The 144179-nt window shown below is 35.8% G+C and overlaps 6 protein-coding genes and 1 long non-coding RNA gene across 11 annotated transcripts; 3 read left to right on the forward strand and 4 right to left on the reverse strand.

The window, feature by feature from the left end:
- Positions 1-8716: 8716 nt before the first annotated feature.
- On the reverse strand, positions 8717-83027 carry LOC116165767 (alkaline phosphatase, tissue-nonspecific isozyme-like). The gene is made up of 4 exons (XM_031480435.1): positions 82745-83027; positions 77625-77765; positions 16878-17072; positions 8717-9591 (listed from the first exon to the last, which is right to left on the reverse strand). Exons 1-4 carry the CDS (start codon positions 83025-83027, stop codon positions 9101-9103), a joined length of 1110 nt encoding a protein of 369 aa, XP_031336295.1. The 3' UTR covers positions 8717-9100.
- On the forward strand, positions 22748-25996 carry LOC116165484. Its single transcript, XM_031479956.1, has 4 exons — positions 22748-22838; positions 23005-23255; positions 23308-23743; positions 23790-25996. Exons 2-4 carry the CDS (start codon positions 23012-23014, stop codon positions 24571-24573), a joined length of 1464 nt encoding a protein of 487 aa, XP_031335816.1. The 5' UTR covers positions 22748-22838; positions 23005-23011; the 3' UTR covers positions 24574-25996.
- Positions 24591-27561, reverse strand: LOC116165483 (G2/M phase-specific E3 ubiquitin-protein ligase-like). The gene is made up of 5 exons (XM_031479955.1): positions 27163-27561; positions 26379-26621; positions 25638-26324; positions 25004-25267; positions 24591-24950 (listed from the first exon to the last, which is right to left on the reverse strand). The coding sequence occupies exons 1-5, from the start codon at positions 27527-27529 to the stop codon at positions 24706-24708; spliced, it is 1806 nt and encodes a 601-aa protein (XP_031335815.1). The 5' UTR covers positions 27530-27561; the 3' UTR covers positions 24591-24705.
- A 15917-nt stretch (positions 83028-98944) lies between the features above and the next one.
- On the reverse strand, positions 98945-108195 carry LOC116166130. The gene is made up of 3 exons (XR_004144269.1): positions 108111-108195; positions 107686-108051; positions 98945-99212 (listed from the first exon to the last, which is right to left on the reverse strand). It is a non-coding gene; the product is annotated as an uncharacterized LOC116166130 (long non-coding RNA).
- An 11381-nt stretch (positions 108196-119576) lies between these two features.
- Positions 119577-134263, forward strand: LOC116165494 (chromatin-remodeling complex ATPase chain Iswi-like). The gene is made up of 8 exons (XM_031479980.1): positions 119577-119696; positions 119812-119948; positions 120002-120347; positions 127536-128309; positions 128957-129198; positions 129252-129486; positions 133358-133561; positions 133722-134263. The coding sequence occupies exons 2-8, from the start codon at positions 119839-119841 to the stop codon at positions 134148-134150; spliced, it is 2340 nt and encodes a 779-aa protein (XP_031335840.1). The 5' UTR covers positions 119577-119696; positions 119812-119838; the 3' UTR covers positions 134151-134263.
- A 2681-nt stretch (positions 134264-136944) lies between these two features.
- LOC116165943 (interleukin enhancer-binding factor 2 homolog) lies at positions 136945-138558 on the reverse strand. Its single transcript, XM_031480714.1, has 2 exons — positions 138134-138558; positions 136945-138013 (listed from the first exon to the last, which is right to left on the reverse strand). Exons 1-2 carry the CDS (start codon positions 138425-138427, stop codon positions 137123-137125), a joined length of 1185 nt encoding a protein of 394 aa, XP_031336574.1. The 5' UTR covers positions 138428-138558; the 3' UTR covers positions 136945-137122.
- A 997-nt stretch (positions 138559-139555) lies between these two features.
- Positions 139556-143918, forward strand: LOC116165645 (uncharacterized protein K02A2.6-like). Of its 5 annotated transcripts, XM_031480257.1 has the most exons (3): positions 139556-140489; positions 140801-140965; positions 143771-143918. In XM_031480257.1, exons 1-2 carry the CDS (start codon positions 139820-139822, stop codon positions 140827-140829), a joined length of 699 nt encoding a protein of 232 aa, XP_031336117.1. In that variant the 5' UTR covers positions 139556-139819; the 3' UTR covers positions 140830-140965; positions 143771-143918. The 5 variants fall into 5 exon arrangements, with proteins under 5 accessions (XP_031336117.1, XP_031336116.1, XP_031336113.1 ...); XM_031480256.1 differs by having other exon boundaries at positions 139556-140965; XM_031480253.1 differs by having other exon boundaries at positions 139556-140749; positions 140801-143918.
- The last annotated feature ends 261 nt before the right edge of the window (positions 143919-144179 follow it).

Genomic DNA, 144179 nt, shown 5'->3' on the forward strand with positions numbered 1-144179 from the left:
TTACATTTACAAACAAATATCTACACTTAAAAGTAAAATTAGTGACTTTTATTATATGTGATATAACCAGCTAGTAGGAATAACCCGGAATATTATCTAAGAAGAGTGAATTTCAATCATCTGACAATTTGAGCGTGACGTAAGGGAATGGGAATGTGACAAATTTGCAAGAAAAAACGTTTCCTTAACATTCTCAGGCGCGTTGGATTTTTTTTTAATAACAGAATAACTACAATACAAAATACAAATCTTCAACAAAGTTTATTGCATTCAGCAGGTGAAGCATGTCAGTTGACTGAAATCGTATAGGTGAGGCGCTAGTGTAATAAAATTATACGTACAACGTGCTCGAATAAATCCAGTTTTCTTCCTTGTTCCACCATGCAAACCGGCAGATTAAGATACCTCCAATATCAGAGACACGTGGGGTATACCCATTATCAATATCTCACGCGCGTGAATATTTTTATGTGACTATTTTTTATACATTACTCAAAACCTGCGGTAGAGGCGCCCCCCACCGGTGCACATCATATAACTAACCATCTAATCTACAAAGTTCAATAGAACTCTGCCATGCTCGAGTAAATCCACGTTTAGCATCCTGGCCTCCCCTACTATTAGTTTTGAACCTGGATATCACGTTATACGTTAACAATTTGACAGATTATATATAGTTGATACATCTATCGGTGTACATTATACCTTAATATTCAACTAGACGATTTTAAAAATTAGTCATACCCAAGTACCTACACGTGGTTTATAGTATACCTACAAAGAACACGGATCGTCCTAAACAAAGCCATATGGGCAGTTTTCAATGCATATATTCCCCAAAACCAGGATAGGGCTCGTTACGTGTTAACAAGGTTGATATCTTACTTTACATTAGGTACATCAGTTAAATAGTACGGAGGTTAGGGGACGAAACGGCAACCTTGCATTTTATTCTGCTGGGTCGAGATTTTGCACACATGAAGTACATGCCCAGAGATAACTTTTAAGAAGTGTTGCCAAGTGTACCCCTGTGACTGGGCTCGTGTACGGGGTTGCGCCCAACTTTAAGGGGCAATTTTCCGGAAATCCCATGTTTCAGGTCGTAGAGTCTCCAAACCTTGCCAATTGAGCTCATTTGATGTGGTACGCATGGACATAATGAAATCCATACCAGCGCGGGCGCCCTAGAACACTCCTTATCCTGCTCCGCTATGAGGTCGAGAAGTGCTTGATCATGTACAAACGACGTCCTTTTGACGTTTTTGGGCTGTCGTGGTTGACATTTCAAAGTTGTGTAATCCGCAATTTCTTTTCAATATAATATATACAGGGTGGCAATTTGAAAACAAGATTTGGAGTCTCTACGCCCTGAAACATGGGATTTCCGGAAAATTGCCCCTTAAAGTTGGGCGCAACCCCGTACACGAGCCCAGTCACATGGGTACACTTGGCAACACTTCTTAAAAGTTATCTCTGGGTATGTACTTAATGTGTGCAAAAGCTCGACCCAGCAGAATAAAATGCAAGGTTGGCTCCCCTAGCCTCCGTACTAAAACAGAAACATTACCGATTACAGTGTAAAAAAATTCACAGATTTCGAAATCCATGCAACCATCGGAGACATTGGAAATGACGCCATATTATGTAAAACACAAACAAAGGGGCAAGTGATGGAAGAGAGTTAGAGCAAGCTCACTCGTGTTGCACATGTCACTCTTCTGAAGAACAAGTGTCGTAACAAGCTCGTAATAAAGGAGATGTGCAAAAATTCTAGAGTGTAATTAACAAAGCAATTGAACACTACAATCGTCACTTGATGCGACACCGTCGTCTTTTGACCTTGAACGAAACACATACACTATTTTTTTTAACGATTCCAAATAAATGACCTGGTGGTATTCATATTATGCGATATCTAAAGAAAATTACATTTTCCCGAAATTTGTCCAACTTTCTTGTTCTTTGTTATAACGGTTGTCAGGAGCATCAATTTGTGGAATTACTGTAGTCATCATTCAAAAATATGTCAGTTGGCGGGTATTCGGTGATATTGTACACCTGATCCAATGCCTTCTAAAATAATGATATCTGCTGCTACTCTCAGTCTCTCTCCTTTGCGATCAGGGGATTTCATCGTACTTCACTAGTTGTTAGTGAGAGTAATTTATACCCGATATTTTTGAAACAGATCGTTTCTTTGAGAGCGTCGACAATAATTTATGTTATCTACAAGAGCTTCCATACGCCAACACTATCATCCTTCTTCACAGCTTCAGCAGGTGCGATACCACATCTGCCATCTACGGCAAGGGCAAATCAGCTCTTTACCAAAAATTCCACCCTTACAGGAGAACTTACTATGACATTCACCAATTCATCAGAGGAGATCTAACAGGATGGCGAGAAAATGTTTCTATAGTCATATTTCAAGCATCTCCAGAAAAAATCCTACACAAACTACGTTACACAATGTTTCTAAAAGCCCTTTAACCCCTCTCCTCCCTAGCTCACACTCCTCCACCCAGTACTTGTAATATGTTATTCAGGATTCAGGCTTCTTCACAATTTTTTTCCGCTATTTTTCCTTCGTCTCCTGGACTATTAGATGTGACCATTTGGTTTATTCGTAATTGAATTTATTTACCTGTTATATATCGTATTGTAATGTAACAAATAACAAACTACAGAATATGATTAATGTGAATTTAACGTCTGCAAGCTTGTGGGTCTACAGTGTAGAAAACAGAGGTTGAATCAATTGGCAGAAGAAAGATGGACTCATCTAGAAGCGCTAAGAGCAAATAAAGCTAATGAAATATAGATGTACCGGATTTTGTATTTCATCACACGTTGAATGATATACAAGACAAATGCTATAGCATTTGTTAACGTCCACTACACGATGATCGATGAGGCCGTCCACACTCCAAAATAAGATAATTTAATTGTATTTAGTTCAACATTTGCCAACATTAATTTTAAAGCTTTATATTACCTTTCGCTTTTTTTCACTTTCAACAGAAGTAAGTTAACCCATAGAAAATTATAAACCATTCATCAATTTATTTATTAATCTTGCAATAGAAGCAGAATGAATTTTCTCCAAATGAAGGGCTACGTTATGAAGTTCGAAAGGGCGATAAAATAACAAATCATCTAGAGAATTATATGGCAGAGTACAATGAGTTCCTTGAATTACACTTAATTAGCTACAACGGTTTATTCATTATCTTTACTTTGACCCTTTCCCCTAATTACGCAAACCTGGAATTTTGGCTTTTACTTATCTGGCAATAATTTCTCCTCTAAATTTGACAATGGAATTCTGTTTATCTTAATTAAGCAATTTATTTTGGAAGGTCCAAATGTAAGTATATATAAGAGCGGTAATAAATGTTTGGAAGTTATGGAGTTGGGTACGGGCGCTCCCAGCTGAAACCCAACCTAACCCGCTAACTAAATAATGATGTGCACGTTTTGTAACATGCAAAACCTCAAGAGCTTGAATACACGTGCGCTTTAGATTAATTAGCAGAATTTTTAGTTGGTTTGCTAATTATTAATATAATGAATTAATAGGTAAATATATACAGCGATATAATGATGACAGGTAGTGTTGTATTAATCTGCATTACAGGAAGATTCCTTTAATAACGAAAGCATAGCGGTTAATTATAGTTTGCACCGAAGAGGCCAGTCGTAAATTAAAATAATAACTTAGAAACTCAGCATTGATCCATCGCGTCGGGTGAATTAGTTCGAACTTAACTTCGCGCTATTATTTTAGAAGGGCGGCAAGCAAAATACTCCCTTTTTGAATTAGGATTTTTCGTCTGGTATAAGTATTTGCATATTTAAATATAAACATTTGAAAACTAGCTCCTTCTGAACTAGCTAGCTCTGCTATTTTCTAAGTTATAAATTTAAAAATCAACCCAAAGATCACTTATTAAATTTCGGTTTCCCAATTGACCTTTGTATTTCGTATTAACACTAGTGATTAATATTCTTTTACAAATGGATTTTAACCGTGTGATTTATTTGCAATCCCTTCACGTAGATTTTCACCTCGACTTGATTACTTGTCTTTTTTAACAGAAACTTTACCACACCGTGGACCGTAATTAATCCTAATTTGTACCCAAAGAGATGAGTTTTTTTACAGCTGTTTTATTTATCAACCACTGCTTGAATCTCCTGATTTTTGTCCCCACCCCCGCAATATGGGGGCGCAAAAACAAGGGAACGCTGAGTTTGACACTAGGAACTCTGTAAAAACTCAAAAAATCACAAAACGCAGCTCTACGATCCATGGAAATTCAAATCAGCGGCTTTCATATTAATAAGCACTGCCATTAAATACACCCGCCTGGTTGGTATCCGCACCCATTAAACGTGACATTTCTCACACATTCAGATTGGAAAAAAAACGCCGATATTTTAAGAAGAGTTGCGGTTCGATTAGGAGATGATGTGAAAAGGATGTAAAATGTTAAATTACAAATGAATGAGTGCAATGTACCCGAAAAGAAGATGGTGGAATTAACTGTTATTTTTCTCTTTAAGAACAAAAGCTTACCTGCTTGCTTATTAGTTTTTAGTAAATACAGCTACCTTTAAGACTGCTCTTTGGAATTTTGCCATGTCTGGACTTTAGACACAAATATTTATTGTTTTAGTTCCCTATACAACTCAATTTTTTGTCATTCTTAAACATTGCTTCCAATTTGCAATTCATGTTTATATTTGTATCGACCTCTTTTCATTTTTAGACCTGCCACTTTCTTTGCTTAATTACGTTTTGTTATATCTGAACACTTTCATTTTCTCCAAACATTTGTAATGATTTTCTGTACTGTTTAAAGACGTTTCCTAAGTTATCACAGTTTTTAATAGTTCGGTTAGTCTCAAATTTTGGCGTATTATATTGTTAAAACTATGCAATTCGGTTAATAACCAATGAAGATGTTAAAAGGGCCTCCTTATTTTTTGGCCAATTCCGATCATCCGATCTACAATTTTGATAAAGAATCTACATTTCATCGTAATCGGTTTATCCCTTCTCTTTTAAATCGACGGACATGAAGCTATCGAGCGAGCAATCGATTGGGGCAAAACAGAAGTGTCTAATAAAAGTCAAAGTGGCGTTTGTATGAAGGAGTTGGGAAAAAATTTATTTGTACAAAAAGCATTCAACGGGTTGCCCGGATTTTGAATGTCGGAGGATAGAATATCCGTAATTTCAAGACATACATTGATTGAAACGCTAGTTAAAGTCCTATTGTAATAACTGCAGAATAGAATAATGAAAGGGATTTAATCATCTAGGTTTCATAGTTCTGGGCGGGACAATCATCTGCATTGTGGCGAAGGGTCTTAAAAGTGGCCTTTAACATGAAATTGTTTCCGTACGCTACACTCTTTTTGTGAGATACGTTTACGAAAGGAGCATTGTACTTTTTAGGTAGGTACAGAGTAAATTCCCACAGTACAGATTATAATTTAGAGGTATTCATTACGGTGGAACCCGACTACAAAATTTTTTTAAAGTACGTATTCATTGTGCACCCGTTTTCTGTTCAGAGATGACGGGATGAGCTTTTTCTACTTTCTTGTTGTTTAGTAATAAATCAAGCAACTTAATGGCTGTTTCTCATATGTATGTATGGCATACAACGTCTTTAGTTACAATACGTGCTCTATATTTTAGCAACACTGCTTTTGCACAAGACAGTGCCGTACACGAAAGCTACTTTTTTCCATCCCCCAATTTGATTACGAAAATACCATTTCTTTGCATTTATCTCGCATCTGAGGATGGTATAAAGATCGGGAGCCAAATGGACTGCCTTTAAAATTACGTCTGTCTTGTTTGCTTTATGCATACAATTTCTTAGACTTTTTCTTTCCGCATTTTGTTTGTGTTTGAAAACTATACATTGTCATCAGTATATCACGGGATGTAACAGAAAATCTTGGATTTTGGTTTTTTGTTTATACATTTGATTTTAAAAACGATCAGTTAACTACACCGCTAAATCTCCTAAATGTTTGCCGTACTCGTTGTGACTCCAATGACTACTTCAAAAGTCAAAACAAAGAAATGGAAGGGTTATTCGTTTCAAACGGTTAAAAAAATAACCAAGATTGTTGAGATATTCAATTGAAGTGCCTACCTACATTGAACACGAAGATAAAATGCTGAACTGCTGAAAGGTGGAAATGTTTTATTTCTTCTCATGGCATGGCATCAATAATTAGTAATTGTCCAAAAAACCTGGAAGGGAACTGAAAATTATTGATTTTCCAGAACTGGACCTGTACAAATCAAACCACAAGAAATACTGATTTATTCCAAATCAAATATAAAAATAAAAATTGTCACCACAACTGGATAGCGTATCACACAAATAGCACATATTCGCCCAAATAGTCAAAATTATGAATTATTTCACCCACCACTCTTAGTAGACTTACTATACAATTGAAATTCCCCCAATTTACCAAACCCCACAAATCAAGAATAATCGGTTAGCAACTAATTACGGAATCTTAAAACTACTTTCCACAAATAAATTGATATTCCGGGCAAAAATGAGCACGTATTAGGCCAAGTACAAGTAAAACATATAATAAGGCAACTCTTACCTTGAATAAAGTTAGCGGTTGACACCAAGAAGTGAGCTCAGTTCTCGCATCCCAAACCTGTAAACGATCAAAAAGAAAGACCTTCCAAGCCGTAGGGCTCGGTATATATAATTAGTTGATTAATGCCAGAGGGGCCTCGTTCTACTCGTAATCTACTTCTATACCCGGTACGGTACTGAATTAGCCAACCACTTCAGAAGGAAGTGGTGGTCTTCCACAGCATTCGCATTTCAAACTCGATCATAACTGAGATGGCAAAGATATTGAGTAGGTGCAGATGTTTACAAATTACTTAAATGTAATCGCATATAGCATTCATTTCAAGACAAAACAAGTTGTAAATCAGCATATGCATGATTAAAGCGCATTTTTGGTAATGCAGGTCAGTATTTTATTAGGGAAGTTTAAAATTATCGATCTCACGAGTAATTTTGGCTGCGTTAAGTAATTAATTTTATTTAATTTCAATTGATGATACGTCTTCATTTTGTAAAACAAATCACAAAGTAAATAATAAGTTTTTATACTAGTAGCGCTGTCTAACGGTAAAATTATAGCACCTCCGAAACCCATATCGAAATTATTTTATTCAATTATCGATCTCACAAGTAATCTAACTCAAAATAGACTAGTGCCTGCACATCTACACTATAGCAGAAAGCTTTTAGTGAAAATTTGAATTCTCTAGCTATTGTAGTTGTGGAGAACTCACGCGGACAGCCGGCCTGCCAGCAATAACGAATATAATAGCGTATTTTTTTCAAAAATGCGCTAAAAAAACTAGGATTTCATGGTACGTATACACATGTGAAAAGTAAGTTTTGGCAATTCGTGTACGATTAACTCTAGGACAAGCTCGCATAGTATTGCTTATATCCACATGATCGGGCTGCAAAAACAATATGTTTCTCGGTAAACATTTTTTCATCTTCAAGTAAGTAATATAGAGATGTTCAACGTCCTAGACCTAATTCTATGCCACTCCAATCTCTTCGTGTACTTGCACCAGTTAAATTTCGGAAATCAACTTAAGGTGAGATACTTACTTAATGTTTACTTTCATCTACTAAGAATGTGAACCTAAAAAAATATTAATAAAGTGGCACCCAACAGATAAAGCAATGCTCACCAACCACTTCCGGGCCTCTCTGTAAAATGAATACATTCTTTAAATAGAATAAGTTCGTACTAGTTCTCTCTGGACCATAGAATCCCGAAACGTCGGAAATACTATTCAATTCTGCCTGACTTTCCCATTGAGTTACAGGATACGCAGATCTTTACATATATAAAGGCATCGTGTAATGTAAAGAATCTACATTTTGATAAAGGCGCTCACTGAGTTTACGAAGTAAACAATAACAACTTGTTTGCTGTTGACGGTTCACCTTCAACCATCCTCGAATCCTATTAAAACCTTTCAGTATTTTTTTTAATCAATTAAAACCTCACCTAAAATTGCTATTATGCCAATTTCCTTCTCTCTCGTTCTCTATTTAGTATTTTTTAGGACAATTTTGGGAATGAATTTTGTATATAATGAACTGAGGAAATCAAGACATGCTACTTATACCAAAAATAAATTTCTTGTTAAAAATTCTTTGTGTTCCGCTATGCAATTTTATATAGCTTAGGGCCACACCGAAACAAAGTTCTTAAACTTTAAATTTCTCTCTCTGAAAGACGTAATTTAATAGCATTGTGATAAACCGGGTTACAAGTATCGTGCAATATGAAGGAGAATTTAGTTGCTTTAACATACCTCGTACGAAATCTTCTTATCCTCCCTTCGTCTACGCACTCGTACAGAATCTCAATAACCTTTCGATTACTTTATATCCGAAAACGCAAGATAATTCCTAAGCGTGGGACGTGGAAAGATGTAGATCAAAATCAAATCAGCATTATGCCGATAACGCCTCTCTTCTTTTAGTCGTAAACGATTTTCCACTTCGATTCTTCTAATAACGTTACAGCATGGCCTAATAAGAGTACAGTACGATTTGATTGATACTGGAACTGGGGGAAGTTGCACGGGTATACAGCAAATTAAATGGTAACAATTTAATAAACAGAGAAAGTAACATATATTTCAACAATGCTTACAGAAATGTAAGTACGTGTGGCTACAAAATCAAATACAAAACAAAATAGTTCTTCGCGTGACAATTTCAACGTATCAGTTGGATTAAAACATCAATAAAATTAATTAGTACTAATATTTACACAATATTTATGTACAATACACAATTTAACGGTTTGGTCACATCACTAAAAACGTTTTGAGTTCACACATACTATTAATTCCACTATAATGCGGTATTCTGAACAGTTCTTAAACTTATACGTAATATCACTTTGAATCGCGCACGAAGTCATTGATGATAAGTTTTATTTATTTAATACCCTGCCATCCGCCACCAGAATAGTATATTGCACGACACAAACTTCATTAAGTAACAGCGAATATTAGTGTAATAATGAGTATGCACGTCACGTTATAAGACTCTTTACTTGCAATAGATTTGGCACGGGCCCCGTCATCTGCCATTACACTACTTGCAATTACCACCGGAGCACCGGCAGCGGAAACGCTGGATACTTCCGGCACGATACAAGCCGTGTAGTTGTCTACTCCCTGACAACGCTGTGCGTGTTCTCCTAAACAGGCGCTATATGCAATTGCGTGTGGAATGTAACTTTGATCGAAAGTTCCAGTAAAAAGTATGGTAGCTAAAGGTCCAAGAGCGTATACCGGAACGTCCTCTCCTCCATGTGTTGCCCATTGTCGTGGCACTGCCGCCCCATGAACTTGATTGCGGTCTTCATTTTGGGTGGTCGTATTAATCGGGACTGTTCTCGGAGTACTATATCCTGGACCATTTCCGTACAAAATCGTGCTATAAGGTTGTCCGTCGATGTCAGATACTTTGCTGTCCGGACCTAGGAAACAAACATATTCTTAAAACTGTTTGATCTAAATCTAAATGTAAATTTGTAATCAATAATTACAACACAAACTGCAAACCATGACTTTTATCCTGAACACCATAATGGCGCTTCATTGACATCTCATGTACACTGTAGTTTAATTTAAAGTATAGCAAGTACAAATCTGCCCTATTCGCTTTGATTAAAGCTCCCAATGAATACTTAAGGACTAATTGCAAGAATTTTCACTTTCACAAGTCAGTCACTTGTGATCTTACTTCTTTTAAATCAATTTACGCCTAAGGAACTAAAATTTAATGCACGAAATGGAACCCAATAAATTGATTAATTGAAGTTATAGACAAGACGGAATAAAAATTCATAACTTTGTAATAAATCTTGGCGCGCTGTGCCTTCGGGGACTTATCGATTTATGTAAATTACGACTGATTTTAAAAATGCCATTAATTGCGTTTGCTCTGCCGGAAAAATTACTGACGAAATACATTTTCGTATCCCCTTTGATCTTGCGTTAATCTTTAAATATTGAAATCAAAGCAAGTAGTCGGGATACGTTTTCTAATCGCCTCGCACGTGAAAGATTAAAGTTAACCATAGGAACAGAAAGAAGCAACCGTGTTGCTTTGCCCTATGAACGCATTTGAAATGCAGCTACATTTAAGACGAGCCCAACTGAAAGCTGTAAAAGAAACCTAAGTAAACGAAGCGGTTCTAAAAGTGCTGCATAGCCACTGGCGTCTGTCTACGTATGAATGAAGTCAAATGCCGCAAAGTTTAATACTTAATTTTTCACAAAAATGCATGCACCAGCACATAAAAATGTCATAAATTTATTGAGGTTGAAATGATTAATATACTGGGGGTCTAAATATCTCGGTGAATTTTTTGCGACAGTCAGGATAAAAAATGTCCTTCCAAATTGAAGGAAGTACTTTCTCTTTCTTGTTTTTCAGAGTAATAGTAAATTTATTAATTTGTTAATAACGCAAATGTGTACTATAAGTCCCTCTTCACACTGATATTAGTCTAACTTGTAATTTCTGTTAGTAATAATAAGTGATATGATAAGATACATGGGTATAGCGACAAACGTGTTGAGACAATTCTTGTGCTAACTATATACAGATTTCAAAAAAGTAATAGCCATCACCGTAGGAGGAATAGAAAAAACAAAGATCCTCTGACTTTGAAAATCGCTGGAAAAACAACTTATTGCTGATCGACGTGAAAAATTCAATCCCTGGGAGATACAAAAAAAGTTTAAGCCATCACGAGCCAGCGAGACGTTATGCTATACCCTTGGCTATACCTAACAAGAATTCTCCCTTTCACACAAAAGTTGTAATTTTATATGCTCAAATGTGCAGATGTCCCAAAATTCCATATTAAATACCACCCGTGCGCCATGCACAACCGTTGCCTACCTTACATAGGTTTTAAATCAAACAATTGGCTAAAAAATCACCTCTAAGATTATTTCTCTGAATGAAAATGATTATTTACAGTCCATATTCGTCTTCCTTTAATTATTCGAATTGGTTTTTTTGCGAATGCGAATTAAATTATAATCGCGTGCGTATTTAAGGAACGCTTAATTACCAATTTAAATTTGTTTGTTATACGGTTTGTTCAAATAGGTTTTCATTATTGATTTGAAGGAATATTTTCTTTCAGTTAGAAGTAGTTTTGGATGCTTCTTTTACAGAGGTGGTAAGGATGTGTTCTTTTATTTCATTGTTTAAGCGTATGTAATTCAATTTTAGTGACCTTTTCAAAATTAGCACAGTGTTGTAATTTATACAGGAGGAGTTCAAAAGATTATTAACAATTAATGGCAAGTAAAAGTACGTAAAGGTAGGTTACTACAACACAAGAAGGCGAAGAAAATTGCGAAGAATTTTACCAATAAAACCACGAACCCAAAGTTTATTTCGTACAATTACATATAACTATACCGTTACAATGTAGGTACCTTCAGTCGCAAGTAACGGAAATAAGAAGTAATGTCATATACGACTAATAGTCGTTTGCACCGATAAATTTAAGCTGGACGTAGCTTCAGCTTAGCTTAAAATCTATGGTAACCATTGTCTCAATAATCGTTGCCATGGATTTTAAGCTACGCTTAAGTTCTTTGCTTAAATTTGTCGGTGCAAACGGCCATAAGAGAATAAAATGAGTATTCACGAATTCAGCTTCTTTTTCCACCGTGACCTTTTAATTTTTGTAAATTTGTAGAAATACGGCACTCATATGGAGTGATCAAAAACGTCGGAGTTTCAAAATAATTTCTTTAGTTTCTAATTAAAATTTAAATAACGACGAGGCAATTAGTAGGTAACTGACCAGGTATTCGTGACTTTCTTTGAGAATAATCGCAAGTCTTCCACATCGTGAACGTTTTGAAAATGGCGGGATTGTTGGTAATCACGGGCGCTTTTGTAATTGTGACGGACGGACAACAATATAAAACTATAAAGGCTCTCAGGATCGTTAATACATTGTACCAATGTTATTATTCAACCAGCTAATATGTACCTATGCAGAAATGGTAGTAGACTGCCAAGTGACCTTGAAGATCGTAGCGGTTCTTTATTTGTGCATAGTCCCGTTGGGAACGCCTGGTTCAATCACGGTCCTCCGTTCCCATCAATAGATACACTCGTATCGATCAGCAGTGCGACTGCGAGTGCCCCCCATATAAACTGCCACACTGCCCGAGAAGAAGAGCGAACCGAATCACAGGGACTGTTACTTTCTCATGGAAAAAGTCCTCTTCTTCACATCACCCATCAAGGTCCACAAGCAGAGAGTCGATTCACCATTTTCCAGCGCATGTGCATCATGAAGCGATCAGGCCCACTTCACTTACGAGTTCACTCAATTTTAATGGCCCTATTTTGCAACGAAGTGTTGCGTAGAGCCACAAAATATCCCATTTACGCTGCCATCAATAATGGCATATTCTGAAGCATCAGCGGAAATTGTATTTATCGGATCGTTGATCATCACAGGCCCCCAAAAGAAGATGATCTCGAATGACAAAAACAAGGTGCATCTCATTGAGCATCTCTGTTCTGCTTTTTTTGTCGAGGGGATTGAAACAAAAACAGCAAAAGAAGAAGCAGACCGCGATATTGTCGAGACTGCTCTGCAAAAGAGTACCTCCAATTACCGCATCATCATCGTTGAGGAGGGTATTGATTTATTCCTGCTCTAGGATCTACTAAAACCGCTACTTTCAGAAGAGTGGAAGGTGAGGCAGGTTCTGGCAGGGGAAAGTGAAAACGTGGGGGGCTACTTCAGACAGAATCAAGCCCAAGTGAACCAAGCAAGAGTTTTCCTCTACATAAATGCCACCCAGCAACAAGTCGCAGCAGCCGGCGAAAGTGCTTAGTCGTTGTAGGTATATACAGGAGACGAGACGCCCTCACAGATGTGCGCTTCCGCCTTTTTGTTAAGACAGCTGGCAGCCAACGCCAGGTTTTCCCCTAACCAAAGAGGTGCGTTTTTTTCATTACTACACCAAAAAACCAAATATAGGAAGGTTTTGGAACATTTCAGAAAAATGCGGCTTTACCTTATTTTTTTTTGAGATTTTGAGAAAACTGCAAAGCCTACCGACCTCACTTTGCGCTTTGAAGCTAATTAAATTGCCTGCAACTTATATTATATTATGAGTTCTACTTGTAGGATCAATGGTTTAGCCACAATAATAAAGAAGGTCTAGAACGAAAATTGTCAAAGTGACGTAATTCTGTAACTACTTGACCTACAGAGCTCCGTCATAAATTGTCACATACTGGCTTTTATAGAAAAACTCATATAGACGGAGAGCTAGCTACGGAAAAAAGTGACTTATCGCTACATGGCTGATACACAGTGAAGTAGAAAAAGTCATGTCTGCCAGCGAGTTCCCGTGGCTTAAGTTTGGGAGGTGTGGTGAAATATGTCAAATTTTAATAAAACAATTTTCCTACTATATTTACATCTGGATGGCGCCTGTATTTTGAATCGACGCAAAAAATAAATAGAACTGTTTTTACAGCTTATCAGGGTACATTTTTTTTGTATTTCACATTTTTCGCTATGGTGCTTACTTTTAGAGAAAAGTGCAAATTAAAAAAAATTATAAAATAAATAGTTTAACTTTTCCATTTAGAATTTCTGAAAAACTGAGAAACACAAAAAAAACTGTAATGGACTGTTTTGTGGAGTTTTGTATGCCACATTTGCCAGTGTGTGCGAAAGTGATTACAAATTTTTTTTTTCTTATGGCCGTTTAAAACTGTATCCATACGGTTCCTTTCTTGTGAACACGATCACTCAAAAACGCATGAAACGATTTTTATGAAATTTGGAATGTTTATAGGATTGCATAGGGAATCGCAAACGATCTATTTTGGTTTCGGTCCGTTACCATCTTCAGGGCTTTTAAGGATGTTAGAAGTTTAAAAAGGCCATAACGGCTGAAAAAAATGTTTGTAATTTTTTTCGCATACACTGGCTAATGTGGCACAAGAAACTCTACAAAAAAATCCATAACATTTTTTTGTGAGTTTCTTAGTTTTAAAGAAATTTTAAATTGAACAGTACTCTTCATTTTATAATTTTGTTAAATATAAAAAAATAAGTGCTTTGATCAGCTGTACAAAAAAATCTCATCCATTTATTGCGTCAGATTCAAAATAAAGACGCCAGAGGTAAATATAGTCGGAAGATCGGCAGTTTTATTAAAATTTGACATATTTGACCCAGCCTTAATCCACGGGATCTCGCTGGCAGACATCACTTTTTAGAGAGAAAAAACAGAAAACAGCCCGAAAATTTCTCAGTTTTTCGTGTGCTACACTTTTTTCAGAACTTTTAGAGAGTTCTTGGTGTTCACTGCCCTAATGGGTACAAATAAGGTACCAAAAAATGAGAAACGCATTATGTTTTGTTGATTTCTTGTCGATATTAATTAGCCTATACTATGTACAAAATTTAAATTTAAGTTGATCGACAAATATAGCACAGCACAGTACACTCTCATAACGCAAGGTCAAATCAGATCAGAATTCCACGTAGGCGCCACTCTGTATAACTATCAAAATACACAGAAACATCTACCCTACGATCTTTAAAGTCTTGTTGACCATATTAAAACGTATAGGTACATGAAATTTTCATTACCTAATATGAGTGAGTGCTGTATATTTATTTAGTTAATGTATAGAAGTTATATTTGTGTTACTGTTTAAGACATGATGCTACCTTTTTTTAAGACGAATGTGTATAATTTCTTATAATTACTTTCTAATAATAAACATTATTATTACTATTAGTAATGTTCAGGGTGTCCAAACAACTAAAAAATTTTTTCTTCAAGAACGCTTGTTTAAAATATTGAGTCGCATTGCATACGTTCCCTTCTTAAAATTATAACACACTTCCTGATGTAGTCTCACCAATCTACGTCTAATAAAGTGCAGTAATGCTCTACATTCGCATACAGTACAGGCGTACAGCACATTAGCTGTAATTCAAATCGTTCGTCGTATGCTTGATAACTATCGGAAAAAAGCATGAATCACAATTACCTACTTTAGCCATCTCTAATTTCTATCTCGATTAAGACTATGCTAGAACAATTTAGTTCTTGTTCGCATAACATTGGAACCGCAAATGCTAAGTTAACGTTCCAGCTCTAGATCTAGATTAGTGACAAATCGTGGTTTAACGATACCGAGAAATACAAAACGGGCAAAAAAGGAAATGGAAATCAAGAACCCGTTAAGAGCACGAGACGGTTATGGGAAATTGCTAAATATCTCTTTAAATGAGGTCACTCAAAATACAAAATAAGTCAAGCAGAAGTACACTCTGCGCTAACTGAAGAAATCACGATATGTATCAAATCCGAAATTACATTTCTCTTGAATGCGTCCGTCAGTGGATCGCTAGATGAAATGGGACGATGTTTTCTGGAGGATAAGGGTAAGATAGGTAAGTCAACATGAATTTGGCGTAGATTGATTAATTATTAACGAGACGCAACTTGGAATCCCAAATCCTACGTGTACGTTTATGCACAGAACGTGTATTGATTATGTGTCTGTAATGAAACTTTGAACGAAGTATTACTGGGATTAGTCGGTAATGCTCCTGGGCCAGGAGTAAGGATGAGATTAAAAAAATTTATAACTTTTTCATTAGGTAGGTCATTTCAGTATACCCGAATGAGATCTTATGAAAGATGTTAATATTAAATATAACAGTTAATGATAATCCTGATTAAACCGTTGCGTGAATATGATTTCGTTATTCAATGATTAAACCGAGGATTAAACTTAATGGTGAATAATGACTAAAATAATGTCTCATTGAATTATGGTCTTGATTAAAAGGGACAGAATTCAATTTACTGTTGACCTTTGTTACGTAACCTGTAAAATAATATAAAAATGTGAAGGAGGTAAACAATATACTCCAGTCAATCCACCACGTTCCCTCATAGAAATTAAATTTCTGGCGATGAACAATTGACTGAGTTAACATCTCGAGTTCATTGCCTACTTCTACACTACTATTCCTTACATTCTAATCTTACCTATTACCACCACTAAATGGCAACTCAGAGAGTCGATTTTGCTATAATGTACTGCCCAATAGACAACCCCTTAATTGAAAGAATTCAAAAATATAAACAATCCTAATATTTTGCTCCATCCTTAGGTACAAGTCATCATACCACAAAACGCAGTGGTTCTCGAATACAAGTGACTTTCGTTTAATTCAACCAGAAAAATAAGGCAATTCAGAACTGAGCCTTTGAAAACTTGCTACGGATTTAAAATGCTCTGCGTCCGGGGCAAAACAAAGTTAACGCGTACGTTATATAGCGCTCATTTTCCCCAATTTTTTATATCATTCTCCAACGTAACACCTAATGGATGCGATATTCGTCACCACATTCAACTTTTTGTATCGCAGAATGGTAAACTTGCGAGATTTGCTACAGAGATAAGCCGGGTGTGAAAACTGACTTCTCATTGTGAACAACCAGCCATTTTCATTCAACCATAATGCTGTTGCTTAAATATTCCTTGACATGATAAGTTTGAGGAGGAATGTGAACAATACCTACTTTACAAAGTAATTATTATGTAAACGCACCCTTAAATAATTGAAGTATTAAAATACATTGCATTCACGATCAAGCAAAAATACGTTTAATTAAAAGCGACTTAATTATTGCTTAGAAACAACTACGAATTTACATAAAGCAATTTTACCAAGAATAGGATGTCCTCTCGGTGTTGCTTGACCTCCCATTGTTAAAACATGCGAATGGTCGGAAGTTACGACGATGAGAGTTTCGGTTGGATTAACCATAGATAAAGCCGCTAAAAGCGCAGTTTCCATAGCTAAAGTTTCGTCCAAAGCCCTATAGGCGTTGTTATAGTGATGTGCGTGATCAATCCGTCCACCTGAAAGCAAAAGAAACGTTACTGACCTGAATCTTTTATCCCTCTATGAAGGCGCGGAGGAGCTTAAAATCATTTCGTCGAAATTTCCCCTCGTCATATCGTTGGTATAAAGTAACTCAATTAATTTGTCCTTTATTTCGCAATATCTTATTTCATTTGCCTTATCTAATTTTTCCTTAATAGTTCTCACTGGGCTATAAACTTTTAATTTTGAACGATATGATTTGATTACAGATTTTGATAACGATTCATAACTTTGGTCGAAATAATACGTAAATGTTACACTCTGAGATTATTTGATACATAATAGGTATATTAATACTTAATGAGAGTTATAAATTTATAATGGATAAAGTTTCGCAAACCTTCCTGAATTATTAGATTATGTTATTCGCTTATTACGATTATTTCCTAGACGAAAAGGCGTAATATCCTTCAGATCCCAGGCTCCAGACGAACCTTAAACCTTGAAAAATTATTATCGCGGATTGCGGAAACAGTTTGGCCGATTTTAATAAACTCAGCCAAATTTTGGCGTGCCTGATGGTAGCCAGTACACGATATATCCAGTACGCGCCAGTACATCAGTACTCTGTAGTACCGTTTGAGTACTATCTTAAAACGACAGCAAACATTTACTACATATGAAGGACGCCGATATTTTTATGTACTGGCTGGCGAGATTTGGAAGCTAGCCAGTACACTGGATAACGATAACCCGCACATTAATATACAACGGTACTATTTAGTACTTCTTGGGTACTGAATACATACACATTACACAATCAGTTTCTTGGTTGCCTTGTACTGGCTACTGTCCAAATTCCGCTAGCCAGTACTCGAGAAATTGATAACCAGGAGAGAAACATAAACAAACAGCAGTACCATTTAGTACTGCTTAAGGATTGATTAAATGTAACATCAGTTTTCTAATATTGATAGGATTATACTAGTACATACTGGTTACCTTCCGAATCTCGATAGCCAGTACAGTGGATTGATGTACGGCTGATAAATAAGCGATAGTACGATTTCGTACTTCCTAGGTAGCAAATATATATCCAATCAACTGAGTGGTACTTTTAAGGATTACCTTGTACTGGACACCGTCCATATGCCGATGAAACAATCAAATTAAATTATACATCAACAGAACAACAGATTCCAGACATTGTGGCAAGAGGTGTATAAATTTAAATATTTTTAAGATTGTTTATAGCTTTAGGAGTTTATGAATTATTGTGGAGTTGAACGATTGTAGTAGCTGTCCCATAACACTTTCGGTCCAGAGATCGCGTGGCGTGCGTAAAAGTGCCTGGAAGTTCCGGGAAGAGCGGGATCTTCTAGTGTCCATCGAGACGGAAGCGGTGAATGTTTCAGCTCTGTGGGTGTAGAAATGCTATTCGGCGAATGTGCGGAAACAGAAGGAGGTAGTACTCGTGAGGCGACAGCAGCAGGATAGATAGTGCAAATCATTGTTGGTGTCCCGGATACACGATTCCCATATAGGATAAGTACAGCTAAAGGCTAGACTGAAAGCGATTTGGGATGCTTTGATCCGTGTCTTCGAACGCAGTAGTATTTCCAGCCGAATGTATTTGCATATACAGATGTTGTCTCTGAGATTCGAGTCCAACAACCTGCCAGGAGCATTTTCTCAAACTTTATCGTTAATTCGTAGTGATGTTAAATTACACGTTTTTTTTTAAGTGCGTAATATTACGTGTAAAATTACCAATTGTTTATGTCTTTTATGTATTTTATGTAATTTATGTAACTTACCATTTTTTAAAAAAAACCGTAATTTTACAGTAAAATTACCAGTAATTTATGTTTTTTAGGTAATTTACAAATATTTTTGTAAAATTACCTGTTATTTATGTTTTTTTTAATATTCTATAAACCTTTTTGAATTTTGTGAGTGTTTGAAAATAAAAACACTTGTTAAATTATATATTTTGGTGTATTAAATAAAATACCCAAGCAGTAGGTATTTCGCCATCACGCGTCGTTTGGAGGGAGAAGTTCAAAATCGCGAATTAGATGCTGTATCATCTTCATTAAACCAAACTAGATTAAATGGTGAATCGTTTACGTTGGTAGTACCGTTGATGGTCTGTGGTAGTACCGATCAAAATGTATCAAATAGGTATTACATTTTATGTAACTTACAAAAATTACGGATTTTTAAATAAAAAACGTAAGTTACATAAATTTCATAAAAGACATAAATTACATTAAAAAAACCGACCTCTTGTAAGTTACGCGTAATATAACCGTTTTTTATGTAACTTACAAATCGTTATTTTACAATCCACATCACTATTAATTCGTAAAATCTGAATTTGGAATTTGTCAAGTGCCGCTTGCTCACCGAGGAAATTAAACACAACCAAAAAGGTGTTGAGTCGGACTTCTCGAAATTGACTGGAGCAGCTTTTTCAGGAACGAAGAAATCACCGAAAAAGAAAAAGGCGCTACGGATGCCCAAAGTATACGCAGCAGACCGGGACCACCAAGCAGGAGAAGCCCAAATAAAAGGCGAATTTGGCAAACGATAACGAACAATGGTTCGTGGTTTCAGGATATTCGGACCACCAAATAAAGGACCAACACCTCTTCGAAGAGTTGAAACCCCTAAAGATCAGTGAAAATTGCGGTGACCAAGGAACAATCGGCTGAGGCTCAGTACAGCGAGACAGTAGATTATTTTCCATTGTAAATTATGTGTGCATTCTTATTTATACAAAAAAGTCAAACGAAACGCATTATCTAAACCCCTTAGAATACAATTTGATGGCTATTCGTATATACGTATAGTTATCTTACTCACACTCAAGCGCACGTATAACTTCCACTCTTAATCATGGCGGCAGCTTAAATACGCTTAGGGGATGGTTGACCTCTACAATTGGTCCGGCAGCTTACAAAGTATATTAAAATAGCCCCCTTACTATCATAGAAAAAAATCAAGTCTCAGACTGTAAGTAAAATGAGTACAATTTTCACGTAGGTATCTGTAGCACCTGGTATCTGAGAATTGGGCCCAAGATGGTGGAGATCTCGAAACTGTAGGTAGATATAAATTTGAAAGTTACGTATCTTGATGCTTAAAAAATGCTGTTTTGAAACTTAAAAAATCCCTTCACTTTCGGAGATATTCGTGGAATTAACGAAATTTTGCAAAACGGTTTTTATTTTTTACCGAAGTTATTTAAAAAAAGATAGTCTGACGTTTCGTCTCAGGTTAACCATCAACTTTGTTTTTTCTTATGGAAGTTATTTTATTTTTTTTTTTCAATTTCAAGACGAAATTTTGTTTAAGCATCAAAATAAGCAAATTTTCCGAATTTAAACTACCTACTTATCTACGGTATCTGAGATTCCCATGGTGACCCTGTATATTTAATTATCAAAACGTAAATTTTCATCAAAATATATCAAAATCACATTTATTCTGAAGTTTTATTGATACTACATCCAAACGAGTGCACTAGAATTGAACGTTATACATTTTTAAGGACCACAACATCTCAAATTTGCAAGTGCGCACGAACTTAATTGGGAAAACAAGCTCGATGCAGAAGATTTACCCAAGCTTATAATTTTCAAAAACAAACAAAATGTAATATCCTAGTAGCTTTCACCTTTTCATTACTGCATTTGCTTTTTTGATTTATATTTGGATAAAAGGTATCATCCACTTCATCTCGGGTACTTTTTGGTAGAATCAAGCGAAATAATGTCGATATTCTACAATTTTCTTTGTGCTTAATGCATTATTCTGAACAACCAACAACTCAAGTTTTAGGTTGACATATAATTATGATGGTCGTTCCACATTCAGACTGATTTATGTGTCCAGTTTTAAATTTGTAATGCACCATTTTCACTCGTGAACGTAATCCTCAACGAGAATTCATAATGCTTAAAAGATAAATATTTAGGGAACATAAAATTCAAATAAATTAAACCAAATGGAAAAACATGACAATATTTAATGGATGAAATACAAGCATCCACGCGTAAAAAGTATCCGAGATCACTTTTGAAAAGTAAATTTCTACATCGCACCAATCACTTATAAAATATGAATCACATACTCTAAATAGTCCAAATAATCCAAATAAATAAAAATGCCGTGCTAAATCCCAGGTGAACAACAACACCGTTATAAATATTTAGTATTGCAGGTCCATGTGCTAACATGACCGACATGTAAATGCATCTTCTAATTCAAGTGTGAAATGGTTGCTTGGCACGACTCGGTCATAAGAAATTAAGCTATCTCCATATTATATGAGATTAATCATCCCGTGATTAAATACGCATTTTTCAATGGGACAAACGCGTTGTCTCTTTGGTGTCATCATTGCAACAAAGGAGCGTGTCCGTAGATCGTGAGATAATAACGGTTTGTCACTACCTTTTTTTCTCGAAATTCGACAGAGATTATATTACGCTTCCTAACTACTAACTGTTCTGTGGTAATATTAATTAAATTGAAATTGCTAACTCAGTTGCAATTAGGAAGAAAAACAATGCATATTTTGCATTATCACACATCACGATTCTACGTTCACGTTTTTTCATTAATTAGCTTTCAGAACTTATTTATTTACACTTTTAAATATTGTTTTAAATAGTTAAAACTAACCCAATAATTTTTTCCAACTTCCCCAAGGCGTCGTACCTACATCGATTTCGTAAAATATCAAATTTCTTCTTAAGCAGGGATTTTTTGGGGTCCATATAGTGGCGCGTACCAAATTAAAGACGAAATGCAGATTCTGGGACCATATACCTATTTGGAAAAAAATTTGGTTTTGATGCCACCTACCAACCCAATTTGTTTTGAAATACTGCATTATTTTCCATTAGGCTTAAAGACCATATTACAACAATATGATGTAATACGAAAAAAACAGTACCGCACGTTACAACACGTTAATACACTGACTTTGTGCTCGAAGCAAAAAATCTACTTGAAATCCATATCATTTAATATATTATATTCAACTAGGCAAGTAGGTCAATAGTTTTTAATTAATTACGGTGTCCATATAATGATCGTACTTCCAAAAAAAGGTCTTCTTTTACAAGGACAATGCCCTATTCTAAAACCTTAAGAAATTCTGAATTGCTTTTCAGCGCCGCCATCCAGTTATTGGGCAGACCGCGATTGCCTTGAGAAACAAACACGCTTTTAAGAAATAAAAGACTAATTTTATCTTTAATATAGGGCGACAACTGTTCACATTTCCTCTGAGGATAGAGTCTAGACATAACACCCCAAAATTCATGAAAAAGAAAATTGCAGGGATTTGAATTCTCCTTACGATTCCACTTGCATCATAGTATGAGGCGCCGTTTGTGCCATAAATATATTTATAAAAATAATGGGGATATACAGAAATGAAAGCAATATATAATATAAATCTCATTAAACTATTAAAATATATCACACATTTCATATTATATATCAATGCCGAAAAGAAATAATTCACATCGCATTTTTATCCCTATCCGCTTTTATTTCCATCACCGCAGTTTAAAAATATCCATCAAATAGCGTGTGCCAAAATGTAATGTTGGTTGCGGTCGGTAGCCGCAGTTTCTATATTCAGCGGCGCGATGTGATTCGCGCAATCAGCTGTTGGTTGTCTTGATGATTTTTGCGTTTGTTTTCGTCAACTGGCAGTAACAGGTGAAAAAAGTGCAACATTTAATTAGAATAATTTTAATTCGCAATCCTTAGACATTCAGGTAAGTTTTTCTAGCTAGTTTACCCGTCGACATGTAGCTGTAGCCTGTAACCTTTATTTATTGGGCACCTTATCATCATTTATTTATTTTGTTCTCTGCATGTTCCTATTTACGTCATTGCAATAGACCTTTTCGAAAATTTTGTTGAAAATTGTCAATGTTTCAGTCCGACTATGGAAATTCAACATTATTTTGAAGAAATAATTGTGGATGTTGATCAACTGGACTACTTATTAATGCACAACAATCATGATGTCAGGCTATTAGAAGAAGGTGGTCTCAAAATGGAAAACCATTGCCATGCTTTTAGTGTCCTGGTCAGTGCTTGTGAAAATGTTCCTGAACTACATGCCAAGCTCTGCAGAGTATATACATTAATTTGGACTTTACTTCAGATAGTGGAAAATAAACTGGAAGGTGGAGTAACAAGTAATGATGGGTTCCATTCTAATGGGGAGTAAATTTTTAGGCTGTGGTTTACCTGACTGGCCATCATTCCAACTAAGTCTCCTACCTACACAATCTGTAGGCAGACCAAGCTATGATATTCAATATGACCAGGTAGCGTTCTTGAGAAATTTGGGCATGTCTTGGTCTGGGATATCAAAAGCTCTTAAAATATCAAGGCGGACCTTGTATAGGAAGAAGGCAGAATGGTCCTTTGAAAATATTGAAGCTAACATTTCTAACGAAGACTTAGCAGTATTAATTCAGGAAATTTTAACTCAAACGCCAAATGCAGGCGAGGTATATGTGTTGGGAAGTTTGAGAGCTCGAAAAGTTAGCGTTGCAAGATGGCGAGTCCGAGAACAATTACATGCCCTTGATCACTTGGGTCGTGCATTGCGTCGACGTACCACAATTCAGCGGCGTATATATCAAGTTAAAGGAGCTAATTATTTATGGTAATTTTGTAAGTTGTTTATAGAAAAAATTAATTTACACTTTTAGGCATATTGATTCAAATCATAAACTTATTTCATATAGATTAGTTTACCATGGATGTATAGATGGATACAGTCGCCTTTTGATATACCTCAGATGCCTTACTAATAATAAGGCGGCAAGTGTGTTAGAATTGTTCAAACATGGTACAAATTTATTTGGGATTCCAAGTCGTGTGAGAGGTGATAGAGGGGTTGAAAATATACATGTAGCCCAATTTATGTTGAACGAAAGAGGTATTGATAGGGGTAGTTTTATTGTTGGGCGTTCGGTGCATAACCAGCGGATAGAAAGACTATGGGCTGAAGTAAATCGAATAGTGACGCGGCATTTCAAAGATTTGTTTCTTTTCATGTCATACAACGATTATCTGGATGAGCATTCTGATATAGATTTATTTTGCCTACATTACGTTTTCCTTCCACGGATTGAAAAATGTTTGGAGGAATTTGTCAACCAATGGAACCATCATAGTTTAAGTTCAGCAAGAGCGAAGTCTCCATTTCAACTATGGTCTCTAGCACATTTGGAAGGACAACATTATGAAAATATTGTTGGAATGGAAGATGACGCATACTTCGAAAACCCAAATTTATACGGACTTGATGAAATGGGACCTCCTCCAGAAATTGAAACCAGCAATAGTGTGGTCGTACCCGAATTCGAATTACATTTATCAGATCAACAGATGCACAGAATAAATGTGAGCATCCCCGATGTTATGTCTGATGATGGCCAATGTGGCATAAGTCATTATCTGAAAATTCGTGAAATATTGTTGGAACATTAATACCTTTATGTTCAAAATAAAAAACAAATTCTGTATATTTTAAATCAATATTGCAAATCAAAACTACACGATATTCCAAAATATTGCACCATGCGTTAAGAATAAAATCCAACTTCTATATGCTTAAAATAATTACTGTAAACCAAACACTGCGCCATTTCCAATACCAAATATCATATTATCTTTAAATGCATCGTAATTTGTATGTATAACAGGCAATTTCAAAACTAAGGCACAGGTGCTTGCTTCAGGGTATATTTTGGTGGTGTTATGGAGAAATTCAATTGTGGGAGTTTGTTTAAATCCTAACGGAGGTATGGTCCTGCATCCGGTCGTAAAGATAAGTATGTCTTGAAGGGAGACTTCTAAATCGTCCGCTGAAACATAAATTTCCAAATAATTTATTTGTGCAATCCTAATTAAAACAAACCTTCACAATCTGCTACAAAATTGTAATAATTCCCTAGAACTCTGTTTTCTATCGAACGTAAATTACTTCCTTGTGGATTTAACACAGGGGAAAATAGTTCCTTCATCTTGCTAAATGTTAATTTGGTTGCGGTAAAACAAAAAAGAGATTTCATATCAGAGGGATATTTATTTATCAAATGGTGAATTTCACAGGACTTCAAGCCACTTTCAAATTGTTCCAGTGCAGGTCGTACTCTGAGAGCCACATGAAATTTACAGACATCTGAAACATAACAAATACATTGTTTTCATTTGAATTTTGACACGAGTGGTTTGAATGTCGTTCATTCGGATATGGGATTACCTTGTTCTGTCTGTCATATTAAGTAAATAGGCGGATTCATGGGTGGAAATTGTGTCATTAAGGCCCAGTCTTCTCACCTCCTAATAACTATTCTCCCAATAAATTCCATAGATACCATTGTTGATACAATAGTTGTCTAATAGTTATCTGACAAATAGATTTATTAGGAGATGAAAAGACCGGCCCTAAGTAGAATACACGTAAATGTCACTAAATTTGACGAAAATTTTATTCCTCATCTTATAAATAATCTGTAAAGGATTTCTGAAAACTAATATCTAATAACTACCTGCAATAAGCTTTTCCTTTTCTGTTATGTCGCTTATGAATGACCATCCGGATATGGAAATCATATCCTCATCCAAAATAATATTTTGCAGATCAACAACATCATTACAGTCGTGCATTGTATGTAAAATTGTTTTCAATGTCCCTTCAGGCACATCATCTATATTAGGGGCCATTCCATCAATTCCATACAATAAAAAATCAAACAATGCTTGAGATATAAAGTTGGGTCCACCAAAACCATGTAGTATTGACATGCCTATTATTTGCCCACAGTAGTAATAATTATTTGCCTGTAGCTGTTCTATGCAATATGTCAAATTTTTTGACTCATTATTGCCGTCAAACAAGCAACTTGTGAGGAAATATGACATACATAATCTAAACATTTCAGCGCTAGGACCCCCACCATCAATTGCGCCTTCTGTGTTCTCGTCAGAATCGACAAAATTGACAGACAGTCGGTTGAAAGGATTAAAGCTTTTTCTTTGTAGGGCAAGCTTGCATGTTAAGAAGATGTCCTCTCTGTTCACATTAAAATATGTGACACTCTCTGTGATTTTATTATGTAATGCCTGTAATTCTAGTGTGAAACTATTCACATTCTGTGTATGGTCATCTAATGATCTTATGTCTGGAAACTCCTCAAGGTCATTCATTGTATAATCCGTTTCTTCAAATGTCCCTTCTGGAACATATTAACAAAAAATAAAAACATATGCAAGAAATTTTCCTTTCTTACCATCATTGTCGTCTTGTACAAGATCAACGTGAGGTCGCAAATACAGCGGTTTTTGACGAAGTAGAGCTTTTAATCGAGCCCCATTTAAATCTTCCATGTCTATTTTTGACAAATAGCCACTAACTGGCATGAGGAAATCAAAGTCAGTGTTGGTGAGAACACTTTGAAAAACTTCTCTCAGATGTTGTTTGATTTCACCAACCTTCCACTGAGTGTACAGTTTGACAGCTGGTTTAGCATAACCTAAAAAATAATATAGCAAAGTAAATTAGTAGGTTTGTTTGATTGTCTTCCAAGCAAATAAAGCAAATCGGCTTTTGTTTTGTGCTCAAAACAAACGGTGATTACCTACTCTACTTGCTTGGAGCAACTTTGATCAGACAAACGAACTAGGCTATTGAGTATAAGTTGTAAATTGAGAACAGTAGGAAACAATACCTCTGAGGATTGGTTTAAAAAATATCCGCCTATAAACATTTTTAGACCAATTTTCATGTTATAGTATTCTTCTAATTTTACACAATATATTGTGTCGTGATGTTAACAAAAACAATATGAACAATTTAATTTAATAATTAAATACATATAGAGCAATTCTATTTATAAATAACTGTCTGATTAGTAAGTAATGCATGTCTTAAAGCAATACAATATGTCCCATTAATTTATTTAATAATAATATTTAAAAAAATGAGCAGGTTTTTGTAAAGAAAAAGTAAATTTAACTAAATTGTGTTGCACGGATAAGTCCTTTGAGACTATTAATACCTCGATTAATACCTACCGTCTTTGAAAGCATCAAATTTTTCATTTCGTTTGAGTGTTTCTTCACAAGATTTTCTCTTTATAAGGAAGACTTCTTTTTCAAAAGGAGTCAACCCACGAGATGAATTTCGACTTTGGCTTCTACTATGTCGTGCCCTCGGAATACTGGGGAACATTTCGTGAATTCTCGAGGATATCATGGACATTCTTGACGATGGTGGTGTTTCGGAAGTATTTCGTCCAGGCAGTGTCGGCACTTGAACAGTAGGACTAATTGCAGGAGTGGTGGTCAAACGACTTGAAAGAGCATTATTGATCACATTACAGAATTCTGAGCTTGTTAGTATCTCCGTCAACAAATCTTTTATTTCAGCTCCACTACCCATTGTCAATAGGAACCTGTCGTTGACTTGCGAATGATCTGTTTCCAGTCTGTTGCAGACAATAATTTAAAAATTATTACAGTATACAGTAAAAAATTGTTAATAAAATAGTTTGCCCATTGGGAATTTATCAAGTAGCTTTAAGAAAGAGAGGAAGCCGTTTAGCAACAACACAAATGCATTTAGAAAATATCAATCAACAAACTTATAAAAACACTTATTAATTGCGTTAAGGTGTGTATAATACCCCCTTCAAACATTTAACCGGATTAAAGGTTTGTTGGTTGATGGAATTTGAGTTGTTTTAAATCCTCATAGAACTGCTGAGAGAAATACCTAATAACAATGCATTTGTTGTTACGCCCATGAACACGTAATCGTGCCAACCAACGAACAAACCTTACTCAGCATTGTTTTGCAATCCTTACCTTACGGCCGATTCTCACTACAGTGCAAGGCATGGGCAAGGCAACGGCTCTGCATGTGCCGTGCCAAATTCGTTATTGTTTTAAATGCATTTAAAGTAAAGTATTAACATTAAGTAGTCTTCGTCTCGGCAACTCAAATGCATTTATTTAAAACAACGATAACGAATTTGGTACGTCACATGCAGAGCCGTTGCCTTGCACTGTAGTGTGAGAATCGGCATTAACTCTAAGAGTAAACGAAAACGTTTTCTTGACAAGATGTAAATGGTTAATCCTAATTGCAGTTTTAATAATGTTGAGGCCATCTGTGCGACGGATCAAAGTACAGTGGATTGAACTTTCGAAAAGGTCTATTGCAATGAAGGTAAATAGGAACATGCAGAGAACAAAATAAATAAACGATGATAAGGTGCCCAATAAATAAAGGTTACAGCTACATGTCGACGGGTAAACTAGCTAGAAAAACTTACCTGAATGTCTAAGGATTGCGAATTAATTAAATGTTGCACTTTTTTCACCTGTTACTGCCTTACTATGGTTGACGAAAACAAAACGCAAAAATCATCAAGACAACCAACAGCTGATTGCGCGAACCACATCGCGCCGCTGAATATAGAAACTGCGGCTACCGACCGCAACCAACATTACATTTTGGCACACGCTATTTGATGGATATTTTTAAACTGCGGTGATGGAAATAAAAGCGGATAGGGATAAAAATGCGATGTGAATTATTTCTTTTCGGCATTGATATATAATATGAAATGTGTGATATATTTTAATAGTTTAATGAGATTTATATTATATATTGCTTTCATTTCTGTATATCCCCATTATTTTTATAAATATATTTATGGCACAAACGGCGCCTCATATCATAGAGCCAAATGTGTGCTCACAACCGGGTTAATTTAACAAAATTTGCATGCAACCAGATCAAGACTAGCAAAACATTTAAAAGAGATACTGTATTTCTACACAATGTAATTGGTACAAAACTCCGTTTTTATTTAGACGTCAGCGTTCCAACTTTTCCCACGTATTCCCACGTGGTCACAACAAATCGTACATTTTAACAACGCTCAATACACGATTTTACCTCACCCTTTTATGTGTTTTTGAAGGGGTTTACATGCGCGGTATTAGAAATCAAGCGGGAAATGGGTATCCTTGCATGATGATAATATTGGGTTATATTTATTAGTATTTTATAATTTATTGCTTTAACTATGAGTATTTAAATGATAATTTTTTTCATTTCTTCCCTCGATATCTTTACGAATTGGCAGGAAGTGCACGCTACATTTAGTTTTTTGTGTCTGTTTTTAGGATCATGTCGCTATAGATATGAGATGTTACGCGTGTAATCTCCAATATGTATAGACAAGCAACATATTGCTCTCTCTGATGGAAAAGGATAACTGAATATAATTTAATGAACACAACAAACGATAATATAAACCAATTTAGAAAACACGTCTGCATTAGATACGCATAGGTCCGACCCGGCAGACACACAGACGGTTGGGAAGCACAATACTCATGACATAATAAATTTCGGTATACAAAGGGTTACGCAACCCTACCTCAAAAAAAGAATGTAGACAAAGAGAAATGAAACGCAAAAAGGGGGTCCATTTAAAATATCAACAGATCTGAAAAATTTCATCGAAAATAACATAACCTTAATCCGAGCTTGTCTTCCAGGCAATAGAAGTAATTGTGTGGGATCTAATCCCTGTTAAAACTATCCCCAGTATATTCCCCGAAAAAAATTGCCCCTGGAATATTCACTACCGAAAAATTCGTCCCGGAAAATTTTTTGACGCCATCATAAATTCGCCTCCGGAAGATTCGCACCCAAAAAAATCGCCCCGCGAAAGATCGATCCTAGAGTATTCCCCCATGAAAAGCCGCCTCCAGAATATCAGTATATAGGTGAAAATCAATTTTTATTGGCGTATTTGTTTAAGAAGTACCTATACATACATACATAAACACCTCAAACATTTTTTATTTCACATTTTTTCCCAGATAAAATTAGCAAATAAAATTTTGAATTTGCCAAATTTTTGTATTGAAATTATGGATTAAAATTCCACAAGGCAAAAGTTACTTCTAAATCCAAACCACTAGGTTCTTAATTGTCAAATTAATATTAATATCACACATTTAAAATGGTTTGAACTCTTTAAGGCTAATCAATCAAAGCTTTGCGTTAGATTTTATACAATTTTTTTTTTACAATATTACTTCGAATATTTAAACAGCAATAAATAGAACTAGCCTTAGACTACAGCGCTTGTTCTAGGTGCAGCTGGATGGCTATATAATACAGATGTGGTTTTCTCCGAGAAAAATGCATTGGGAAACCCGTCGATATTGAATTCTTCTAGTAATGGGTAGTACTTCAAGTGAGAATTTTTTCTTGATTACAATGCGCTCAATTCTGGTATTTTGTTGATACTAGTCAGCGGCAATTTGACATTCAAGAACGTGATTTGTATATACCACTCAGTTTACTGAACTCTGTTACTCTTTAGTATAATCAGAAAAAATCCTCAGTAAGCAGTTGCAACAAAAATACGATTATAATAACATCTGAAATGCAATGGGATCAATTTAACTAAGTTTATTGTTGACAGTTTAAGTTATAATTTCGCCACTTTATACGATTTAATTTAAATCTCACGCGATTTTTTGTACTACGTTACGAAATGCAACGCAAAGTTTTTTCTTTAGTACGTAATGGTGAATTGGTACGACTTAAAGGAAGTCTTTATTTAGGTTTTCAACTCTACACTTAAAGCATTTGAAATTTCCCCTTCGGTTTACCACATAATGATAATAGTAAAACCTTGTATATATTAAAACGCAACTTCTTCAGTTAATAACGCCACCGAAATTTTACACAACAACATATCTTTTCCCGAACTGCCCTTGCTCGAAAATAATTATTTTCCTAACAAGTGTGCGAAGTTGGTGATTCCGAAACGAAAGCAGGATGTTACCTGCTTGAGGACATTAAAGGACAAAGAGTCATGACAGGTATGACAAAAAGCAAACCATCTCTCATCCATTAATATATCCATTTCCATATCTTGCAACAGAGATTAATACCGTAATGAATTTCCGTCACTTTTCATTTCTGTAAATCTCATTGCTTCAATCTTTTATCCTGTTCAGCGGCACCGACATAATCCTTTCTCAGTTGTGAGAATATAGCGAATTTTATATCAAACTGACCTTTTATATAATGAAACACACGTACTATTCAGTTTTCCCTTTCAATTCCAGGCGGTTCGTTTCGATTGCTTGTGTGAATTCACTTAGAACTAATCTACTTATGCATATTTAATCAAGGCATGAAATACGCGGTTTGTGTGAGTTTGCTCCATATTCCTGTCAACACGAAAGTGTAATAAGTTGGAGTTGGAAATTGCAAATGTATTTTAAAGCAATAATTTTTAATATTATTTAGTGGAATATCCTCGATACATAGATAAAATTACATGTTCAGTGTATTTTTGCCACGTATGCGATTTTAATGCTGAATAATTTGTTAAAAATAATTAAAAAATTCCTCATACTTCGTTTTTATGTTTATTGAAAAGACAGTAAGTGTTACACATCATTAGTTTTGGGAAATGAAAAGCTATTCGAAAACAAGAAAAAAAATGCAGGCTCGTACTAGAAAAAGATGGTATCTAAAAACCGGAGTGTCGCATCGGAAAAGTTAAATCATTTCTTACAGAGCATTGAAAAATGCCTAAAAAGAAAGCGCTCCTGGTTTTTCCAAATAACCTACAATAAAGCTGTAACAAACTGAGAAATGCTTTTTGGTCTTTTTTGGGATATCTCCGGAAGTAAGAAAATATTTTCAAATTTCTATTTAACAAATTATTCAGCATTAAAATGTGCAACTTTATCTCCATTTAACCAACGTTCTATCTCTTATAGTTATCCAGATTGCAACGCTAATACATAGAATTTGTAACACCCTTTGTATTCAACAACAAACGATTACATTTTTACCTTCAGGGCATACGCGGTAAAAACATATTATCGTCCTCCGTCATATATTCACTACCGTCTGTTAGTTTTGTAGGGAAATAACGACACACGAAAGAAGGTAAGATTATTCACAAATCTTTGACTCTGATCGTGAAAGTTGCAGAACTTTTAATTGAAGGGTATACTCCAGACAAGAAGAATTTAAGACACAATTTAAATTTAGTTAGCATTCACAATCGAGCTTGCTGCAAGCATGAAAAGGACGTTATTAGCGATGACGATTATCGAGCTTTGAGCTTCGCTTTCTATATATGTAAAATATGTGCAAACTTAAAAACCCAACGATAAATCAAAAGGTGTCTAAACTACAAACGATCGCGTAATTTAAATACATAAAAGTCAAAAACTTCGGAGCCACATCGTCTGGAATTTTTTGTATAAAAGCTGCGTTAAATTTGTATTCTAGTTGAAAGATTTTCAAAGAGACTATAAAAACTTTGGTGAGGACTTTGCATTTTTTGTGTCAATAAACATCTATACACCAAATTTAAAAATATTTTACTGAAAAATACGAAATCCCTGCATTTATAAATTCGAATTGATTAGAGAGGGTTTCTGTATAAAAATTTACTGTGAGACGGTAAAGTTCCTTTAATAAGATTTGTTCTTTTTTTCTTGTTGAGCAATAACTATATAAATGCGGAAAGTGTTGTTGGTATTATTGGCGGTCTTTCTAAATCGGGATGGCAGATGTTTTATACATTTACTCTGCGGAGTAAAAATATATTTGCAAACATAAACCATTTCTCAAACTGAGAAGACAAGAAGGAAAATTTATAGCCGTTTGAGTTAAGGTAAATGAACTACTTTAGACTTCTGGTGAAATTATCTTTTCGGTGATAGATACGTAAAGGAATCATAATTTGTAATCTGCAGAAATGTATAAATTGAAGTCGTTAAATCCACATACAATTTTCCCGATTGGTGTAAGTCCTTTAGCCCTGTCTAGTCTAGTGTCTAATGCTTCGGTTTGTTGCCTCAATTACTGCTTCTGTAGAAATCAGTTAATGAATCTCTTCAGTAAAAGTTTTCGACCAAGACTCAAAATATCTGGGTTGTAATATGGAAATCTTGATTGAAAAAGTAATCTGTAATTATGAGAAAAAATAGAATTTTTTGCATTTGTATTTTCAAATGATGTTAAATTTCTATTGTTAAGACCATATTCAATTTTTTGGTCCAATGAGAAATACAAATTTTATCGTTTCCATTCCATTTCCATTGAAATTTCCATTTTTTTTTATTGCGAATCGATTATTCGCGAAAAGTAGACGTTATTTATTTTTTACGATCCAGCTTTTGATTTCCTGATCCAACCATCCAATGCAATTCAATTTTTCGATTGATGCTTTAAATTTTTTTGTTCCTTCAATATGGGATTGAAGTTTGTAGTTTAAAATTGACAAATTCACTTTCATAATTACTCATTGGTAAAGGTGAATTCAGGAAAAGTGAACCCTGCGCCCCTATACTTTGTGAATCAATTTCACTTCTTTATGTTAATATATGGACGAGTAAGGCTCACCTTTTGTGAATTCAATTGTACGATCTTACGAAAATTCGATACATTAATCATTTTCAAAAGACCTTAAGCCTCAAGTATCGAAAGCTGCGAGTACAGATTTAGTGCTTGCAAATTGATTAATTGAGAAATATGCAGTACACATGTGCACATACACATACAATTAAATCTTCGCCACTAAGAGCAGAGGTGAGGAGTAATAAATTGTAATACATCGTTTTTATATATCATTCTGTCACCGTGTTCTTTTATGATATTAATCAAATCGAATATTCTGTTTTCAATTTGTTGTTGACCGAACTCAACGGCTATGACCACACATCGATACAAACGCCTACTTGACAGAGAACAGATTGAAAATTCTTATAAATAGCTGCTCTACTTCATACATTATGCCTCCTGAAATATCACATTCAAATTTGGTGAAATTGGAAAGCAGCTATTTTTAGAATCTACTTTTACAAACTTATTTTTCCATTCAGAGTTGTAATTTATGATCTGAATATTTTAGGTAATTCAAATCACTGAAACAGAAAGGCATCAGATTTAATATCTTGTATACAGAGGATGTTTTTTGAAAGCTTTAGTACGTTTTTAATTGACTATGACATGCGATATAACATAATATATGCCATAATATGATACGTGATATAATATCGTTGGAAAGAGAATTTTGTACAGTTTCAGAATATGTAATAAAGTTTGGTAAATTTCATTTAAAAATTTTTCATTATTTGCTAGAACTAATACATTTGATTTTCAGTTTTTTTTGTTTGCTAAACAGATACCACAAAGTTTCATGTAGAACAACTTTTCTTCGCTAGCGTTTTGTCATATCTCTAACAGTAACCGAGATATTCGCTGTTACACCTAAAATCAAACAGACTGTGTACAAGTAGGAATACAAGTCATCTGATTTGACAAAAAATGTTTCATTTGTTTTCTCACCGGTCACGTGACCGTGTTATTATTATTAACACTAGGCAATTTATCACTGATGCATGACCCATGAGTTCAAAAGTTTCCATGTAATGAATGCCTTTATAACAAACAGTATGGTTGATCATACTTTGTCATGAAAGTACCGGGAATTGGTCAATGAAACGTAAAAAATGTATTATTCATCCAAATTTATTATATCGTTTTTAATGTAGGCCCCTTATGAAATAATACAGTTACACAAACGAACTAAGCCAATCATCAAAACAGTTTTTAAACGCATTTTTCGTAATCGACTTCAGTACTCGCGGCGAATTATCTGTTATGTGATTTACCGACTCAAAACGAATGCCTCGAAATGGTCATTTCTCATTATCAAATACAATGCGTTTTATGCACGGTGACGCGTTCTAACATGTCAACATTTGAGGTTACTTAACAAATCGAAAACTACAAAGTATCAAATGACGCTCAAACTCCGCTTGAGTATACAGGACAGTTGTGGCAACTTTATCTACAAAAATAATTTCAACAATCTCTTTACACGGGCTTTTTCAGTTATCTATTCCCGGTAGTTTCTTGGCGGAATGAAAAAATGGAAGATCATTTCTTGAAACTGATGTTCAAAGCAGTTTATGGTCTTTTTCTGCAAATCTATACAGTGTATCCACGGATGGAGTGCATATAAGGTGTATATGACAAAGAGTTGGATTTTCATGTCCTGATGATCGTATAACGAAAACGTTTTTTTTATAAATTAGAACAAAAATTGGAAAAGTTTTCCGACAAAGATCAGGTTGGGGCCCTATATGAGGTTTTGTATTTAAAAGTAAATACTTCATGCTCAACCGTTTTTCAACCGATCTTCTCCTTCAGAAACACGCCACCTACTGTAATGAAATAAACGAGTGCGCTGTAAGGCTGCCTACTGAAGCAGAAAAGTATTTGGTTCAAAAAATGTGTTTTTCAGGAAAAAGTACCATTTGTTAACTTATGCCAATTCAGAAAGCATGTTAGAAAAGTGCACAAGTGTAACTTGTTCCGAAAAGAACAGCACTATATTTCATTATAAATAATACCGTTCAGCAATGCTTATTATTCGAAGTATTTGTATGATTCTTTAGAACGATATGTTTTATAGGAGCAATTCAATGGTTTGTTAAAGAATTTCATAGCATTGCACAGTTGGCTAATGAAATCATCAATAACATAATTCTTATGGAAAATTTAAGTGATAGCCAGTTTCAACATTTTCTGAATGCGAAAACGTCCCATCACTCTGAAACAATTTGCAGTATTTGATCATAACCACTTTACAGGTCAATATCGTGGATCATCACATTCGCAATATAATTGAAACTACACCGATTCTCATAATTCTGATACCTGATGTCTTGATCTAAAATTATACAGGAGTGATATGCACATTAAACGAAAATCATAATAGTAATTAATACGCACTTTATTTACCCCCGACGTAATTTGGCGCTAACAATGCAAAAATCTTATTAATGCGTAATACGGCGACACTCACGTCCTAATTAGATTTCCTACAAGCTTACTAAAGTTCCACAATGAAAAGCTAATTTGGGAATAAAGTTACAATGAGCATAAACAATTAGAAAGTTCCTTTAATAGAGGTAGTTACTTTTTACATCCCTCACGTTTCTACTAAAACCTAAAGATAATCTTTCATTTCTAAACGAGGTATAAGATTAAGGGTGAAATAATTGCCTTTTTATTGCCGCTTTTCAATAAAAACGATTTACGAGCTACAATTCCATATCGTATATTTTAAGATAAAATTTTGAGTAGTGGTAGTATTTTAAATTGGTGTATCATTATTATTCCAACTTTGTTTCTAAGCTTAGGTTTTTCTCGTATCTAGACCATAATGTACTACTGCACCAAACAACCATCTGATATTGGGGCCTTGAAAATGTATGCATTGAATTTTAATTTATAGCTGTTATTCGCACAGGTAAGTAACTTGAATGGGACACAAAAAGCCTTTTCTGAAGAAAGGAAGGATTTAAGATGACAGAATGGCACATAAATTAAAAAATCCTTCGAGTTTTGACGTGAAAGCAGTAATTAATCATCCACTTCAAATAGTTTTTGTGGAGTGATTACTTCGGACAAGTAACTGTCAAATTTTAAATCTCTGCATTCCTTTATTCTCGCTATGATTGATATACGTATAAGTCGAAAACTTATAACATTCATTCTCTGTTCTACTCAATTTGCTCTAAGTAAATTGAGCAATTAAGTATATAATTTTTCATTGCCACTGGAACGTTGAACACGATATCTGATGATTTCGCACATTTCCATCAAGTAAGATGTTTGTGCAACGATAAAATGATTATGAGAAATCGTCGTAATGGCAATATTTTGATTTCTTTCACAACGAAATTGGTGCTTAAATAACTGTTAATAAGCAAGCACAAACCAAATAAAGCAAGTGGCTCTTAGCGCTGTGGAGACAGATTTCTGAATAAAACTCGCATTAGAAATTACACCCCTATGTCCTTGTTTCTTTCGAGTGCGTATTGTGTTAACAACATTGTACATTTCCGCCATTATCCCGTCGCCATCACTGCAAAAATATCGATTTTGATACTGTTTCTACCTTTATTAATAGTGTATACTGTTATACAGTGTCAGTTAAAAATAGTTTACTGTATTTTCTCATCATATGTTAAATGGACATTTTAAAAGGTTTGAATGAGTAGGTTAAAGTGTCTTTTTAACAGTAAGAGTAGACAAAGTGATCAATTTAACGGCGAGGGTAGATAAAGTGAAACAAAGCATTGTGCATTCCAATGCCATCTGTTATTCTTGTTAAAAATGGAACCCGGAGCACGATATAAAATGAAGTTCAGAACAGAATTACAATATTGATATGGAAACGACGGGAGAACTTAAGCGTGTTATTTTAGACGTCTAAATTATATACCTACAGAATTTGTATAATCATTTCTATGACTTCTGCTATGAAGTAAAATGTATTATACACGACGATAAATTTCATTCGATGTTTTTTTTAAATAAAAAGGTTACACAAATTTCCTGATTGTTTCCCAGACCTGGGTTATATCTGTGTCTTTACTTGGCCGTTACGGAATCCTATCCAGCTTTATTTCGAGAACAGATATGAAATGCGACAGCCACAGTTCGTGAAGCTGAATTACTAATGTAGTGGTTTGTGCAATCGGTAGTGGTAAGTTATAGAGAATGTTGCGGATACGTCGGTATTTTTTAAAATTTATAATTTTTTAATTTCATATATGGGCACGCATTGAAATCGCAAATATTTATGACGGTGCAGTCGCGGCCGATTAAATTGAGATTGCTGATAATGCGTTGATTGATGACAAACAAACAGGTATCTGAATTTTTTGAACGACCAAGTTAGAAAAAATCCGTCAGTCCATTGGGGCTTTTTTTAAGCCATACATCCGAAAGTTAGGCCTATAGATGAATGGAATTGAGCATGGGAATTCACAAAGAACAATAACAGATATCGACGAGACATTTCCACCAGAAGGGCCAACACAATGGGAAAATCGTAGGTCTTATCGAGACGCATCCAACGGTACTTCTCTCAATTTCCATTGAACCATCTGTCACTGAGATCTATTAAAATAACTCGAAAACGGTGCGAAAGAAGGTATTCACAAAGATACAATAGATATCGACGAGACGTTTCCACCGGAAGGGCCAAGACTTTAAAGGTGAATGTCTTCCTAACGAAGGTTGATCTAGATGCCACGTCATGCAGTGTCATAAGGGGTTCCCTATATCATTTATAATTCTGAGTACCTGTAATGAAACTTTTTTTCTTAGAACGGAACCATTTTATTTCGTATGATATATAAAACTGGGTTTATGTACGCTTACAAATTATAATCATGAATATAGTTTGTAATTATTCTGGTATTAAGTAGTAATTTGTATTTCACTTTCAGAAATATAAAATATAAAATATAAAATATAAAATATAAAATATAAAATATAAAATACAAAATACAAAATACAAAATACAAAATACAAAATACAAAATACAAAATACAAAATACAAAATACAAAATACAAAATACGAAATACAAAATACAAAATACAAAATACAAAATACAAAATACAAAATACAAAATACAAAATACAAAATACAAAATACAAAATACAAAATACAAAATATAAAATATAAAATATAAAATGCACAATGCATAATACAGAATTCAAAATGCAAAATACAAAATATAAAATACAATTATAAAGGCGGCTGTACATAAAACTGTCTGCCAAGCTATTAGGGAAACCGCCCCTTCCTCTTCGTAAATTGGACATTCAGGTTCAGAGGCTTTTTTGACCATTGCAAGACTGTTTTGTATTGTTTTGTAATTTGTCAATTATTTTTTTTGTGGTTTCTGGTGTGTTTATGAACAGGAACTCAAACGTACAGCGGCCATGTGGGCTCTTAAATCCAATGACCTAGGTGCTCTGTCGCTTTTTTAGATGCCCTTTAAGGGTTTATTCTTCCTTTAACAGGATCTGAATTTGTTAGACAAGACAATTCTTGTGATACGATGCACCCTGAGCCACCAAATGATTTATTGCCATTTTCACTAATAAATCCTGTCGTTTGAGACTGGTTGTTTCATCTCAAATACGCTTTTCGATCTCTTGAGGTACAACAACATGCAGAGTTTTGTTTAGCCGCAGGCTTATTGCAGTAAAAACGAACTTTTTTATTATACCTGAACCACAATCTCCGTTTTAAACACTCAAATGCGTGCGAAAAAAGGCCTTTAAAACACACGTGCTTTAAAGTTGCTAAGTAACGATACTTCAAGTATGACTTTTGAAACTGTCATCTGGGTGAAATAAAAAATCCTCTTAGGTCGCTTTCTGTAAATGCAGAACATTTCTTTGGCTTGTACCGATCCTTTGGTTGAAGCTTTCACAAACGCGCGTAATTTAGAGTATGCTTCCAAATCTGTTCCACTTTTTAATCGCAGCATTGTTTGAAGTTTTGAATGAATGCACCAAAAGATAGAAGATTTAAATTCCTTTGACATTTCCTTCATATATGCCAGCATTATCGATGCATTTAAGATTTTATTCGTAAGTAACTTCCAATTCATCCATGGAAACAACTTTTCATATTCTTTATAATAAGCTTTACTGGATTTGGATTTTACACCTACCAACGTTTGGTTAGATTTTACAACAAGCGATTTACTGGACGGTGTATTATTTTTTTCAACGGAAATCGTTTCCTTCATAAAGACGATGATTTTTATAAGCAAACGTCAAGTGATATTGCCATGGCAATCGTGAAATTACGAACACCCAGCCTACTTAATTAGACATGTATTCGAGTATAACGTCAATATGATTTCATTGTATTTCCTATTTTTAAATTATACTGCAGGTATAATAAAAAATACTATAAGATACACGTGTATAAATTAGTCTTTAAAGCACTTGCAAGGTTAAAGGCACTCCGCTTTGCGTCGTGCCATTAAACTCGTTGCGCGTGCTTTAAAGACTTGATTATACACTTGTATCTTAATATACTATTTTAGAGCATGTAGCCCTTGGTAGGCGGCATGCGATACGGGATTTGCAACGTTACGTGGAGTAAAGACGGATTGCGACACGAGACAATGTAGCAAAACGAGAATACAGAGGACAGGCCTGAGTGTGTGTGGACGGGGAGGTATGAAGTCGCCCCTACTGCCGCCATAGCTACGCAAAAGGCAAGAGTATCGCGAGGCTGTTATATTAGGCATAGTATACAGCAGTGTTTCTCAACCTTTTTTACTGGTGGCCTAACTTGTGAATGTTATTTGTCTCTGCGGCCCCCCTCCGTGTTAAACCCGTGGGTATGAAATCCCCCCTGGAAAGAGGTGGGAGGGGGGTCATGCCCCGAGAAATTTTTGAATTTTAGTAGCTTTATACGTGTTATTAGACTCATTTACGTCTTTCTCAGACTGCACAAAAATGTATAGAATGTAGGCCCTTAAATGTGGCATTTCAATATTTTAAACATTTTAGATTAGATCAAAATTAATTTGAGTTATTTTTTAGTTATCAAGAAACACAAAAATTCGTCTTTGAAAGTTGTAGAAAAACTAATCTCTACAGAAAAATAATACTGGTAGGCGGTAGAGGGGCGTTAGTCGTGTTAGAAAAAATAATAAACATTTTCCGGTATCGTTTCTATCAATTGCATTGTGTGTTTGCCATTTATAAAGAATTAAAGTTGTGATTAGGATTTATTGCTTTCTAGGAAAGGTGCACTAAGATAACAAAAACAAGGATAAGGGGATATTGTGGTATAATTTTTGTACTGACCATTTTTGGTAAATTTATTTCACTTTACTTTTGTAGAGAAGATATTGTAGAAGTGAATTTTCGTGGCCAACTGCAAAGTTTCCGTGGCCTACCAATATTCTGTCTTTCGTTTGTGGCCCCCAATAAATTCGTCATGGCCCCCTAGGGAGCCATATGTCCCCCGTTGAGAAACAGTGGTATACAGTACCATTGAAGTAACATGCGCATGCGCATATTTGGTTAACTGTGAGTCATAGCGTTTAAGGTACATTTTTGCACTTGCCGAATACCAGAAAGTGATTGGAGTAATTCGTTATACGCGAATTTCAAAGGCCTCATGGATACTTTGCGAAACAATACATTGCCGTTTCCCTACGGTGCGCTCTATTTGGGCCACACTGTATATGAAAGCTACATGCATGCAAAGTTTCATCCGTCCTTCCGGATGGGGCCCATAAAATATATTTTTGATAGGACAAGGAGCCGTGCTAATACGCTGTGCACTTTTCTTGTTGCTTCCAATTAAAAGAAATGTTAATGGTACTATTATTCGAGTCAAAGTTATTGTCTCAATAACCCCTTGCTACAACAATGGCATGAAACTCCCCTCGTTTTTTACATCGACGTACTTCTGCAATTATTTTATAGATATCAAAGAAAACTAATGCAAAAATTTGATAAATTGAATTGTAGAAGAAAGTAATTTAAATAGGTACACTATTGCAATATGATCATTAACGATGAGCTAGTTTTGGATCCAATCTTCTCATATTTGAATGTCGACAGAAACGTAAAAAGAAGGGCACTTTGGAGATTTGTGATATAAATTTATAAGATCGATTTAATGAGAAGACAAATTTGCTGTCAACGTGTTAAAAATATTTCTCGCGGAATGCAGTATTGAAAAGACCGCGGGGTGAATTGCCACTGTCAAACTTAGATATTTTATTCATCGAAGTCTGGGGGTTCAATAGTATGCCAAGAGAAGTTTTGCCTAATTTTTATCGGTCTGGTTATTCTGTGATCTGGGATTCATTTGCTGATTGCCAATTGATGGCAATTCTTAAAGTACATTAATAGTACCATTGAATAATAAATCTTTTATTATTCAATGATAGTACACAATTATTATAACATGTATGATTAATTTACTCTAATAATTACATGTTAGTAGTCTGTAAATTAATCTACCATTGACAAAAGACATTATTTTTTTCATTAAACGTTAACGCCCTTTCAAGTATTCCACATTATCGATTAGTTCCTAGGTCCTTAACACGAAATTCTGTCAATAAAATCGTAAGGTCGTCGGTTTCCCTTTCAGCGAAAAGATGAAATTAAACCTTTTGATTTTTAGCACATTTCCACAAAAATAAAAAAAAATGCGCTATTGTGGCCACTTTGTCCGTCCGTCCGTCCGTCCGCTCGTTTTGCGACGCTACTAGTTCTTTATCTTAAGAGCTATTGTTCTACTTTTTTCGCTATTTGGTTCGTTATGGTGTCGAGTCTTGTACCAAGGAAGGAATTTTTTCTGTACCGCTTACAAAAAAAGTTATTGTAAAAAAAACAAAAAACCGTTTTTTACATGTTCCATAATTTTACACTTTTGCCGTTTATTAACGATCCTAGAGATCGTTTATAATTTTGCATTGCTATCTGTCGTCTGCATGCTGGTCTGTCCGTCTGTTCCTTTGTCTGTCTGTCCATCTATCTGTCCGTGTGAACGATAACTTTGTTTAGAAATGTTCGATCGCTTTTAAATCTCCGTTAGTTACGAACTGAATTGCATGAAATTCAATATGGGCAATGGGCATAGCTTTAGCCATATAATACGCAATGCCAAAAGTTGAATCGAATCGATTCAACATTCACAGTGGCCTTTTCGCATCTCGACCATTTATAAACCGAATTGCAAACTTTTTTACTTATAAAAGTATTTGAATGAAATTTGATACATAGGCACTTGTAATAAAGAAAAATCAAACGCCAATTTCAAAATGTGGTTTTGCGCATGCGCAGTGCCAACTTTTTTATTTGCGGAAGAATTTAAACGAAATTTGATACATAGGCACTTGGGATAAAGGAAAATCAAACGCCAATTTCAAAATTTGGTTTTGCGCATGCGCAGTGACAACTTTTTTATTTATGGAAGAATTTAAACGAAATTTGATACATAGGCACTTGGGATAAAGGAAAATCAAACGCCAGTTTCAAAATTTGGCTTTGCGCATGCGCAGTGCCACCTTTTTTTATTTATGGATAAATTTAAATGAAATGTGATACACAGGCACTTGATCATCGAGCGCCAGTCTCAAAATTTTCTTTTGCGCATGCGCAGTGCCAACTTTTTTATCTATAGCACCATTTAAGTGACATTTGATACTTAGGCGCTTGGAACAAAGGAAAATCCTCGGGAAAATCTAACATTAGTTTTAAAATTTAGGTTTGCGCATGCGCAGTTCCAACTTTCTTATTTAGAAAAGCATTGAAATGAAATTCTCATAAACTGAAATTGAAGTAACACGTCAAAAATGGATTGCCCATGTGCAACGCTATCTTGCATATTTGTGGCCGAATTTTTTCGATTTTAACAGAAGTTGCATCTTATAAATGGGAAATGAATGCAAGTGGAAATGCGCTTTATGTAAATCGTTTACGATTACTTTTTAACTTGTTATAATTAATATTCAATTAGGGTAGGGAAACTTATAACGTATAGGCAATGAGATAAGCCGTGTAATTATATAAAGTTTGACTTAAATGTGCATTTATTGCAGCAAATACTGCTTCGAAAGTATAATTACACCGAACATGGGCTGCGTTCTTATAGGCAGAGTCGCTTCAAATCATGTCAAACCTATTTCATACATTTGTAGCCTAAATTACTTACTAGAAGACGTGATGTGGTTGGTATGAACATTTCAAACCCCTAAAAACCCGCACATGTGAATATTGGAAACGTATACATATATGCTTACAGTGCCATATTTCAATGCTCACAATTGGTTAAACTAGAAAAGTTCTTCAGAATTCTGAACTGATTTCCAATACCACTGCAAATTTAATCTAAATTATTTCGCGTAAAAAAACAGAAGCTAACGCTAAGGATTTGAAAACAAACGATAATTGCAGTTGGTTGTTGACACTTTTAAGATCTATCTTGTAAAAGGGCGTTAATAACGTGCGAGTTTAAGCAGCGACAACTGCCTGATGGTACTAAAAACGTTTTCATTCACATTTAGAATAACAAAAGGTTAGCCAAATAAAATTGCTGCCATTTTTCAGAATATATTTTTCTACATAGAAATGGGAATTCAGATGTTCTGCGACAAAATCCTCCAATTTTAAAGCATTAAAATGTATTGAAATTTTATTAAAAACAGATCTCTTTTCCTCGAGATTTCACTTAACAATTGGTAATGTTTAACAGTCGTGGTCCATTTTTGAAGAATTATTTCTGGTGATTGACCCAATTTGGTGTGAACTCAAATTGGTTTGGATCGGGATACACTTTTCTCTCATGTTTCAGATTATAATTTGAATTCATAATGGAAATTGCACAGGTAATTCAAAGCCAAAACAAACCACGAATAACATAGAAGTACAACTGGGAGCAAAAAGAAGGCTAAAAAAGGAAAGCTTTGCAGGACGTAACGCTCTTTTAGGAGCTTAGGGTTTTTTTAAATTAATGAGAGGGAAAAGAAGCGTGTGATATGCAATTAGGTACTCGTGGAGTGAGAATTGAAATTAAGCGTTCGTGTGCATTTTCAGGGGCGCATATCACAATTAAGCATTTGTTTTCTCGACGTCTTTCAGCATAAACTGTCACTGAAAAATACATGTTTGACACAGAAAAAATATTTGAATTAAGCAGGTGTATCTCAAAAGGGGCGCATATTATGGCTTTTTTTAAAAAAATTGAGCACATCATAAAGTGCAAGGTACTTAATTCGACGAGAGTGTTCGATGTACACAGTACACGATAAATCTGGGTGCTCCTTCTTTGCGTCGCGGACATTTTGCTAAAGTTTAATTTAAACTATTACCCGAGCTATTACCTTGATGTGTAAAAAACAAAAAGAACTGACTGTGTGTTTAAAGTGGAAAGTTATTTTGCCCGGAAAGAAAAAAACTATCCAGGGTTACTCTTGCTAGGTGTTAAAAGACGTGTTTTGGTAGAATGTAAACGAGATCTACTTATGCACTTGCATTAATGGATATTCCACAAATAAAGTAGTTGATTAAAAAGAGAAGCGGAACGCAATTTTTCTAGTTAAAAGTGGAGGCCCAGATTCAAAAGTGTAGGTAGAATTTAATAGACGGTATGTTACTAGTGGAAAAATGTGCTGAAACGAAAACCAAAAAAGTATGGGGCTTGGCCATGAAAGGAAGGCATGAAGACTCTAAGGAAAGAGTCTAAAGATAGCAGTAGATGAACTTGAAGAGAATGCAGGTTACAGAAGGCATGAATCACTCGTGACGACACCAAAACGATAATCTTAAAGAAAAATTAGAAGTGAACAAGAATTTGGGCAGAAGAGCAGCCTGATCTCGATTTATAATTCCGACCCTTCCTATCACAGACCAAAGAAATTTGACCGGATTATCCCCAATAACCCTCAGATAATATTAAGAACTTTCACGATTATTGTGAAATTAGCCCTGTAGGAGTTTTCGAAAGGAATTTAAAGAAAGTTTTTTTAAGAAAGAGAAAATAGAATCAGAATAGTGCCATTCCGTACTCATACTCATACTCCAAATTAGGTTTTGATCCACACATCTATGATTACTAAGAAGGACCTTTTGGAATGTATTTGGACACCTTCCAAGATTATTCTCAAAAAAGTCCCACGACCTCCCTTTTGGGATAGCCGGGATATTTTGGAATAAGTAGAATTTAAAGTAAATCGTAACGCAATTTTTTCATTCGGTCACACTTTCTACATACAAGGCATCTGAGATTTTAGATTTATTCTCCAGTGCCAAAAAAAAAGCTGGAAAAACTAGAATTTTCCTAGGAAAAAGCTAAAATTGGTTTAGAGCGATGGATAGACGCCATTTTGAAATACTAAACGACTTTCTATTGTTCTTAATATGTTGAAGTTAAATATTTTCGGTTTCAACATTGGAAGATACCTGGAATTTACCTGCAATGAGCTAAAATCGTTAGCTACTTTGATAACTTTCTTTTCCATCTTTATGCATTTTTCGCGCTCTACGCATGCCCATTGCTTCTACTCAGATTCAAACCCATGCGTATTACAGTATAGGATCCCAGGAAATGCTTGTTTGTTATATTGATTCACTTTTCATTAAGGGTCCACCTAATCCTAAATAAACATATTTGAAATAATTGAAGAGGTTCGGGGAGTAAGTCCTGTCTTTTGACATGTCTGGCGCATATGGATAACAAGAAGTCTCATATGAATTAAAGAGTATGTCCTGAGGAAAAAGGTGAGGCGCTGTCAGGATGATCCTCAGCCTCTCACTTTAAGTGTCCTCATTTATGTTACTGTACCAGTTGTCACTTAAAATCTTATGGCCAACGGCCGTGAAACATACAATATAACTACGTCCCTGTATTTCAAAAAACATAACTCCCTCCCCGAACTCGTCTTTTAATTTTCTCTTAAGGTGCTTGTCACTATAAGTATCGTGGGTTGGATCACACTGTGCAAGCAAAAGTATACTGGTAGTCATCCTAATCATCTTCAAACTCTTGGCATAATTTATCGAAACGAAAGTTTTTACTGTATCGTCTTTTCTGCCCTGTGCACTAGATGAGCTTGGTGTTTTTTGATACCGATCTTGTTTCCGATCACTTTTGCTACTCCGATACCAATATTAGTACATTTGCTTGTTTTGAGTCAATATTAATTAATAATTTTGAATAGCTGACATTATTTTTGTATTTGTGGGAATACGTTTTCAGTTTTGGAGCTCATTTTTCTTGTCATTAATTAGAATGAACCAGTAATGCTTTGGCTAATTTGATTATAGTATTATTTCCCTTTGTATCTTCCCAGTTTTATACAGGGAAAGTAAAGTATTCAAAGAAGCTGGGTGGCGCTCAACCCTATGGTAAGTTGTGAAGTATACACCATAAACGAAACAATCGCTGTGAGCTGTTGTTGGTGGTGCAGGTATTTTACTTGGATTGACATCGCGATCAGTCGACGGAAAAAATAAGTGTCTGAATTGCAATTAGGAATTAATGGCGTGAGAATTGCAATTTAGCGTTTGTGTGCATTTTCCAGAGGGGTAGATTGCAATTAAGCATTTGTTTTTAACACAGGTTAATAAAGATGGAACCAAAGCGCTGTTGCCTAAACGATTTGGGGTATCGTTGTGAAAATTTCAGGACAAATAGAATGTGATTGCTTATTTCAGCATTTAAATCTTTGGATTTATAGTTTTTTTCGACACGCCCGCCATTTTCTATACGGCATTGAATATCGAAGCACTCATCGCCTTCGGCATGCTAGTGCACTGCACGTAATAGGTTCAGATCCAAAAGTTATGTCAAGTTTCTTAGTCAACTCAATGGACGTAGAACTATGATGGCACAACCGGTCCTTTGAACTTTTGTGTATTGTACCGCAAAAATCTAGGACCTTAAAGTTAAAATTGAAAATGAGGTAGGGTTCCTAATTTATAATGCCACCTGAAAGAAGGACTATACCGAAGTGAATAAATTTTGACCTAATTTGGCGCATTTTCCCTTGCTTAAGGTTTTTAATGTATTTTGATTTCATCAGTTGCGAAACATTTCAAACACTAAAGCATTATTAGCTTCCTAGCATGCGCTAGGTAGCTATTGCGATAGCCGTTTTTTGAACATTTCAAAGATTTTTCAAGATTTTGTTGAAATTTTGTATATATGTTTAGGCATACCGAACAGAAAAATAACGGGCCGGATTTTTGAAAAAAAATTTTGGAGCGCCGTAACGGCATCGAACTTTTTTTTTCAAATAGCAACCTAAAATTTTTATTCTATTATTTGGAAGACCTTATTTTCCTGTGTACAACCTACAAAAAATTGGGCCGGGTTATATTATCAAAAAACGGAGAAAAAAATTGTCAAAGTCAAAAAATTGTGTTGCATATGTGCAAAACGCAACGATCTTGTTTCTGAAGCAATTTAAACGAAATTTCTATGGTAAGTCCCTTTAATAAAAGCAAACAAAATTCATGCGCAAAAATCGTGTTGCGCATGCGCAGAAATGCAATTTTCTTATTTATGGAACAATTAAAACGAAATTTGGATGGTAGGTCCTCCTAATAAAAGAAAACAAAATGCATGCGCAAAAAATCGAGTTGCGCATGTGCAACATCCAACTTTCTTATTTATGGAGCAATTTTAACGAAAATTGGATGGTAGGTCCCTCTAATAAAAGCAAACAAAATGCATGCGCAAAATGCGCATGCGCAAAATCGTGTTGCGCATGCGCAGAAATGCAACTTTCTTATTTATGGAACAATTTTAACGAAATTTAGATGGTAGGTCCTTTTAATAAAAGGTAACAAAATGCATGCGCAAAAAATAGTGTTGCGCATGTGCAACATCCAACTTTCTTATTCATGGAGCAATTTTAACGAAATTTGGATGGTAGGTCCCTCTAATAAAAGCAAACAAAATGCATGCGTGCATACAATTCCACGAATTGACGGTTTTCTCTTCATAGCATGAGCTAGGTACAATGCGAAATTTCATCAAATGTTGACGTTTTAGATCATTTTAAGCAACTTTTAAAGAATAAATTTTTCCCGTCTGTAAGTGCGTACATATGTTGGCAATTTTTGGTTTCAGCTAGGAAGCTATTCTGTCAAGAATTTGACACCTGGTTTTTTTATTTATTTGCCGAAGAAGGTAAAGATCGTTCCAGGACTAAAAGATGCTGAGATGCGCGTCGGTAAATACGAAATTTCAGGCTTGCGCGAAATAAATTATAAATAAAAACGTCCCCCTTAAACATGATGTGAGGAACAGTTATGAATACTTAAAAAAAAAATAGGTAACATATGCACATTTTAAATTAGGTAGTATACTTGCATTCGTTTCAAACCTGGTTTCTGTGCCCATAATCTTTTAGTTTTGGAACGAAGAACCTCAATGTCATTGTAACGTGATCCATTACAATTTGAAACGCAATTTACCCTGTTTTTCTGATAGTGTGAGCGAAGGCGGCCATAATTAAATTTAATAAATTTCTTTTGATACTTTAGAAAGGCAGACATATATTCGTAAGTAGACATTCGAAATCTTTCCTATCAGAAAGGAGTTTAAAAGTTGTCTTTTTTTATGTGACGCTACTACGCTAGGCTGCAAACTTCCAAACGTTTTCTAATAAAAAGATGAATCTTTATCAATTACTGTTTGCGTTTGACAGTTACAAATTGCTCTTCTTGGATAGTTTTACTAGTTCGAGAAAAATAAGCAGATGGTAAAAATTAATTGGGAACAATCTGCCACAGCTCTCATTTCTCGATTCTTAAAAAGTACTGTTAGCAAGTTCTAAAACTTTCAAGGCAGATTCTACCATCCGCTAATTAAAATTTCTTTGAGAACATTTTTTAGGTAATAGCTATTTTTGATGATAACTGTAAAATATTGTTTCAGTTTCGTAGCGAGTAACCTTTCAAAGTATACAAAGAAGGCAATTTTATTTACAATCGGTTTGTAGTAAGCTCTTTCGCACCTGGATGGCAACCTGGATGGCACAATGGCTCGGAGCGCAATGAAATACTTTCCACTTTGGGACGTAATCTGCTAATTGTTCGCTTATACTTTGCTGTCGCTTTTAGCGTAACTCATTACTACATTTTAGTCCTCAATTTTGTGTCTATGCGTTTGTGGACGAGAAACCTTACCGCAGATACGATAGCGTTTTTTTTTCTCGTTTTTTTCATAAGATGTGTATGTGAACAAATATTTTTTTCAGGTAACTCAGGTGGAGTCAGAGGAAATTAGGAATCAGACATTTTTTAACTTTACAACATTTAAAACTACTAAGGAATCATTAAATTTGCAGTTTTTAATCAAATCACAAAACTGAATTGACAGATATTTGACAAGTCTTAAAGGTTTCCTTAGCAACGCAGTTCGAATTGTCGCTAGAAATTCAACAGCCTACCCGTTTAAAGTTATGTACAGAAACCAATTTATTGTAAGGTACCGAAATGAACCACTTTGTAGATACTTAATTAATTATTAAGCATTATAATATTAATTTATGAATTACATATATTCAATACGAATCCACTATAGAAATAGTGCACTGCAAGGTAAATTCTTTTCAATTAATATTAATTAATTGAATTAGAGATATAACATTTGCAAGTAGCTATAATAATCCTATATGCGCGTGGTCTGCGATGAATAAATGCAACAGATGGGGCGTGGGTCAGGAACGGACTTCATAAATTACAGTTAGGAGTTGCATATTTGTGTATGTGTTTCAGCAATAATTGAAATTAAGCCGCGCGAAACTATGCGTTCGGCTGTCAACTATTTGTAATGGGAAATGGAATTAAGATTAATATTAATTTTTCCTCTTATAATTGACCAACAAAATTTTAATTTTATCACTTCACGAATATGCATTAAAGTGTTTCAAAGATAGTTTCACTGGTTTTAGCTGGGTTTTAAATTGGTTACTACGACTGACAGTAAGGTTAAATTGTGTCTTAAATGTTTCTTCTGTGAGAAACAGACCTAAGCTGAACTACGCCTATTATAATAAACATGTTATTCTGTGACTGTTATTTCACAATAGACATTTCCACTTGGTTCTGTGAACCGCTGTCCATTTCAACCGTTATACCAGTCCGCGTTCTCGTAGTTCATGTGTCCTGAGTACCATCATTGATGCTTATCTTGTGGTACGTGCCACAGAATTTTGCACAAACATCTCGCAGTGCTTCCCTATGAAGTTTCGATTGTCCATCAAGTACATGCTTACGAAAGTAGATGAAACTATTGTCGCTGATTTAATAATCATTTAAATAACAACGAAGTTTTAAGTTCAACTCTGTGACAAGTGACAAAGCGTGGATCCATTCATCAGGATATGAGTAGTCAAAACTATCGGGCGTGGGCACCCTGAAACTTCCATAATTTTGAAGAAACCACCTTGAATCCTTTGAAAATCGGTATTTGGGTTGTCATGTCTAGGAGACGTATCATAGGACCAACTTTATTTAACGATATCCTTACTGCAGAAAGGTACTGTAGTGAAACACTAGATATGTTCTTGAATCAACTTCATGATGACGAACTCAGACAAAAGTCACTCTTCAGTACCATTGTGTAAGTAATTACTTATTTAATGTGAGTACCTACAACAATTTTACGATTATTGTTTAATTAGCAGAGGTTTATGGCCTTCCTGTTCTCCAGATTTAACCCCACTAGCTTTTTCTGTTTCCCACATTAAAGAATAATATTTTTCGAAATCGTTTGCACACTCTTGAAGAACGTAAGTGTAAACTTGTGCTTGATAAATTAATGTTTTTTAATTAATTAATTGTGATTATTTTTAGTTGCTCATTAAATTGATCTGCCACTGCTTTTAAATAAATGACATATGGCGTGTTACCACTACTTTTGGATCACCCGGTATATGAAACAAACAGCAAAAATCAGGGTTGCCTGTAAAAAGCCAGATTGGTTTGAGATCGGAAGAGGAGTTAGGCAGGGATGTTGTTCATCACCAACTTTAGTTTAATTTATATGTAGAAAATAGAAGACATGGTGGAAATATGTTGGAAACAGGGAAAATATGGTATAAACATAGGAGAGAATACATTGCATTTCATGAGAGTGAAAAAGAACTAGAGATACTATAACAACAAAACAAAAGTGGAAGTGCAGGAGGATAGAACAATAATGTAAGACGGGTGTGATAGAGCAAGTGGAAAGATATATATGTATTTGGGTAACACAAGGTTGGAAAAGCGAAAGAGAAATTAAGACCAGGATGACAGTTGCAAAACTTTTAATGCTTCCTACCGGACACCACAGAGACAACTCTTAAACAGCACTGAAGACAGAAAACCAATAAAAGTAGTGGATATCCTTTGATAACAAACAAGACCGTAGTAGCAAAAATTCCTAAGTCATATGTATAGTTTCGTAAAGGCAACAAACCGATAAATGAAACACGACTATATAGTCAGTACGAAGAGTGGATGAATTGCAATGCGATATCATTGGCTTCATACTTTTATATTGGTAGTTGTATTAAGCGCACGACGTAAAAACTTTTTAATCTTTGAAGTTAGCAAACTTTTAAAAATAGATCAATTCAATGCAATCCCGATCTATTTCAGATATATCTGTAGATATGAAAGACTCCTGAAAACTAATATCCATCGTCATTAAAACGGTATGTACATATTATCGTACATGTTATCAATTTTATTTTGGACTATAGCAACACAATAATTAAGAACCATCATCGTAAGACGTGTTACATACGTAAAGTGAAACGAAATTAAGATTCCCCTTCTATCAAGGTAATACGAACGTTTCCGCATCGTAAAACCTTTCTAAAATAATTTAGCTTGGAAATTTATTGGGCTAAAAGATTTAAGAGCTTTCTGAAGAACCATCCGGTTTTACTTCTTTACTTCTGTGTTCTGAGGGAGATTTATGAACTAATAAACGTTTGTAATACGACAATTAACTTGTACCAGAAAACCACAATGGGAACCCGTGTTTTTTAGTGCTTGTATGTTTTACATTGTCCAAAGTATACCTACTGATGGTCATTTGTTAAATATTTAGTTAGAAAGACCTTTGCGACATTAATGTTAATTAGTGTTAATAAGAACACTTGCCTACCTTAATTAGGGGCGAGTTTCCTTTCAATCGTATTTTTTACCTCTTGAATTATCTAGTAAATAGATGGGAAAGGTTTCAAGACGAATCGAGAAACTTTGACTACTTCCACAACAACCTACATAAGTTTAGAAATTTATGTGAAATCAATACCTATATAATTGAATTCTACAAATAGGAGCAATTTAATTAGGTAGTTAACAATATTAATTTTTATTATTTCCTTTGTGATTGCTACTATTCATTCTATTTGTTGGAACATTTTGGGTTTTCGTCAGAAAGCGATGGTTACAAATAAACAAATAAATTGAGTTCAGTAGCTGTCTCAATTTACAAATTTATACAAACCCTTCTCTTTTCGATTGAAATATGGACCTCTACGCATACTCGCTGGACTTTATTTAAACTAGAAGTGTTTTCGTGAGTTTCACCTTCAGTTTATAGCCAAAGTTGTAAATCTACACTACTGACAATGTCAACTAAAAGTGGCACTTCCGTAGGCTTGCCTCTCAAATTTATACACTTTATCCACGCGATTTAATCAATCATACTGGCCCATTACATTTTAGTTAAATTCCCAAAATTTACGATAATGGTAGCTCAAACTGAAAAAAAGGTGAAATAGGGTTAATCGCTAGGCAAACAATGGATTAATCCTATCGCCTAAAATTCACGCCTTATAATAGGGAAATAAATATTTACATTGGGTTTCATAACATTTTACGTACACGTATTTCACTCTAGACCGCAACATGAGTCTACACTTCGAGACAAGAATTAGCTAGGAAGCGCTCTTGCTAATTAGGAATGGGCCTTGAAGTTTTCTATAATCGAATGAAGAACTTTAACGTTAATTAGCCATGTAATTACTACCCGTATAAGTTTATTCAGTTTTAGTTAATTAATTGCAAAGGGGCATCCTTAAACATGCTAATTAAATCCTGAACTTATTTGTAATTTGTTTGTTTAAAGTAGTAGCAGTGTATGTTAATTTTTTACTGACATAAACGGTTATGCGGCTATTCTGCCGCGATAAAACACATTTCGTTTGATGTCTCCGCTACTATAGTAAAGCTATACTTTTCATACTACACGTCTGCTAAATGGTAAACAGACTGTAGCGAATATTCCAGAAATCTCAATAAACATCGAGGCGCCATGAAAGATTAATCATCGATAAAGAACGAGGGCAGATGTGACGCAATCTTTCCGGAAAATATGACGTTTGTTAGAGAACATTCTAGAATATTCGGAAGCATTCAGGCGCCCTCGAGTTTGCTATGCACATAAGCAAATCAAATTGCGTTTCAGGATATTTCAACGCCGAAGTAATAAATAGTTCGCACTGTTATAAATTGTTTTTTTTTTTTTTTTTTTTTTTAAATTAAGGCTTCAACTGCAGAGGTTATTTCGCCTAATTTTTTTTTTACTCATGGTATGTAACAGAGTATGTACAAGCTACTAACACTCACGTATGACGTTACAATTTGTCATATAGATTTATCGCCTTTAAGAAATTTATAGTGTTTTTAATATCTGTTTTTTAAGTTTCCCTCTATATTATCGCTTAGATTAAAAAGCCTCCGTTGTACATTATATACAGGACAGTCACAGATAATGTGTTTGACAGTGGTATGAACATTACATGTTACGCACATTGGTGCGTTTTGACCCAAAAATATATGCCCATGGGTTAGAGAGGTGTGCCCGATTCGTAAGCGATGTGCCTTTGTAGTACTTTTTCGATCTGCTATGAAGGGTAGGTATTTCATTTTTACAGAATTCTTAACATAATATAGTTTATGTTTTAAATCCTTCCATTTTCTCTGCCATTTATTGAAAATATGGTCTTTCAGATAGTTTGCATAGTCGATACATTTCACAAAAGACACATCCTGTGTATGTTCAAGAGTGGCGCTCCGTGCAGCTGCATCCGCCTTGTCGTTTCCCGCGACACCAACATGACTTGGTATCCACAAAAAGAGAACCCGGCAACGACGAATGGCTAAAATGTGTATACCAGATATTGAAGTCTTTGAACAAATGGGTCAGGAGAGAACAGGTCTAGCAAACCCTCCAGGGCACTGCGAGAGTCACATGCTATTAGGCAAGTTGTATGTGTGTGCTTGGTGAAAGTAAGATACAAGAGAGCTTGCCACAGAGCATATTGCTCTGCGAAGTAGATTAACGCAATCTTGTTGAGAGACCAGGAATTCACCTCATCATCTACCACAAAAGCAGAGCCTACGCCGTCGTTTGTTTTGGATCCATCAGTGTAAATTATTTTGTCGTAGTTCCTTTCATTTAATGTCTGTAAGACTTTTTGTCGCCATAAGTGGCTGCTTGTTTGGTTTTTTTGATTTTCGGTCAGACTAAAATCTATTTCAATTTGGTTAAGTTTCCAGGGTGGTAATTCTGACAGGCATACATTAATTAACTCTGGTGGTATGAGTTGTTCCGAGATCAAGAGAGTCCTAAACCTCCCGAATGCTGATTTCTGTGGGGAAGTTTCTATGAAGGTAAGTTGGTTATGAGGATGATTTTTGTTGCTCATTATTTTAATCATATATTTTGTTAGTAATAATGTACGCCTGTTTTCCAATGAACAGATGCCCGATTCACAATATAAACTTTCGGCGGGGCTAGTTGGAAATGCACCCAAACAGTACCTTATACCCATATTGTGTATGGGATTGAGCGACATAAGTGTACTTCTACATGCCGAGCCATATGCTATGCAGCCGTAATCAATGCGGGATAGGACTAGGGATCTATATAAATTGATCATCGTTTTGGGCTCAGCGCCCCAGTTGGTATGTGCCAATACTTTAAGTATGTCCAGAGTTTTCATACATCTCTGCCTGAGGTCCATGATATGGCTCTTCCAAGTTAACTTGGAATCGATAATCAAACCCAAGAACCGTACTGTATCATAACATGGTATTGGTACATCATTTAGATAGAGCAATGGGTCGTAGTGTGGCTTCCGTAGTCTGCAGAAGTGCACACATTTTGTTTTTTTCAGGTGAAAAAACAAAACCCACCGACTGCGCCTGCTTGTACACTGAGTCAATCGATGATTGCAATTTGCGCTGGATTTCTCCAACGGTTCTACCACGGCAGAATAGAGTCAGATCATCTACATATAATAGGCTTTCGACATCACTGTGCAGCTGTGTGGTAATTTCATTTATCGCCAGAGCAAACAACGTGCAACTCAGCGTTGTGCCTTGGGGAACTCCATTTTCTAAAATTTTGGACGACGACAGGACATTACCTACACGAACATAGAATAAACTTACCTGTGAGTGATAAATAATATATTAACTGATAAATCAATTCATTTCAAGACTGTTATAAATTTATTGTTAATTAATTGTAAATAACGTAAATCAGGTGATTAAATTTACGTTACAAGATTATTAGCCTACTACAGCGATTATTAAAAAACCAAACATCTAACAATTCCAATACAAAACAACATTGACTTCAAATTCAAATAATATGATCGAAATGTTCCCAATTTAAATTAGCAGCCACATTTACATTATACAGGATGATTCATCGTTACTATAGGTGCTGATGCCAATTAGAACGTCTGCATGACGTAGTTTACATTACAATATGGAAAGTAAAGACTAATTTATTGTCCATATGAAAATATGACCTTTCAGATATTCAATTCAATGTGGGTGTAAATTCCCCCATTGTGTAGGTGAACACACAACAGATATATTCTATAAAACGCAGTCATACAATAAACCACCAAATCTATTAGTCATTTTTCGTAATTTGTCTGTTACAATAACAATCTTATGTTTTCGGCTCAATCGCATGGCACTACCACCTCCCTCTCAAAATCAAATATATGAAAGGGACAGTAATTGTTACATAAGCTCTTGTGCCTAACTAACTAATCGTTTTTATTCACCAATTTCTTTGGAAAATGGAAAATGGTACTAGCAATGCGATCAAATACAGGGTGTTGTTACATATAAGTATGTAAAAAAATGGGTGGTAGGGGGATTCAAAACAAGCACTTTTTCCAAATAAACCGAGGGTGAAACGTGTTTCGTTTGGGAGCCACCCCCAAAAAAGTGATGAAATTTGGATTGCTTTTAATTTTTTCTCAGCAACCATAAGGGTATGCCCTTTCCGATTTTTCAAAAATGTTTCCTAACTTCCTACCACAAAAGGCAGCACCTCTAAATGGCCGGGGGGGGGGCGAAAAAAATTCTGATTTCGACGAAAATTGGTATCTGGGGGTTTATGAAAATCACGAATCTCAAATTATGATGAGTTAGGGAACAAAATTTCCGAACAGTTTCTTTAATTCACTTTTCAAACAGTCAACAGAGTTATATTCGTTTGAAAATTGGGTCTTCGAGTCACGCAGTACTAGTGAATGATCTAATTTCGCATGCAGTTCGTTGAAAATGTCGCAAATAATAAAAAATTAACGATTTCGGTCGCTGAACCCTCGGTTTATTTGGAAATAGTGCTTGTTTTGATCTCCTCTACCTCCCAATTTTTTTTCGCATACTTAGGTATATGTAACACTCTGTATATTGCCACGTGCCACGTCAATTTTACCTACTGTTTTAGTATTATGTTGGGTTTCAGAAAATCGAAAAACTCTTACTAGTAAGCGTTTCTTCTGCTATGGATTAATACCGTTTATTTGTGCCAAGCGTTGTATCTTCTCAATTTTCTTTAATTTACCAAATTACATTCATTTATACCGTCTTATGAAGAGGTCGACATATAACGAGCGAACTGCCGCAAGCTACATCCTCATCTTCGTTGACAATGTAATGTATAATTACGACCAGGTAATAAAAGAAGGAAAAGAACACCTCGACTGTTCATTTCCATAAATGATAACGTTCCTCAAATACTTTAAACGCTTCCCCGAAATTGAAGCTTTTATTTACCAATTTAAATTTAAATAAATAAGTTTCGTAAGGAAAGCAATTCATTCAAGTGCTAGGCTGCCTATCGGAATAAGAAATGAGGTCACCATTGTCGCTTTATGATGGGAATGGATTTCCACACCCAAAAATCAATCTTTACCGTACGCAACATTTTTTCAAAGATAATTATTTCCTCGCTGAGGCTGTTCTAATTTTGCCACTCGTGTTGATGAAAATTCCTCGAATGCGGATTTCATGAATGTTAATTAGAATTCCTAAGGTAATGCTTGTGTTTTATAAATGTTAAGTCGATAAGTAACAAATAAGGTAATAACCATGCAAGTTTGCTAATTGTATGAACACGATAAACATGGTTTGCCCATAGCATGGGATAAATGAGTAAATAAATAGAACACTGAGTCAAATAAACATCTAATTGTTTGCCCTCCAAGTGAAATTGTTTATACTTTCACGGTTACCAACATTTCTAAAGCTACCGAAGAACTCGAACTTCAACATGCAAAACACGGAGAAAAGGCAGCAACCTGTTTGAAAAGTTCGGTAAGATACATTCGTATTTACCTAATATTTACATTTGCTCACATTTAGCGCAAATTAAAATGCAGTTCTATTAAAACAACGTTTTTTGTTGTTGTTCCGAGCTTCCACTACAAGGCTGTTAATTGTGTTAATAAATTCACAAGTTTATTTTCGTTTACATTCAAGGTAGGTACCTATTGTTGAAATTAAAGATGAAAGCAAACAACCCCTTTGGCGATCTGTCTGCGAACAATGGGAAAAAATAATGGCCTGAGTATCCTTTTGTTCAACATCGCATTCAGCCCAAAGAAACACTTTCCTTTGATCATACGCGAAACTAAAATGTAAACAAACACAATTGCACAAGAAACCATACATTCCTGCAGAAGTACCAATTTAGTAATAGATTTACAATACAGTACGATTTTTAACAAACTCATTACTTTATATACATTTAGATATTGCTGTGTGCACTGGTCCGTATGCCAGAAAGACCGTACACAAAACACCAAAACAAAAACCTAGTTAGCTCTTTACCTTCACTTATTATCCCAGCACAAAACTTCTCTCCAACACAGAGGAGAGATTCGACTCTGCTTCACTTCTAACAGATAGTGGGTCAAACTAAATACCTTAAACTCCAAACTGAACTGCAAAATTTTGAATAATTAAAATGGACCTTGGGCAAGCATCCAACAAAAACACAGTTGAATTAAAAATGAAGTCGTTAGAATGAAACACACGGAAATTAAGTGAAAATTACAAAATTGCGATTTAATTCGAACACACACACAAGGAAAATGATACAACACAAACAATTATTACAAATAGACTAAAATTAAAACTTAATTACTTACATTACATGCTCGGGAAATGTAATCCAAATAAACGGTATCCTTACACAAAACACAAAAACACATTTCAAGTAAACACTCGATTAAACAATTACACTATAGCGACCGGGTAATCACAGCATTTTCTTTTGCGGGGAAGACAAAGACTAAACTTCCAACTGAGTCACGTTGACAACTTATGGGGGCGCCGAACAAAAACCTCTCCTAGCAGCATCTTATTAGATGACCAAAACTTCAAACTTTACAACGTAGACAAAATAATTAGCCGCGAATTCGGCTTCCGGATTTACAAGCGAAACTTCTTCAATCTTCAAACTCACGTTACACGAAACTTTTAGTACTGGCCGTCGCTTCAACACAAATAATCCACGATGGAACTAGCAGAAAACGAAATAAATTCTTCTATAGTAACGTAACTCGGTGCTGAACGTAGCAAAAAGCTCATTTTAAATTTCAATGAAACATAGTTCCGCGCTGAACTTGGCAAAAAGCGACGCTCTCCTGCTTCCGAATCTTATTTAAAGTGAAGCCCTTCTTCCGAAAATCAAAATTATAACAACCAATCATACACAGTTGACCACAGAAAATAGCCCACCAAAATAATAGAGGTCGAATAATTTTACTAAACAAATTCTTATCAGACATTAATTAACTAAAATACTAGGAAAAATAAAAAAATCAACTCTTAACTACACCGAAAAGGCGAGAAATTACATCCGCCTGTCAATTAAATTAAACATTTACAATTGATAGCAGATAAAAGTAACCAAAATTCCCGGAAATTTCTACGTTAAATAAAATAAAAAGGTAAACAAAAACAACCTTGACCGCTTTCTCGTATGACAATAATTTCCGTGCCGGCACATAGACCAACGACAAATTAATAATTTAATTATGAATGTTAATTACACAAAAAGGAGACCGCCTTTGTCCATCTTAATTAAGATGTCCGAAAATTTCATCCTGCCAGACGAAATAAACACAGCCATATATATCTATAAACATATTAAGTATTGTTATAAATCAAGGCATATGGGAGTGAGTACTAGGTATCCTATCTTAGGATATAAATTCATCCACTTTAGTTTGTGAAACGAAATGAATGGAGAAATTTAAATCTTTGAGTGCATTTTAACATTATAGCTAAATTGATGTTTACGAAAAGTATATCTAAGTGGATTTATTTAGTACATAAAAACAAACTTTTCAGATGATTTTGAAAATGCTCAAGTCGAGTCGAGGGAAGAATAGAGTTTAAAGAAAAAATCACTTTGCAAACACAGTAAGCATTTGCTATGTTTCTATTGAAACTAATAATGTATACGCAGAGAAACTAAAAAACTATTAATTAAGAGGGACGCTCCAACCGATAGGTGGCCACAGAGTAGAATACCATTTACATTTTAAGCATAGAAATTATAGTTATTTATAAAACAAGAGCGCGAAGTTCTATTTCTGGCATTGAGACTGAAGGTACTCGTATTTTGACGAGGCGAAGCAAAGTTAAAATATCAGTCAAATGCACGAAATAACTTCGAACTAGTGTTATATACAATAGTATATTGTTTACCAAGGACGAGAAGTGAGTTTTCGCGCCTCATACGAAAATTCGGACGTGGCAGCGGATCGCACTCGTCCGTGGTAAACAATAAATTTTTTTTTATTGGTATGCTGGAAATTCTTGTATATAAACGGCTAGTCAACACAGGCATATAGATCAAAAGAGGCAGAGAAAACAGTATTTTTTTATACGTACGTCAAATGTGACATTTCGCTGATCATATTCAAACAGCGAAGTATCGTTTCGTTGCTAGGGGTAGAGAAGAGGAAAACAGGCAGAGAAATTTTACTTCTCTGCCCCCTTTCCACTTCTCTGCCTCTTTTGATTTCTATACCTGTGTTGACTAGCCGTTTATATACAAGAATTTCCAGCGTACTAATAAAAAAATTTAGTGTATACCACGGACAAGTGGAATCCGCTGACACGTCGGAATTTCCGTACTTGGCGCCTAAAGGCCTCGTACGTAAAACTTGTCGGTGACAACTCACCTCTCGTCCAATAAACAATAAACTATTGCCCAAAATCGTCAAGAAACCTTCATTTTCATGACTACTTTGTCAGAAAAATTTGGTTTCCATGACAGAGGCAGAATTGACTACTTTTCCTGCCGCCTGTCACTTTATCGGCCGCACCTGTCACATTGGTAATGTCTGTAATGACTTCTGTCATCACTGACAGATTGACATTAATCAAAAGGTCTATATGAAAATTGAAGTTTTATGTTAGAATACGATTTCGGGTAACATTTAATACAAAACTCGTTAGTAAAATGGCACTACATGACTCGGAAAATAAAGTATTCGGCCCCATGGATGCATGCCGACCTTTTGTACATTATTAATTCATATCTTATGCCAGTGCGCACCCCCTTTCGGCAATTGCATAAAGCGGCGTTACACTACCACTTGCGGCGCGCTCCTGAACTTTTCCGCACGAAAGCATTTTGTTGCGATCCACCACCTTCCCTTGTTGTATTTACTTCTCATTTTGTTGCTCCTGCGCATGCGCACACGAAGAGTTTCATATATTTAATGTAATCGATCGATATGCTTTTATCAAAAGGCACTACCGTTAAAATTTCAGCAAGATCGGTCCATAAACAAGAAAGTTACTTCTGCAGATGCGCAGATGTTTACATGTTCAACATAATTGATCGATTTGTCTTTATTAAACGGTGCTACTGTAAAAATTTCAGCAAGATCGGTTCATAAATACGAAAGTTACAACTGCGCATGCGCAGAAGGATATGCCCCACCGGTCTGAAAATTAATAGGTGTCTTCTCCAACCAGCAAGCAATACGCCTGCAATTGAGTTATCGTGGTAACACTAACAATTTTTTTTCCGAGATGAAAACACAATTTGTTCGAAATTTACCAAATATGTTGAGACTCCGCAGTTTTTAAGAATCTTTGTAGACATAAGTGGAACTAATTCCTGTAATCAAGTTTTTCCTTTTTTGCCGCTTTGAATTTCTCCGGAACACTATCCAGGGAACATTTTCTTTGTAAAAAATGATGTTCTTTTAGCTCATCGTCCAAATTAAATTTAAATTGAAGAGTTCCTTTAGTGGCACATGCCTTCTTTCAATAAAAAGCCACTCATTTCATATTAGATGGTCCTTTACTAGAATTTTTACCTTGCCTAGCATAAAATTTTTATAATTGAATTACATTTAGGTTTTTCTATATGTCTCGATGAAGTCGCATAACTCTTGAAAATCGTAAAAAATTGTCTTTCTCTATTTTATTGAGCTCTCTGCTATTATATGCGTGGTCAGAATAGAACCTAATGATGCGAATGTTACGTTTAATAGTACCAAGTAGTCCGCTTAAAAAGTTATTGTAATATAATATTATTATAGTATAACTTTCGGAAAGTACAATATGGAGCAATAAGGTCTATTACATAACCCTGTTTTGGAATCCGTTCTATAGGTATCTGTTGTTTGCTTTCTCCTCCGTAGGAATAAATAAAAAAAAATTGAATTGTTCTTTGGAAACCCCTATTCCTTATACCTTGTCGGTTGAAAACAGTTTTCTAAAGTGTGTTAGTAGGTAGTACCGCTGAGGGTGCCGCTCCTTGTCCTAAAAAAATCAATTGTATGGTCCCATTAGTTAAATCCTGTCAAAGGAAGAATAAAGAAGCAGAAAGTGAACCTGATTTTGTAAATCTTGCATTTGCTGAGCTTGTGGTGTATATGCAGTCAACCTCAGAATCAATTTTCAAATTGTCGGAATTAAAAAAGATAGACTACAGCAACTGCAAGCCCAACATGTGAAAACGATTGTTTCCACCAAAGGGCAAGTCGTTTTGAGGAACAATGTAGCCGCAGGCATGTGTTCCGTTAAGTCAAAACAAGAAGAAGACTCTTCCTCCGCGTTTTTCACGCCGTGCAGCATGGACACAGAAACATTATATACTCAGTGACATGGAAATTGCAACACCAAGGAGTGGGAATTTTTTGACCAAACATGGTTTAACGTTTATCGGCGCTCTGTAACGGAATTAACTTATACACTGAAACGTAGTTTTGAAAGTGGTAACTAACAAAGTGACAGCCTTCGCTTTAACTACGGGGTGCCGTGTGACACCAGATTCATTTTCGGAGATTCATCGATACTGAAAAGTATGTTTTAGACCATAAAACCGATTATTTTAGTATATTGCTGCAGTCTAAAATTTTAATGCATGGAAGAGGTTTCCCCGGGTAGTTCGAAATTCATTTATGAAATGGATCAGGTATTCATTGAATTGATCTACTTTTAAGAACTCGCCAACTTCAAAAGTTTTTATGTCGTACGCGCTTAATAAAAATACAGATAAAAAAGTACGAAGCCATTGCTGTCGTATTACATCTCATTCACTCTTTGCAACTACTAAGGGCCGATGTATCCACCTAATAAATGAATTTGTAAAGCCAGTAAATACGATTGTTAGTACAATCGTAACTAAAGAATTTATTTTAGAAGACGGACATCTCGGCCCTTGATTTAATTTATTGGTTGTTTAATCTTGCCAAGAAAAATTTATTTCGTGAACTATTGTGGCCTTCTTGCGAATTATTTGGCGCCCCTGTAATAAGCTCTAACAGGAGGTCGCTTATCCGTTTTTAAAAATTTGGTTTTGAATGTATTTTGGTCAATATCGGGAAATTTCCATATGTACCGCTTCATAGCGAACGTGAACAAAGGTATGTCTGGCGATAATAAGCGATAACGTATTGCGGAAAGCGAGCGCGATTGCCACGATCACTGGTGCACTAAAAGTTTCGTTTCTATTGGTTGTTAGGGCACGCCAATCGACTTCATTTGCGTTCAGAAATAAATCCCGTTTAGGGATTTTCGTGAGCGATATTCAAAAGCGAAAAAAGGGGGAGAGTTGAAAATTGATTCTAAGTTGACTTTCTCAAACAATCGCATACAATTTTAAGTGCGCTGTAAACTGTAATTAGTTTTCTTTGAGTGAAAGAAACCAGATAGTTGTTTTAATTGAAGAATCGTGCAAGTAAAATGAGATTGGTGACAAAGTGCGAGTATAAGCTTAATTTTGCATTGGCACGGTAGTTCTAGCCCAATTTGTAACAAGGCCGTTCATCTACGCGTGATATTTACGCGAAGGAACATTTTCTTCACGAAATTATTTTGAGATGCGTTACATCCGCTTCAAGCAACTATCTTTACAAATCCAAGATTGTCCTTAAGTAAGGCTCCTTGAAATTCGTTTATTATTACAGTGGTCATATTTATTGTAAAAGCAAGGGCTACTTGAGTTCTTCTTTATGAAACCAACAATTCCTTCGTATAATTACAACTTTGTAAAACGTTTTACGTTTATTTATCCATAATAATTTATGATATGTACGATGGTGATGCTTCGTTGATACTTCGTTCTTTAATGGGGTGAGGTATCAAAAGACATAGTAGAGAAATGGAATGCTTACCTAGAACTGTAAAACTAAAACCTATAGCCGCTCAAGCTGAAAATATATAAATGTGCTTCTTATGCTACCTGCAAAATTTGCGACCTAAAGACAGACAGGACAATTGTAACGGGCGTCGTTACATTTACAAGTGTCGAGACAGACCCCACTTGCATAAAATAAAATTGAACCTTTGCGGCACTGGCATAAACTCCAACGACAATTAATTTTTAATGTACCCATGGGTAGCTCAGTAATGAAATTGGTTTTTATAGCACTCACCTTATGGAAGTTGGGTCTTTATCTCCTCTTAAAACCTGAAGTTCAAATTCTAACGCTCTGAGTTGATTGAATTCAATTAATAAACATGCGAAGTTGATTGAGTATAGTAAAGGTGATCAATTTCCATTTTTCTTCACATGTACCTGGATACAAAAGATGTGTTGATTCATAAAACGAAATATAACAAGATACGAAGAATCGCATTCTGAAACCATTTAATCCGGCTCATATTCAATAGCACTCAACCTTGAACTCGGAGGTTTGACATCGCTGTCTCTTTTTATTCTTGAGTTAGACAAGGAACTGATGGACAGACGGACAAAGCATCATATAATTTCTTGCGAAAAATTCACCTAATCCCAAGCTAATTTTACTTACACACTTTTTAACTACCTGATTGGAATTTTGAAACAATCACATCACTGTTTCTGTATTCTCACTCAAAGGAGAACTGGTTATACTTTACAGCAACCATGCGAATTTGCTCGAAGAAACCGTGCACGGGGGCTCCTGGTTCTTTTTTCCGCAAATCTTCATAAATACGCCCAATAGAACTTTTCGTTTCCGAAATAGTACACGGCTGCTTTTTAACTTCACTAAAAATTCAGCGTACTTAAACGCGATAGTTCGCACAAATTAAGTCAGAACGAATCTTCATTGGTAGAAAGTGTTTCACACACAAGCAGTATACGTGAACTCTCGCAAATTTTTCTTCGAATCTAATTGTTTGGAGCCAAGCAAGAATCTCCCGCTCTCCCAACTCTTTCGCTATTTGAATCTCACCCGGTAGAAAATACGAAACTGGACCCAAAACAATCTCGACTTGCGTACCTTTTTCAACGAACGGGAAATCCGCATTTTCGTCGCGTGCTTGGCTTTTCGCAACGGAACGCAACTCGCTTCCCGCAATACGTTTCTCGCCTTATCACAAAAAATAAAACCCATACACCGTTTTGAACTACGTAGGTTTTCGGTAGACCTACTTATGTTTATGTTTCATACAAAGCGGTATATGTGTAAATTTTCCTATGTTGGCCAAAATACGAATTCTAAAAAAATACTTTTCAATTGTGTTTTCTAATGCTTCAATATCAGTATACACTAAACCGGTAGTAATGCTGTATTTCAAAAGCATTTTGCTGTTCCCACACCTGGTGTTAGTCTCGTCGTCGTTTTCGCCTTTCGTGATGCTTTTAGCCACAATAAAACTAAATAATTGTTAAGTATCGAAAAAACTAAGAAAACAACACAAACGGAGGTAACCGAGATTAATAATAACTGCAGACGATACCAAAAACTATATTATCAGAAACGCCATCAGCTACTACTACAGAGTATAACCAAAGAGTACCCGGTATAACTAACACCAATACCTAATCCTTTTTGGTGATCTGACTTGGCGGACTAAATTATTGCTACTTTTCTATCTAACGGTCTAGTAATTCATCTTAAAATCGCATCTCTTAATTCCGAGTGTCACTAATTCCGAGTAAATTCAAACGAGCTTGATCTTATGTCAAGTACAAAAAGGAAATTCACAATATTATAGTGGAAGGTTATGTTACGTAAGTTACTATATAACTTATTTTACACGCCGGATGAGTTGTCTACTAATTTAATAAACGAACGGCTTGTAAAAAAACAATCAAAGTTTGTTTCAGTGCTCCCCTCATAAAACGCTGTACGGTGTGTACAGCGCAAATAAACACAAAGCCTGAGTAAATGAAGTCCGCAATTTATTTAACTTCTTTTATTTTCTTTCGCAATTTACTTAGAATTTCAAACCAACTTTTCAAAGACAACATTGAAACAACAGGGAATCTTCAGTTCTGGCCAAATAAATTTTTCTTTAGTATCGTACCCCAAATACTGCGTAATTATCATCAGAATTCAGGTGTTTGTTTTGTTACTTATAAAAACTTTGGTTGTTTTTTCGTGGTTTTAGATAGGTAAATTAAATGTTCGTACGGTTACCACATATTTAAAAGTTTATTTAGCTGGGGTAAAATCCATCCAGATCAATAACCCCTTTTTAAGATGAATGTCATAAAAAATTATGAAACATTTAAACTGTGAAACAGAATAATTTCTCTGGAATGTGGGTTGTATTTATGAAGACTTTGGAAATCTTTAATACATAGCTCACAAATTCCCCTACTTTAGGTGCCGGATGACATGTAATTTCGCTGTTGAGAAAGGCACAGACTCCATGGCCACATTAATTGGAAACAGAATTTCATGAGGTAGTTCGAGAAGAGCGAGAGTAGTATGTATCAATCACTTCATCTAGTCGGAGAGGAAAACTATGTAGTTCCTATCACCACTTTTCGCAGTTTGTTGCTCCCCAAATTAACTTAGTGGGTTCATAATGGCACCACTGGAAAGAAGATTTTTTTTCATCTAACTAAATGCGAATTAGATGTTTTATTTGTATATTCTCATTATTTTAAAATTCGCACACAATAAAATGAACTCAGAAAATCATGTAGCCATGACCCGTATAGATTTAAGCATCCGGAATTGTCAAATTGAAAAACTATCTGTCGTATTGTCGATATTGACGGAATAGAGGTTTGATTAAATTCTACGGAAAATAAATCTCGCACTCTGCGGTAACTATTACCGCCGTAAACGTTTTTTTACAATAATAGTATATTACGTAACGAGTGTTGAAAGCGATACTTTTCACACGAGATGTGAAGTTTGCCATACGAGGCGAAGCCGAGTGTGGCAATCACACGAGTGTGAAAAGTGGCTTTCAAACGAGTCATGTACACTATTTTTCCTACGACTCTCCATACAACCAAAAATCTACTTACATAATGAAACAAAAGTTATTTTATTTCGAACCAACTACTAAAACTATCTAAAAATACGAAATAGATTCAATTTCTCTTTAACGAACTATTGTTATAATTACTTTAGCAAAGACTAAAGAGGTAGGTACTTGTCGTTTGGAGCTTCTGCAAGAAATTTACTAATATTATTAGACGTACGCTACTTTTCATATCGGCCGCAATTTAGTTGGTAGTAATTCGAGTGTAGTGGATTTTGCCTCTTCCCTGATGTTGGGTAGAGTACACTCTACATCCATGGAAGAATCACTTTTCGCCATTAAAAATAAGTAAGGAATTAAATGTGTAGCACAAGGGAATAAACTCAAGATTAAACTAATCGCAATTTTAGAGTTTGACGTACGCCTACTACGTTGATGTTACAAGAAGATTAGACTACTACGAAAGCAAAACGTAACATGCGATTTGCTTTCTACTACATGGTAAATCTTATGAGAAAGCAAATCACACGGGTGCGTTTTGTTTTCCGTTACATTTTGCCATAAGTGAGCGAAATTGTCAATTTTCAAGTAAACATAATTGTACGACATATGTCATTTTCAATGAAAGTCGTAGGAAAACACTTTTTCCTCAATGGAATAGATCGTAAGTTTTGTAGTAGGTAAGTACAAATTAAAATTATTGACAGTTATCGTACCTTGTTTTCATGACTACCGTGATTTTTTAAACCAAGTAGACATTTTGACTACCTAATTTCGCAAAATAATAATTAAACGTGCAACTAGACGTTAACAATTTGCATAACATAAAACGCGGAAAAAAATCTTCTTTTTCTCCAACCACCTGAATAAGACGCTATTCTGTTATACTTTTTGGTCCAAAAAATGGGCGCTTTGGGGAGTCGTCAGTATCACCATGGTAACTGTCCAAAAAGTAGGTACTTTTCGGACTAGTCCGCAAAAGTAATTTGACCAATCAAAAAATTACAAATAGTTGTCATTGACCTGTCGATTCAGAACATGACTCGAGATGTCACTTTAACAAAAACCGTAAACATGTCTATTTTTATATTAATCAGCACTTGCACATCAACTTTCAACAAGATCGAAATAAATGTCAACTTTCTATAGGAAGCGCTGTCAAGACTTGTTTAGACGTGCAAGACTGCAAGATTTTATTGCAGGAATGACTTGCCGGGCTGAGCTCTTCTATCACCGTTTACATTATGAGAGTTATTGGGAAGTGCTCTCCGACACAAATTTGTGATAGTTTTACTATCCCGTGTAAATTACGCTTTAGTGCGTGAAAGAAATAACTACCTACAAAATGTTGTTTTACATTAAAACATTTACGGATTTACAAATGGAATTGAAAATTACAGCTTCGGTAACATATGTTCGCAGTTAACATGTAGGAGTAGCAGTTCAAATTAAACTTTTTGAATCAAAGTGAACATTCCTTCAAACATAGGAAAAACTAAGACTTCACAGTACATACGAAAAGTAACTTCGCAATTCAATTCATGTACGATTAATTAATATGGGCAACTTCGCACAGTGCTTATATCCGCATGCTTTGGTTGTGAAGAAAATATGTTTCTCGGTAAACAGTTTCGCACCTTCAAGTAAGCGTAAGGAGATGTTCAGCATCCTAGACCTAATTCTATGCACTCCAATGCTTCCTGTACTTGTACCAGTAAATTTCGAAATTAAACTTTTCATCGACCACTTAAAGAGAATCTTAGGTTAATAAAATGTACCCGTTTAAGCTACTTACTTGATTGTACATCTTGTCGTATTTGATTAAGCAAAAATAAGATGTTTCGTGTTCATATTGAATTGTTCTAAGATATTTACTTCATGTTTACTTTCATAAGGAGGCTACTTAACCTAAAAAAATATTAATAGAGTGGCACCCAAAAGATGAAGCAGTGGTCGACAAACGACAACTACAAGAGCGCGCGCAAACACTGGGTAAGTAAAAAAGTGTTTGGAGAAAAAATTTTATGTTTCATTCGTACGAAAAATGCGTTTCCGTGACTCGGAATGTTGGTGGACGACGCTGACGCGTCGTCCACCACCACCCTTCCTCATCCCGGAAACGTGCATTTTTCGTACTTATGAAACAAATAACTATTCCAATGGTAGCATTATGAACTCTCTAAGTTAATTTGGGGAGCAACAATCTGCGAAAATCTGTTTTCCCATGTTATTTCCCTATGTTTGGCTTGAAAGTATTCACCCGGTATATGCAGTGCCGGTTTACCGGTTAGGCACGGTAGGCACGTGCCTAGGGGCGCCGACCATTTTAGGGGCGCCAGCCGCCAGTGCCACCAACAAGTATCGTACGCCATGAGCAGTACGCACACGGCACACTGGATGGAAATTCCCATAACGATGTGCTTACGACTTTAAAAATTTAATTCCTTAGTGTTGATCATTTTTTACGACAAAGATTAACAGTAATTACACATTCATTTTGAAATGTGTACATTTACCTACTATACATATAACAGGATATGAAAACTGAGAAGCTGCAATTTTTGTATCAAATTGATATACGTAATCGCAGTGCGAGACTACTATGAACTTTTTAAGAAATTCTCTCGTCAGAATGAGACAATGAATTGGCACTTCTACACATGAATAGTGATATATTAAGCCCGTTTGTAACGATCACTTATTTAGTCAAATTTTTAGTCCTTTTTTTCTTCAATAAAGATAATGCTATCCTAAAAATGTTATAAATGATGAAACTGTATGTAACATTCCATAATATTGTCAATTTTTTAGTACCAGTAAAATGTAAACATTTGTACATAACCTATGCTATATTAAATCTTGAGACTAAATATTTATCTTCTGTAAACTAAGGTCTCTATCTACTGTCAACGTATTATAGTGAGCTTTAAAAATGTATATAAATTTAATTTTAATTTTACAAATTCCCTATAATCTGTAAAAAGTTACTAAAAAATTGAGGGAAAATAGGACAAGTTCTAAACATTACAAAAATAGGAGAACTTAACTACCAAAAAATTGATCAAAGTTGATGTATGAAATGTTCAATTTTTTGTTCCTAAAAAAATTATTCAAAAATTGACTAAATAAGTGATCGTTACAAACGGGCTTTAGACCGCATAAATGTTGAGGAAATTTTGGATAAATTTGCTTCACAAAAGGCTAGAAAAAAAATGTTTTAGAGAACTATGACTTTTTTATTATTTAAAAATACCTTTTTCTATTCAGTTTTAAATTATTATTTTTTGTTATCTAAAAACGTAAATAATTTATTTTTCGTGCAATTATACTATTCCATTTATTTTGTATTAAAGACTAATTTTTTAATAAAGGATTTTTTTAGGTGTCGGGTGGGCGCTTAAAGGGCTGTGCCTAGGGGAGAAAATGTTCCTAAACCGGCACTGGGTATATGCCAATTATATTATATCTGATTATTTATATAAAGCAGTCTATGACGCCCGATGGCATAATAAGAGGGCATAATGGATTGTCATCTCATTATGTCCTCGAACGGCCTGTCAAATATATTGATGGAGTTATATTATGTAATAAAAAAGATGCAACTTGATTCGTATGAAGTACTTTAATGTTGGGCAAACAATAATCATGACATTTGTATATTGGAAATGCATTATTTGGAAAGATGAAAAACAAAATTTTGTATACACCTCAGGCATTACTCGATATTTAACCGTCGGGCTCTGCGACCGTCAGCATAAAATATATCGCCTGAATGCCCTTGATGCATAAATAACTATAATCTAAACATTAGTAACCATCAGAGGAGGGTAGACGAATGTTTAATCCGTGTCCCTATAGCATATCTGGCGCCCCTGTTGTGTTTTCCCTTGAGTGTATAATATCAAGTAGGGGTTTTCCATTCTGGGCGTCGCGTCGTTTAAAAATGATTCGGATCCTTTTGCGGATATTTTATAGATACCTAATTAGATCCATTTCCATTTATACGGAAACCCAAGTAGGACCTACCGACACTCAGCCGTGAATAGAAGTAACTTGCTAAAAGCTGAAACTCTGGCATAGGTATATGTTTACCACACAGGTGCAAGTATCTAAATTTTGATGGAGTTTTTAAGTTCATATCGCTTGAAGTGTCTCATCATTAGTAGGTAAATGAAAACCCGGAACCTCTAATCTGTAGTAATTAAAATTTGTGATGTGTGATTGGAAAAAATAATCCGTTGGGAAAAAACATCGAAAGCATGATTTTAAATTCGTAAATTTATAAATTTGAGTATTTTTCTTGTATCACATTTTTAGATCTCTTTTACGTCCACCGCAGTTTAATTATGTTTAAGTGTACTTTTTGATAATTAAATACATCAGTAGATTCGTATCGCCACTGATATGTCATTTCTTATATTACTCAGAGGAGAAAGCATTTAACCATTACATGAACGCGAAACAATACTTCAATATTAAAGTTGACGGTAAACGTTGTGAGCATTATCGAGTTCCTTTATGTATTTTTTATACAATCATGAGCTCGTATCCTGCGTGCTCAATAAAATTGTTGGTTTAAGGCAACGGTGTTTGTGAAAACGTTTTGTTTAGTTTGTCTAAAAAAATAAAACTCTTTTCTTGATGATTTCACTAAAGCTCACCTCTGCTTTCATAACATATAGTGGAACGAATTTTACATGCTTTATTTTACACCGTCCGTATGCACAGTTTTGCCAGAAACAATGGTGATTAAACAGCTTCCTATCAACAAATTTAAAACCAATGTTTTCAATTAGACAAACAAACGATTTATTTCGCTACAATAAAATGAAAACGCAAAAACATTAACTTGCTGTATATTTAATTAAAAAAACGAACACTTCGTATGGTACGACATAAAAGCCGATTACACTTCATTGGTAATCCTAAAAGCTTGTGACAACGATCAAGACCAATATTTAATGAGGTGTTGGGGAATTTAATTTGTTTTCTGGAAAAGCATGTGGCCCTTTCTGTAGTGGGTAATTCCACTGCCCAGACATAGGGACTTAAATGCGCGTCCTCCTAATGCATTTGGATTGGTACATATTCTAATTTTTTTAATCTGGAGTAATTGTCTTAAAAGCTGTCTCACACTAACCATAGTAAAATTATCGCAATTTTTGCGTGGCTTACAGGCGACTTATTCATACTCGTATTCGAACGGCTTCAGTTGCAAAACCACGCTTGTAGATTTCTCGTAGAAATGTTACTGTTCAAAGTTGAAATTGAAGCAATTTATCTGTACGAAAAAGGAAACACTTTTTACAAAAAGAAAATCTGATCTGATAAAATCCTGCATTTGCATGGACAAAGCAGAATTCTATACGGCTAACGAACGATCCCAATCTTAACTTCAGGACTGCACAGTTTTATTTTATTTTCGAAAGATGCTTCATTATTCAAAACCGCCGCTCCTGAACGATCTTCCTTGTATATTGTGCTAAAAAATGCAGCGGTCAAGTAAATCCTACTAAGTTGCAATAAATTTTGAAGTACCATGCGAATTTCGTGCCTAGCATGCATATCTTGTAAAAAGCTACATTTACGAAAGCTCCAGAAAATATAGGATTCGGTGATTCATCAGCGAGGGGATATAACTGATGGAATGAATGATGGGATTTAGAAAAGATAAAGCAGAATGTAGCCGAATATCTTACGTTTTACTACTTTAGAGTGAACTGCGTAGTATAAATACGAAATCTTTCCCATACGTTTTCACCGCTCGGGCCGCATGCGTAGGTATCTGTTACATCCATTGTATGTATAACCCATTAACATTCGATTATGTTTTAATTATTGTTTTATATTACTGTCCCATGTGAACAAGTAATTCTTGAGTTCCTCTATTTGTATACGCTGGCCGAATCTTCCTTGAATTGAAGCCCTATTAAATTGGGGCTCTGGAGGAGTGAATGCGTATCCAAGGATTATATAAACCAATTCGTCTACAGATTATCCGTTTCAAATTTGACTCGGTTAAGTTCGATTTCGAACCCATCCCCACAAATGCCAATACAAATTTATCCATGTAAACAAAAAAATGTAACGGTAGCTGTAATTTTGCATTTAAATTGTGTAGTTAGAGATTAAAGATTTTGAGTTTTTGTGGACTTGAGTAATTTTTAAGCATTGTGATCATCGAAATTTTCAGCTTGTAAAGTGCTTCATTTTGCAGTAATTGTTTCGTTTTTAATTGTTTTCGTAGATATTTTAATTATTCTTGCAGCCCCTGAAAGCTCTCGTCCTTTGGAAGACGTGAGACGTAGACATTTTTGGGTAGGTATTTGAGGCACGCTGAAAAAATGTTCTTGAGGCATTTCAAAAATTTTTTACCTTTAAATTTGATAGTTAAAGGCTGAAAAAATCAATCACTTTACCAGGCGCCTTCAAAGTTCCTAACGAGTTCATAATTTTGCGATGTCTGTCCGTCTGTCCGTTAGGACGAAAACGAGTGGATCGATTACGATGAAATTTTGCAGGTGGATCCTTTATCAAAGTTGTATATCGGAGTTCATAAATTGGCAATGTGGGCAAAAAATAAGGAACGCCCTTTTGACATCTTCGTTAGTTGTGAACCAAATTGCATGAAATTCAGCATAGGTTTAGCCGTATAATACGAATATGCCAAGCTATAGCCACGCCTAGGAGCTCGTTTGCTGTTTACACATTTAATTGTAAGTAAGAAACGATAAAAATTTAAAGAAATTAAAGTAACACTAATAAGTTAATTGAACACGAGTGGGTTATGATAGGTTGATGGCTAAAAGATTTACTTGGAAGCAATTCAGATGATCTTCAAAGGCGTTTTTTATAATCTTCGGCAGTATATCACAAGCTAGCATCGATTCTTTAATTTCAAGTATGACCCGTCGAGTATCTGAATGCGTAAGAAATAGTGAGCAGAATCAACACAATATTAGTGTCGTTTGAATTTGTTGTAATTGGGTCATGTTGCAATTTTCAGCGTTTCTTATTTCGACATAAAGACAATTGTCATGAAACTTTCATGAAAAGTGATCAAAGTACAGGTGTATGACGGCCAGTATACATTCATTCAAACTTTGAAGGCGCATGGAAAAGTGTAAGGCCCCTCTAAATGATCTGGCTTATACAGGGTGACACTTTTAAAACTTTCAATGGGCGATATCGTTTTTTATATTAGAGGTATCACAAAATGGCCAAAACCGTTTCGGTAGAATCGAGGGGGAAGCAAAATGGTCGTATAAAGAAGGAACGAACTTCAACCTCGTACCCCCCGCCACCCCCATGCCTAAATTTTGAATTGTGACGTATCACTTGTGATACATCATTGGAAAGCTCTTAAAAAATGCTTTTCAGAAATACCAACACTGGTGAATTTAAACTGCCCATTCACAATTTATGTAATAAAAATGAGTAATTTGAGTATTTGATGAATTTGTCAGTGTTTGAAATAAAAAAAAATTTCTTAGATCTAGTAATGCTTTGGAAAAACAATGACAGCAATTTTTAGTAAATAATAATTTTCTATTGCTTTATTTGTTGATCGGTTATTATTATTTTAGTCTCGTTTTTAGTATTTCTTGGCAAGAAAATTACAAATTTTGAATTTAACTAAAGATTTCATAATGGTGTACACGTTAGCCGAAAGAGTTGAAATTATTTTCATCTATGGTTCTGAAGCGCGATCTGCATTTAGAACAGCAGCTGTTTTTAATGCCCGACACCCAGAACGACGTGTCAGTCACACTTATGTTGCAATGTTAGTGACTAAATTTGAAGAAACTGGGTCAGTGGAAAATAAGAAAAGAGACGGACCAAGAATAATGGATGAAGCTACTCAGATTGAAGTTTTAAGTCATTTTGGTGCAAACCCAACATCATCTATTCGAATAGCAGCGACTATGACCGGACTTTCGCGAGAAACTGTACGACGAACTCTTAAGGTGCACAAATTCTACCCTTATAAGATGCAGATTGTACAGCAACTAACCGAAGACGACTCCGATCGAAGAATCCAATTTTGTGAAATAATGACCGAGAATATTCAAAATAATCCGGAACTGGTGAAAAACATTTGTTTTAGTGAGGAATGTACATTCTTTTTAAATGGAAATGTGAACAAACATAACTGCCGGTATTGGGACGATAAAAATCCTCATCTTTTTCGCGAGGGGCAACGGCCCCAAAAAATTAACGTCTGGGCAGGTATCTTAGGTGATAGCATTATTGGTCCTCTGTTTGTCGAAGGAAATTTAACTGGAGTTACTTACCTAAACATGCTACAAAATACCGTCGAGCCTCTCATCACTCATGAAATAGAGAATCAAATAAATCCAATTGACGGAAACATGAATTTGATTGAAGATTTCATACATTTTCAACAAGATGGGGCTCCTCCTCATTACTCTATGGCTGTTCGTGAATTTTTAGATGAGAAATTTCCGGGACAGTGGATAGGACGAAGAGGTCCTATAGAATGGCCAGCACGATCTCCAGATCTGACACCAATGGATTTCTTTCTTTGGGGTCATTTAAAATCGGTTGTGTACAAAACTGAACCAGCTTCCATAAAAGATCTTCGCTACCGGATAGTCAGGGAGTGCCGCTCACTTTCCAGGGAAGTGTTTAAAAATGTTAGAAATTAATTTGAAAACCGTTTGTGGTATTGTTTAGAACAAAACGGTGAACATTTTATTAAATAAAAGTTGTTTATTTGCGGAGTTCAAATTTTAGTGTAATAAATTGTGAATGGGCAGTTTAAATGTACCAGTGTATGCTATTTCTGAAAAGCATTTTTTAAGAGCTTTCCAATGATGTATCACAAGTGATACGTCACAATTCAAAATTTAGACATGGGGGTGACGGGGGGGTACGAGGTTGAAGTTGGTTCCTTCTTTATACGACCATTTTTCCTCCCCCTCGATTCTACCGAAACGGTTTTGGCCATTTTGTGATACCTCTAATATAAAAAACGATATCGTCCATTGAAAGTTTTAAAAGTGTCACCCTGTATATAGATTTGCTCCTTTTTTAAATACCAAATGTAAAGGTAATAAAAATTTCGGAATGCCTCAAGAACATTTTTTGAAAAAAAATTCGTATCTTTAAAAATATAAGTGTTGATTTAGCCCCGCTATTCCTCATCCAGGTCTACAATTCGGTATTTGGGTATTATTGGAGAAGTATTGGACAAGTTTTCAGCGTGCCTCAAATACCTACCCAAAAATGTCTACCAGCTCTCGGACTATTATTTTGGGCTTAAAACACTCCAGGAAAATACGATTAAAATACACGATTCTTGATACCTACAACAATCGATAAAATGGATATTGCAATTGAGTTTTTTTTGTTAACATGTTTTTTTTTTCTTTTCTGGAGACTTTATAGAAGTACTAAAAGCCGGTCTGGTTGGGGTGTGTTTACGGTAATCATCTCGGTAATCATATCCGGTCCATATGGACTATAGGTATAGGTACTTATTAAGATCACCTATTAAGAGTATTTTGTTGTTGTTCGAATGTTTTACTCCAACAGTCACAAGTGTCTTAATAGCTCCAGTTTCAGAGCCTTGTTACAAATATGTTCAAGAACGGAGGGTCGTTTTAATAAAAATCCTTTTAAGTGGATGTTTCTTCTTATGAATCTGAAAAATCCTTCCTAATATAACAATATAAACTACTAGGAATCTTATCAATCTTATTTTCTCTACTCTCAAACAAATCCTCACATATTTTTATTATGTGTATTAGACCAGCACAAATATAAAACGTGTAAATTTGTATAGAGATTGATATTCGTAGGAAAATACCTGTAATACATTTCGGAAAGAGGAGTATAAACACGTATTACATGAGCGCGGAATTGAAAACTGAAACCAATCCGCATTCAATTTATCGTCACGAGCAGATATATTGATTTCTGTACAGATGCGATAACATGTTTCTGTATGCAAAATCTGTGGACATATTTAAGCAATGCCGAATCATATGTACACATTTACATATTAAATTATTACCTCCAGAAAAATGTATATTATATTTTCGGAAATTTGGTAGGTATTGAATAAAAACATTTAACTTACCTTCTACAAATAAGAAGAACCCTTTTGGGTTTTTAAGCAAGATCGAGAGTGCCGAACGTGTCATATCCGCTAGGGACGGGTCTCCCGTTGGCGTAGGGTCACGATCAACTTCGAAATCCATGTGGGAATAGGAGAAGAGTCCTGGGAACAAACCGAACGTATTGATTACCTTTGAGTTTACCTTCATTTTGTTTAAAATTTACTCAAAACTTGGAATAATTCACGCAATTTACGTGAAATGTAAACGAAACCTTATTTAACATTTTACGCAAAGTTGAAGTCTTTGTTAATACTCCAAACTTCATTAAAGTTCAGTTTATAGTGTTCTTGATACGAAACCGCTTACGAACTTCGAAACCTTAAACTTCATTACGTGGAAGAATGTTGCATGTAAATGAAACGCCGCACTGACTTTCTTGGAAATTTTTAATTTCAGCTGCCATAGGGTACAACTTTCTCTTATATGTCTTATACAAAACAAAACAATACTTCCGAATTTTGATCGGTAATGAATTTGTGTGATACTTATGGGGTGAATGACGTGCAGTATTACACACCTTAGATGCAGTAGTTCCGTGTAGAAATGAAATTCGTGTTGGATTGACAATCACCTTTTTTACCGCACAAATCTACTACTATTTCCTATACGTGAGCTTGTTAGCATTGGTCACGTAAAATAAAAAGTTCCGTTTTGCAGAAATATCCCCAATGTTTCAGCCCATCTTTCATTGCCGCTTGACCTGTAGGTAATGTTTTTTTTATCCTATACAAGGAGAAACTTACATTTTCTCGCCTGTGTGAGGACGGGAAAGAAGACAATTGCACGCATGGAGCGAGAAAATTCAATTTTGTCGGCTAGGCGAGAAAAAAAATACGCCTTATGTACGCTAGATGGCGCGATTGTAATAAAATGTCAAAGAAGTTATTTCTTTTTATTAAATAAGAAATAAGAAACATAAAATCGTCAACACTGATTTAATAATTAAATTTACCCTATGTTCACTTTATTTTACTGAATTCAAGAATTTATTTAATTACCGCGAACCTCTATAATTATACCTATCAATGTTTCGTGAATTTGAATACTTTCACATCACATGACCAATTCAGACGTTTCAAACTTAAGTCATAATCTTCCATGTACTTTCAATAACGAGCATCTGTGTCAATACATTTAACACCAAGATGTACTTTGCACTGTAAGTAGAACACCGCTTATCCGCAATAAGTAGCATTTTAACATACGAGACTATCCCGAAGTTAAAATGTGTCCAGTGTGACTGTAAGGAATGAATAAATCTATTTATAAAACACATTTTTTTAAAATACAAGATCATCAAGGATTTAAAGTGTGCCCATTGCGCTTTCGTCGCCAAGCATAAATCCAGTCTTAAAATTGACAAGACATGGATACTGCGAAGGATTTAAAATGTAACCGGTGTGATTTTGTCCCTGAAAACACACATTCAATTTTAAAACACATTTGTTAATACAGAAGACCAGTAATAATTACATATGCGCCTGGTATTAATTACAACCCCTTAAATCCCGTTATTTTCTAAGGAAATAATCACGCGCCAGTGAAATGCCGGAAATGTCAACTCAGTTCGCACATGATCGGTATTCTCTACTTGCACTTCTGCTCTGTTGCACCGTGACTCCCTTCGGTGACTCCGCACTGTGCAATCGCAAGCGCGCTAGAATTTGAATTTGCGTTGAACTGTATTATAAGGGAAAGGGGTAAATCTACTAGTAAAAAATATACTCGTGGGCCCACTTAGATTGCACCGTTTCGTAAAATTTTTTTCGCGTAGTCAGCAGGAAACGTGGAAATAAACAAAACAAACGCGTGCACGTTGACGCGTTAAAGCAAATCCAAATTCAAGCGCTTGCGGTCGGACGTTGTTGAGGGATTAATTTTAAATGTAAGTGTATAGGATAAAAAATATTGTGTGCACCACGGCACGAAAGTTGTTTTCCGGGCCTCAGGAAGTGGCCAGCCTCGGCTGCGCCTCGCCTGGCCATATCTTCCTTCGCCCCGGAAAACAACCACTTTCCCGCCTTGGTACACAAAGTACTATTCCTCGGTAGCGTTAAAATACACGCTGAAAACTACTTAAGCAATACGATACGCGTGTGGTCATCTTCGACTTCTAAAAGGAAGCCTTTAATCAATGCTTTAATCTTATTGTAGAATAGTATCTGCATTCTCTGATGGAGACACATGTTAAACATTAATTGTGGAAGCAATATTCGTTTATTTTATCGAAATATTTACATAACGCTCGTCCACGTAATGAAAGTAAAACGGCGCGGCGCTCCGTTGTAACCAACAAAAAAAATGAATAGCAACCTGAACACTGATCAGTAGAATGGTAGCCCTCCTAGTAATGAAACTTGAACGTTTTTATTCTCCGTACTTGACTTTTCAATCGACAGCACTTTTGTGGTTTGAAATCTCTTTTATTACCTACTGTAGGTTATTGTTTTCAAATACATTCGATTGTTTGTAAGTCCTCACACATAAAACCGAATGGACGTAAAATGTTGAGCGAATTCGAAGCTCTCGTATTAAATTACCTTAATTTACGCTACGATTTACGTACGTAGGTTATGTTTAGCACCCTTAAATCGGGTACCCCATTTTGCCACAATATTCCTTCGTCCTTCAATATTCCTTGACCAAATAGAACCATTCCGTTCCTTGGAAGACGTTATTAAGCTAAAGATAATCTTGAAAAGACTCACTACCAATGACTGAGTTATTGATAATAATTGGATGCAGTGATGTTATTGGTATGAAGTAAATCTAAAGAATAGAATGCGTCTTCACGTTTTATTTACAAAAACAATACTCATTAGTTTTGTGATGCATATCATTTTCCTTATCTCAGGATTTGATTTGACGAACGTCGCATGAATAACGAAGGAGAAATGAAATGGTTCAAAGTAACAAGTAACAGGTGGGTTAGCTTTTCTACAGGTTTAATAAAGGACTATTGTTATGTCACGTGGTTTATATATGCCTTTTCATTTATCACAATGGAAAGAAACCTTTATAGGGGACATTGAGTAACGCTAAAATATTAGTGAACATAACTTACTACATACGATATAAAATTTATCGTTTAATATGTGAAAACCTATTATATTTAAAGATGAAAAACAAGTTGAATAGTAGCCTAATAAGGCACTCAAAGTAGTTGTAACTAATCTAAACGCAAAACCTGCAAAATCCTGACTTGAACACTCTTCTAGTTGCATTTGGCGACAATGGCTTTCTAATGATCAGGTTCTCTGCGTTATTATGACGCCTCTTATTTGGACAGACAGCTAACAACTTTTAACACTGCGTCGGTCGGTGGCGTTCGCTTTCCACTCACGAGTGGTGGCGTGGGGTACTGTATACTCCATCATTGAAAATATGTATTTCTCGGGTATAAACACAATAAAACGTAGTTAGGGGATATGTTCATTATTAACGTAGTTATATTCGAACAAAAAAAGTAGTAGGTAATTATATAAAGCATTATACTATTAATAGTAATAATAATAATCGTAATAATAGAAATATCCTTTATTCAAATAAAGATACTAGCACAAACAGGAATACGAAGCATACGTTCTTGTAACATTAGTAGATTAACTAATACTGTACTATGTAAACTGGAGACAAAACTAATCTATTCTATCTAAAAAAAAAAGAACAAGACTCGTCTATTTCATTCATCCCCTTGCTCGCTACTCTCGCCACTGTCGTTTTTATAACATCTAGCGCATATAGCATGTTGATGATTTTTGCAGACAAAATTTCGACATTCGCCACATCTCACTGTGGCCTTTTTGTCGTCTTTTCGGGGACATATAATGCAGCGACCTGTTTTTCTCGAACGTTTTCGTCTTGATTATTAGGAGCTTCTTGTATTCCTAGCATATTCCGTGCCTTCTGGCGAATAGGTCTTGGTACATTCTTATTGTAAATTCTGCGAATTATGCAAGGCCTAACAAGTTCTAATGATAGGCATTTCAAAAAATTTCGTCTAGCCAGCTTTTGAAGTTTACCATTAGTCACATATAAATTCAAAGCATTTATTCCTCCTATGTTGAGTATGTCGAAAAAGACTGTCAAAGGCCATCTTCTAGTAGTTCTAGTCACATTGTACATAACACACATTTTATCCACCACATCGACACCATACTTTGTGTGATTATAATCTACAATCATGGCTGGCTTATTGGTATCTTTGTCGATTTTATCTGAATGATGCATCGTTGAAAGCATCAGAACATTTTTGTTTTTTTTTGGTACAAAAGACACAAGCGTGTCCGGAAAGCAAACATCGAACTTTCTAATGCTCTTCCTTTTGTAGGTATTAGGCATGGTGGAATTTCCCGTTTATTAGCTTTTATGGTTCCAAGTACAGTTGGTTTAAATTCTGTGAGGAGGTCCATGGCCAAAGGAAAGCTGGTAAACCATCTGTCCATTGTGATATTTCTGTTAGTGTTTTTTAGCGGTTGAACAAGCCTTTTGACAACGTCACTAGGCGAATTCGATACCATGTAGGGACCAGCTGGCTGTTTACCACAATAACGTCGAGATTGATAGTCGTCATCGTTTTCGGATCCACAAGCAAAAAAAGCTTTATGCCGTATTTGGCTGGTTTGGACGGTAAGTATTGCCTAAATGGGCATTTCCCTCTAAATGCGATGAGTTGTTCGTCAACAGTGAGAAAACTGCTTGGCATATATGACGAAGAGCAATTGTTCAAAAAGAATTCAAACAGCTCTCGTATAGTTCTACCCCAGTCCCATCATTACTCCAAATATCTTCAGTATTTAGCCTACCTTCTTTTAGATGTATAACATTCCAAGAAATGCGTCCATTTCGCATTCATCTGTAGGTTTAGCATTTCTTGCACGTGTATACTTTTCTTGGAGTGTCCGAATCTTTATATTGGTATAGTTTGTGATGAAACTTATCATAGGATTGCTGACGTAAACATGAAAACATTCCAATACTGTTTTGGCGTTTCTGGCAGCTCCGAGAGGACCGGGTACTTTCACGACTATATTGTGAAGTCTAGTGCGTGACGTAGCAGGCACCATACTATCCCACCTACTTTTACCGTCTTTACCTATGTAATAAGGTCCAGAACGTGTTGCCTCATGCAGTCGTTCATTCTGTATTTCGCTTCTTTCAGATTCTTGTTCGATGTTATGCTCTTCTGGAATATCATCCGTTTCTTGTTCTGTGTCAGACTCATGAATTTCTTGTTCCACCTCATCTATTTCTTCGTCTTCTGAGCTAGATTCTGACCATTCATTAGCAACTTCCTCCTGTTCGATTTCCTCCAACCACTTCGCCCACTGGTTTGGATCTCTACTAGTTTTTTCATATGCCATTGTCTAGCCCAGTAAATACAACAATTATAATCTCTAGGATACGTAAAATGAATTGAAGAAAACTCACCAGAGAAATAAAATCGAGAAACACAAGTATCGCGCAAGTGGTGGCACGAGGTACTGCGTAACCCCACTGTGACTTTTCTCGTGAATTACAATCACTCTATCGCAAACAAAAATACCTCCACTATACTAGCACGTTATACACACTACTGTCAAAGATTATCTGAATGTGGGTAGACATAACCATCCCCACTCCAGAGCTATGAGCAATGAACCTATAGTGGAGAACTGTATGCCCCGCGCCACCGATGCAGTGTTGTAGGGGCATTGGAGGGGAGGGGGGGAGTGCTTCAGCGGCAATTGAAATGAAGGTATCCCTTTTTTTATAAAGTGTAGAAATAATGAATTTTACTAGGGTTACGCTGTTTTATGTATTCGGTATTACAAAGTATACAAGATATGAGGGTTGAATAGTCAAAAATTTTTAGTAAATTTAGCATTTTAAATGTCCGTACGTTTTGAAACACCAGGAATCCTAACAAAATCTCAAAGATTTCGGTCTTGCGGTGTGTCTGCTTGTACTCTCATTTATAGCTAAACGGCTGAACCGATTGCAACCAAATTTGGTACACATCTATTCTTAGACATAAAAGGAAGAGCTGCAAAGGGGTGAATCACGTGTATGCGCAAATCCTGAATATGGAAGGGGGGGGGGGTTATTCCTCCTACCGGTTTAAAGTCATGACCTTTAGATTTCCCCAGTTACACCAGCGCATGTTATTGGAATCTATGAAATAAGTGCGAACAAAGCAAAAGTAAAAGCCTTCATAAATGAAAAAAGATAAGAGAAAGATGCATTGCATTTGTATGTATTTCAAAACCTAAGTTACTCTTAAAAATGACCATTTATCATACATAAGGCCACGACCTTGGAATAAAATTAAAGGCCACACTTGTATATGTGAATTAGTGTTGATCCACATTTGGATCTGTCAATTATATACTAATTTACACTTCTCTCTCTCAGTTAACGCTATCCGACAATTAGTATTATCCGTCAGTTAGTGTTAATCAATTAATTTTAAAGCATTTTTAGAAACTCCAACAGATTCTTATTAAACAATTTTAAATGGGTAGTATAATTACATGCTTTGCCGTTTCTAAAATTTGGTTTTGAATTTATATTTTTGTATAAATATACCGCTTCATAGCGAACATGAGCAAAGTATGTCTAGCGATAACAAGAAACGTATTGGTGAAAGTGAGCGCGATTGCCACGATCTCTTCGAAACTAAAAACCGATTCAAGGTTCCGTAACAGTAAGCGGTAAGAGGTAACAGTAAGAAATAAGAAAAATTAACATTTAAATTATAATGGCGACATTCAGAGTGCGGGTTCATCAGCGCTTTAGGACGTGTTTTGTATAAAATATTGAACAGCCCATATTTTTTATTACGATTAAAAGGCATTCGACCGTTAAAAGTGTGTCTTGCAGGTGTATTACGGGTTTCCGGTTTCTAGTCTGGTTTATTTTATTAGTATGTTTATGAAAAGGAAAATAACCTTTGGTAGTACAATCTTGAAAGTAAACAACCGCAAGCACAATTATAGCGAGTAAAGTGGGAGAACGGGCATTCTAAGTTGATTTTGGCGAACGGTCGCGTACTACGTGAGCTACGCTGAAGCTGTTCAAGTTTACAATCGATCCCATTCAATCCAGTCTACGATATATTAGTGAAGTTACGAGCGTGGACCCATATGAAATTAGGCTTATTATTCTTACGTTTGGTTTATTTAGCGTAAATATAAATTGGAATTCGGGAACCGTAACGTGTAATCTATCCGAATAGTAGTATAGAATTAGCAATTTCACTTCGAATAAAAACATATTAAATAGCGAGAACTCCTAAACTTCGAGTGCGTTGTGAAGAAACATTTAAACAAATTCGGATTTGTGGCAAATTGCGGGTTACCTACAATTGTATGTGTGTAAATAGATGAATTACAGTAAATTACAGAACGCGCCTGCAGCCTGAATCGTATCAAAGCCTTTTCATTTACGAGTGGTAAATTATACACAAAGGAACATTTTCGAGTAGGAGCGATTGCGATAGGAAAGAAGTTTTTTTTCGGATCGCTAACCGTAACAGCTGGTTAACGGCAAGATCCTAAATTTTGAGCCCTTGTTCGAAGGTATATTAAAAGTTCCCGATCACCAAAACTGTACACGTAGCACGTCCAGATTTTCAAATTCGACTGCCACGTGAACGTACAACTGCGACAATAGTCATCATCTGTGTATAATCCAAGGATGTTGTAACATTCCTGGTATAATCACTGTTTATACAAGGTGTTCCAACGAAATTTTGTTTTATTTATATACTTAATTCCTTATATTTAACAGTGTGCGAGGGGTTGCAACTTCCACATATTTTTAAATGGGGGGTTCTCATTATACTTACACATTTTTAGCGTATTTTCCTCAAAGTGAAAAATCGCTATTGGCTGCACTTTGACGTCAGTAGTTCTAAAAATTTTCATTGGGGCACCTTATTTAAGGTCTAATTTTTAGTTAAAGCAAACTAACTGTCAGTTAAAATAAGTTATTACCAAAGAAGTGAATTTGTGGCTCTTCTACGTCTTCTACGGTACATAAAATTGATAGAAATTTGAGGCGAAGTTCAGCTTCTAGTCTTTAAGTACTTTACTGCATCAAAAGTCTACCACTCAGTCTACGAACTTTGGGAAGATTGTCAAATAAGATATCACATAAAGTTTTGTACGGTCGGGTTAACAAAGTGTGTCACATGACCCTCGTTCAGCCCCATAACGGGGTGGTTTCCGTCAGATACTAAAAATTGGTTCATTTCACTATTTGCAAAGCCATGTAATTTAAAATAACAATTGACACCATAAAGTTTAAATTATATCAGTCTGCATTGGACCTCATACCGGCTATGAATGCTCTTCTCATAGAAAAACTTATGGTCAATTTATTGAAGTAATTATAGAACGTAGTCCCAAACTTATATAGGGGACGAATACTATTAAAAGAGCAGTAATTTTAGACTCGACATTAGCATAACTCTAAACAGGAAAATGCGGTAGCCTCTCACAAATTCCATTGTGGGACAACGCAACGCAAATTTCATCATTCGCAAGTTTTGAAATTTGAATTAAATGCTTTTGTTTTCCGAAGGCATACACTTCTTGCACCTTCCAATATGATTCAATTTATGGTAGCTATTCTGTATTTTTCTTGCTTTTTAATATACTCGCTACAGTATACTTGTTTTCTCAATCTCTCAATATACCTATACACTTATACAGTAACTAGATAGGGACCTATGTAACAAAAAATGCTGCTCAGTGTTTTTCTGTAGGTTACTCAGTAAACACATAATTTTTTGTTTAATATAGTGTCCCTTACAACAACATTGTTATTGTCAGCTAAATGAAATATTATTTTTAGTAAAAATGCATTTCGGATGCGAACAAATGGACATAAATGGAATATTTTTACATGAATTCTATTCGTTCATATTTCACGATAACTAAAATGAAAAAAAATCCGAAATTTTTTCGTAAAAATACGTAAAGAAGTAACTGAAATTATTTAACAAATTATTGTTCGTGATGCAACGTAAAAAAATAATCATTTTGATGATTGCAGGTCAATGAGCTGTGCGTCATTTTACGCAGATAGTTTTATTATTATAACCATCTGTATTACAATCAAGCGGCTGTAACTAGAAGTTAAGGGCTTGAACCCACTCCATGAACGACAAAACGACAAAGCTCGTTCATGATTTTGGACTTTCCGTCCCTTCGTTTGTCCGTCTGCGTACATGATAACTCGCCAACGGTTCCGAATTTTCGAACATTGTTTTCAGTAATAGGTCAAGGGACTAACTATAGATTCAATTTATTTCTGTTTAAGATATTTCAATTATCTTTGTTGCGTCTGAAAGCTTTTGCCATTTAGAAGACGTAATATTTTTGGTTTCCTATGGTAAATTAAAACGAGCATTAAAACTTCAAGATTATGCAGATTTACGCCGGTATCAGTTTGATAAGACCTTTTCCCGACCAGAGGAATTCAAGAGACAATGGATTAGAATTATGAATTTAGAAATTTCATTTTGCACATTTAACCGAGTATAATTAACAGTAGCCTAATTAATAAGGTTCAGTAAGCAACACCCGACTGAGTTATGAGAGGTCTAAAAAGCACCCATTTTAATTAATTAGAATTTTGACACCAATTACAGATTTTTAAGACCTCAGCATGCCGCACAATTAATTAAAGAAGTTTTAATTTTTGGATTTAGATAACAGAAACCGCCCGCCATGCCAGCTTGAAAGTAAGGTAAGCTTTTTGCTACTTTACGTAACGATTTATTTTCTCTAATATGAAGGGTCGTTACTGTTTATTACTTGTCGAAAGACCCCCGTTACTTTTGAATCGATTTGATAGATGGCTCCATCTATTAATTGAATTTAACCACGTACGTTTGTCCGCGCCAATTTCCAGCGCTTGATTTGTCGGTGTCGATTCTCATCTTCCTCTTCCTTTCGTAAGTCGTATCGAAGTACATTTTTATTTTTATTTTATTTTATTATCCCTCTCTTGTTTTGGGCCCTCAACAGGCATACGCCCAATTACAGAGTGACCCGCATAATGCTATTTAGAGGTGCCTCTGCAGAAGGTCTTAAGATGGTCTATACTACTCCGGTATTTACCTTACGAATTAGGAAAACTGCAGGAAAACCTAATTCGGAGTAGCCGGTAGAATGCTCGGAACTGGTCTAAGGTAATTTCCATCTCCGCCACAGATGAAAAATTCACCTCAACCCAGGTTCGAACACCCGACCTTCGGATTTATAACCCAATGCTCTTACGAATGAATTTAACAATCAGTTCAAAACGTAAGGTAGAACGCATGGAATTCTAATTGCCATCTTCCGAATATATTGATCTCTGGCGAATGCAGTCATATTTTGGAACCTCCGAAGTAATTAGTGGAGAGGATTCGCCTGTGCTCCTAGTAGGATATACATTTGCGTTATTTCCTTTTTATCGTAAGTACCACAATTTGCATTCCGTTTATTTAGAGTGTACATTCTTTAGGTTTCGACTGTAATTTGTCGTACTGAAATTGTGATTTCATCTACGATTAGCCCTCCTAAGAGGTATGTAAATTGTATGTAATCAAAGAAGAGGGGTTCAAGTTTCGGATACGATTTACGTTACCTACTAACTCTTGTTCGACGTACAAGTTTTGAAATCTTGGGTTAAATTTACCGATACCTGCAAGTGCCGACGCTCTTGACTTACTGCCACATCTACTGATAACAAGCGACCATTTTTCTGAGAAATAGGTCATTAAGTCATGAAGGACCGTAACTTTCTGAGTTGATAACTATTTTGCTCTCTTCAGGGTTATATATTGTGCGATTACATTTGAGTAATTTGTGCACATCAGTAGGTACCTACTCAGTATCTATCGGGGTTTTTCTTTTGTTTGTTTTCAGGGGCGCATGCGAGAACTGAGCTCACAATTTGGTGTCAACATCTAGCTTTATTCAAGGTACGAATTTCCTTGTATGATTTACCTGTACGTGGGAATTTTTGTCCGGAATATCAATTTATTTTATTTTTTTTCCTCTATTTTTGAGTGGGCGGGGTTTCAGCCAAAGCTACTCTACCAACCCAATCCACTGTACATATACAAATGTCCGAACCCGGATTCGAACCCGGGACCCTTAGTTCCGCAATCTAGCTTCAACTGAACTGCGCCACGGGGGCCGGTTAATTTATGGAAAGTTGTTTTAAGATTCAGTAATTAGTTTGCTAATCGATCATTTTTGATTGGAGGTTTGGTAAATTGGGGGAATTTCAATTGCCCAGTGAATTTACTAATAGTTGTGAGTAATGTAAGTTATAATTTCGAATAGTTCGGAGAATATTTTGTATATGTGTGTCGTGTGATGATACTTTTACTTTACGTTGATATTTGAGAATAAACCGGTACCTAAATTGATTTGTGCACTTATTACTAACATCGTATCTTCTCAATTTCATACGGGGAGTTAAGATAGAAATTGAGTGGCCCTCAACGAGGTAAGTGGCAACGAACGAAGAACGAAGATCAATTTGCCGTAATTTTGTGTTAGTCATTCGAAAGTGACCGCCGTCATTTGCTGAACTCGTCCGATTCCTTTATGTTTTTTTAATTAAATTGTAATCTTTATTCCGACAGCTCTATTATTTAATTTTCCTTGACATTTGTGTACGGACTACTGGAGTTCCTCGCAGGTGTAGATTCCAGACTCGTTTAATTCCATAATTTCAATAATGAATCAGCCAAATTCAAGGGTTCATATTTTATTGAGGTACTTCTTCCTTCTATATGAAAATGTAAATAAAAATGTTGTTTAGCTGATATGAATTAAATGTATCATTAAATCTGGTCCACGAAAGTACAATGCATGGATAAAGAGGGGGAAAATATTTTTCAGAAAAGATGAGACTTCACATATTCGCGATGTACTAACGGAAAGCACTTGATGAAGTGTAAATGATCAATTGATCCCAATGGCAGCAAAGAGTAATGAATTCAGAATTTATTACCAGAATATGAGAATGGCTTAAGGACTACGTTCTTTACTTGTGAATGTATTCATGTGCAACTGTGATATTATATATTTGAGTGAAACGTGGCTTAATGACGGTATTTTTAGTAATGAACTGTTTGATACTAGATTGTTATATTGTGTATATGAGGGATATAGTGTTAATGATTTGTGGGGTGGTGGAGTATTAATAACTGTTAAAGCGGTATTTTTGTTAGAAAGTTTAAATTGTTTTATGAATGGAGTTGAATGGTTGTGGTTTAAAGTTGTGTATGATGGAGAAAAGTAATTTATATGTAATGTGTATACACCTCCTGGTTTTTTGATGATACAGAAAAACCTATTGATATACTTAATAGAAATACTAGTATAAATAGTTGGTGATTTTAATATACCTGTTTAATTATCTGGAAACCATACAAATCTAAAAAGTGTCAACTTATTGAAAGTGTAGAGTTTAAATTCTTGAATATTACCAAGCATTATGGCACGTATCCTTTTTTGGTATTGTAACGTGTTTTATAAATTCGGGTTCGATTTATATCAATATTTATTAAACAAAACTAAAACACTATAAAATCCGTACAATTTATATCGATTATTTATATCACACACTTCGAAATTTATATCAGCTTTTCGCGCTCGATGTTTCCGTACTCGTTCGATAGTAGACTGCCGCGATGTTCGGTCCGCAACCATTTATACACGCAAGCAATGTAAGTCTAGTACATTCTCGAATAATCGCGCGCGTAGAAAATTCCAGAGCGCCAAAGGCGACGTCATGTCTGGAGCATTTCCGTTACACTGCCCCCTTCTTAATTCTGGACGTCTGCGAAACTGCGTTAGTATTACTTTTTAATGCCTCGTGTCGGAATCTGCAGTCAGAGCCTGCTCGACAAACACCTTTCTTGAAAAAGTAACAGTCCACAGTTTTGCGGAGGGTCGTCCCCTGTGGGTTGAAGCAGCATACTGTAATTCGAACGCTAGTGTTTCTAAAAATCACTTCGATTATGGTTCGCACTATTTTCCAGTCCAACCCATCTAAACCACATCCAATCTTCGGGATCGCCAAGCTATTTATGTCATAGTATGCCATGAGTTTCTTTAAGCTTTTTAAAGCAGACCAGAGGTTTTCATAGGTGGGTTTGCCTTCTGACGTTTTCTTTGAAACCAAGTAGAACAAAGAGCGTCGACTATCTTCCAAGCGCAGTACTTTACCCACTCGTGGTCTTTGCTTTAACAGCTCGTCCATTCTTCCAAATCTTTTCCGGAATACGGAAGCTATACCTCTACCCATGCGAAGGTCTTCGGCGACACAATGGGCGATGGAAACGTTAACCGGAAGCTCAAAAATAGTTTGACAAATTTCCTGAGTAACGCCAAATCGAGCTTTCTTCCGCTGGGCGTAATTTGACATAAAATCGTTAAAGTTTGGCTCGATCCCAAAGCTGCGTTCCTCTTCTCGAATACCTCTAACTTCTTCGTTGTTGTTGGATCCGGCATATCGTGCGAGTCGATTAATGTGGACAACTTTCGGTTTCCGGTGGTTCATTCTGATACGATATATCACGTCATTTATTTTCTTGATCACCTCATACGGACCTTCCCATTGTCTTTGTAGCTTGGGAGAAAGACCCCTTCGTCTCTGTGGATTGTGCAGCCATACCAGATCTCCAGCTTCAAAAGTTTCATTGGCCGAGCGGAGGTTGTATTGATTTTTCATGCGATCGCTGGCAATCTGAATATGACTTCTAGCCAAGTCGTGAATGTCGTTCATCTTCGCCTTTAGTTGGTCAACATAATTTTCACCTGCGACATATTCTTCATGGGGTTTACGCCCAAACTCGAGGTCACATGGAAGGCGTAGTTCACGACCCAACATAAGGCAGGCAGGAGTCTGACCCGTGGTCTCGTTGACGGCTGATCGATATGCCATAAGGAACAGGTGGAGGTACTGGTCCCAATTTTTCTGATGTTCTGCCACGACTTTTGAAAGATATTTACCCATCGTTCGATTCATTCTCTCCACCATTCCATCTGACTGAGGATGCAAAGGTGTTGTTCTGGTTTTATTGGCTCCTACCAATCGACAAACATCTTGGAACAAAGCCGATTCAAAGTTCCTTCCTTGGTCTGAATGGATTTCTATAGGAACACCAAAACGTGTAAAGAACTCCTTTACCAACACTTCTGCAACTGTTGCTGCCTCTTGGTTTGGAATGGCGTAAGCTTCAGTCCACTTTGTGAAATAATCCATAGCGACTAGGATATATTTATTTCCGCCATCTGTCTCGGGAAACGGTCCTGCGATATCGATAGCAACTCGTTCCATCGGACTACCAACGTTATACTGCCTCATGGGTGCCTTCTTCTTGGAAACTGGTCCGTTTCCAGTAGCACATAACTCACATTTTTGACACCATCGCCGGACATCTTCTTTACGGTTGACCCAATAGAATCGCTCACGTACCCTTTGCAACGTTTTCGTAATACCAAAGTGTCCTCCGGAAGCGCCGTCATGCAATTTTCGCAATACTTCCGACACTTTGCTTCTAGGTACTACTAATTGCAGCGTCGATTCGGTGCCATCTTCACTTTCAAGGGTCCTATACAACAGGTTGTCTTTCAGAGTCAGGCTATTCCATTGGCCCCAATAACTCTTTACTTCAGGACTTGTGGCACTAATGTCTTGCCAGTCTGGTTTTTGTCCGTGGCGCATCCAATTCAGAACAGATTTTATACTTGGGTCGTTTTCTTGGGCCGTTTTGATTTCGCTGGGCTTCCACTCCTCACTCTCTACAGTTGTTCGTCGCAGATGGCCAATCTTGTCTTCTATTTTAGAACAATGTGTGCAGTTGTCCTTGCACGGTCTTCTTGACAAAGCGTCTGCATTATTGTGAACTTTTCCAGCTCTGTGTTCAATGTCGTAGTCATATTCCTGAAGACGTTCTAACCATCTTGCCACCTGTCCTTCTGGGTTTCGGAACTGCAAGAGCCACTTTAGCGCTGCATGATCTGTCCTTATCAGGAACTTGCGGCCGTAAAGATATTTATGGAAATGTTCGCATGCCTTTACCACACCCAGGAGCTCTCGCCTAGTCACACAATAATTCCTCTCGGGTTTCGACAGTACTTTGCTGAAATAGGCAATGAGTCTTTCCTGTCCGTCTTGCAATTGAGAGAGAACAGCTCCAATGGCGGTTTTACTGGCATCGGTATCTAGCACAAACTTTCCTTCATTTCTGGGGTAGCCAAGGATAGGTGCGCTAGTAAGAGCTTGCCGGAGATGTTCGAAAGCTCTTTGACAGTCTTCACTCCATTCGTACTCATTGCCCTCTTCTGTCAACTTTATTAATGGTTTGGCAATGTTGGCAAATCCTTTCACGAATCGTCTATAATAGGTGCACAAACCGAGAAAACTTCGAATCTCGTGCTTGTTCTCAGGAATCGGCCACTCTTGAATCGCTATAATCTTCTCTGGGTCAGCTGTAACACCATCACGAGATACGATGTGCCCCAAATATTTAACTTCTTTTTGGAGCATAAAGCATTTCTTGGGACTTAGTTTTAAATTGGCCTCTCGTAATCGTCCAAACACCTCTCTCAGGTTCTTTAGGTGTTCTTCAAAAGTTTTTCCTACGACAATACATCATCCAAATATACCAGACATGTCTGCCACGTTAGTCCCCTTAGAACTGCCTCCATAAGTCTCTCAAACGTTGCGGGGGCATTACACAATCCGAAAGGCATTACTGTGAATTGCCAAAGTCCAGAGCCTATAGAAAACGCGGTCTTCTCTCGGTCTGTCGATTCCATCCCCACTTGCCAATAACCACTCTTTAGGTCGAGTGTGGAAAACCATTGGGCTCCAGATAGAGTGTCCAAGGTGTCGTCTATTCTCGGCAGTGGATAACTATCTTTCTTGGTGACCGAATTTAACAGACGGTAGTCAACGCAAAATCTTGTGGAGCCATCCTTCTTCTTTACAAGCACTATCGGTGATGACCAAGGACTATTCGATGGCTCGATGACTCCTTGTTTTCTCATGTCTCTAATAATCTCCTCAGCTTCGTCTCGTTTAGCCAAGGGGAGTCGCCTTGGCTGTTGTCTAATCGGTTGGGAATTGCCAGTATTTATTTTATGGGTGACTATGCTTGTCTTTCCCTTGTCCTGGTCGTTTACCGCGAACACATCCCGGAATTCCACAAGCATATTTTTCACCTTTTGTCGTTGTCTATTGTCCAAATCTGGAGTGTTTTTAATGACCATATCTATCAGCTCTCTTGGATACTTTCCTTTAGATAGATTTTCCGATCTCACAGAGCGAATAGCCGAGATGGGCACACACTGTCCAACTGCAGTTCGTTTGCTTAGCTTAACAGGACTATCTTTCAAATTCATAATTCGAATCGGAACGCCATTTTGAACTTTTACCAGAGCCCTAGCCACTAGAAATTCCTTTTGGTTTAGTGCTTCGACTATCCGTAGGCTTCCCTGGCGACAATATCCATCTAAAGTGGTCATTATAATTTTTTCACTAAGTCCGGGTATAATGACGTCATGAGTGGTTAACAGGCGGATAACATCTTCTTTGTCTTCATGGAAAGGGAGTTCTTCATCGCCGACCTTTAACACGCCCTTTTTCACGTCTAACACAGCTCCGAGTTTCTTAAGAAGATCCATCCCCAAGATGAATTGATCAGAAATATCAGCAATTAGCACCTGGTGATTGATGGTGGTCTTTCCGATGGTGACAGACATTTGTATTTCTCCGTGCGTTTTTATTCTTTCACCAGTTGCTGTTTTTAACTGCACGGTCGAAGATGAGATCCGAGAATGATTCTTCAATAACTCTGGTCTTGCAATAGTTCTTGTTGCACCTGTGTCTACTAGCAAGGATCTGTCTTCTCCATTAACTCGGCCATCGATGTACAGACTCAGAACTTTTCCAGACGACGTAATGTTTACAGTGAAGATCGGGGCTTTGTTTCTGCAGGTCGACGATAGCCCCTTCCTGTCGACCTTTCTTAGTTTTCCGACTGCTGTAATGGTTTTTTGGCAGTTGCGGCGAACGTGTCCAATCTCGCCGCAATTCCAACATCGTGGTTCACGTTTCTTTGCCAGTGACTGTATTGCTTTATTGATCTTTTCTTCCACTACTTTACTGACCTTTTCTTCCACTACTTTACTGACCTTTTCTTCAAAACTTTCAGAGCCACCTTCCTCTTCGATGGTTCTTACCCGGCTCTCACTGCGAGGTTCCACCATACGTACTCGCGCACTTCCATGACTAGCTTTCTTGGCGGCTTCGAATTCTAACGCATGGGCCAAAGCTTTCTCAATTTTGTCGTGCCTAGCCAGTCTCAAAGCCTGCTGGGCATCTCCATCACGAACGGCATCGATAAATGTTTGTACAGCCAGTTGATCAAGAAAGCTCTCCGGTGCCGTAGGGTATGCCAATCGAATCAGTCTAGCGATGTCCGCTTCAAGTTCCTGCAAACTTTCTCCAGGTTTCTGCATTCGGTTCTTGACTTGGGCATAGTAAACTTGCTGAAGGTGTTTATCGCCATATCGCATTTCGAGTCGCGCTACTATTTGTTGGAAGTTCTGTTGATCCTCGGGGATGGTCCGCAACACATCCAGAGCATCTCCTCTCAGAGCAAGAATCAGGGCTGTAGTTTTGTCTTGAAGAGTCCATTTATTTGCCGCAGCCGCTGCTTCAAACTGTCGAACGTACGTGGTCCAAGGAATCTTACCATCAAAAGTAGGTGGCTTTATTCGGGCTTGCTGAACGTCGCCTTCTACTCTTGTATTTGTTTCTGGGTCGACCTTCTTGTAATGAGTAGACTGTGGCACCTCAAGAAGACGGTCCATCAGTAATTCATCTGGGGCACTACTAGTACGCTCTTTCCGTAGTCAGTCGCAAGAATTGCTCGCGCAGCTCTTCATACTTGTGCTCAATCTCGACGAATGTTGCTTTAAATGTTTTGGAAACTTCCGTAATTCTATCTTCAACTTTTTCTTCAATTGATGTAGAGACTTCTTCGATAATCTTTCTAGAATTTTCTTCCAACTTCTCGAACTTCTCTTGAATATTTCTAGAATTTTCTTCCATTTTCTCGAACTTCTCTTCAAAATTTCTAGAATTTTCTTCCAACTTCTCCTTGGTTGCTTTTTATTTCTTGTTGCAACACCTGTTGGCCATTTTGGATTTGCTGGAGCAAATTGAGCATCGTTTCTTCCATTTTAGCGGCAGCAGATCTTGTTACAGGCATACACAAGCACAAGCACTTAATTTAATTTTATTTACTTTTAATTAATTTAATTAATCCCACTTCTGACACCAATGTAACGTGATTTATAAATTCGGGTTCGATTTATATCAATATTTATTAAACAGAACTAAAACACTATATAATCCGTACAATTTATATCGGTTATTTATATCACTCACAAATTTATATCGATTATTTATATCGCAATTTATCTTTCCGTGCTCGATGTTTACGTACTCGTTCGGTAGTAGACTAGCGCGATGTTCGGTCCGCAACCATTTATACACGCAAGCAATGTAAGTCCCGAACATCCGCGTACATTCTCGAATATTCCTACAAATTCCACTATCGCGCGCGTAGAAAATTCCAGAGCGCCAAAGGCGACGTCATGTCTGGAGCATTTCCGTTACAGTCAATTGTAATAGTGACATTCCCGACGTTCGTGTTTTATTGGGAAAACGCGATTTAGAACGAAGGAGTGCAAAAAACTATTTTTTGATATCTGTGAAAATAAACGGACGCCAGCGCATTTTCGAAAATGACATTTTCGGTTTTTTGGTCACAACTTCGTTAATTTGTAGAGCTACAAGAAACGTTGAATGGGAAGATTAATCAGCATAAAATTCTGCAATTCTTCATCCATTTAAACGACTTTGTATTTCCTTTGTATTTACTCTATGGTATTTCTTACAGTTTAAGAGATCCCCATAGTGAAAATGAAAAAAAAACTCACCCTGTATAAACGCAATGATGTAGGTATTCTTGCTTCGGGTGATATGGTCTTTTCACCTATACAGGGTGGTGACTTGCGTAACGCATCATAGGGATTTCAATGTAAAATTCATAACATGTGATTATTGGCCCCCCAAATTATTTCACCACCCTGTATATACGTAGGTGATTATCATTATTATATTTCCATACGTGTCCAAAATCATGAAATGGAAGCTTATTTAACAGTATAGTCAAAAATCTAGCTGCATAAAAACGCTAGTCAAAATGGACCCCTTGCTCCTGGACTATTAAGTAACCTAGTTTGCTGGACTGCGCGACACCTGACACTGAGTACCACTACCAATACATAAAATAAAGTATCTTCGAGTATACATTGAAAGACTTTATAGATGTGTATCTTATACAAAGCTAGAAATTATATAAGAAAAGCGAATGTTAAAATGCAGCCAGTGTCGCAAATCAATTGAAACGAGTTTTCTACATTACTGATTGTTGTTTTTGTAAACAATTACGCGTTAATTACTTAACCATTTGTTTGTTTTGCCACATAAGAATGATGACATATCCGGAATTGGTGTCTGTATTTCTTTTGTTATGCAGAATATTTGAAGTATAGTATATGTAAATTATGTCCATACAATACAAAAAGTTAAGTAAAAGAACCTTATAAACGAAAACTGACTTTCGAAATGTTGTCAAATGGGATCTAACCCCCGACGCACGCATTAGATTTCAACACTAAACAAAAGTAGAACGAAGTTTAGTAAGTTTTTTTTATTATACCTGAATCACAATCTCCGTTTTAAACACTCAAATGCGTGCGAAAAAGGGCCTTTAAAACACACGTGCTTTAAAGTTGCTAAGTAACGATACTTCAAGTATGACTTTTGAAACTGTCATCTGGATGAAATAAAAAATCCTCTTAGGTCGCTTAGTGTAAATGCAGAACATTTCTTTGGCTTTTGTACCTATCCTTTGGTTGAAGCTTTTACAAACGCGCGTAATTTAGGGTATGCTTCCAAATCTGTTCCACTTTTTAATCGCAGCATTGCTTTAAAGTTTTGAATGAGTGCACCAAAATATAGAAGATTTAAATACCTTTGACATTTCCTTCATATATGCCAGCATTATGGATGCATTTAAGACTGTATTCGTAAGTAACTTCCTATTCATCCATGGAAACAACGTTTCATATTCTTTATAATAGGCTTTACTGGAGTTGGATTTTACACCTACCAACGTTTGTTTAGATTTTACAACAATCAATTTAATGGACGGTGTATTATCTTTTTCAACGGAAATCGTTTAATTCACAAAGACGATGATTTTTTAAGCAAACGTCAAGTGACATTTCCATGGCACTCGTGAAATTACGAACACCCAGCCCACTTAATTAGACATGCATTCGAGTATAACGTCAATATGACTTCATTGTATTTCCTATTTTTAAATTATACTGCAGGTATAATAAAAAATACTATAAGATACACGTGTATAATTGGTCTTTAAAGCACTTGCAACGTTAAAGGCCCTCCGCTTTGCGTCGTGCCCTTAAACTCGTTGCGCGTGCTTTAAAGACTTGATTATACACTTGTATCTTAATATACTATTCTAACATTCTTGATTGTTTTTAAGGTCTAGTTTTAGCGTTGAATAAAAACTGAGTAGGTAATAAGTTTGATAGGCATTTACATAGAAATGGGTTCCTTTAAGACTCTCGTGCGCGGAGGTTATTTCATTTGATATTTGGAAAGTCTCGATTATCAATATTCAAATGATAACTTCCGGATTAAATTTGGTCTCTCACTTTTTGCCTATAGTGTGATCCTGTAGAGTGTAGAGTAATAATATGAGGTTAACAAACTTTATGAATGTGTAAAAGTCAGGATATCCGCCGATATGTAATGAAATTGGCTATTACAGTAATGTAGACAAGTAAGTAGCAAGGTTGACAAACTCGCAAACATTAACTTGACAGGTCATCGGGTTTGACGACGATTGCTTTGCTAATCAGAAGAGTGTAAAACTTGCATCGAACCAGTTCAGTTGGAAATAAACTCTCTTCCCCAAATGCCTACATTTTATACCAAATAATCCCAACCCCACAATCCTAGAAAAAATCAAATTAAGGGGCAACGACAATAGCAAAATTAAAGACAGATGTACCTCGTCCCTGAAGTCAACATAACATAAAATTTCGTAATAGTAAGACCTCGAGTAAGACAGTAGAACTAGAATATACCATAGCTGATAGTATATTAATATTCAAATATAAATGTCAAAAAAGGGAAAGTAAACTGGAACTTACTTTCAGCACTCCTCGACTGGAGTTGTGGTGCGGCTGTGGTTGTGGGACGAGTAGTTGGTTTAGGTCTCACCACATCCTGGACAGGACAGCATACTATCGGTTGAATGCCCAAAAAACCACACAGCTGGGGGTAGATGTTGCGACGTAGTTGTTGTATAGCGTATGCGCAATCCCCTATGACCATACAGCGGCCGATGCCTCTGGATGATTGCACTCGACAGCGCTCATCTGTAAAGGTTTTGGTTAAATATTTGTTCTGTATCCGCCTTCATCTTTAAAAACAAAATTGTGTTAGCAAACTATTACTTTTTATGTGAATGAAAATACCCCTCTTGTAGCACACGGTACCATTTTTATACATAAAATCCGCAGCATAAATTTGTTCCCCGAAGTAGGTAGGTACATCAATGGATAAAATAAATTCCTATGCTCATTTCGTAAAATCTAACTTTAATTATACCATACGTTTTTAACTTTAAGCAAACGTTAAACGAATTTATTTTCTATTTTTTGAAGGAAGGCACTCGGGATAGTGATGGAAAACAGCAACCTCACAAGAAGCAGATAAGGGAATTAGCAGTGGAGGAATAATCAGACAAGCAAAAGTAGCCAAGAGGAGGGGACAGAAAGTAACTCAGAGAGAGGACAACAATAAAAAGGACTGGAACACGGGGGGAAATTGGGAGAGGAACGAGACCAAAGGATAGGAACATCGGAAACTAATGAACGCCCGGAGAAGAAGCTACCACCAGAAAGCAGAGTTCTCTCTAAGGCAGATATTCCAGTGGCAGTGGCGAAGCTATGGCCGTGCCCGTTCGGGTCGTGCCTAATAAATTTGACAATTATAGCTTAAAAATGAAATCATTTTAAAAGCGATGAATTTTTGAAATGTTCTGCTTTTAGTTTTGTAAAGAAGCTTCAACGACAGATAAATTACAAAATGCCAAAATGCCATAGAGGAAGTGAAGATGCTTATGATGTGGTTTATATTTTTGAAAATGAGTTATTTTGTTAACACTTTACATGCACGATATCCTTCACGTCAAAAAGAGTCAAACAGTGTATCAAAGAAATTGTCCGCCTTCATTTTGTGGCGGTTAATTCGAATTTGTGCGAAGTATTTGAATTTTTTACTGTGATTGGCTGTCATTTTAAATATACAGGGTGTATTAATAATTATATACACGATACTTGTGACCGACGTTCTTGTGCGAGTGCCAATAGGACATTAACTGGTCGGCCATTTTGTTCTGATAAGACCAAATTGAATCGCGTGTGTCGGTAGGTTCATTTGAAATTCAATATACAGGGTGTAATGGTAATGGCACTCATCATTCCAGCCATTCAGTTCTGCTGCGAGCATTTTAACGCCGGTAAAATTTTAAATGTCACGTGGACGGTGAATTTTACTCGGAATGCTTCTGTTTGTAACATTATATCCCATCGACTGTAGGAGGAGGAGCGTAATCTGTTTTACAATACAACGATACCGTTAAATAATGCAGGAAGCAATATTCAGCAAATTGGACTACGATATGTGTTGTTGTCCGAGAATTTTGAAAATGTGATGATCAAAGTGTGTATTTCAATTACCTATGACTTATGAGACGTGCTTAAGAAACTAATGAAAGCATTAAGACAATATGAGCCCGTTGTAGTCGATATAAATCAAACCATAATTCGAAAACGATACGTGTGGATTTGAATCGAAAAATTCAAAACGTGGTGTTAAATTGTGTCTACGTTTGGATTCCCTAAATATCATTTTTCGTCGACCTCTCGATAACAATATAAATTACTCCTTAGTGACGAGTACAATGATGAAGCTTATTAATCGTTAGCAACCATTAATGGTTAGCAACCAACCATTATACGTTAGCAACCATTAATCGTTAGCAACCACTTATACATAACCATTTTATTAAAGGGAAATGACAATTATATAACAATTCACTTTCGGCAACAGCTGAGAACTTCCATCCACCTAACCATTTTAATCTCGGTTTTAATGTAGTGAGATCAGCAGCCAGTATGGTCGCCAAACGATCTCAACAAAGCATATCCTGATGTATGTATGTGTAGCTCCTTGGATAAGGTATTGTTAAGGTATTCAGTTACTTTACCTTCAACATTGAGTACGTCGACCACAGGGATGAACATTTCCATATCTTTCACTGTTAATACACGTACTTTAGTACAGTTGCAAAAGAATTAATTACATTCTAATTTCACATACCTTTTCAAGGTAAAATGTCAACGTGACATTTTCGGAAATATCTCTTTTCAAATTCATTGTATTCCATCAATTGCCGAACTGATCGAAACCGTTCCAATAAGTTTCTTTTGATTTGAGTGGATATAATGTTAAAATCGTCTCCGCAGCAGAGCAAGCAACATAATCTTCCACTGCGATTACGAGGACTGACGGTACAGCATAAAACAACACATTACTATAGCAACGACAATAGCTGTAATTTATTGAAAAATCGTCGGAGCTCATAATTTCGTTTGTAATTTCTTGCAGTTGAATTTAAAATTACCTACCCCAGTGAAGTCGACGAAAAAACGTTGTATGCAATTCATGTATAAATCGGCGATTATTGGTTCGTTCGAATTTAGTCTAAATCTACTAAACATCTCACTCACCAATAAAACGCCTCATTTATACACTCATTGCATAAATAACTATTTTCAGCTGCCTGGTTAGTTAAAGCTTAAAATGTAAATGAAAAATTAAAAATTCAAACCTCCCGCACGCATTCAAATTTTCCGCGACAAAGTGGCAGACATCCAGAAATTCCAAAGTTCAAATCTCCCGCAGATATTAAGGGTAAGAATTCGTTGAGAAAAAGAAAATAATTAAATTCTGGTGATTCTTAATATTTACACCACCCCATGTGGATTACAGATATAATTATTTTGAATAATCTATTAATTAAATTCTGTTGAACGCATTGAACATAAAATTATATTCAAAAGTTTAGGGTAAATGTTGCACCAGAAAAAAATATGAACTTGTACAAATAGATCAAAAATACGTACAATTCCAAGTAAGCAATTTCCTGTGACTCTTTACCTAAAATCCTCTTTAATTTTGATTTAAAGGCACATCTTCTGTATGCCTACTTTTTAATAGATCGTAATCTATCACAACTTGGTTTTAGTTATGCGTGGTTAAAAGTTGCATGTAATAGTATTGTAACGGAAACGCTCCAGACATGACGTCGCCTTTGGCGCTCTGGAATTTTCTACGCGCGCGATAGTGGGATATGTATAGGACTATTCCAGACTTATCCGGAAAATTACGCGAATGTTCTTGACTTACATTGCTTGCGTGTATAAATGGTTGCGGACCGAACATCGCAAGCAGTCTACTACCTAACGAGATCGAGTACGTAAGAAACATAGAGCGCGGAAATATTGCGAAGTGTGTGATATAAATAATCGATATAAATTGTACGGTTTTTTGTAGTGTTTAGTTTTGTTTAATAAATATTGATATAAATCGAACCCGAATTTATAAATCACGTTACAGTATAATATCACAAGATACTCATTACGAATTGATTGCATATTCAATTAATCAACTTCCGTCTTCATTAGAATTTTCCACATAACTGCTATCATCACTGCAGTTGAGTCAAATGGTCATTTGCTCCATTATTTCATCTAATTTACGTATCTTCTCTTATTTTTTGAAAAAGTGCGAAGTAGGTACCTACACTTTTGCCAGTGATCGCAGGGACGTTTTCTAGAGCAACAGAAGACGTTGCCCCATATCTTCTTTTATTTTATGTTTTATCTTTAGATGCCACCGCATAATACAATAATGTGGCATCTAAAAATAAAACATTTCAAATAAAAGATATGGAGCAACGTCTTCTGTTACTCTAGAAGTGCATTAAAAACAGAATAAAAGACAATGAAAGGAATTCATTTATGCCAACTACCTCCAGATAAAAACAAGCAATTAGAGTGGAGTAGTTCACTCATACCTACATAATGCTTGAAGAGTCAGACGGTCGACAATTGAAGGTTGCACTTACGTGGAATACGTTGAATTGAAGAGCTTTAAATAATAAAATTAGAGAAAATATGGAAAGTGGGTCCCAAAAAAAATCCGTCGATGGAGAGACAAAGTTGCAATTGCGAATATTGTCGAGAACCGGATATGGAAAGAAGGTACAACAGAAATGCGATGTGTATCCATTGAAAGGAAAGTAATGGATCTAGAATATATCCTTGAGTGGCCAAAAGGTCGGAAAATGACACAACAAAGCAATAGATGCACAAACGCTGAGCGGGTAATTCTTGTCATTTGGTTCCATATGAAAAAATAAGTTGAACATCGAGTTAATAATGGGAATTAGGTACGAGTTAAATCTTTGAATTGTGACTTGGATTATATTATTTTGAAAAACGTATAAAAAGTTCGCAAATTCCTTTGACATGTAGGCTCGCATGTAGGTATACCTCCAAAAGGATATATGAGGACGTCACTACTATCAAAGAGTATATAAGGTTGCTACTATATATACCTATGCGAGTTAATATAACCTTGCAGAAATTGTAAGAAACAATAAACAAAGTAATACATTATTATTTTGCAAAAGTTATAAAACATGCCTATCGTATGTACGGATAAACGCCTCTGTTCTGGAAATGTATATCGAAGATACAGTCATACATGGTTTTGTCGAGTGCATTCTCAACCGCTCAAATGTAGTTATTAAATTTATTCAATTATGTAGCCTATTGCTGATGAATTACACTATTTATATCTGGACTCGAGCACAAACTTTTTATTTTTTGACATGAAAGTGAGCAATAGGTCCAAAAGTGGAAGAATATCTTAACAAGCTGCAATTTACTGAAAGCTGAAAACCATCACATATTAAGACAGTGGCGACCTCTTATCATAATCCGCCGTATTGAGGATAAAAAATTGTTTGATTATGCCAAATTGTGACCGTTTAATAGTAAATGTCAGTTTCATTTAAAGATTCCCCTTCAAAACTACGGCGCAGAAGTGATCGTTCAAAACTGTACAAAACAAGCTACGAAGAAACTACTGCCTCCCAAATTAATAAAAGATATGAGGAAACGGTATAATAAGGACAAAATAATATGGCGCAAGAACCAAAATGTACTTATAAAGGTACCTAACCACCATTGTGTTTGACATTTCAGTGTGTACTATCACATTTTGTCCGGCGTCGTGTTCGGAAGAAAAAGTGACACTTTAATCCCTTAACTGGAAGACAAAACACATTGATTTAGTCCAAGGAGTAGAAAAAAGCAATATTCCTTGTGATTCAGCAATAAATGTTAAAATTTATACCAATTCAATTGTATTTATGATCACAATTGAGCAGCATAATCATCTTTTCATAATTAATTTTTATTGACTTTAAAACACACCCAACTATATACAGGGTGAGTTTTTTTTCATTTTAAGCATTAGGATCTCGGAAACCGTAAGACATAGAGATTCGGTTAAAGGAGGAAAGAGTTGGAGTGTTAAGAACTTATTCAAGATATGCTTTTGTTTTTTTTTAAAAATCCACAGTTTGCTAGATATGAGCGAAAAACAGATTTAGTGATTTTCATTTAACTGTTGTAGAATCGTTAGTATTAGAAATACAGAAATATGCAAAGAACAAAAATTGTAGATTTTTTTCCGCTTAATAAGATACAATTATTAATATTTATTCTTCTTTTATAATTTTCGAGTTATAACGCAAACTTACATTTTTTTAAATGGTAATCATAGTTGGCTGTGACAAGGTTCATTGTACTTACTTTGACAAATAAACATGATATATAGACCGGGAGATGATGACACTTTTTGTGGTGTGATTTGCTACAAGTATGGCGACCATTCAAAGGTTTAATTAAGTACTCCTCGAAACGAAAATGGTGCTAACTCTCTGGGAGTGGGGCCGTTATTGCGTGACGATTGTTTAAACATGTCGGAAAATTGAATGATTTTGGACAATTTGCTACACAAAATTCTTTGGATTTTCTGGTAGTCGGTGACAAAACAAATGACGGACACGAAATGCCATACTTTTCCGGTGGTATTTACTTTTATTACACCTCAAACTGTCACGAAACATTGGTGCCATACTGTAGCAAATCGCCCAAATTTTCGGAAAATTCTTACATTTTTGAAAAAATATCATACCTAATTGGTCCATGCCACAGGTATGGCGTATCGAAATTTCTATTTCTGACTATAAAAATAACTGGTGGAAAAATTTATAGGGTGTAGAAAATCGTCCAAAATTATTAACAAAAATGACATCTTTGTGCCGGTATGGCGGCTATGCGGGACCGTCGCTGCGGTATGGCAGGTTGATTTTCGTGTATGACTGATTGAGGACTTGATGCTCATAAAAAAATGAGCTTGTAGCAAATCACTCAAAAAAAAACAAAAACAATCGACACGTTGAAATGAGTATGGCGGGCTAAAAGGCCCACCGGAAAAGTATGGCATTTCGTTTCCGTCATTTGTTTTGTCACCGACTACCAGAAAATCCAAAGAATTTTGTGTAGCAAATTGTCCAAAATCATTCAATTTTCCGACATGTTTAAACAATCGTCACGCATTTTCGTTTCGAGGAGTACTTAATTAAACCTTTGAATGGTCGCAATACTTGTAGCAAATCACACCACAAAAAGTGTCATCATCTCCCGGTCTAATAGAACTGTTTGTATCTCGGTTTGTATTATTAAGAGTAGTAAAAACAGATTTATCCATGGGAAACATTTTTGTTCTCTTAATTACAGTCTATTATAATATTTAACTTGCAGTTAGTTGTGCGGCGGTGCACCTAAGTATGTGTTGAAACCAGCGTAAATTACGTCGTGTTTCCAAATCTAACCCATCCTACATATCTTGAAATTCATTTGGTAGAAAATGAAGATAACATTGGCCTGTCCAATTTTCGTCGTAAAGGAAAGGTACCTGTCTCACTACATATTGTTTTCCATGGCCAACTCTATTTACTTACCTCTCAATAATACGAAAATTACTGCATGGCGTTTATTTATTACAGTACATTTAGCAAGCCTTATATCGTTATAAAGAGAAAAATTTGTCCTTTTTAAAAATGTCAAAGCCAACTATGACTACCATTTAAAAAAATTAAAGTTTGTATTATAACTGAAAAATTGTAAAATCTAAAAATAAATTAGTATGTTCATCATGTTAAGCATTAAAATGTCTAAAACTTTTATTCGTGTCGTTTTGTTGTAGGTATTTCTAATAATAACGATTCTACACCAGTTAAATGAAAAATCACTAAATCTGTTTTTCGCTCATATCTAGTGAACTGTGGATTTTTTTCAAAAAACAAAAGCATATCTTAAATAAGCTCTTAAAACGACAACTCTTTCCTCATTTAACCGAATCCGTATGTCTTATGGTTTCCGAGATCCCAATGCTTAAAATGAAAAAAAACTCACCCTGTATATCGCAATATGATGTATAGAACCGAATGTCCACAATATACAGCAGCACCTTTATTCACAGCATTTCGAAAGAACACAAAGAAAAGTGCGAGGAAAAGTGTAAACTCCTATACCAAAGTACGTCATTTTAGCCCCAATGTGGTGGCCGAGGTGGTGGCCGAAACCAACGACCAATCAACAACGAGATACCCGGTTGTCGCCACTGTTCTACATTGGGTCACTGTGTCAGGGTGATATTGTGATTGTCATTCTGTAAATCTACCACACATGGGAACATATTTGGTAATTATTTTATATGTTACCTTAAATTTGAGTACACCCTAAAGGTAAAGCTTAAATTAAAAACCTAAAACATCTAAAACAATCAAATATAAGCTCTCGCTTGAGAAAAATTATTTTGTAAGTAGGTTCTTAATGCGCACTTCAGGAGTTGAAGGTGCAGGATAGAAAAACCAAAAGACATACAGAAAGCCGAATTATTTTCAATAGTTGCACAAAAATCGGTTGTTCCAAATACCTCCACAACATTTGGGACCATAATAAATGTAATCATATTCATATATAATTCACATTTATTGCATGGCGATTTCGGGAAATAAATAATTTTCATTTCTACAAACCAAATTTTACTTCTTACAGAGTGCTACTAGCGTTGAGTGAAGGATTACTGAATGCTACTAGGAAATGATTAGGTGAAATTAATTTAAGGTTTCCTAACCATTTCATGACGCACATTTGATAGACCAAGTAGGTAATAATTTACATCTCAAATAAAAGGGGCTATTAACATCTCCCACAATGATTAACACGATTTTTTAAAAATAACTACCTAGACTAGACTATTATATATATAATATATACCAAAACGCTGCAAGGGCACAAAAGACTTTTTTTTCTTGCGCGCCAATGATGACCTTAACCTTAATGCATAATTAGTTACTCACCTTGTACTAACCCTTATGTTTAGGTACCTATTTGAGTACCTATAACTATGTCGTCACACAATAATACGTGAATTAATGTTTTAAACTAAACAACAGTTAATTATAAAAATATTTTAGCGCAACTCTCGTATTTTTTCTGTAACTCCTTTATACAAAGCTAACATGTAAATTAAAGATAATTTATATGCCGTGGAATATTTAGAAGTTCGCTAATTTATGTTATATCAAATAATCAAACTACCTATTTGTTTTTAAAAAATACTGCAAATTCATACACATACCTCTGTAGTACTGTCCACGAACCGCATGGGTCAGCAACAATAAGGTCGAAAGATATCCTGTTAAAGATATGATCATGGCGAAAAAGTAGAGTTTACTTAACGTCTTTAAGTAGCACTGCCGCAAAATTATTATTTACACACAGGAGAGCGCAACTGAGCATGAATGGTTTAGTCTTTCCATTATAAATTTATTTTACCATCGACGTGAATTATAAAATTATGTAATGGCAAGGTTACCTCCGAACTAGTAGGTATAAGTAAGCATTTAATACAAATGATTAAAAATGTACGTCTTAAATCACTCAACCTCTTCTTAATCATGGTAACGATTTTTTTTTAGTGTTAGTCACTATTAGCGTCAGTTCGCTAAAAGTTTAAGAAGGTGATGTATTATTTATGTAAACATATAAAGATGTAATTTATACTTAAGGTTAAGGATATGTCATTCCGTTAGCAGCTGAATGACCAACAAATTAAATATTATGGCCATCTCGACTGCATTCTACGAAAATTCATCTAGAAACGAGGACGTGAAATCACTTACATGTAGGTACCTATTAAAAATTTTTCTTTGACGTATGAAGTAGTTATCCCTGAAAACAAGACCCACTCCGCGCTTACTAAGCTCCCAATAATTCGAAGAGGAAAACCCCTTTTTCCATTACAGACGACGTCTAAACCGGATCATACTCGAGAATGATTAGAAGCTGAGGTGACCCATATCCTCAATCGCTATGTAAGGCGAAGTACTCATTTTTGTAGGTTAACTATAAAGTTCTCTATTCTCCGAATTCATCCTCTCCTGTATCGAACTTGGTAAGAAAATTGACCCAAAAATAATGATTTTGAGATCCAAGTTAAATTCCACCTCAACTTTTAAAATCAAGAAAATCAGAATCTCAAAATTTGCAGGATACCTTTATTAGAGCAGGGGTCCGCAACCAGAGACTCGCGAGCCGCATGCGGCTCTTTTGATACAAAGTTGCGGTTCTCCTGTTCCATTGGTAAAATTAATAATTTAAGCCCTAACATGAGCGTAATGAGATAAATTTGAACTTTTGTTTTGTTCTTACTTTCTTAGAAATGCGAGTTCATAACCATGTTTATCTCGCAGCCAAGTGCTGATTCCATTTCGGTCTTAGGTGTTACCCACCGTCTCTAGACGTGGTATGGATGCAGATGGAGCCAGAAGTATGACAGGAATACATGGAGGGGTGACATCAATTCTTCAGAGCAAAATAAACCACGAAATTCTAACGTTCCACTACATAATTCATCAAGGAGCGCTTTGTGCCCAAACATTTCCGGTCGAAATAGTTGAGGTTATGAACTTGGTAATTAAGATTATTAACAGCATCTTGGGAAAAGCACTCTACCACCGCCAGTTTAAAGATTTCCTTGAAGAAATAGATAGCCAGTTGTCTGACCTACTTCTGCACAATAAGGGGCGATGGTTTTCCAGAGGTAAAAGTATTGCAACGGTTTGCTTTGTGTTTCAGTGAACTAAAAATTTTCCTCAACTAAAAGTATTAACCATCCCGAATTAGAAGAAAACAAATGGCTGCAAAAATTCAACTTCATGGTAGATACCACAATAAAACTAAATGAACTAAATCTAAAACTGCAAGGAAAGGACAACCCGGCCAACGCCTTGCTTGAAGGAGTAGGTAGTTTGTTTCGAAAAAATTACTTCTTTTTATTGAAGACATGGAGAGCGGTAGGTAAATTACTTCATTTTAAACATCTGAAGCAATATCGCGACGATACCAATGCGATTGACACGAATTATTTCAGCATAGCTTTAAAAACATGAAGGATGGATTCGCTGAGAGATTTGAGCAATTCAAAATAAACAAAAGCACCCTCACCTTCATAGTAAATCCTCTCAACACAAATACAAATGAGATCAACATTGAGCCATTTGGAATTGATTCAGCATCACTTCAAATGCAATTGGTGGATTTGAAGACCAAAGACTTGCGGAGTGGCAAGTTCACAGAACTCAAAAGTAAGTTGGAAGATTTGGAGATCCAGAAATGCATGCACATTGCGTAACACAAGAAGACAACTCTAAAAGAAATTCCGCGAGTTGAGGTCCTTATATTCAACGCATGGAATAGTCTTCCAGAATGCTACAAGTGAGCTAAAGAAGTTGGCATATGGAGTACCGACGATCTTCGGGGACATATTCGTGCGAGCAAGCGTTCTCTTGCATGAATATAATAAAAAGTAAAGTTAGAAGTCAATTAACCAATAATAATTTAGAGTCGTGCTTGAAACTTAAAACAACAAGTTATACACTTAATCAAACTTTCAAAAGGCATGCAAAGCCAATGATCCCGTTGATAAGATATTTATGTGTTTATATGAATAAATTTTAAATCCGATTATTTTAAATTTATAGAAATATAATAATATATCCATTCAAACAATATTGAATCGAAAATGTTTAGTGGCTCTTTAAAAACTGGGAAATTTTGTAAATTGTAACTTTTGGCTCTTCCGTTTCATTATACGTTGCCGACCCCTGTGTTAGAGCATATAACATTCACAATTTTTTGGTATTACGGAAGATAAACTCTCTTCGTGTGGAATTCTGCAGCCACAGATTTAAACACTAAAACAAGATATGTGAAAATTACGAATCGTAACTCATTTATAGCACGTAGATTCTAAACTGAAGAGCTTTGATTAGAGTAATCCCGCTCCTGCAAGATAGGTAACCCGCCCCTGGTTTCGGGTTTTCGAGCCTACAGTTGAATGTCGATGGCAATCACGGAATTAGGTATCGTAACTCAATTTGATTACAGTTTTGACCACCCCCGTGACTGCTTCATTCACGGAAAAAATTGTTAGTTGCAAACAACAAGTCAGTACATACATCAAACGAATCGGTAATTTCCACATATTAAAATAAAATGATCCAAACTTATGAATTATTATTATATGAATGTTACTTCAGGGACAAGACCAAGTAATCAACATCAATAAACATAAATTAAGCAAACATTACACCAAAAACGTAAACGATTACAATCAAAAGGATAACGGTATTAAATATGTCATTTTACATTGCGGTTACACCAAGTAAATTTCAAAAACAAAGATTGAAACACACAAAAAATATAAAATGCGGCATACAATACACAAATACGATATAAAGAAATGCAAAAATTACTATCTGCATTAAATACGAAGATTGTTCAATAGAAACACGTTTAATCTATGCAGCCAGGACCTGGTCGTCATGGCAACAGAATTCATTTGTTTAGATTGTTTGCTTAAGTACTATTAAATAAAGCGTTTGTCAAAACTATTTGCAGTTTGCTATTTTCTATCCAACCAAAGATAACTTGCGTGCAGTTATTCAGTTTTTGGTCGCTGAAGGACGTCAGCCAATGGAAATATATAAGAGAATGAAAGCTGTATATGATGACTATAGTTATTCTCATACGACACCAGTGGCTGAGTGGTGCAATAAATTTCAACATTTCAACAATATCTGCTGCATGATAATGTCCGACCTCATGTAGCCCAGTGACTCAAGAACTGCTTAGTCGTATGAAGTGAGAAGTCTTACAACATCCGCCTTACAGTCCCTGTGATAGATTAAGTAAGTGACAAGGGGAGAACCGGCAACAAGGCAGAGAGAGTCGGACGGAGACGCAAGTACATGCGTTCAGTTAATAAAGTTATGTTAAACAAACATGTCGTTTCCTTTTGTTTTAACATATAACACATGGCGCAGTCGGAAGTAAATTTGGTGGTTTTATTATTCGTATTGTCAGGGCACTCTGGTTAAACATTTTGGGGCTTATTAAGCTACCTACTCTACTGTTATCTCGCTTGATGAGAAAATGGCGGTCTCGTGCAACGTACCAGCAAAACTAGTTTTGGAAGGAAATCTAAGTGAAAATTGGAGAAGATTTGCCCAGTCATTCGACATATACCTCTTGGCTAGTGGACTTGATACACAACCTGATAAGCGCAAAATTGCAGTCTTACTAAACTTAATTGGTGACGAAGCTTTGGAAGTTTACAACACGATCAAAGGTAATACTACAAATAATGAACTTAAAGATGTTTTAGCCAAACTAGAGGAATATTGCAACCCTAAGAAAAATGTCTTGCATTCACGCTTTATATTCAATCAACGTAATCAAAAGGAAGGCGAGCAATTTAATTCGTTCTATACTGATGTCAAGTTACTAATTGGAGCCTGCGAATATAGTGATGCCGACGAAATACTTCGGGACAAACTTGTTTTCGGGTCAACCAATCAAGATGCAAAAACTAAATTAATCAAAGAAGGGAACCCCAAGCTAGATGAGGTGGTAAAATCTCTAAGATTGGCAGACATCACGGATATACAAGTTCAAAATATCTTATCAACACAACCTAATGTCCACTCTACCGTTACGAAACAAACAAGACCGAAAGCAAGGCCAAGTTTTATCAAAAAGACTGACATTTGTGATAAGTGTGGTCTCACTCATTTTAGTGTAGGAAATTGTCCCGCGACCAATAAGACATGTGCAAAATGCCAAAAAAGGAACCATTTTGCAAAAATGTGCCGATCAACGCGAGGATCAACGCAAACCCCTACGTACTCTCGCAAGCAAGTTCATGAGAACATCCTAGAGGACGACGAGGAGAATTACTTTTGTGGCTCCATTATTCAAGCCAACGTAGATTCTGTGGCGTGGATGGAAACTGTCAACATTGAAAATAAAATGGACGTCATGTTCAAGCTGGATCCAGGTGCGGATGTTAACATCATACCAGTTCCCATATATAAGAAGTTGAAGAAAATGTCGCCATCAATAAGACTACAGGGTTGTACAGCACGTCTAGAAAGTTGGAACGGTTTCAAAACTAATGTTGAAGGAATCGTATCTTTAAAAATACAAATAGGTAAAAATTCAAGTTATGAACGTTTTTATGTCGCAGGTCAGGAACAGTCCATTCCAATTCTCAGCAGAGACACTTGTGTGAAGTTTAAGTTAGTTAAGCGGCACCATGTGAATGAAGCCAAGGTGCATATGTTAAAGGACGATTTTGTTAGTGAGTATAAAGACTTGTTTGAAGGTATAGGTAAAATAAATAAACCATATACTATTAAGCTTAAGGAAGGTAGTATTCCTACTTCAAAGCCACCACATCGTGTGCCGATCAAAATTCAACCACAGTTAGAAGCTGAATTACAAAAATTAGTAAGTCTAGATATAATAAGTAAAGTTGATAATCCAACCGCATGGGTAAATAGGTTAGTAGTAGTAGAAAAACCGACTGGTGATATACGCATTTGTTTAGATCCCCGTGAGCTAAATGAAGCAATTGTTAAAGACTATTATGGAATACCAACCCTAGGGGAATTATCATGTAAAATTAAGGATGCCAATTTATTTTGTGTATTAGATCTAAAAGATTCCTTTTGGCATATACCATTAGATGATTGTAGTTCCAATTATTGTACATTTTCCACTATGTATGGCATGTATAAATTTAAAAGGTTACCCTTTGGCTTAAATATTGCCTCAGAAGTGTTTCAAAAGTATTTAACTGAAATATTTGGTGACATTAGTGGTGTGTTCATATATATTGATGACATTTTAATATTTGGGCAATCCAAAACAGACGTTTGTGCTACACTAAATACAGTTTTTGAAAGAGCTAGTAAATTTAATATAAAATTTAACCTAAATAAATTTAAGTATATGTTGCATGAAGTCAAATACTTAGGTCACATATTCAGCAAGGGCACTGTGCGACCTGATGTCGAAGTAATCAAAGGTATTTGTGATTATGATATGCCGACTAATAAGATTGAGCTTCAGCGATTTCTGGGTGTAGTTAACTACTTAAGAGCTTTTATTCCTGACCTAGCAGAAATAACAGCTCCTTTAAGAGAGTTGTTAAAGAAAAACATAATATTTACGTGGCTAGATTTACATACTGAAACTGTCAACAAATTAAAAATGATAATTACCAAACAGCCTGTATTACAAAACTTTGATCACAACAAACCTGTAGTTATACAAACAGACGCTAGTAAAAATGGTATAGGATGTGTACTCCTACAGGAAAACAAACCCGTTTACTACGCATCAAAAGCTTTATCTCAAATAGAAATAAATTATGGGCAAATTGAGAAGGAATTTCTTGCCATATTGTTCGCTTGCAAAAAATTCCATAACTTCATATATGGAAGAAAAACCACTGTTTACACAGATCACTTGCCACTTATTTCTTTAATGAGAAAAGAGATAATCAAAATTCCCTCCACAAGACTTCAGAGGATTAGATTAAAACTCACAATTTATGACATTGATGTCAAATTCTTGCCCGGATGCAAAATGCATGTAGCTGATGCTCTTAGCAGAGCTTGCTCAAAGTCGGAGCGATGTGAAACTGATTCGTCGTTAGCCGATGTTGTCCATTCTGTTAATATTTCAAACGATTTGAAGTCTAAATTTCAGGAGCAAACAAGAAATGATTCAATTCTGGCACACTTGGCAAATTATTTCCAAAATGGTTGGCCTAATTGTAAAAGCAAAGTACACGATAGTGCAAAATTTTGGTACAACTTTAAGCAGGATATTTCTGTCCAAGATTCAATTGTATATAAAGATAATAAACTAGTTGTTCCGCTAGCATTAAAGCCGGAAATACTGGCAAAGCTTCATGAAAGTCACTTAGGCATGACAAAGACCAAGGGTCGGGCCAAAAACTTGTTTTATTGGCGCAACATGAACTCAGACATTGAAGAGTATATAACCAATTGTAAGACTTGTCAAAAGTTCTCCAAAAACAATGTTAAAGAACCAATGTTGCTAAAAAGTCAACCAGATCTTCCGTTCCAGATAGTAGCTTGTGACATTTTGAATTATGGCAACAAGGATTATTTAGTATTGATAGACACATTTTCTAAATGGATAGAACTTGTACGACTATCATCAAAAACTGCCGATTCAATAATTAAAGTACTGAAAAGCATATTTTCTACGCATGGTATACCTTCCAAGTTGTATGCTGATAATATGCCTTTCAACTCGAGACAGTTCAGACAATTTAGTCAAGACTGGTCATTTGAATTGACATTCTCCAGCCCATACTATCATCAAAGTAATGGGCTCGCAGAAAGAGGTGTGGGCATTTGTAGGGCAATGTTAAACAAATGTGACGATATCCAGGGTGATATATTTAATATAATGCTGGAATATCGTAACACTCCAGTCTTAGGGACACCATACTCACCAGCGCAATTACTGTTTAGTAGATTATGTAGGACTAAATTGCCAATTACCAATGAGTCATTGGCTCCCAAAGTAGTTTCTCAATTTCGTGACGAATTGCTTAAGAACTCTCTTACGAAGAAAGCTTACTATGACCGAACCGCTAGGACTCAAACTCACAATTTCGTGCCAGGTCAAAAGGTGTTGTATAAAGAGAATGATAAAAGTAAGACGTGGTGTCGTGGAGAAATTGTGAACTTAGGTGACAATCCTAGATCGTTTAAAATTAAAGACCAAAATGGTCGAATTAAACTTCGAAATACATGGTTCCTCAAACCATTACATTCTAGTAATAATTTGAGAACTCAGCAACAGATTATACCAATTACATTTTCTGATAAACCAAAGTTCTGGTCTAACACATCGAAGTTGATAGAGATAGGAGAAGGTGAACAATTAATTGCAGAAAGTAGGGATGAGGTAAATGAGCAGAGCACAATAAGACCAATTAGACAAGTAAGACCACCGATGTACTTACGCAATTATGTTTGTAAATGACTGTAAACAATTGTTTGTAATATTTTATTTATGTAATCTGTAATTGTTATGTAATTATTATGATAAGGGAGATGTGATAGATTAAGTAAGTGACAAGGGGAGAACCGGCAACAAGGCAGAGAGAGTCGGACGGAGACGCAAGTACATGCGTTCAGTTAATAAAGTTATGTTAAACAAACATGTCGTTTCCTTTTGTTTTAACATATAACACAGTCCCGACCTGCCCCTTGCAATTATTATGTTTTTGGCCCATTACAGCAATCAATAAAAGGACGACGGTTCAAAACGGACGCTGAGGTTGAGTTTGCCGTTAAGGAATGGTTCCGCAAACAGCCGCAAGAATTTTACCAGCACGGAATTTACAGATTAGTAGGTACATACTCTTTGGTACAACCAAGATATATGTTTGGGTGGGATTCGTGCCTTAATAAGTATTCGTGCCTTAATGTTAATGCAGACTTCTTTTAAAACGTTGAATAAAAAATGTTGTATATCCTCTAAACGTGTTTCTATTGAACAATCCTCGTAACAAAATAACAACAAACATTTATGGAGCGACGCGTTCACTACCGCCATTGAAGACAAGTTGCCGAACGTAACCAGCGTTCGTGTTCTCCAGATGGCGCAAATCCTTAGACCATATAGTACATCTTAGACCAGTACATGGACTGCTGCTTTCAATACAAAATGGGTGGTCACGGATAGAGGGCACTGTAGTCGTGGGTATGTCCGTAGCCTACCGATAGATCTAGCCGTGACATTGCTTTAGTGACGTCACAACTGGAGATGGGCCACTGCAACGTGATACTCATACTATGTGTTTAAATGCAATTTGATTTGCGCGCGTACTCATTTAATGCCAAAACATTTAGTAATTACTTGTTTTGAGCCGCAGAATTATCTTCTTTTTTATCATAAAACAGGCTATGTTTCCCCCAAATTTCAAACCCTTACGACATTTTTTCGCAAAAATAAGAATAAAAAACAAAAAAAACAGTTTTTTCGGTTTTCCTAGGAAAAATGGAGGTTACGTGAAAATAGTGCAGATACAAAAGTTGCTCATTTTTTTAATCTCTATAACTTTTACATTTAACATTTTCGTCTAAAATTAATAGTTTTGCCAGAATTTGCAAAACACCACTTCCCACCCCTTTCAACCCCCGTGATTTCACCCGCGGAAAAATTCAGCTGTTTTAATTATTTTTTCCCAATTTCTATTCATTTCACCTGCCTGAAAAAACCCGTTTCGCCCGGTAACTAATTTTTTTTGTCAAAAAATATTATACAGGGTGGTGCCTAGCGCAATGCAGCAAAGGGATTTCAATGGTAATTTCTTTATGGTCAATTATTAGCTCCCCTAATTATTTTAGAGCAAAAGTTTTTTTGAGAGAAAAAAATACTGCATCTGTTCATACTTTTAGTTATAATTTTCCATTTTTCAAAACCGTAGAAATCGACAAAATAAAAAATTACATTTTTATAAATCAGTGATGCTTTGGCAAACTACAAGCGCATCGCATCTATAAAAAAATAAGTTATCGTTGTTTGACGTCGAACGATTTTCATATTTAATTCTGTTTCAACTAACCGACGCAATAAAAGGCATCTTAGGGTAATGTTTTTTTAGAGAATGTATCTGCAACAGATACTATTTGTTTATCATTTTCCGGAATCAGAGTACCTACATAATCGAAGAAAAAAAACTGATTTGAAGATTTGTTCCAAAACTTCTATTCGGATTTTCCGCTACTGCAGCCAAAACGTTGAATGTGTTGTCGTTTTCCTGATTGTTTTGACGGACATTTTGAACGTTACTGTACCTGCAGTTCTTTAACTAATTTATAAACAAGTATAAAGTTAATAAACGTCAAAGGCAAATAATGAAACGTGATCGCTGTTTCTTTAGGTAATTCCAAGGCATATCTGATTTATTGTAAAATGAACCTTTTTATTTTGTCGATTTCTACGGTTTTGAAAAACGGAAAATTATAAGTAATAGTATGAACAGATGCAGTATTTTTTTCTCTAAAAAAAAACGTATTTAGACTTTTGCTCTAAAATAATTAGGGGAGCTAGTAATTGACTATAAAGAAATTGCCATTGAAATCCCTATGCTGCGTCGCGCTAGGCACCACCCGGTATAGCTTGGACCATTGAAGAAGTATAACGCCCGTGTTAACTGATGAAATAAGAAAATCTGCCCAGGATTCTGTCGTCCCTCTGTTGTGGGGGAAAGTGAACCACAAATTTAAAGCTAGTTACCGACTTTGCAGATTTCTTTACTTCTTTAAAATTCCAACGTTGCCAGATTTTTGCCAAGCGCTTTGAGTTTGAATTATAGATTAAAATATTGAATAAGCTTTTATTCAATGCAATAACGATATTATGTAAGAGAGGATCAATCTGAAATGTAAGATCATAAGCAACAATAAATACAGTAAAAAATGTAACTTAAATTAATCAGAAAACAACAAGAACTGTTCTAAGGACCGTTATCTTTACATAATAAACAATCAAACTTTACCTAGCTCCATTAAAGGATCTGGTAAATATGACACCACAGTTCAACTCTGATAAACAAGGAAAACAAAGGGCCCCTAAGTATAACTGGTTTTCCTGTTTAAAATAGTTATTATTTACCGCCCGAGGCCAAATATCCTTCAATATTTGTGGTACTTAACCACTTTGCAGTGTATGCAACACACCTTACACCAATTTCAGGTTTCCTATGTAGTTATACTTCTTTAAAGTGCTTATTCAATGCTTCAACTAATAACTGACCAGCGCAAAGGAAGTGATATGATGACGACTTCCGTCGCGTGTTATGCTATTTTCCTCCGCTGTTATATTCTCTCCTCTTATTTTTACTCGTAGGTAACGCGAATAGCAGCCATTTTGGATCAGTTTGGGAACCGCGAAATTTGAAATTAAACAACAGTTGGAAAGTATGTATAAAGTATGTATTTTGTATTCGCTCTTGGATTGTGCGAATACTTCAATAGGGCAAGTTTTGTGAGCGTATCGTTTAATAGCCTTTAACATCACAAGAAAAATATAATTGCATCGCTTTTTCAATCGTTTCACCACTCCACATAAAACCCTTATGTGTACCCAACTCTAAATATTTTAATTGATCTTCATTCAAACTTTTCGAAAAATTGTCTTCACTTTTGAGTAATTTCTTTTTTCGTTTTCTGTTTTCTTGCAAAAGTGCCTAGATGCGCTTCTCTAATGAATTAATGGTTACATCAGTACTCTCCTGAATGTATAAAGACAACTAACGGGCGATCAAAGATGAGTTGCTGTCGAGTCGACTTTGGAAGTTCAATTTCCCATGTAAACAAAAATTCCAAAGGTGACTCGACAGTAACTCATTTTTGATCGCATGGTATTATAATGCAACACAACAAATGTCAAACATGACACTAGGTGTCAAACGGCCATTTTGGCTCAATTAGCAGTTAGTTTTTGTCTAATACTAATGAATCGCGTTACTTTAGTAACCTAGGGACTTTACCTCCTCCTAACATTTGCGTGGTTACCAACTCTCAAAAATGTGTGCCTCGTCCACGAACTTATAAATTAAGATGGACTACTAATGATGAATTAACAAATGACACCTATATTGAGCCGGGCCCCCTTGATGTGCACTCACATGGCGCGAAATTTAAATCAACTAATAAACAAGCTGTGACACATGTCATTTTCCAAGGCTGCAATAGTCTAAAAACTTGAGCACTAGAAAAATTCCCCTAGAAAATAACTAAAACGTGCACATCATGGCCGCGCCCATGCTAGGGCCATTTCTAACTCTATGCAACTGTTTGATCAGCAATCCATCTTAATTTATAAGTTCGTGGCCTCGTCGTAAGTTGTATAATGTATATACAGGGTGGAACTCAAATTTCAAATGCGGTTTTTTAGTAATAAAAAGGGGCAACGTTACCCCCATTTAACCTACACTGTATCTCTCCCAGTTATGGAGATCCCAATGGTGAGCCACGAAATGGAACCACCCTGTACAACAGTCCTGAGCCTTCACGGTCTTCTAGCCAGTCAGATTAAACTCGTATTACGATACGCGCGACACTGCCCGTTCCCGCCAAAAGTTTTTGATCTAACCTATCTTACCGGTGTTTTATTGATTTGGTTGTGAATGTTTGTGAGATTAGTTTAGTCGTTGAGTGAAAATATTCAATGGTTTAGTACAGTAAAACGGTAGGACTACATGTTACTTTGCCGAATTTAATTTATATCTAAGATTAGTTGGATTTTTTGGTTGTATTGGATAAACGGTTTTTCTATGGCCCTTTGAATTGATTTCTTGTTACAGAAGGAATCATCTCCAAAAAATTGTGTAATGGCACAAGCAAATGATCCCAGTAAACGATTCCTCCATTTACTTAAACAAACAGAAATTTTAACACAACGTATGGTTATTAAGCCTAATAAACCACCTGATGTAATAAAGTAAGTAACACAGTTATGCTTTCTTTTGATTTTTAAAATTATCCTAAACGTAGTACCAAATCAGCAAAAGATAAAGGCCATGTGAATACTAAGATACATTTTGATTCTACTCCATATTATATACAAAATGGGCAAATGCGTGATTATCAAATTCATGGATTGAATTGGATGATTAGTTTGTATGAAAATGGCGTTAATGGTATTTTAGCGGACGAAATGGGTTTAGGAAAAACTCTACAAACTATTTCAATGCTTGGTTTTATGAAGCATTATAAAAAAATTTCAGGACCATTTCTAATCATTGTACCTAAATCGACATTAATTAATTGGACAAATGAAATTCAAAAATGGTGCTCTTCCCTTAAAGCAGTCTGTTTAATTGGACCTCGTGAAGTTAGGGTAAGTATAGATATTTTTTTGTGTTAATTGCTTTGTAGCACTCGCACGTTAGTAAGGGAGGTATTGCATTGGGGTAAAAAATGACCTCCCATCTTTTTTTTACGGAAATACGTGTTTTGAAGAACCATGAATCCGAATCAAACCAAGTCTCAATTATGTCGATCGGTCTGTCTGTCTGTTTGTACTCTCATTTCCATAGCTAAACGGTTGAAGTGATTGGAACCACATTTGGTACCTACACATATTCTTAGACATGAAAGGGCAGAATCAGGCATGCGTAGGTGTGCGGGTGGTAGGTATCTGTGCTAGACACATCAAATTTTTTAATACTGATGGGCAGATGTTAAACTATGAGATGTTCTCGGCAATTGTAAAAGAGACTTTCCTGTGCTGAGAGGAAAGATGTTATTGAGAAACAGGTTTAGGTTGCATTCATTAAGTTAAGGGAATTGAATATTGTTCCTTCTTACTTGTAACTCTATCAACTATGCAAACGGCCATTGTTTACTTGAAGTGTTAATTCCTTACTCTCCTTGGTAAAAACGGAACTTTTAAAAAGCATGGCAAATTGACAACTCCTTTCTTGTAACATCTCTAGCAGAGCGCCGTTGATTAACATCCCTATTAGGACTATGTTAATGAATTATGCTCAGAATTATATGGTGCTGATGGACGTTTGCATCGACAAATAAGTTAACTACTAACATACAGTGAATTTTTTTTAAATGCGAACATAGGAGTTTGCATGCAATGTAATTTCCCTATGTTCGATTTAAAAAAAAAACACATCAATCTATTGAGTAGTTCAAATGAGTAGTAGATACAATTGACGGCTGTCACATTTTTAAAAATACCGCCGTCCAATTTAATTACGAAATCGGTTAGGCTATTGCTTATAATGTCAAGGAGGACACTTCGAACATTTATTGTAATTGTTTTCGGTATTTATTTTCTTATTTTCTTCATTTATGTATTGAAGAGATCAAATTAGTAGAATACCAGGTGCACATGACCTACAAATAATTGAAGGTTGGTTCACAATAAGTTGTGGTGTCAGTGCGTGGCCTGTGAGGTCAAGTTATGGTAGGTTTAAGAAAAATATATCCTGAAGTTGCTATGGGCTCACATGGCTTCTTTAAAAAAATCTTACCCAGTGCTCTTCATCAGCTGTTCATAGTCACACAAGTTGCGCGATTTGGGAATGTGAACCGCGCACACCTCATAGATTGATGTGTTTTTTTTTAAATCGAACATAGGAAAATTACATTGCATGCAAACTCCTATGTTCGCATTTAAAAAAAAACTCACTGTATAATGCCTACTAGTTTTGGTCTTCTTGGCTTAAAATAGGAGGGTGGACAGGGACAGACTACCTCCCTGACTAGACTCGTCCGACCCCTGAACGTCACCCACGCCATCCCACACATGAGTTGAATCGTAAAGATGCTAAAAGGGAAAGCGGGTCTAATCATAGCCATGTTGCCAGAATACCTAAAACATGGATCATCTCAGTTTGACTACAGCGAGACATTCACAAAGTATGTGGTGAGTTGTAGCGTGGTCTATATAACATCATCTACAAGACAGTGATTCTACCAAACACATGCACCGCATGTGTTTAGTTTGCAGTGCTCAGGAAGTATTCCCTCGAGTCACCTTAGGTTGTTTCTTGATAGCCCCGTCCAAAAATGCGCTAGGGTACGAGATGATCCTTTGAATGCTGCTCTCAAATGACAAGAATCTGACATCATGTGCCACCTATTCCTGTGTTGGGTTTGGGTGTCTTGAATTATTAAGTTGTTTACAGTCGCAACTGTAAGTGGAAAAGCCAGCTCTCGACCATGCAACATCTGTTTTGAAGCCAGTCATGCCAACTCATCGGCTTTCTCTTACCTTCCATTCTAGCATGCCCTTCGACCCATGCGAGCTCAAGGGTGTTGCTACTTGCGACTTGCTCTACTGTATGGCGACATTCAGAAACCAACCTAGAGGTAATTTTACAGTGGCCAAGTGCCTGCAGGGCAGCCCTGGTGTCACTGGAGATTCTAATATAGTGGGAGCGGCTCGTGATAAATATTGGTATTATTCGGAATTTCGTATTAAAATTGTGCCACTTGGAACACATGTTCCCTAGATCTTTTGGTGTGATTTGAGTCGCAGAGCCGAAAGTTCCGTCCCTTAGGATTGAAAATGGCGCCAATTTTTAAAACTTCAGGAAATATATGTTTTTAGAGCGATTTTTACGTTTGGGGTGACGTTTACGAGGTTTCCGACGGTGAATATGACAAAAATAATATCCAAAGCTAATTTCTGTGTGGGAAGCATGTTTCATTTATCATATATAGGCCAATTGTATGATATTTTATGTCTTACTAACCTATCATAGCACATTTTATATCTGTGATACGCGGGCATAAAGTACCACTTTATGCCCTAGGGCATTAAGTATCACCATAGTAACTCATTTATACTTAATGACAAAACAAACAAATATTTGCAGGTCATTGAAAATTAGAAACGTCAATTATTAATTGTCAATACCTACTAAATCACAAGATTGGCCTTATTTCGTATAGTTTCTGGAACTTCTTGGTCATTCACGATGAATTGAATTATTTAAAATTACGTTTGACGTTTGGATGGTTTCAATCACATTAACAAATTTGAACCACGCATACTCGATCAAACATAATGAATTATTTTGTAAACGAATTTTGACGAAGAAAACTATTTGTAAAACATAAAATTGTGTATGTACCACGGGCATAAACTGATGTTTATACTCTCGGGCGACTAAAAAGCTCTCGGGCCGTAGGCCCTCGAGCTTTTTAACTCGTCGCCCTCGAGAATATAAACATCACTATTATACCCTTAATACATAAATAACTATTTTACGTCCGACAAGATTCAAAGGTTTTGACCGATTTTCGTAGTTGAGGTGGCGTTTCTGAGATTCTTTTGGGTGAAGATTACCAAAAAGGCCCATTAAAGGCCTTTTTTATGAATTTATCGTTTCCCGAAAGGATGTCGTGGTTATCTGCTAGTGAGTCGCTTTGAACTTCAACAGTGGCTATTTTCTGATCAAATTTGTTTTTATTACGAAAAACGTTACTTTCCTGAGCGCGCGCGGCGTTATCGCCCCACGAATTTCTATTATACTGAAACTTTGGTTTTTGCAATACTTCGCGATTACTGATTTGTTTTTCTACTTCCACGTTTTTAACCTCAGGCGCAAAATAATACTCAGCCTGCCGCAAACGTCCTATCGCATCCGCAAAGCGTTTCATCCCTACCAAATGAGTTGCAATATGGGGAGGATAATTTTTGGCTAGCTTCTGGATAATGAAATGCTCAGGATACGAAATATGTTTTGCTAGTGCCACACTACGCATAAAATGCTGACTGAATGTCCCTATGGTAGCGTAGTATTTATTTTTTTCTAAATTATATAAAAATTCAGATTGAATCACATCTGACCAGAAAAAATTTCGAAAGCCTGCTTTAAATTCGTCAAAATTTGAAAAAGTATGCATATGCGTTTGACTCCACGATAAGGCTTCGCCTCGAAATTGATTCGCAACTACCATTCTGAAGTATGAATACGGTACCTTATTCAAATTATAATAGTAATCTACCTGCTCCAAAAATTCCAATGGGTGAACAATGCCCTTATTGTCAAAGATTGGAAGCCTTTTGTTTATATCAAATTTGTTAAACTTACGTATAGCGTCCTCACACGCAATGCGATCATCTATTTCAAACATATGTGGGTTTGGCATAAATCCCTGCACGTTATGGTTTTGTGATAACCTGGTGTTTGGTACTTGCCCGCTTTGTTGCAATTTTTCAATCACCTGTGAAACAATGTCTGTTACTAACTGATTTACATTATGGGTGTTAGAACAATGATTTATTGATGTACGATTACTATTTACAATATTACGAGTACTACAGAATCCATCTTCTTCCCACGAAAAAACTTTAGGTTTTCCCATCACCTTCTCCTGTTCACATAAGGTCTTCTTATTACGCCTTCTTCTCTCCCACCTTCCTCTCTAATCAATTTGTCTTGTTGTGGTAGACCTTGATAGCCCGCTTCTACCATATGGGGTTTCAAACTGCTGGATTGATAATCCCCAGCTGCCTCGGATGTTTTTGCCCTGCTATGTAGCTTTGAAAAAATTCAGGAACCGACATATCGGTAGCTGCATCCTGCCTGTCGTTTATCGGAACACTCGATACTCGCTGATAAAACGGACCCGATGATGATTTAAACATTACTGCATACAGAGTTAGTAATTTGTTTTCTTTAAGAATGGAATTGGATGACAAAAATCCTGAGAAAGGAGCCCCCCAGCACATGATACCATATTTCATTACGGAGTAAAAGTTACCGTAATACATGCTTAGGAGAATATTCTTACTACAGTGCATTGACGTGATACGCAATGCGTAGCATAATTTTGATAAGCGTGTACAGAGTTGGTCGCAATGATTGTTCCACTTGAAGTTCTGATCTATGTGCACTCCTAGTAATTTCATTGTGTCTGATTCTGAGAACTTTGTGGTCTCATTTATATTGATGTTTAAATGGGACGACCCATTTATTCTGGACTTGTCAATTCTAAAGATTATGCACGCGGTTTTGTCCTTGTTCACTGAAAGAAGGTTAAGATTCGCCCAGTGTAGCACAGTGTTATACACAGCTTTGGTGTTTTCAACAACCTCGTGCAGGCAGGGGCCACTGATTAAAAAATTCATATCGTTAGCGTATGAAACGATTGTTGTATTCACTTCTCCAATGCTGTGTACGTGCTGTGGTAAATCGTTGGCAAAGACTAGGAATAACACAGAGCCCAAAATTGAACCCGGTGGTACTCCGTTGAGAATATTTAATTCATCTGAGTGGGTCGTGGCGCCCGACTCGCAATGAACAATTTTTTGGCGCCTCCCTCGCAAGTATGACGAAAACCATTCGTGAGCTACGCCCCTTACACCGTATAAGTATAGTTTTCTAAGCAACAGTATATGGTTTACGCTGTCAAAAGCCTTGAGCAGGTCCACAAACAACCCTAGAGCTACTTTCCTCCTGACCAAGGCATCCAACACATCTTGTGTAAAGATACTGAGAGCTGTGTCAACGGAGCGTCCTTTCCTAAAGTCTGGTTACACTGGGCGTGGCGAAACCTTGCAATTGAGTGGACGGGTCTTCCGGGTATTACTATCTACTGATATCTTCATCGATAGGAAATGCCTCCTGCATGTGGTAGTGTACTGAATATATAAATCTTCCATCCAAAAAGTGATCAGGGGCCCCTTTTTTGAAAAGATGTAAATTTTGCGTAAACTGACGCAGATTCGAGAACCGCGTTGGTTGAAGAACTCTTTCACTGCGAGTCGAGTTTTTAAATAAATTCATGGTTAGTACAGTTAAAACAAGAAATCTCGAATGGATGGATATACTATACAAATATGGCCCAGGTTTTGTCACTTTCACATTTGGGCAAGAACTTTATAACTTCGTTGTCACAAAGATTTTAAAGGAATTTAGTGCCCATCACTAACGACGACAGCATCAGAACACATAAAATAGAGGTACCTAAAGTTCAAATTCACCATAAGAGTACTTCAAGGTAATTTCTTTCCATTAAACATTTATTAATTGAATTGAATACATAGTTTGCATCTCAGTTTGCATGTAGCTTTTATAATTCACGAATCTAGCGTGTCGTTTAATTGCCTCGAAATAAATGTATCTACCGTCAACGGTATACCGGGTGGTGCCTAGCGCGACGCAGCATAGGGATTTCAATGGTAATTTCTTTATAGTCAATTACTAGCTCCCCAAATTATTTTTTTAGAGCAAAAGTCTAAATACGTCTTTTTTAGAGAAAAAAATACTGCATCTGTTCATACTATTAGTTATAATTTTCCGTTTTTCAAAACCGTAGAAATCGTCAAAATAAAACGGTTCATTTTACAATAAATCAGCCATGCCTTGGAATTACCTAAAAAACAGCGATCACGTTTCATTATTTGCCTTTGACGTGTATTAAATTTATGTTTGTTTATAAATGAGTTAAAGAACTGCATGTTCAAAATGTCCGTCAAAACCATAAGGAAAACGACAATACATTCAACACTTTGGCTGCAGTAGCGGAAATCCGAATATGGTTATGGAAGAAGAACAATTCTTCTTCAAATCAGTTTTTTTTCTCCGATTGTGTAAGTACTCTGGTTCCGGAAAATGATAAACAAAAAGCGAGACAAAAAGTATCTGATGCAGATACAGCATTACATTCTCTAAAAAAATATTACCCCATAGATGCCTTTTATTGCGTCGGTTAGTTGAAACAGAATTAAATATGAAAATCCTTCGACGTCAAACACCGATAACGTAGATTCTGCTTTGTTGAAAGATTCCAAAGCATCACTGATTTATAAGAATGTAATTTTTTATTTTGTCGATTCCTACGGTTTTGAAAAATGGAAAATTATAACTAAGTATGAACAGATGCAGTATTTTTTTCTCTAAAAAAAACGTATTTAGACTTTTGCTCTAAAATAATTTGGGGAGCTAGTAATTGACTATAAAGACATTACCATTGAAATCCCTATGCTGCGTTGCGCTAGGCACCACCCTGTAGAGTTACTGGGGCGTATTTTAAGAACATGACTTAAAATTTATGCTACCGCGTCCATGTTCATTGCCTAAAAGTAGCCTTTGCAAAATTATGTTTTCGACCAACGTTAATTATTATTAATTAAATAAGCCGTGGGATTGGAATTAATCTTGTCCAAACATGCGAGCAGCTAACGCAAATTATTAGGAAGACCGAAAGTTCAGGGTCAGTCGAAAAAAAAGAAGTATTATCTCACCACATCCTACTTCACACTTACCGGGTAACATCAAGTGGCGTACAAAGTCAATACAATCTGACCCTATCGCCTATGAAGAAGGTGATTTAAATATTAATCAATTAATTTACCCGAAGACTCACTGCAATACCTACCTAATGTGCTTATGTTGTGAGAATATTAGACTAAAGATGGAGACCATAATCATTATACATTACAGTGATTGTATTAAGACTACCTAACTAGTTTAATAATTATTATTATTTCTATATTTTCCATTATCAACATAATATACAGCATCTATGAGTACTAAATTTTTTTTTATTGCAGAAGGCATTCATAAAGGAAGTACTGAAACCGGCTGACTGGGATGTTTGTGTAACCTCATATGAAATGATTACATTAGAAACACATCCACTTCGAATGATTCATTGGCAATACATGGTTGTTGATGAAGGACAGAAGATTAAAAATGAAAACACGATACTCGCCAAAACTCTGCGAACATTTAAAAGTAGCAACCGTTTAATACTAAGTGGAACCCCATTGCAAAACAATCTACACGAACTTTGGTCACTCCTAAACTTTTTACTACCTGATCTGTTTCATTCCTCAGACGATTTCGATTCTTGGTTTACTACAAAACAGTGTCTTAGTGATTATTCCTTTGTGAAACGTCTGCACCATATCCTAAAGCCTTTTATTTTAAGAAGAATAAAATCTGACGTAGAGAAGAGTCTCAAACCAAAGAAAGAAGTGAAGCTTTACATAGGTCTTAGTAAATTGCAAAGGGAGTGGTATATAAAAATTCTTATGAAAGATATCGACATTATTACTAGTTCGGGGAATATTGCAAAGATGAGATTGCAAAATATGCTTATGCATCTTCGCAAATGTGCAAATCATCCCTATTTGTTTGATGGTGCAGAACCGGGCCCACCTTACACAACTGACGAACATATTATTTATAACTGTGGAAAAATGGTTGTGCTTGATAAACTATTAGCAAAATTGAAAGCGCAGGGTTCTAGGGTCCTTATATTTTCACAATTTACAAGGATGTTAGATATCTTGGAAGATTACTGTTTCTTACGACAATATAAGGTAAGTTGTTGTTGTATTTACTTATGTAAAGGGTACTAGATATAAACAGACTCATAGATACATATGTAAATGATAACCCTACCGTATGTGTGTGAGGTATTATACACTTTCAATCAGTGAACTTTTTTGTTTTTTTTTTTTCACTTTCATGTGGTACCTGTTGTTTGTTCTGCAATAATAAAATGTGTGTGTGACATACTTGTTTTAAGTTTTTCTTGATCTTCCTCTGTTTTTGTGTCTTTGTATCTTTGCTTGCCACATTTCGCTGTTGTAGATGTGTACACCATCTTATGTGCTTCCTTTCGATTAGTTCCTTTATGCCTTCTTCTCTCGAATCTTCCCTCATTTTATATCCTATGACTGGAAAATTCCAAAAAAAAGAAAAAAACACCACATTGGTAAATCATCAATTTAAATAAGGCCGTAATTTAAAATTCTTCCGCAAGAAGTGTCCTTTCAACTCTTTTCGTATATTCAATTTTTGTTTTTCCAAATCATTATATACATATTTGATCTTTTGAACAGGCACTACAACCCACATTTCCGTAGGAATTTGTCTCTTTATATTTAATACTCTTTTAGTTTTATTATTGAATGGTAAGTATAGTACCTATACCGAATTATAATGATAACTTGGTTGTTTGTAGTACTGTCGATTTGATGGCACCTCAGATCTCGAAGAGAGACAAGATCAAATAGATGCATTTAACAAGAAGTATAGCAAAATGTTTATTTTTCTGCTATCAACAAGATCAGGTGGCCTCGGCATAAATTTGGCAACTGCAGATTCTGTAATCATTTTTGATTCTGATTGGAATCCACAAATGGACTTGCAGGCCATCGATCGTGTACATAGAATTGGTCAAACTAAACAAGTACGCGTATTTAGGTAAGTGTAATGACATTAAAATAGATTAATAATTCTGGAAGTTAAATCTTTAGATTGGTAACTGAAAACACTGTCGATGAAAAGATAATTGAACATGCCGAAATTAAGCTCAGGTTACACCAATTAGTTATACAGGATGGACAATTGCCAGACCACACGTCTACTACTTTAGATAAAAATATTATGTTGAATATGATTAGGCATGGTGCAGATCACGTTTTGGCCTCTACAGATTCCGAAATTGTTGATGAAGATATTGAGACAATTCTACAAAAAGGAGAAGCAAAGGTATGTGCAGTGGCGTGCTAGGTAGATTTGGCTTACTCGAAAGCTACTAGTCGTAGAATGGGTCCATTTAAGTATTAAAAATTGTTTATTACATTTTGTTACAGTCTCGAATTTTTTGGGAGAATTTGAATTGTTTCGATGTTCTGTTATAGAAATTTTTATAGTTATTTTCATTGACGACATTATCATTACGGCAAAGCCTCAAACGATTTCATTTTCCGTCAGACAACGCCAATGTTAGCATAAGTCTACACATATCTTATTATTCAACATGCGTTTTAAGCGAAACTACACTCATAGTAAAGTTTTCTGATAGCCCAATTCGTTCCTCCGTCAAGCTTTTAAAGGTCAAAAGCATCTAATGATGTTTTTCTGTAGAGTTTGGCCTACTAATTAACCCCCTAAATTCGTCTGTTGATATCGATGCCCAACCGACCCCAAAAAAGAAAAAATGGAATTTTTCAAAAAGTTCCTATTTTTAATTATCTTTACAACGGTGCGTTTTATTTGTCGTTAGCTCTAATGGTAATGAAAATATAAGGATTTTTCTCCGCGCATTTGACATTGCATATACGGCAAGAACGCACACATATTCGTTAGCCATTCGTTTAAACAGTGTTTTGCCAAATGTAACTGTTTAAAATATTGTTTTTAAGGCCATTGCTCTTAGACGAATCAGAATTTTAAAAAAAAGTTAAAATAAAAATTATATCTGGTAACTTAACGAATCCAACGCGGGGTATAATTTGAAAATATCTGTTGGGATTACATTCTAAACTTGATAATTTAGTAACACAAGGTATTCTGACCAAGGTACATTTTTCAACATGGGCTACACCCATTGTACCGGTTGTTAAAGCCAATGGAAAGAGACGCATATGCTGAGATTTCAAAGTTAAATTGAATATACACAAAACACCTGCTAAAGTAAAAGCAATACAAGAAGCACAAAGACCTACTGACAAAAATCAGTTACGTTCTTTTCTAGGTTTAGTAAATTACTATGGTAGATTTTTTGAAAACTTGAGTACAATGTTAGCACCACTAAATGACCTTTTAAAACTGAATTCCGAGTTTATTTGGAATCAGAAATGTGAAAAATCATTCTTACAAGTTAAAAAAGAAATTCAATCTGCGAATTTTTTAGTTCATTTTGATTTACAATTACCAATTGTGCTAGCAACTGATGGTTCACCATACGGAGTGGGCGCTGTTCTTTCACATGTATATCCGGATGGTTTGCATCACAAACTTTAACATTATTACAACGAAAGTATTCACAAATAGATCGTGAGGCATATAGTATAATTTTTGGTATTAAAAAGTTCTACCAATACTTGTACGGTAACAAATTTATACTGTATGTACTGATCATCGACCTTTGTTACACATTTTTAATCCAAAGAAATCATTGCCTGTGTTAAGTGCGTCTAGAATGCAACATTACGCAATATTTCTTTCGACTTTTAGATACGATACAAGAGTAAAAACTTACATGGTAATGCAGATTGCATGTCTCCATTACCAATTAATTCTGAACAATTATACGATTTTGAAGAATCAGACATATTTGAAATAAGTCAAATAGAAACACTACCTGTTACAATTAGTAAACTAGCTCAAGCTACTAAAATGGATAAGAATTTACAACCATATTATTCATGGGATTAAAAACTGGTAAAGTGATTGATAGTAAACTACGTTTCAATATTAATCAAAAAGAATTCACCATACAACAAGAATGTATTTTGCGAGGTCACAGAGTAATAATACCTAAAATTTTACAAAAACAAATTTTAGATGAGTTACACTCTGCACATTTTGGTATTTACAAAATGAAAGGTTTAGCACGTGGCCTGGTATAGACAACGATATTGAAATGTTAGTAAAGAATTGTGCTAACTGCAATAAAATTAAGCATAATTCTACAGTAGTACCAGTGCATTCATGGGAAAGTGTTAGTAAACCATTTCGTGTACATGTCGACTATGCAGGTCTATTTTATGGTCATTATTATTTTATTTTAGTTGATGCGTATTCACGATGGCCCGAAATTTATGTTACAAAAGATATGACTACCAATACAACCATAAAAATATGCCGTGAAATATTTAGTCGTTTTGGCATACCACGTGTACTGGTGAGTGATAATGGTAGGAATTTTGTATCTTACGCTTTTAAAAGTTTTCTTAAACAAAACGGAATTAAACATAGTTTAAGTGCGCCATACCATCCTGCGACAAGTGGGTTGGCAGAAATATACGTTCAAACATTAAAGGAATCATTACGCGCAATTAATGGTAATAGTTCTGAATTGCGGGTGAACGGGACGTCAGAAGTGGGTACCGTCAAAGGGAATGTGGTAGTCCCCGACACGATCTTACCGATGGTGGAGTCAAATCTTCAAACGCGCATTGGAAGGGAACTGGACATCGGAAGTGGATACCGACAAAGGGAATATGGTAGCCCCCGACAAGATTTTACTGAGGGTGGAGTCAAAACTTTAAACGCGAATTGCGGGTGCACGCGGAAAGTGGGAAGCGGGTACCGACAAAGTGAATGTACTAGCCTTCGACAAGATCTTTTATTGATGGTTGAGTCAAAAGTGGCTAATAGAATACTGATCTGCCATACAAAAATGCGCTGAACTCCCTTCGATCTCACACGAGGACTTTTGATAATTTTTTTGGTTTGTTTTGTCTTTGATTTATTTTATGTCCTTAACCACGTTACAAATTATAAAATACAATATTTCAATTTATGTATAATATCATTATACAGTATGTGATAACATTTTACTCATGCATTCTCTTTCAATCATATTTTTCTCCAATAATATAACATCAGCATGCATACAAATGAGCACCTCATCAGTTTATGGTACAAAAAAAAGGAAACCACTTGTTAGCTGACACGACAACGTGGAAAAATGTGTTAGCTGGGTCATCAAAATTCAAAGTCGCCGCTAGCGCACGCTAAAGCTACATTTAAATATCAGTTGACAGTTATTTATGCTCTTTTTACATTGTACACTATTATATAATAATGTGTATGGACCATGTTTGGATACTTATGATTCCAGTAGAATCCAAAAAAATTCAAAATTTATGGAATAAGAAAGCATCATCATATCACACAAATTAAAAGAAACCGGATGGCTAAGTATGAAAAATCGTAGATATAAAAATCTAGCACTTCGCGTTTCGAAATTCGTCAGAAAATGACAGGTTTTTTTGACAGTTGTAGAAAAAATATTGTATATCACGCTAGCGCGAAGTTATTTCGCGCATTTGACTGATATACCTTCAGTCTCAATGCGCGAAATTGAACTTCGCGCTCTTGTTATATAAATAACTATTAGATACTTTCATAAATAAGAAAGTTGGCATTGCGCATGCACAAAACAACATTTTGAAAACGCCGCTAATTTCACTTATATTCGTAGTGTTTACATATAGTTTTATTTAAATATCTTCATAAATAAAAAAGTTAGCATTGCACATGCGTTAATCCAAATTTTTGACACTGCGCATGCGCAAAACCAAAAAGTATCGGTATGCACGGAATCCTTGGACCAAACTCTTTCAAACGAGCCCTATGTCGCCCAAATCGGTTCAGTGGTGTAGCAAGAGTACGTGTGACAGACGGACGGACGACAAAGTTCAACCAATAGCGATATTTCACTGTGAGGAAAATACGCTAATAAGTACAGCGAGAGTAATTTATCATGTAGGCATGTTAGTTCATTGCTGATTGTTAATTTACCAAGCCCTGCCTGGTTTTTGTAATTTTCTGTTACTTTTTCCTAACTGATGTTACAGTTCTGTTACTAACGCAATAATAATGCTTAGAGTGTGCCATCTTTTTTCAGAGTGAAAAACTACTAAAAAGATCTGAAGCTTTAAATGAAAGTTCTCTACAAAATGTAAGAATTATGGATACACCCAATGGATCAGTATATGAATTTGAAGGAGAAGACTATCGTCAAAAACAAAGGGCCATAGCTATTGATCATTTGACAGAACTCCCAAAACGTTCACGCAAAATACATTATTATGGTAACGGAACATCAAAGGTGAGTGTTTCAAAATTACTTTAGTTGCTGTGTTCTTTTATTCATATATGCCTAATTGTTAGAGCTATTTTTTGAGAATTATTATCATAATTAATATGTAGTTAATTACACAAACCTGTAAAAATGTATGTTTAAAGTTTATACAGAATGGTTATTATAGGAACCTAAACTGCCAAAGAAGCGTCAGGTCATTGCACCAAATGCTTCTGACAGTCTTGGATATCAAGGAGATCAGCAAAAAATGGATGAGGTCAAATCTCTGTCACTTATTGAACAGGCAGGTAAAGAAAATCGATCTACCCCAGCATTTGCTCATTGTGCAAAGCAGTCTATTAGACCAAATGTCACATATGGCCATGACGATATTGATTACATCGGGAAAACCCCAGAGGAAGTGGTGGGTTGCTCTAAAGTGTTTCGCGAAATTACCGATGCTACTGGAATAAATGCACAAATGAAACGTGAAGAGGTGAAAATAAAGAAGAATACACATATTGAAGATGATCTAGATACAACAATGGCTACTACGTGTAGCAGTCTGTTTGATGCAGTATATAAAAATAACAATAAGAAGATGAAGAAAAACTAATACAGAAATACATAGAATAGTACGAGACCATGGAGCGGATATATAGGAAATATTTTTAGAATCTTAAGTTACAACTGAATTTTGTCTTTATGCTTTTGTGGAACAAGTACAGATTTTGTGATGTCTTATTAAATTAATATATCCTTACCTTTTGTTTTTTTAAGAAATAATTTGTGAAAATTGTAATGTTTATTGCATTACTCGATGACGTTTAGTTACCAAACGAATTACGAATTTTCAGTAAAAAGCTGAATCATAACCACATCCGGTAAATGCTTGGAAACCCGGTAACATGTTACACACATCAACGCCCAAAAAGTTAATTGAAATTGGTGCCAAACGTCAGCGCTGATTCCGCCTCAGAATTTTTCATCAGTCCACTCCATCGAGCCATTTTGCGGTGTCTGTCCGTCCGTTACCATGATCTCAAAAACGAATGGACCAATTACAATGAAATTCTGCAGGTAGGTTCTTTATCAAATCAGATCCGAGTTCGTGAATTAGTAATGTAGGCCACAAAATAAAGAAGGCCCTTTTGACATCTCCGTTAGTTATGTACCGACTGGCATGAAATCCAAAATGAGGATAGCTTTAGCCATATAATACGTAATGCCAATGCCAAGCCATACCCAGGAGCTCGTTTGCTATGTTTGTTTAATTTATTGAACTTTTCAATTGTTGTTTTTAATAATTAAGAGTGCTGGGGATATAGGATAGGCAACAGACAGTGGTCACTGAAATTTGAAATAAAGGTCGAAACTTTTTAGTAATTTTTAAGCCCAAATATTAATTCTAACTAGAGGTCTTATTGGAAAGAGAGATATAAAAAGTCATTAAATGTAGCGATTTATTTTTTTGATAAAATTATTTAAATCGTGTATAAATTATAATCTTGGAATTTACTATAATAATAATAATAATAATGTATATTGACTGCATACTTGTAACAAAAAAATATACATTTGCAGAAGTCACACAATACTAAGAACGTGAATACTGGCTTTAGTAAAAAAAATATTTATAAAGTAAATCTGCACAATTTATATAGTTTATTTTAGTTTAGGTAATTGGATTAATAGTATATGAAGATACAAGTGTATAATCAAGTCTTTTAAGCACGCGCAACAAGTTTAATGGCACGACGCGAAGCGGGCAAGTGCTTGAAAGACCAATTATTATACACGTGTATCTTATAGTATTCATATTAGTAGGGGAGCTAGCACGAGAACCACTGAACGAGAATGATAAAAATTTTAACCAATGGATAATACCCTAAAAGCCCTCTGTATACTTCTTGTTGGGCCACTCTGTAAAAATATTGTACGTCAATAGAATGTAATATTCAGGAGTAACGTTTTCATTTTTTAGAACAATTTCATACAGCATTGATTTTGGTACTTGAATTTGATTTTTACTCTTCTTAATCCCCCATATCTTCTCATGTGCATGCTGGTAGAAATTGAGCGGCGCCCAACCCTTGATAAGTTCAACAAAGTTAAGATTATTTTACCCAGAACGAACTACTGGCCGTGGAAGATTCTTAGGCTCTTATTTTGTGTTTTACCCTAAGCGAATTGGCCGTTTACGCAGCGCCAAGTCTACCTACCCGTTATAGATTAATTAATATTTTCGTCAAGGGAGCGTCAAGTTAGTAAGAAAAAGTTGTCACTTGTATTATTTTCATTCCTTAGTTGAATTTTTTTTAAACTTTAACATTGGTTGTTGCTATACATACACGGTAAATTTTCTGTATGAATTTCGAACTTACAAGAGTTCTTGATGTGTCCTGCTTTGAAATAATGATAGTCCTATGTAATCACCCCGAAGCTTAACGCACGGGTGTTCATGTGCTTTTTCACCTCGTAGTTTGTGGAATATTTTTCTACCGCCACATAAACTTTTAGTTTTATTCGTGGACACTGTAAAAATGACACTAAACAATTTTTTTGCATAAGCGGTACTCGGTAGACAGTGAAGTTTTCCAAATTAAATCTTCTAGTTGTTATAAGCATCTCAAGGAATTGCAGACGTCAGCACGGAAATAAACCCGATTGAAGATAGATGAAGAGTAAATCTTAAATAAAATAAATGACCGACCTTCCTAATTTTTTGATTGTCAGAAAGAAATAAACACAAAACGGCAGGGAAAATCAAAATTATGAAGAGTAATAAAAATACCAAAATTTTTCGTTATGTATGCAACAATAGATGTATAACATCATGAAGTGTTTATATCTTTTATACATTTTTTAAAACAAATGCTTGCGATCGTGATTTTTAATAATCCAGAGGACTGTACTAATAGTGAAAGTGTGATTCCATTAACTACAATATTGCTTCACAATTGAAAGAGTAGTTCATACAAATTTTTTTTATTTTACACTCAATAAAAAATTCAAATTCTACAATTCTATTTTCCTACAAAATATATAGGATATTCCATTCAAAAACCATGAGCTTACTTGCTATTAATTCAAAGCTCAAAGTATTTTTACTTTTCTCAGTTGAACACACAGCGTAAGGTTTGGGATCCCCTAAAGTGGGTGTCCTGGGCAGCGGCCCTGTTGGGCGTACCTTAATCTGGCACTATACACATAGCTGCAATTCAGAGTTGAAGAGAAGTCAAGAAGAAGATAATGAAGGTAGGGCATATTTCGCATATTATCATAGGCAACAAGTAAATTGCTCAGATTTATGTTTTCAAAAATTACTTAAACTAAAATTATTTCCAGGTTAAACTAATTTTTTGAACTAGTCGGTAACTACAGATAAAAATTTGAGATAACACAAGAAATTTGAAGACAATACTATTTATTAAATGACAATATTCTGATAAAATTAATTTTATTCATTACAAGTTTTTGACATCACATCACGTACAGACACATATAAAAAAGCAAATTAATAAAAACGAAATCGAGGCGACTTGATTAACCTAATACTCACACAATAGCAATGTCTATCATATTAAATCAACAGTTTTCTGTGGTTTCCATACTTTCGTCTCCTTCTGCTTCCATATCTTCATCTTCTTCTTCGCCGTCTTTCTTCTCTGGTGTCTTATCGTATGCTTTATCTAAAGGTGAGACTACAACACCATCCCAAACAGACATCTCTTTCGCAATTGAGGCATTCTCTTCTAGACCTAAAATATGCTTATAGCCACCATGCGAAAGCACACGCAGTAAGGTTTGTGCAGTTAAACAGCAAATGTCCTGCTGTTCTAGAGTCATTGCGGTGTGAATACGAATACTGCCACCTTCACAAGGATCTGTAATACCAGCTGATCCAGGCAAAAATAATCCCGCCGCCAATAATTGGAAAACTCTGCGAAATGCTTGATTGATTGGCAAAGCTTGACGACTTGGATTGTTCATAATAGCGAAGTGAGCCAATAAATCCAGCATCCACGGAGTTAAAGCTTCAAATCCATCAAACCGACTTCTTAAATCTCTAAGGAGACGGATCAGAACTTTAATGGACGAATGATGAGCATTTTCTTCAAACCATCGACTATGACGTATGGCGGCTAAGTGGCTTAGCATAATTTTTTGATCGAGGTGTATTTCGGGATCTAATTTGCGTAGGTTGTGATGTACTGTAGTTACCAAGACTCGCACACAGGCAAAGCTGTTACTTATCTCGAAGCCCCGCTCATTAATTTCATGGGTTAGTGCTTCACCTTTTGGTACAACCTCGCTTTTCATTAAGTTTTTAAGATCTTCTTTAACCTTATTTCCTAAAGCTTCCACTGCTTCACGTGTTGGTAACGTTTTTAGAATAACAACAATATCGGCAACATTATGTCCTGTTACCATTGTGCCTTTCTTAAACGACCCAACTTGTCGAACTTCTTCCAATTGCTGCAAAAATTTTCTGTATTAATTGAATACATTTTGTGTAGTGTATTCTAAATCCCAAATTTAAAAGACAAACAACTATAATAATCCCAAACATGACAAACTATAATAAGTAATACTCACACATGCATCAAATCCTCCGGGAGCAACTACCAAATTATCCAATACAGACTGTATCTTAGTTACCAAGTTCAAAATTGCAGTTTGTTCTGCAGGTGTTGGGGAAAGATCTGCATTTCTCTTGAGCAGCGCTTGAGTAAACGCCGTTTCATCAGGTATTGGCTTTACTCGAGGGAAAGTGCTTTCGCAAAGCGTCAAATCGAATGGATGACGAGGTAGGAAAATTTTTGGTTTGAAAGGACCTCTACCAATTCCACGACCCATTCCTCCTCTGCCTCTCATTCCGCCGCGAACCATTTAAAAACTACTTTACCTTGAATAATTAGTAGCAGATTATCGCTAACACAATTCACTTTTTAATAACCGCGCCGGCAAAAATGATACGCGCTCAAGGTATTCATGAAAACAACGCGATCGATAAAAATAATCGCATATAACTTCAGTGTATATTTCATACCAACTTTAAGGCACAACTATAAACAAGGTGTGTGAAAAGTGACTCTCGGGTCTACATTCACAGTTTAAGAGATTTATCACAAGCCGCGTACTTACTATAAACCAAGCTATAAATTATTGTGTTCCATTTTTTCCTATCTCGAGTTAACTTCTAGACTAGCAAGTTACTTGCGACAATCTCGTGCGAGAAACTTCCACATGTATTTACACTGTGAGCAATAAGTGTCGCGATAAACTGTCGGGCAAGTTGGGTGAGCCATTGCTGACGCAAGTTCTCACAAAGCTGTTTACACTAGCAGCGCTTTTAGCTTCCGCAAATGCTGTCAGTTGATACCATATACACCATGATGATGCCTAGCAGCTGTTTTCGAGAACTTATCTCACGTTATGGCACCAATAGGACATCTTTGTGTTGCCGCGGCTGTAGTTTTATGCAATAATGTGAAACACAAAAGAAGTGTTAGGTGAGAGAATGGATTTCAAGAAGAGAAAAGTATGGGGCCTACAATAAATTAATTTATGAGCTGAAAATCGGAAAATCAATCCCAACAATTTAAAAATTTTATTCGTATGTCAGCGGTAGACCTTGAGGCAGTGGCGGATTTAAATTTTTTGCGCCCTTAGGCACACCGAAAAATATGCGCCCCAAAATAATTTTTTAATTGCAGTAAATTTTAAAATAAAAATCAAATTATAACTTTGAATTACTTAACTGAGCTTATAATTTTGAAAACTAATATGAAAAGAAACTATCTACCAATTCCAATTTATTTCATAATTTTAATTAAACATTTTTGTCATTTGTAACTTGTTAGGACTTATTTTAAAACTTAAAATGTTACCTAAAATAAATATAGTGCAAAAAATGCCGCCCCCTAAAGCTGCCGCCCCTAGGCACGTGCCTTGTGTGCCTATATGTAAATCCGCCACTGCCTTGAGGAACTGTTATGTTATTTACCTACTTATGTTGACGCATCCGGTATAAAAGAACGATAACATGTACGGACCGTTGACAAGCAAAATCGCTCTCTCCCAACCCGACTTTCGACGAGTACGTAACAAGGCGTGTGAAGAATAAACGAAACATTGATTTATGCCTTTTATTTACACCCTGCCATTTCGGCATACATAACACTGGCGACGAGGTAAATATAGCAATTCATTTAAAGGGTTTGGGTAGAGCAAAATTTTTCAAGTAAAGTAACAGTAGTTGAGGTTAAGAAGGCAGTGGCAATGGCGGTTGTCGGAACCATGCCAGTTTTTGACTGTAACGAAGATTTCGTTATTTTTAAAGAACGGATCGTTCAATTTTTTAAGGCAAATTCTATTGCGGAAGCGAAGCAAGTTCCGGTGTTAATTACAGCGTTGAGTAGTTCGGTGTATACGACCTTGCGCGATTTATGTTATCCAGATAAACCCGATACAAAAACTTTTGCCGAAATTTGTAAATTGTTGGCACAACAGTATTCAAAAGCGATATCAATTTTCAACGAACGAAGAATTTTCTACAAGATGCAGCAAAGTGAAGGAGAGCAGATTAACGATTGGTTCGCGCGGGTAAAGAAGCTGGCAGTAAACTGCAAATTTGGAGCCGACTTAACCATGGTTTTAAAAGATAAGTTTGTGACAGGGATGGTGGATGGCAAGGTGCTAGACAGACTGGTAGAGGAGGATCCGTCGCAGAAGACCTTAGACGAACTATTTCAAATGGCGGTAAAAAAGGAGGCATCCTTGCGGATAAGCGGTGGTAGCAGTCGACAGCAGCTGTTTGCAATAGACAAGAAGAGGGTTACTGAAAGGCGAGCTGAAAGGGGTCCGCAGCACAAGGTACATTCAGCGAAAGCGTCGGGCTCACAGTCACAGGTGAAGTGCTACGCGTGTGGTAAGAAGAATCACAATTTCAGTAAGTGCACGTACAAAAATTTTAAGTGTAGGTTATGTTTTAAAGTGGGACACATTACATCTATCTGTAATATGAAAAGACAAAATTACCTGCAAAGTAGAGACGAAGCACAATCACATGTTGAAATTCAAAATGAGGATTCTGTTTTAGAGCGTACTTTGTATCACTTAGATAATGAGGTTACACATAATTTTAAAGTAGATGTTTTCATTAATCGTGTTAGGTTGCGAATGGAAATCGATACAGGTTCTGCCATTTCGGCAATATCTTTTAAATTGTACAATGAACTGTTTAATAACTTACCGTTACAGGTTTCAAGGACAGTCTTGAAATCGTATGATGGTACAAATATTTATCCAAAAGGAAAAATTAACGTAAGCTTGCAGATTGGAGGTGATTGTAAGATGGTCGAATTATTAGTCATCGATAATGGTGGAAACCCATTGTTGGGTAGAGATTTATTAGCAAGGTTTAATGTAAGTATGTGTAGCAAAAATGTGTTCGTGTTAAATGATTGTAAAGATAGTTTAGACGTTTTAGTAAATAATTATGCAGAGCTATTTAAAGATGAGTTAGGTCATTTTAAATTTGAAAAGGTGAAATTGGAAGTGGTAGAAGGAACGACACCTAAATTTCATAAACCAAGAAATTTGCCAATTGCTTATAAAGGATTAGTTGAAGTAGAGTTAGACAGGTTACAAAAAGAAGGTGTAATTACACCAGTTCCAGATTCAGTTTGGGGGACACCCTTGGTCCCTATATTAAAAAAAGATGGGACAATTCGGTTGTGTGCCGATTATAAGGTTACGGTAAATAATTATTTGAAAGATGTTAAATATCCCCTCCCATTAATTGAAAATTTATTTGCCGCTTTACAGGGTGGAGAGAAGTTTTCTAAATTAGATCTCAGTCACGCATATAATCAGTTAGAGCTAGAGGAATCCACCAAACTTTTACTAGCGTGGAGTACGCATAAAGGTATATTTAAAGTTGAGAGACTGCCTTTCGGTACAAAACCCGCTTGCTCGATTTTTCAACACATAATGGAGAAAGTATTGCAAGGAGTAACAGGAGTGACCGTTTTTCTGGACGACATTGTAGTGACAGGGAGAAATAACAAAGAACATTTGCAAAACTTAGAGGTAGTGTTTCAAAAATTAAAAGGTGCAGGATTCCGTTTGAATCGATTGAAATGTAATTTCCTACAGGATAGAATCGAATATTTAGGGCACATAATTAGTAAGGAGGGGTTACAAAAAAATCCTTCTAAAATTAAAGCAATAGTGAATTGTCCAAGACCCGAGAATGTTTCTCAAGTAAAAGCTTTCATCGGTATGATTAATTACTATGCGAAATTCATTTCTAATGTTACAAAACTTTTAAATCCATTGTACAAATTGCTAAGTAAGGACAGTGTTTTTGCATGGAGTAGGGAATGTGAAAATTCATTTATCACAGTAAAAGAGGTAATGGCTTCGGATATAATTTTGGTACATTTTGATCCAAAATTACCTATCAAAGTAAGCTGTGACGCGAGCTCCTATGGAGTAGCAGGCATTTTAGCACATGTATTTCCGGATGGTAGTGAGCGACCTATTGAATACGCATCACGTAAATTAACAACTGCCGAGATGAATTATGCGGTCATTGATAAAGAGGCCTTGGCTATTTATTTTTCAATAAACAGGTTTTCTAATTATTTGTTTGGCCACAAATTTGTATTAGTGACCGATCATAAGCCATTAAAATATCTTTTTGGAGATACGAGAAGTATACCAGTAACGGCAGCAGGACGTTTACAGCGTTGGGCGGTGTATTTAAGTGGTTTTGATTATAGTATCGAATATGTTGAAGGGAAAAGGAATAGTAATGCAGATGGTTTATCTAGATTACCTATAAATTTGATTTTAAAGGAATCTACAGAGTACACGTATTTGAATTTTGTTGCACAAAATTCAGATATCGTGGTGGATGCAAAGGCAATAGAGGAAGAAACTAAAATTGACAAAATTTATTCTAAGATTTTTAAGTTTGTAAAAGATGGGTGGCCTACACAGAATACGGATAAAGATTTGCAACGTTTTTTCAATAGGAGATTCGAATTTAGTATAGAACAAGAGGTAATTATGTTAGGACACAGGGTGGTAGTACCTACAAAATTCCACGACAGTATTTTAAACGAGCTGCACATTACACATGCAGGAATAGTTAAAATGAAGTCGATCGCACGTTCTTACGTGTGGTGGCCGTTAATAGATGCAGATATAGAGAGAGTAGCTAAACAGTGTGTAATTTGCAACAAGTTTAAACCCAATCCTCCACTTGCAGAAGTTTTAGCATATAAACAAGCCAAGCAGGTGTTTGAGAGAATTCATGTAGATTTTTTTGGTCCTGTAAGGAATAAAATGTTTCTTGTAGTGCTAGATGCATGTAGTCGTTGGCCGGAAGTAATTGAAATGTGTTCAACTACTTCCTTAGCAACGATCGAGGCATTAAGATCGATTTTTGCGAGATATGGGCTACCAGATCAGCTGGTAAGCGACAATGGACCACAGTTCCGATCTTATGAATTTGAAAATTTTTGCAGAAATAACGGCATAAAACACACATTGACACCACCGTTCCATCCTGCTAGTAATGGGGCAGCGGAAAATGCCGTAAAGGCAGTCAAAACCGCGTTAATAAAAGCTTTCAGCGATGGTAGAAATTCAAATATTTCTACGAGCTGTTTATTGGCTAGGTATTTGCTCAATTATAGAGCTGCTGATCATGGCACGACAAATAAGTCTCCAGCTAGTATTATGTTTGGAAGGGAACTGAAATTAAGGCTCAGTAATGTCAGACCAAAATATAAGACAGATTCAGAAGAATTAACTATTTGTAAGCCCGGAAGAGCCATAAGTTTTGAACAGGGGGAGGATGTTTACATCCGCGACTATAGCAATATAAATAAAAAGAGCTGGATACCAGCAAAGATTCACAAAGTACTGGGACCTAGGGTTTACCTATGTAAAAATTCAAAGGGAATGTACAAGAGACATTTAGACCAGATTTTACGGAGCATTCCTACTACTACTACCGATAATAAACCTTTGATCTCTACAAATTGTTCAGATAATTTTAAGTACACGATTGTTCCATTACATGATAATACAGTATCAGGTTCAGAAGTGAATGTGGCTCAAACGAATATTCAAATAAATAATCCGGTGTTGACCCACGCTCACTCCCGACCAGTTAGAGTAAGGAAAAAGCCAGATCGGCTTGATTTGTAATTTTAGACTTATATGGGGAGGTGTGTTATGTTGACGCATCCGGTATAAAAGAACGATAACATGTACGGACCGTTGACAAGCAAAATCGCTCTCTCCCAACCCGACTTTCGACGAGTACGTAACAAGGCGTGTGAAGAATAAACGAAACATTGATTTATGCCTTTTATTTACACCCTGCCATTTCGGCATACATAACAGAGACCATCATTTCTTCAGTTACCCAATCCACAATCACTCAATATAGCTCTACCTACCGTTTATGGTGGAACTTTTGTACCCAAGAAAAAATTCCAATATTTGAAGCAAGAAATATAGATGTCCTTAGATTCTTACAAAAGGTCACAGACAAACATAAATACCAGTACGGCGCTGTGAACTCACACAGATCTGCTCTGAGTCTCATTTTGCCAAATGA

The sequence above is a fragment of the Photinus pyralis genome, unplaced genomic scaffold (genome assembly GCF_008802855.1).
Source record: "Photinus pyralis isolate 1611_PpyrPB1 unplaced genomic scaffold, Ppyr1.3 Ppyr1.4_LG3a, whole genome shotgun sequence".
NCBI classification, from domain to species: Eukaryota; Metazoa; Arthropoda; class Insecta; order Coleoptera; family Lampyridae; genus Photinus; species Photinus pyralis.

Coding starts and splice junctions, on each gene's coding strand:
- LOC116165645 (XM_031480253.1), top strand. CDS start 139,820: ATGGCGGTTGTCGGAACCATGCCAGTTTTTGACTGTAACGAAGATTTC. Junction 140,750..140,800: donor ATACAGGTTCTGCCATTTCG/GCAATATCTTTT, acceptor TTACCGTTACAG/GTTTCAAGGACAGTCTTGAA.
- LOC116165943 (XM_031480714.1), bottom strand. CDS start 138,427: ATGGTTCGCGGCGGAATGAGAGGCAGAGGAGGAATGGGTCGTGGAATT. Junction 138,014..138,133: donor CCGGAGGATTTGATGCATGT/GTGAGTATTACT, acceptor AAATTTTTGCAG/CAATTGGAAGAAGTTCGACA.
- LOC116165767 (XM_031480435.1), bottom strand. CDS start 83,027: ATGGCATATGAAAAAACTAGTAGAGATCCAAACCAGTGGGCGAAGTGG. Junction 77,766..82,744: donor CATAGGTAAAGACGGTAAAA/GTAGGTGGGATA, acceptor GTTTGTTCCCAG/GACTCTTCTCCTATTCCCAC. Junction 9,592..16,877: donor GAGAGGACATCCTATTCTTG/GTAAAATTGCTT, acceptor TTTGTTTCCTAG/GTCCGGACAGCAAAGTATCT.
- LOC116165484 (XM_031479956.1), top strand. CDS start 23,012: ATGGAAATTCAACATTATTTTGAAGAAATAATTGTGGATGTTGATCAA. Junction 23,256..23,307: donor AGTGGAAAATAAACTGGAAG/GTGGAGTAACAA, acceptor GTAAATTTTTAG/GCTGTGGTTTACCTGACTGG. Junction 23,744..23,789: donor AAAGGAGCTAATTATTTATG/GTAATTTTGTAA, acceptor TTACACTTTTAG/GCATATTGATTCAAATCATA.
- LOC116165494 (XM_031479980.1), top strand. CDS start 119,839: ATGGCACAAGCAAATGATCCCAGTAAACGATTCCTCCATTTACTTAAA. Junction 119,949..120,001: donor AAACCACCTGATGTAATAAA/GTAAGTAACACA, acceptor TCCTAAACGTAG/TACCAAATCAGCAAAAGATA. Junction 120,348..127,535: donor TTGGACCTCGTGAAGTTAGG/GTAAGTATAGAT, acceptor TTTTTATTGCAG/AAGGCATTCATAAAGGAAGT.
- LOC116165483 (XM_031479955.1), bottom strand. CDS start 27,529: ATGGGTAGTGGAGCTGAAATAAAAGATTTGTTGACGGAGATACTAACA. Junction 26,622..27,162: donor ATTTGATGCTTTCAAAGACG/GTAGGTATTAAT, acceptor ATTATTTTTTAG/GTTATGCTAAACCAGCTGTC. Junction 24,951..25,003: donor TTTTGTAGCAGATTGTGAAG/GTTTGTTTTAAT, acceptor TTTATGTTTCAG/CGGACGATTTAGAAGTCTCC.